The sequence below is a fragment of the Aquila chrysaetos genome, chromosome 4 (genome assembly GCF_900496995.4).
Source record: "Aquila chrysaetos chrysaetos chromosome 4, bAquChr1.4, whole genome shotgun sequence".
In the NCBI taxonomy this organism is placed as follows: domain Eukaryota; kingdom Metazoa; phylum Chordata; class Aves; order Accipitriformes; family Accipitridae; genus Aquila; species Aquila chrysaetos.
This window is the reverse complement of record NC_044007.1, coordinates 40,989,418-41,133,596: the sequence shown is the minus strand read 5'-3', so window position 1 is coordinate 41,133,596 and position 144,179 is coordinate 40,989,418. Positions and strand designations below refer to the sequence as shown.

Here is a 144,179-nt window from a genome sequence, read left to right as displayed (position 1 = left end):
GGATCTTTTTTTCTCCCACATGCTTTCTTTCACCTTTATCTTTAAATGAAAACACCATGCCTAAATATTAGAGTACTGGGCACTTCCAAACAGCCAAAGATGGATACATAGGGGCATTTATAAATTAACAGCTTTTTTTTAAAGTCAGGAGAAATCTCTGAAAAATGCTAGAATTCATTCAGATTCTTCTGCATAAGAGAGGCTGCATATATTAAAGGAAATTCATCCCTGTGCAGTTTTCCTATAGATGCTTTGCAGTCTGCATCTGAGTGAATTCAATCTGAAGAAGATGAAAAGAATGTGCTAAATTGCCCCATTTTCTCAATATTTTCATTTTTTGTTCCTCTTGCTTAAAATTCCAGATTCCTTCTTCATACAATTTTTAAAGCATCACAGCCTTCTATGAAAAACCTACATAGTTCACTTCTGAGAAAAAACGACTGTTCCTCTCATTGCCCTGGTAGCTGTCCTGTGCAGTTCTTCTAGCTCTTACCACCTTTTCTGGGAAATGGAAAATAAAAGTTATATGCTAGATCTGGTGCCACCAGTGTCTTGTACAACATCATTCACAGATTTTTGTTTCTACTGGAAATACCTCCAGTACTACATGTTACATTTGCATTTGTTCTATTTATTTGATTTATTGGTTTATGTTACACAATTTTGGCAACTGAGAAGCATCCTATGGTAAAGTAATTCATCGAGTCCTTCCCTCAGCCTTTTCTACATGCTGACTCCCAGTTCTTAGTGCTTAAAGTCTGTCAGCCCACAAATTTCCACTTGATATTAATGAGTTTTATCCCATTGCTATTATTCAAATACCGAGGATCCTCTGATTCTTTCTAACATCTCTTACCTTTGCCAGTGGATTTTGTCAGCCACCTCCTATTCTTTGTCCCAAAGTCATTAGTGAAATTTTATATAATGTTGCTCCCAGCACTGACCTGGTGTGGGTGCCACTGCTAATTTCCCTCTGGCCGGTGTTTTCTTTTCACCAGCAGACTATTGCCATCCTTCCTGTAAATAGCTCCTTACACATCTTATGATCTTTCCACTCTGCCTGCTCCAGTGTAACTAGTAATTTTCCATATTGTATCACATCAAATACTTTACTGCATTGATACCACTGAGATCTTTCGGTTAGAAAAATCCACTATCTAAAAAAGTGAAAGTTGCCAGTTTAGTCTGACACAATATATCTTTCATAAATTTGTGTTTCATTATAAACTCATCTCTACTTATTGCCATGGTCTTAAATGAGTCTTTTCTTCAAAATATTATATCCACAGCTGGAATAAAGTAAATGTTGAGCTGAGAAACGTGTGGTGAGCCAGGACATTTTCCTTTCACTTTCAAGTACAGAATGTGCGTTTTCTATTTTCCAATCATAGAAAGCATGATCTACACATGAAGGTTTGGGTTTTTTACTTTTGAAATTAATTTTGTAAAGACTGAGTTAATCATTGTCTTACAAGTATAAGTGAAATTTCACCTCAGTGGAAGGCAGAAACTTTAATAGCTACTTATATACTCCAATGAGAAAGCAAGTAGTACTTAAATGACATCTAGGCCTTCTCCCGTTAATGTCATGATTATATTTTTTTTGCTACGGAATTATTAGAAATATGGCATGAAGATTAACAGATCTCCCCTAAACCTGGTTACTCAAAGTACGGAGGTATCATTTTTTTTCTTGTATTGCTACTGATTTCTTTTTTAATTTCATTATTATTTAGATGTTAAATTGCACTTTATGTTTATGTATATTCTCCATTAGTATTGAATATTTCTTGATCAATTCTTTCAAAGTATGGTATCTTGTCTCAACCCAGTAACAGCAAAATTCACTTTCCCACTGAGAGCTACAACAACGCCTACATATTACTTATTTACTACTTGTTAGGGGCTGCCAAATCTGGCAACACAACAGACATGAGGTTGCCACAGCTCCATGCCCCCAGGTCTAATGAGCAGCAAGGCTGAGCATGTGTTCCCAGTAGGCACATGCACACGTATCACACATATATACCACATACATTCATATATACGTGACCAGCCATACAGATCAACACCGACAGACACACAGAGCACTCACACGAACACAGACAGCACCAGTGGCCTCATCCTGCTTCCCTCTTTGGCTGAGCAGGGTGGAGTTCCACTAGTGGCAAATATGTGTGTGTGAGCATATGCGTATACATACATATATATACACACACATATACATCATTAGCAATCATGCCCTGACCTACAAATGCTCACCCCCTCCAGTTGCTGGCTCCATGGACACACGGCCCCCCCACCCCACAGTCTGACTCTGTTTGCTGGCATTCACAGCCCCATACACTCACACACACACTGAGTAGGTAGTCCCTCGCCCAGGAAAATACTTAGACCTGCAGTTTAATGAGAAGACAGGGCAGACAGTGCTGAGCAAGCGCAGGGCATGGCTAGGCAAGCATACTGACCAGAGACCTGCTCACATCCAACCAGGCCATTTTTATCCCCTTATGCCTCTAGTTTCCCATGTTCGTTCCTCCCCAAACCACCTAGGTCTCTCCCTTTGCCTGCCTTTAGTTCCCCCCCAAACAACCCATAGTACATCTTGTGCAATCCCAAAGTGCTCTTCATGAGTCCCATACCCCTAGGCTGTGACCCGCTCAGTCAGTTAGGTGCTCCAGGGACCCGTTCCCCTTGACTCACCATGATGGGTGCCATCCCTAGTCCATCGGGTGACCATTCGCTGTGATAACGCTGTTAAGTGTTGCCCCCACAACAGAGTTGAATTTTCACCTGAGCTTGTGCAGCAATATTCAACTTTGCCCTTGCAGACATAGTGTTGGGAATAAAAAAGCACCATGTCAAGGGCTCTGGTAGTTTTAGGAGTAGGCAAAGGTTTTACCTTACCTCTTCACATTCAGAGCATGACCTTAGCCATAAGTGACTGATCCCTGAGCCTGTAAAAGATCAGCCCAAACTGGAAATGTCAGAGTAAATGAGAAACCAGTCTGAGGATTTCCTCCATTCCAGGCATGAAGAGCCCCCATAACCTGTTTTGATAACCTGTGCCCTTGCTTGCTGTGCCCCTGCTTGCTGTGCCCCCCTTCAGTAGTCTTCCTTTGCCAGCCTACCCCATGTCTTTTAGAAGACAAGTTATTTCCATTATGAAGATCAGCAAAAGCAGATCTAACTTACTGGCTCAATGAAAGAAGTGTTGCCCTCTGAATTGACCATCTCTGTAGCTTCAAGCAGCTTCTGAGTAGCAGTTCAATATCTAGGACAAAGCCATGTGAGCTCGATTTACATATTAACTTGCAGAATTTCCAGCTGACTTTTGTACCTGTTCTCATGATAAGTTTCCACAGAGTTACATGCAGCTGGTCCCACACACTTTTGCAGAGACTGACTCAAATTATTACTTATGGCAGGACCAGGGCCAAGTAAAAGGATGAACAACAGGTGAACAGATCAGGAGGGAGTGGGAGGGATTCAAAAGACTTTGAAAAAGCTCAGGAAATCTGACGAGAGAAAGATATCAGCCATTTTTTTTAACCTACTTCTACATTTTATTTCAATCCATTTTAAGTAGGAATTCTATTTCTTGGCAGAACAATTGGACAAAAGTAGGTCTTGTGTAAGTCTCCAATGGTGTTATAGTGAGTTATTGCACATCTGATTCTAACTTGGATAAAACTCAATGAAGTGCTAAATAAATCAATGGTTTCTACTTCTTCCTAATAATATTGTCATGGAATCATTTTATAATTACAGTAAGGCTTCAGCAGTGCCTGTCAATGATCAAATGGTAATTTCTCTGGGTAATGCAGCCAGCCGTCAACATTTAGTCTGATCCACGGCAATATACAAAAGGAGCAAGAACACCTTAGGAAATCTCACCTTGTAAGTTTTTACTATCTGCATGAGGTACCTTTAAGGCTTAGTTTCTGAACTCAAAACAGGGAAACAAGGAAAAGAAAGGTGGAGATTTGGCCTAACAATTATCTGGTGAGATTTTCAGAGATGATATTTGCAAGGTGAGAGATAGTGTACTTCTGACAGTTACCTTTATCAAGCATCTGAACCTACATTGTGCATTAGCAGCTCTTTCCACCACTGCCACCATTGCCAAATAGAGTAGTCAAAAACACACCGCAACTCCTGGGTAATTCTGAAGCCGGAAGGTACTATCTCCATAGCGAGAGAGAAGAGGATAAAGGACGTCTCATGAAGAGGTTTCACAGTTTCACCTTGACTGTCATCTCTAATGTGAAGGCTGCGTAACTGCAGGCACATGATGAGAGAGAATTCAAATGAGATACTGAGCTCAAAATTCGTAATTAATATCCACAACGACCTTTAATATTTATCTAAGAATGACCACCTGTAACCCCAAATAATCCTATTGGATTTTGGTAGATCAGACAGCTCCTGAAAAATTCCTAAACACAATTAAGAAAAGTTTTCAAATAAAGTAAAAAGCATACAAGCCATGACATATGAAACCTTAAATTAAGTTTTAAATTAAATTTAAATTATTAAATTAAATAATTATTTATATTTATTATATAAATAAAATAAAAATTTCTATTATATTTAATTACATTAATTAAAAGTAAAATCTAATTATTTCTATATGTATTGTTTTCCATTTGTAAGAAGCTGTTCAATTAAATGCAACTACTATACAATTGTTCATGTGCTACAGAAAAATAATAAGTTTCCTAAAACCCCACAAATATTTGATATCAGCAAAAAAGAAATTGCATGTGTAAAGCATGACTACAGTCTTAATGGAGTGCTGCTAGAGATAAGGAATTAAATTTCTAAATTTAGTTCACTGCTTGCCCTTGAATGAAAAGCCTAAAATAACAAATATCTGCAGGAAGATTGTCAGATTGTCCTGAGAAAAACAGAATCCAAATCAGTTTTGTCAGCTGACACTTATTATACTTGAATTATTTGCTTTTATAAAATACTGTCTTCTTTCCTGGCCTCCTTGGTGTGACTTCTGGATGTTTGTTGTAGATCTGAGACATCTCTTCAGATTACCAAACCTCTTTTTCACCAGCAAAAAATTAAGATCAGTTGGTAAATAAACTAAGCATAGGAGATCTATCCATTGCCTTTTAGACATAAATACAAAACTGTGCCTTGTGATCCTGAAGGACCCCATAAAAGGATGACTGAAGACATGCCATAGATTGCAAGGAGAAAATATAGATACACAGAATTGTTCAAAAAAGAAAGAAAATACACTGACTAGGGTGTGAATTTGAGTATTTGTATGTAGCGCAGTAAAGTCCAGATCTAAAGCTTTGATCTTTGCAAAGCTGAAACTATTGAATACAAAATACTTGAGAAGATGTATTGAAGATGTTCTGGGCCTGAGGGCCAGGGTCGGTTCTCATGGACCTTCACAGTGCTGCCTTCCTTGCCCAACTTGCCCCTGTTAAACTTTGTGCTGTCATAGTGGTACCAGCAGCTCTGCATCCCAGTTCCAAGACAGAATACAAGAAAACACTTTCATAACCCAGTACGCAAAATTATTAGGTGAGATATATTTGACTTATATCTGGACTACCTTTATATTTAAGGTTGCATTTAAAACCCATTCAGTTGAAACTGTCTTTGGTCAAGAACACTCTTTTTTCAAATGTCTATGTGAAAACTTTGCATGGTGGCATGATAACCAGCCACAACCATCCATTCTTGAGGCACCTAAAGGGAAATCATATTTTCCTGGTGATCAGTCCTTAAGATTTGGATCTGACTATGACTTCAGTGTTAGTGTACTTGTGCACATTTTTACATATTTTGCTAGATTTGGTCCTTTGTGTGTAACCTTAGGCAAGTATCCTAGCATCTCTATGAATCAGGATCTTGATGTAAAATGAGATTGAGAGTGATTTTCCATCTCTCAAGAGGCTTGCAAGAATAGTCACTCAACATATAATAAAGCTAAGTAGTATTAATATCAGTTAAAATGGTTAAAACGAAACACTGACACAAGAGAAAATGAAGGTAAAACTTCCCTTCTGTACTTATCTAATGCTGTTTTGCTGAATATGGAATATATTATTGGAATTAAAGTAAATAACATCAGAAAGTTGAGAAAAAGACTGCACCATGAATTAGGATCATAAATTCTCCAGTGGTATTTTTAGCTTTTCCCCTGTGATGGCAAAATACTTATGATTCCTAGTTAAACCACACCTCAGATTTCTCTGCTGCTGTCACAAAAATAAAATTCTTCTAAATGCTTCAGTTCCAGTTGAGATGAGGTTAAAAAGAACAGAATTGGATAAAAAAATCTTTGGTGAACAAAAAATAGAAAGTATACCATGTCAATAAAAATGTTCTGGTACTTTATTTTACAAATGAGAATCCTGTCCATTTGATCTCTACCGACTCACTGTTGTCAGTTACTTTGTATGTATCAATCCTGACAAAACATGGTAAACTTTAACATTTTATTTCTTAAGTGCTATCAGTATTTTGAGTTTTAATTGTTGTTGCACTAGCTATCATTTCTTCATGTATTTGAGTTAAGGCATGAATATTTCAAATCAAGAAATGACAGGAATCTGTTTCTGTCTTTTATAATTGGTACAGTGTTATTTCCAAACAGTGCCTTTTATATGAAGCACTGTTTCATACAAACTGACAACTTGATCACTGTGATACTGCAATATTAACTTATATTTTGGCAGGATGACATTTCTTGTAACATCCATACATTGTATTTATTTTGATTTTATTCCTAATCCAAGAAAAGTGCAGTGCTGTTCTCTTACCAGAGGAACAAATAAGGCATTTTATTGGAAGTATTCTTCCTAAAGATGCTATTTAAGAAATAATACACTAAAATTGCTCATTACCCCAAAGCATAAGCATAAGCATTTATAAAATGGATAGAATTTGCCTTTAAAATAATTATTATTACAATAATTAGTATAATAGCATTATTTAAATGCAAACAAAATAAAATTTACTGCTAACTGTAATTATAGATAACATTGGTTCCTTTTAGCTAAAGCTCACTAGAGGTAAGGTGATCATGCAGCCCAATATTGATGCTATTTTCTTTGCTGAGTTGAATAGGTTTCTTAGCTGGTACTTGTACCAAATTCTCCTATGCTGTTAATTCTGACAATCATATCTGTCGATCTGATTGCCCTTGATTGTAGATATATTAAAAACTCCACAGCATAATTGTGACTATCGCAGTCTACCTTGGCAAAATCAATGCAGATCATCTCGAGTCCTTCTGCTGAGCACCTTCTGAGTATTAATAGAGGACTGTAAAGTAAGGCAAAAAACCCATAGATTTTAGCTTTCCAGAGCTTTGCCTTAAATGAAGAGTTTATTATAAAAGTTTCACAAGGACCTTACACATAGCTACATAGGATATTGATTTTATATTGTCTTGAGGGTCTTAGTAGCAATCACAAAATTAGTTTGACCAAGATAAATGTGACTCCATAGTAATTTTGTAGGCTAACAGGCTACAATCCTGACAGCACACAACTTCCATTAGTGCCACCCAAACCAGGACAATCTTGGAAATCAGGCTACTCAATAGGATGAATATATGGGACTATATAAGAAAAAGCAGTCTCTGCCCTTTTAGATTACAATTTGGGTAATAACATTCACCATTAATGATGAAACTCTCTTTAACTACCTGCGCTGACTGAAAAAATGACACTATATTTCCCAGCACTTAACACCAAACCCTTACCAACTGTGGCTCAGTAAATGAGAAAAATCTCCACTTTCCTCTGATGTTTTGACCATTCACAGGTAGAGAACAGGTTTGAATTACTAAGATGAGCTCTGAGACTCTCTCAATATTTGCTGTGAGCTATTTTGTAAATCTTGTGTGATTCCACCATCATTATTTTCCCTTGTTTTTAAACAAGTAGAGAAATAATTTGCTGAGACGATGTTTAACTTCAAAAAATCTGTCTGAAACTCAGTTAATGCTTAGTTCCTCCAAACAGTGCGTGGCTTGTCTGTATCCACTGAGACAGAAAGTGAGGTCCCCCTTGTGCTGCAGTTTGCTTCCAGCCACCTACAACTGCAAATTCCCTAAAAAGAGATGCAAACACTCTAGTCCCACCGAGTGTTACGCTCTCTAATAGCAGGTGCTGACAAAAGATGCTCCACTTAAACACTGCAGTGGATTACACCACCCATCTCTTCATGAAAAACTGTTGGAAAATATGCCTCAGACCCTAATAATTGTTCATTAAGCTGTCAGCTACTCCTCCTATGTAGCTATCAATTTTGTCTCTCTGCAGAAGAATTGAGAATGGAAAAAAGGAGGCAATGTTAAAGGTAACAACAACAGGAAAAAGTGAAGCTGTATTATTGCTTAGCAAATAATTCACAATGAATTATTTACATAACCCGCTTAACCTCAAATTCTGTTTGTGCAGTATCTGTAAGCAAACAAAAGATTTTTTCTCAATCAACTACATTTGTTGCTCAAAATTAACCAACCACATTTTTGGCTACATTTTGTTTCACTGCAGATCAAACACTGAAAGTCGTCTGCAATTATTCTCTGTTTAATAACCTCTATTTGGTTAACATTAGCTAGTCATCACTTATTAAATAAATCACATGTCATTGTCTGTTTCCCTATTACACACAACCATATTTGGAGCAAATATTTGCACGTGGAAATTTCAAATTTTTTTTTAATTACATTTGTGTCAGTGTTTTCTCATTAGCAAGAGAGCTAATGGAAAATCAATGCAGAAGAGGTTCAAGCATGGCTGGAGCAAATCCCATTTAAAATGTGAAGGAAAACTTGTGGATCAAAGGTAGTAGTCTACTTCCACCTTCTATATTAGCCTGGCTGTATTTTTAAAAACTATAATGGTAAAACAGTCAGCAAGCACCTGTAATTTGATGCATGATATATTTTAGACACACAGCAGCAAATGCCAGTCCATACTATGTTCGTGAGCCTTAATGAAGAAAGCGAAAAAAATGAACTTCATCCATCCATGGAGGGATACCAAGGAAGTTAAGAAGTCTGAGTATGATGGGAAAAACTCATGGGAGAGGACTCCATGCCTACAGAATGTTGTACAGCAAGACTCCATTTATGCTATGAGAACTCAGCCTTAAGGAACTTTTTCTGGTTTAGAGCACAATGTGGTTTATGTAGTTCAAACCTGTGAAACCAGTATGCCAACAGAACCGGACCACAGGCTGGAAGCCATGGCTGGATACAGTAAGAGAGAAAGTTCTTCCACCAGCAGCAAGCAGAAACCAGGAAGATCTTAAGAGAAATTAAGACATGTGAAATCAAGACACAACACTGCAACAGTGGAAAAGTTTGTAAGACAGACAGATGGCAGAATGCCACAAGGCCTTGTAAAGGTAAGCACTGGCAGGCAGATGAGCTGGTGAGGTACCACATGCAGGAACACAGCCAGATGGGCTTCAATGAGGAGAGAGCCAAAACCAGGAGAATCGTGACCCCACATTGCTTTCTAACTCTGGTTGCTTTGGAAGAGGAAGATATCTGATTTCACACACAACATGTACACTCAAAATTGTTGCCATCCTGTTAGGGCACTTCTCTACTGCATAGGGTACATTATTTATTAGGAATGATTTGTCTCGCTTTAGTAATTATTAAAAACCCAGGATTTGCTCCCAGAGGCTATACATTTGTCATATTTATATTTAGTCATGCTTTGCAGGGAAAATATAATATCTTACATAGCATTTTAGTCATTATTGACAATGGTTATTACACAATTATTGAGTTATTACACAATTTCCAAAGTCTCTAAAAAGGACAAGTCAAATCAAAGATTTTAGCTGTGTCGCCCTTAAGAAACAAAACAAAACAAAACAAAACACCACAGTTAAAATATATCATAGGGGAATTTCTGTGGAATACCAAAAGCAGAATGTGTGTAAGTCTGTCTTACACCAGAGAGTTTTCCTAGAAATCAAACTGTTGGCATGGATATGCCTGTGTGAAGAGGAGCAACTTGTCTTGTTTTTTGCAGCATTGCACACAGATTTGAGCCATCCTACTTGAAAGGTTTGCAGAATTTATTACCTAAAGATACTCAAAGGGTTGGAGATGCTTGAGGTGCTGAATCCCAGTGTAAGAGAAGACTTTTATGGAAAAATCATTCTGGGTGACATGGGGTGACCTCATCTCACACAGACACTGCGTTTTCCATTCTGCTGAGAACTGATCATCAAGCCAGGCTAACTGAAATAGTCAAAATATTAGCAGAGCTGAATATCATACCAGTCCTGCTCATGCCTTCCACAGGTCAGCTCAAAACAAAGGTGAGTCATGCAACCACAAGCGTTCATTCTAAAAGTTCAGCCAAGCCACAGATGATTTTCCCATGGATGGTTCTGTGAAATACCCTTTTTCATTTCCTTAGAACTTCATTACACTTGACACATTCTAGCTGATTGTCTTGCACAGAACATAAATTGACCTTTTTGCAACACGCGACGAAAACTCAAGGAAAAGAAGAGCATGTGCAAACTTGGTGTAATTCACCCAACAAAGCATCTGGAGTAGCTGAAAGTTGTATATTGTGCTGAAGAACAGGTACAATGTAGACAAGGTGGATGCTGCCATCAATTTCTTTCAGTGAAGTGCTGCTGCCTCTTTTTTTGCCCTCCTTCATCTCTCCCACACAGGGTTTATGCAATGATTACTCAGCATTACAACTCAACCTGTCCGATGGTTAGCGGGAATATGCACACTGTGTGAGTGCTGTGAAGCTTAGATTTACAGAGCTTGGTGAGTCAGCTGGCCCTCAGCTGGAGTCGCTGTTGGTTTAACATTATTTAGATGTATGCTTAGCAGCTTCTCCTAATGTTTCTCATAATGTATGTTTTAGCAGTTTCTCATCTGTTTCTCATAATGTGAACTAATGTGTCTGACTAAACTAATAAGGGAATGTGGAGGATGCTGAACACAATCTGCCAGCCCCGCTCTCCTCCCACACATCACCATCCTTCCATTCAGCTTCCTTTGGGGGGTGGGGGGAGAAATATGAGAATATTAAAAAAGCAATTAAGGAAATAATCAAAGAAATGAAAACATTAGAACGAATGATTGTGGTCCTTGCATATGTGTGATACCTGGTTATACATTTACTCACCATCTCATGAAATTGCTGCATTTAGTGACATCCATCCACTACATCTTCCATTTACAGTTTGTCTTCTCTGTCTCATACACTGAAATCAAATATCTGTGCTCTGTAGGGAGCACAGCCAGCACCAGGAGACTCTGCATGGCTGTAGAGATTTCTTCAAACAGCTCTAATCACACAAGTGGTCTGCAGATTGCAAATCTTTTGGTTCATGTTGTTTCTCCCCTGTCTGCCTGTCAAACACCATGCACATCTACTTTCCCACATCAGTAAGCCACTATGTGGAAAGAAAGGCTAAACACTGGATTACAATATCTTCCTTTTGATTCCATATTTTCTACTCAGATGTGTATCAGTGGTGGAGACTTGGAAATAGCACTTCATTTTTTTTCTTAAAGAGATATGGTTTGAGAAAAACAATTTTTACAACACTGTGCTTAAGCACTCTGGTTTCATTTGCTTGCATTGCCTGTTCTTTCAACTTGTAAGGTGGTCAAATGGTATGTGATGGGGGGGTTGCTCAGTTGTGCAATTTTACTCAGTCTTCAGAGACTTCTTCCACTGGCTGACCAACAGCAGGAGACTGACAAACCAACATGTGGACTGAGCAAGATTGCCTAAGTCCAAATGTGAATGAACACGGTGAGTTTGAAAGAACCTCATACTTTGTAGAGTTCACATTCTGCTTAAGACTGAAAAAAAATCAGAAAGTCAAAATGAGAGAAAAGGAAAAATGACACAGAACTAGTTGGCAATGGGATAAAATAAAATTTGGATGCTGTAGGGAGGAAAAGAGCAAAGAAAGGAAAGAAGAAAACTTCTACCAGGAATAATCATAATGATACTGGCACTCAGATCAGCTAAGCCTTTTGGTGGGTTACCCATACCTAATATATAATAGAAAGATCCCTTTAGCTAAAAAAAAAAAAAAGTGTCAATGTTTTCTTTTTAGAAATTGAATCACCCCTGGGTTACAATTAAAAGGGAAAAAAATTAGTGAACCTGCACTACACAGAAACCTGCCTCAAGCAGCAGCATGAGCTGCTGACAAAACTGGCTGTTTACACAGAACTCTTCCAGCAGCAGTACCACGTCTCTAGAAAGGCTCCCACTGGCTTCAGAGGACTTTGGATAAAGACCTTCCAAAATTTCCCAAAAGACCAAGTATCTTTCTTACACAAACTCTATCAAACGGTCAAGCGTATGCATGCCTAACCTTACTTGCCATATGACAGCTAACAGCTTCTTTATGTGGATTAAGACTCACTTACTGTCACAAGGTAGTAGGGAGAGGTTTGTCCAGAGGTTGCTGCTGTAGCCACAGGACCATCAACATATTGAGTACTTGCTCAGAGCCCCATGGTATGGGCCAGCAATGATGTGAATGTATCTCCAGTGACACGATGTCTGTACCCAGGCCATTTTAGAGTTACCTCAGCCATGGTCAAAAGCTGCAGTCATTTCTCTGGTCAAGGCAAAGCTTCAGAGGACCTGGAAACCAGGGGTATGACCAGGTGGATGGATGACTAGGGATGGAGCTTCCTGACTCTCAGACTGCTGCTCCAAACACCAAAACAGTCGTCCCTGAGTGGGTTAAGGGGTTAGGACTTTCTATAGTCACGTTTGCTAATCGTAGTTGGGTAAATAAAAGACTATGAAGTTTTCTCATGTTTATTAGTAAACATAAAATTTCTATCAATTTTTTTATGAGTATTTCTTGTTATCTACATTGTTTTTCATCAGCTGTGAGCTTTATTACTCTGGATCTGCTGATTAATTTTGATCAGATTCGCAGGATATACGTTTTGTTTACTGATGGATTCATAGTAGCTGTTTGGATAGTTAAAATTAGTCACTCATGCAGTGTTCTGAAATATTTCCTTCATTCTGAACAAAATAAAAATGTAGAAATTCAGTGCAAGAGGCTGCGTTTGCAGTAATTTCAGCTGGAAACAGAAGTACCTTAAATCTCGTCAGAAAGCATGCTCTTGTATTATTTCCAGCTCAGTTTTTCAGACTTGAGGATTGGATAAGCTTTGGATAAGCTTATCTGAATCAAACCAGAGCTCTGAACCTTTTGAAGACTGCCCATCACTAATTCAGGACAGATTTGTTTTTCAATGACCACGACTTCAAGCAAAGCCAACAGCTGTTTGACCAGGCAAAGGTAGTGATATAAACTAGTATTGACTTTTATTTCTTTTACCTGTCAGAGGAGGTGCCAGGGATATGGTTGTAGGCTTTCGTATTAAAGACATATCTTCCTTGTAGTAGTGTGATTATAGTGCAGTAGAGTCTTACAATATTAACTCTATTCCTCTGGTCTTCTGTACATCTTGTATAGAAATCTCCACAGAAGTTTTAAGGACAGTTTGGTAAGGAAGAACACTAACTCTGATATCTACCTAAAACTGTGCAAAAATGACTGAAATGAGGTGTAATATGTGATTTGCCAAGTTTAAAACCCAGTGGGGACCAATGTTCCCCCTCTAAAGAAAAGTGTTAATGTTCAAGATGGTATGCAAGCTAAGGCACCAGCCAACTGGAATATCAGTCACAGTCACCACTGCCATCATCATTACCAAATGCTAATACATTTGAAGTTCCTGAAGTCTGAAAGATATGTAAAACTAAATTCTGTTCTATATCTATATCATTAGTATTATCATTTAGAAGAGTTTTTGAAATGACCTGCTGGGGAAATGGCATGCATTTACTGTAAGGTTAAAAATTATATTCTAGCAGATAAAATATGATGCAGGGTTAGAATCTGGCCATACAAATACAAAGATGAGTCTCATCCATTGAAGTAATCAAGTCTTAAATATCTATAAGCACTAACAGACTTAATAGCATCATGAACACAAACTATAAAAACTAGATCAAAATTACAGAAGTGGTAGGAAAAAACACTTTTTCTCTTCCTGCATTAGTTCACCCCCTACCATTAGCACCAAAGTTGCTTTAATTTCTAGAGCACAAGAAATACACAGCCAATGATGTATGCTGTCAAAGGTGAATAGTACATCTCTGAATCAGCATGCTGTAGCCTTTGTAGTTAGTATCATACAAGAATTTGTACCTCTATTCCTACAGAGGTGTCCTTACCTCAGAGCCTGTGGGGCAAAGATGGAGCTCACAAATATTATTGGGTCTGCCAGACAGGAAAAGTACAGGGAAGAGAGTCAATACAGCTATTCTTTGGAACTTGTGTGCTGGAAAGGATGTCTCCCTGGATTATAGACAGCCAACAACTAAATTCTTGTTGAGTAAGATAAGAAAAGGTACTGGGGTTTGTGTTGAGGTTTTTTCACTTTTAAAGGGTTTGGGGTTTTGTTGTAAAGCACTGAAAATTTTCCCTTGTGACAGCTAAGAATGACTTCCTCACTTGATATAACATAGATTTTATAGCTAAGTAGTCATCTAATGTTACTCTGTAGTGGTAGTAATATACTGTGGGCCCGCAAAGTATTATAATGTTATGGCACTATTGAAACAAATTTCTACCTTGTTAAAGGAAACATTTTGACTTTTCAAAACAGAATTTCTATTTTCAGAATGACTTTCTATGGAGATGTTTTAAATATCCACAGTCCATCACAATTTCAATTAAAACCAAGTTCTGAAATTATGAACTTTAGGTAGAAGGAAATTCTTTTTCTTCTGTGAAAGGGAAAATCCTTGATCACCAGAAGCCACCAGGCAGCTGCTGTTAGCTTATCTTAGTTCAATACCTCAAAAAACCATCTGCAGTCCCACTTCTTTCTTACACCAAAGAGTTAGCTGTGAAAGATCATCATAATGATTCTTTTCCTGACCTGATAGGTATCTGGCCTCTGTCACTGACCCCCGTGTGGTACCCCAGCACTTCACCTTGCACTTAAAAGGGCTGTAGCAAGACAGCAAGAAGTCTGTCAAGGACTGTAGTAAGTGACAATTTGGTGCGTATTTTGTATTAGCTACACTTGTAGTCAAATAGACCTTGTGTGTGCAATTATGTTTGCAGTCTTGCATAATACAGTTTTCCTTGTAATTGTCAGGTTATTAGCACAGTGTTTTAATTTTGTTTTCTCCCAATTATTTGCATGTTTCTTAATTGGAAGTCATTAGCATATGTAAATACTCCATTTCCGTGGCATTTTGCAGCATGAGCTCATTGTGTTCAATTAATTTGTTAGCTAAATAACCCTAAGTGTTAAAAGAAAATCAGTATATAAATACAGTGTATGAATATATATCTAAATATACAGGAAAATTGTATACAGTATCTTTTATGCAGCGTTTAAAATGAGTTAAATGAAGCCTGTCTACCTTCAATAGTTTCTAAATATATTTAATTACGTAATTGATTATAGGAATCTTGTTCACACATACAAAGAATAATATCTAAATTGTTTGCTTTTCAACAGAGTTAAATTACTTTCATATTGTAGCATAAATTATTGTTTGGCATCTGAAGAAGATACTTAACAAGTCAACATTTGCCAAAGGTTAACAAAGTTACCACACTCAGAATTGAGTGGAAAGCTACTGTAAAAATATTAATATGTAATGGAAATAGGACTTTCTGAAGGAAACCACAACAGAAGGGTTTAACCAATGCCTTTTACAGCTGCTAGGTCAGTTTTATATCCTTTTAAAAGAATATGTGATTCACTTGACAACTCAAAGTAAAGAAAAACCAGCTATAATAGCCAGATTTTTTAGTTAGACTTGTTGCTCATCATTAGCACTACATGCAGCAGACTTTCTGCTAACAGGCCACTTTACATTGACAGGCTGCTTAGTGGTCCAGAGAAGTTAGGACTCAGAGTGCTCTGCTGGTGCCTGACCTTGGCACGTGATACCAGAATGCAGCGCTGAACTGATTTGCAGAATGGGCATGAATATATTAACTGAGATGCCTGAGAAATTCATTGGTAGATCTTTGCATAAGAAAAGTGCTATAAGATCTGTAGTTGAAGAGTGTTCTGTAAATGCAAAGGATTAAGACTGTTATCAGCAAAGTGTGGGTCCCAGACATCTGTGTATACAAATGCTCCAGTAGATCAAGAGGCATGTGATAGCATTCTTACTTAAGTAAAACAGTTTTCCATGAGATTCAACAAAAAGCAAAGCAAAGAAAATTCACTCTGTTACTATTTATCAATTTGCCTCTGTGAAAATACTGCTTTCTGAGGGGGCTTTCCTCTAACCCTACCCTCAGAGATTGCTTAGCTGTTAACAGTATCAGTGATCTAGAGGTAGTCTCTCTGTAATTTGTATACTCTGATGAAACTTAACTGCTCTTGGCTGAGATTTTCATCCATCTAAATTTGTTTAGCTAGAATAGAAACTGACCACATCATTTTTTTCTTGTAAAACAGTGGTGGTATGATTGCATTTACAGCTCATCCAGCTCTCCATATACATTTTGAGGATAGCAAGACAAGCTAGTGGATCCTGCCACACGTATTTCTAACGTGCTGGGGAATGTTACCAACTGGTTTAATATATGATTTATTTTTTCATGATATGCTTACTATAGAAAGTATACCTACGCCATGACTGTTTAAAGAGCAATGGTATTTAAAAGGTCTAGCTCATAAAACTTCCACATATATTTTGCATTAACCTTTAAAGATTTCCCCTTACCCGTCTCAGTTATTCATCCTTGCTGTATTTGCCATGCAGCCTAGCTGTTTGTCAGATCTAGTCTGACAAAAGCATTGCACAATCCTCCTAACAGATTCTAAGAAAAATAAAGCAATTCAAAAGGGAAAGAAACAAAAATCTTTTTGGATGATTTCCTAACAAAACTATCCAGCATCAGGATGGTGCTGGAATGTGCCAGAAAATTCACAACAATTGTTTTGTAATAAATAGCATAGGAAATTTGCCATACCGTGATATTTCAAGGTATGAGAACCATCTACTCCTTATTTGCCAACTTTTCAGCTATAAAGCCTGGGGAAAAATATTTTATTTATTTATTTATTTATTTATTTATTCATTTCGTTGAAGACAGATAAATAGCACACTGTTCTATTCATTCTGGAGAAAGGGAATGAATAATTTCCACAGATATTTTTATTTGTTTCTTTTGCTACTTCTCCAGACTACTTTTTAGTTTTTATGCTTATTAACTTATGCATTTCCCTCTCGTACATTCAACTGTCTTAATTTAGAGAAGATCAGGTTTTCAAAGCTTCTTCAAAGGTTTTTATTCTTGGCCTTCTCCCCTCTGTAGTGCCCCTTTCTAACCTAACCAGTAATAAGACTTGACTACCAGTTCAGTAGTCCTCTGCAGATGAATTACTGCTTTATTTCTCTGTGCCAAATCATGTCTCTAGTCATTCACTTGAGCCTCTTTGGCTATCTCCCTAGGCTTTCAACCTGAATATCCCAACACTATCTCAAATAGACCACATTAAAATGAAATTCTTTGCCTTGCTTCACCAATACCTAGCCTGCCTTTTCCCTTTTCTCCTATTTCAAATACGTTTATGATCTTGCTGCTCACCCCACTTCATAGTTTTATGCTTGATACTTCTTCTTTCATGCTTAGTTTCAAGCCTCACTTCTTCCATCCAGGATCTCAAAAATCTCTCTTCCTCTTTCTGCCTCCATGTAGAGTTGGAGTCTTTGTCCAGAATTTGCATTAGTCAAGATAAGAAACCACTGATCTCTTTTTCTCAGGCTTGTACTCTACATTCTGCATAAGCAAGGTTTTTCTTACCTTTCTTAAGGTAAGGAAAGGCTTCTTAAGGCATCCTTACCACAGGGCAGCTTGTACCACTTCCCTCTGCTGGATGTCTGGGCCCTGAAATGGGCCCTTTATCTCATCAACCTTTCTCCTTTGCATTTGCCTAGTGAAACCCACTCCATCACTCCTTCACATTAACTTCTTGCCTTTTCATTTTTGCCATGTCCTGATAACATCCATTAGTGCACAGGTTGAGTAGCATCTCTTCTCTCTTTTCACACCTTTTTTAAAAGTGTTCCAAAGTAGGGACACAGGCATTCTTATCTCAGCTTTCAGGATGAGCCTGATTTGCTCTTTTCAATTTATATTGAAAGTTTTTGGAAAGAGTTGACATACTGTATGTCTTTAAAAGCATTTAAGACATTGCTATTGCTTGACAAGCAATTAATTATTATTTATCTTTCATTTTGGAAGCATATAAATAGCATAATATAGTTTAAACTGATGGTTATAGTATTGCATATGTAGTAGTAATATTTTAAAATTAGAAGACACTATGACATAGCTGTCCTATAGGAAAGAAAAAGGTTAATTTTTAGTTATTATCTACATCGGCTTTCACTTAAACAATCCACTTCAAAATCTATAGAACTACCTTCATTTCTAAAGGGAGTTTTCTTTTTATTCCTGGATATAGTTGCATTTTATAGATGATTTTTCTTGCATCTGCTAGCTGTCTTTCTTTTGATCATTGCAAAAGTGTGACCTTGATCAAAATGTGGAGATTGGGCAATTGTTCCAGGAATGTGTAGTTTGAACAGTTAATATTATATTCATCTCTGTAAAAAAATCCCAAATCTTTCACACAAGTGAGGTTGCATAAGCCAAGAAATACATATCCCACTACTTTCACTTTTATGATTTTGGAAACCAATAGAAAAAAAAAGAAAAAAAGAACATTTGGAATGCAGCCAAGTAGTCAAGAAAAGAGGACTCTGTGTCTTTAAGCTGGGGAGAAAAATAAAACCCAATCATTCCAAATGTATTGCTTTAGTCATCTGGTTTCATTCTATTAATGACCTTTAACATCTGCAAAAATATTGTGAGAAGCTAATTTTGTTTGTACTGAGGTGGTGCAGAACAGTTTCTGGCTGTCAGTCTAGGATGTGCTATAAAATAAAATTGTCTTTCTGGGAGTCTGACAAAAACCTACTGTACAGATTCAGTTTATTTACAACAGCATGAAATGAAAAGAAAACAGAATTTTACAACACGCCAACATTCAAAAAAATGAATAGTACTTACACATTTATATATATTTTAGTAATAAGTTTTCAAGATAGCCACTGAGATTAAGGGATTTATTTTGTATTTTGTGGTATTCCACAAAAATTTTAACCAGGGCAAAATATTTCTCTGCAAATGTTCTTCTCCAGAATTGTAATAGCCCATTACCCTGATTTTAAACAGAGCCCTCCTTAAAAACCAGAGAGTTAGCTCAGGCACAATAGGCCTTTAATTAAACAGAAAGCCTTGCAGAGAAAAAATGTCTGTATCCTGTCTTTGTATCACAGTCATAAAAAAAGTGCAGCCTGGTAGAAGGGGAGTGGTGTGAAGCTGTTCCAGCAGACGGAGAGCATTTACCTCCTCTACCTCCTTCCAATCCAGATAAGACTGAGGAAGGAGGCAGAGGAGGGGTTGAAGAAAAATCAAAAATATCTTCATATCATAGTCTACCCAAAAAGGGCAAATTGCAACAGGTAATGGTGCAGACGGAGGGCTGTAGTTTTGGTGGTGCCTATCCCCCCCCCCCCCATAAGCAAGCTGCACTACCCAGTCTGTGGTGCTGCCTTGTCCCTCCAAGCAGTGAGGAAGGACTAGGGGCTCCCAGGCAGGCTCAGCTCCTGGCCCCATGGGGTCTGCTGAAAGAGAAGTGTGAACACTTTGTCGAGTGCAGAAAAATACATTTTAGCTGGCCTGGAAGTGAAATGCAGACTGTCCCCAGAAGGAAACTCTTTCTATCCATTGGAAAAAAGTTAAGACTTGGGATGGTGACTTCAAGGTGAAAAGCGTTGTATCCCATTAACAGTCTCTAGGTCTACCCCGCATCAAGCATTTTATCTGAGTTAAGATGATAAAAATACTATTTCTATTTGTTAGGGGAAGGAAGTTCATTAAGACAGACATTTAGATGACTATAGAAATCGGTTTTTTCTTACAGTTTAAAGATGACCATAAAGTGACATCTGGATCCATTATTTTCTGTAGGGTTGACTACAGTCTGAGGACATCTATGAACAATATATATCCCCTTTGTATCTAGACCAACCCAGTTCTATTCATATTTCCTCGAATTATCCAGAAGCAAATAATAAATTTTCTTCTGGATTCAGAGACTGACCAGAATAATAAATACTAGTAGAGGCAAACAGGTATAGTAAATTGCATTGCTTGGTAAATTGTGATGACTTAGAGTGAGGTACAACCAGAAACAGCCCTATGCAAGGTCTCTGTTTATCAGCTGAATTATATTCATCATCTGAATTATGTGTGAAATATGAAGGTAAGAACAAGTTACGTGTTTCCCAGTGCATAATTTGGGGACTCATGCCTAGGACTGTGGAGATGCTCCCTCTACACGACTTTGGTGAAACTTATACTGGAATCCTGAGTAGAGCTCTGTTGTCCATAAGTTTTAAAGAAAACTGAAAAACTTGGTGAGGAAGCAGAAAATAACTATAAAAATCATTTAATGCCTAGAAAAATTGTCTTGAGGTCAATGTTTTAAAAGTCTGAATTAAAAAAATAGTAATAATGTTGCAGTGGCCTAATTACAGTATGCTATGTGTTTTCCAGGGAAGGAAGCAGTGAGCATGAACTTCTCAATACAGAGATAAAGGATCAACAAGAACCAATGGCTAAAATTTCCTGACAATGAAATTCCTATTGGAAATTTTGTGAAAATGTGCTGTATATAGATGCCTGGAACAAGAATAATAGTAGCATCTCCATTTTTTATGTCATCTACTCATTATCACAGAACTCTGAGAATGTTATTTTTGAACTATTCCTGTAAATAATGTCACCAAAAACATTCATATATAGATTGTCTCTTTATGACTATATTCTGCAGCTTCATATGGCCTGTATATGATATTATTATTTGGGGGGGAAATAAGTAGGGTGTCTTGGTTACTTTGTAAAGCATAAAGGGCAGTTTCCATGCAATACTAGTTGAGGCATCTTATTTTTGACCTTCCCAGATCAAAATGTCACTACTCTTTGGTGTAACAAAATATTTTGACACATTAACACTTTGAATAAAAATGGAAGATAAGCCCTTTGTCTACTAATTAGAGAAGCAGATGCTTTCAATATCCTTGTGTTAGCCTGGCATCATTTTTCTAGGATATTGAAAATAGTGGCTCCTCTAATTAGTACACAGAGCTGATTATGTAAATTGCATGCATCCCATCTTGTTCAAAACAAGTTATATGGACACATATAATCAACAACTTCAGGGAAAATCACGCTGATCCAAAAGGATAGATGGCTAGCACATAGAGTCTAACACATACTTTTACTATCCAAAGCAACAAAAGCACAAAACACTGTGTTACATAAGAATGTTTACAAAAATCATCAGAAGTTAAAGATGGAAACATGGAGTTAAACCAAGCAAACAGAAATGTTCCTGATGCAGTCCAAGGACTGTACTGAAATGATATATGCTAAACAAAAGAGCCTAAAATTGGAAATTTATGGACCAAAATTGTTATATCAGAAATTAAGCCTAATCAGTGGGCAAAATAAAGAGAGGGTAGCATAATCTATTCATTGCCTTTTGGGGGAGTCCTGGATTTGTCAATAATGCCTAGGGAACAGATGAAGAAAGATGTGAAGTCGAGCATCCTTCTCATAGATGTTAAACTCCACTATGACATCTTCAGGCCTCCGTCATACTGTTTTACACAGTAAGTCCATCCATACTGAGATACAGAGAACAATTCGGATAACATCAGCACCTCTCATGGTATCTTCAGTCCTGAAGAACCCCTATAACTTGGAACTGTGTACTCAGTTTTTTTTCTTTTAGCCACTGTTTAGCATAAGTCTGACTTAGACAGCTATTACATGTTGGCAGCATGCACAAATCTATAAAAAAAAAAGACATGGTAATAATGAGGTCTTTAAATAGCCTCACACTGGTATGGATTTTGCCAGGTATAAGAGCAGTTAGCAAGAATCTATCCTATTCCGATTATACTTTCAGACTGAAAAGTTACACTGTGAACCAGAAGCAGATATTTTCTTTACATTATTGGTTATTCTTTTCTACCCATTTTGCATTTGTTGTTCTCACTTTGCTTTCAGGACTCTAACATCAATAAAATAGACAAACCTTGAAAGTGTTTCTTTTTTCCATAAACCATCTGAAATCCTGTCAAAGGATTTTCCTTCAAACATTCTCTGCTGTTGAAGTGAATGGGAATGAGGAATGTTATTAAAATACAAGACTAAATTACTACACTGTATTACAAATTCTTTGTCTCTTGTTCCTTCTTTTGTATAATATATAACTTTGCTTAAAATACTTGTAATGGTAATTGTATGTCATGGGACTAAACAGGTCAAGTCCTCTGTAATTAAAATTTAAACCTTATTTGATTATTTAGTGTTCATCCTGTTAACATCTTTGAAGCCTGTTTATTCCATCAAAATAAGTATAACAAACCATCGTGAGTACACTACAGAAATCTCATCTGTTTCCTCTATGTTTCAAAGCTTTGTCTTTGCTCTTTCCATCTTGCATTAGCACAGTAGATGTTCTTCTGTTTATGAAACTTTTATGGCTGCCAAAACTAATTTTTTTTTTTCACAAATTATTTTCCAGTTGAAAAGCATGCTTTTTCTTTTATAGCATTCTAGTCCGGTATTGTTTCTTGAATTGCATTGTTATCTGAGCAATTAGGAAGAAACTGTTCTATAGTTTCTCTCAGTCTGCCAAATACGTATTTGCTTTGCACCTTTTCTCAGTGGTTATCTCCAGTAGTTTTCTTTTTGAAGATTCCTTCATAGACTTCTTGATAGAGCTCCCAGGACTTCAAAAAACATGTTAATGAGTCAGTGTGTAGGCTGAGGAAGACAGTACAACTATCCGTTCTTCATGTAACCTTGCTGGTGGTTTTGGCAGCTCAGATCCATGCAGTTTCAGACAATCATACTGAAACGCTATTTGATGGGAGAGAACTGGCTACAAAAGATAACCCAGAGACAAAGGTTGGTGGGGTTGTCTTTTTAGTCATTTCCTTTGCTTTGGAAGCAACACACCTACAGTAGCCTGTTTAATACACAGATGCTGGTTGCATGCCTATCAAAAAGCAAAGCTGGTGACTGCACTGAACTTTCTCACTTCTCTAAGTGTTAAATGAAGTTCATTCTTTACATAAATTATGCATCACCTGCTTCAGTAATATTAGATATTAGGACAAAGATAAACATATAAAAAAGGATGAGGGAAGGCATTCTAAATAAAAACAAAAAAACAGATGGGATCAAATATCACATCAACTGAATGCTCAAGGAAGAAAATCTTTTGAAAATACAGTTTTTCTGTCCTCAGAATAGTGATCTAAACCCATGCTTATAGCCATTTTTGTAATTTCATTGGCTTAGCCAATTATTCATTGCATCTCAAGTACTTCATATACTAGTGTTGAATGTGATCACATTTTTAATAAAGAAGTAGGCTGAATGATGAGGCAGAAGTCCAAACTACTATTCCTTTGGGACCTGTCATCTCATCTTTCTACGTGTATCTCCGGAGAGGCAGCACAAAATGTATGAACATCTAGTATCAATCAAAAATGCTTGCTGTGTAGCCTGTAATGTTCCTGTCCTCAACACCATCACTTAGTATCAAGCCAAGATTTGTGGCTGTTCAACCAGGCTGCTCTGAAGCTCCGTAGCCAGCGACGCTTTTCCCCTTGTATCAGTCATCTCCACCCATTGCCTCCGGGAAGACCCCACAGCGGCAGCAGTCATGGAGCTGCCAGCTGCCAGCCTGGCTCAGCATGTGACCCCTGCAGAGAGTTTCCCTCCCTCTTGGGTCTTGGTTGTGGAGAACACGCCCATCCGTCTCACTCTGTCTGAGGAGCCTCTGTCACCATGAAGTGTCCCAAAAAGCACTCATTCATTGTATAGGAGGCACACACAATGTAAAGAAGAAATCCTCCAGAATATCCAGAGGATCTTCTGCCCCAGCTTTCATTTCACTTGCATTGAGGAAAACGAGAAAAATTCTCCCTTGTTCTCAGCAAAAACGGGCAATAGTTCAAGGGACTGACCAGGAAAAGTAGACCAATTTTTAAAAAATAAATAAATAAGAAAGCTTACTAGCTACTTGTGTGGAAAGGAAAGCATAAGATTTTTCGGAGGGTTGAGAAAAGCAAAAAAGAAACATGTATTAGAGTTAAATAAACCCACTTGAGATGTGTGCTAGCACTTTAGCCCTTGTTTAGAGACACCTTTTTATTAAAGCTGCAGTCTGTAGTGTGGGTGAAGCCATAGTGCCTGGTGTATATGGGAGATGGTAGGTCCTTGCCCATCTTTAATGGGGATTAAAAGGAGCCTTATTCATCATTTGTGTATATACTTTTTTTTTAGTCCAGGAATTACAGTTTTATACATGGCCCTGAAAAAACCAAAAAGCTTATTTTTCTCCTTTTGTTGCACTCCATTGGTGGGGTTTATACCCTCCTCAGCATCACTGGGAGTGGGTCCCTGACAGCGATGGAATACAGGACGCAGGGTACTTGTAAACCTGTCTGTCTGGTCAGGTTTTGCAAATGCTCACTGGAGCAACTGTTACCCACTCATGGCTAAACCAGTTGCCAGCTTTAAGAAGAGGAGGCAATTTTCCCACAGATACAGATGGAAGTGACCACGGGGTTATCTTTGCTTTCCTCTATAAAGGGTGCGCCTAGGATCCTTGGGAAAATTTTACTAAAGAAAACTGTCCTTGTGGGGGCACGTAGCCCTTATTCTCTTCTGCTTTCTACCTAGGCACAGTAATAGTTTCAGCTTTACGTTTTAAGTTTTAGTCTTAAAGTTGTTATAGGGTGGTTGAAAAATGGTTTGTAACTATGGATCCTTTTCAACTATGTATTTACTGCTCATTCATATGGTACAGAATTGTGCTTTAACCGCAGCCAGCAACTAAGCGCCACGCAGCCACTTGCTCACTTCCCCCTCACCCAGGAAAAAAAAAGTAAAACTCATGGGTTGAGATAGGAACAGTTTAATAGGACAGAAAAGAAGAAAATAATAGTAATAGTAATAGTAATAGCAATAGTAATAGCAATGCAATAATAATAATAAAAGAATTTGAATATACCAAACAAGTGATGCAGAATGCAATTGCTCACCACTCACTGAGCGATGCCCTGTTAGTTCCCAAGCAGTGATCTGCCCCACCTCCCCCCAGCCAGGTCCCCCCCAGTTTATATACTGGGCATGATATCACATGGTATGGAATACCCCTTTGCCCAGTTTGGGTCAGCTGCCCTGGCTGTGTCCCCTCCCAACTTCTTGTGCCCCTCCAGCCTTCTTGCTGGCTGGGCATGAGAAGCTGAAAAATCCTTGACTTAGTTGAAACACTACTTAGCAACAACTGAAAACATCAGTGTGTTATCAACACTATTCTCATAGTAAATCCAAAACATTATACCAGCTACTAGAAAGAAAATTAACTCTATCCCAGCCAAAATCAGGACAAGAATCTACATCTAACATCTCCCACAGTTTCTCTAAAGCTAACAGATCAAACAATCCTGATTTCTTGAGAAAGCACAAAATTGCGATCAGCGTGGTATGACCTTTTGCGGGGGGGAAGTAGCAGTTTGATTTGCACATATGCAGTCCATATTGGTAGTAACATTTTAGATATATTAATGATTTTATAAGGAAAGCCTTTGCTTTCAGTCTGGTACAGAAACTAACATTTTCAGGAAGATCAAGTACGAGTTGGAGAGTTCATTCTTTTTCTTTCTGGGCAGTCACCCAATTATTCAGGCCAAAAGAAAAGAACTTGCTACACTTACAGGCAAACCTCTCTGGGAAACCTGATGTTTAGATATCACTTGCAAAGGGTTTTCCACCTTCCTCCAGAGCAGCTTATATGGAGTGGAGACATTCAAGGTAAGTGCAAAATTGAAATGGACCAACTCCACAGTGCCAATGATTTTTATACTAAAAACTAGGAGTTAAGCAAAAAAAAAAAAAAAAAAAAAAAAGCTATTAAACCCTGACACAGAACTTGAATTTTATGCCCTTTGTCAACTGCAGAGAGGTAGGAAAGAGATGAAAATTTTCCTCAAGAGTCTGAGAACAGCTGAGCCTGCCAACACGACCTCTGTAGCCCTTCATAACTTTTCACAGATGAGCTCTTTCTTCCGGTCCCACCTCCACCCTGTAGAGAATATTGCTATAAATCCACTTAGCTCAGTACAGCCTCATACACTTTCAGCTACAATTCCTTTAAAACTCCAGAGAAGCACATGGAGAGATTTCACTTGTAGCTATGTGATCTCATGTGACTTGCTGTGATCTTTCATATGAACAGGATGCTAGAGGTGGTGGACCATGATGCAGGATGATAATTCTGCCCATCTAGGCTAAGAAATTGTGGCCGTTGTTACAACACCCAAATACTCACTGTCATAATTTATCTACTATTGGAAAAGAACTAGAAACTCACAAGGGCAAATTTATAACAAATGTTGAGATTTATCAAAGAATTCATTGATCCCCTTCACTGTTAAATTATCCGAAAGGTATGAAAAAAAATAGCTGGGGCCTGTAATTAGTCAGAGCATCTGTCATGGCAGCTGGAGCAGCACACAAAATGGATGAGTGAAAGCATCCTCCTGCTGAATGGTATTGGGAAAGGAAAAACTAATGGCTTTTAATAAAAGGGACATGTGAAGAGCAGGGCAGGATGGGCAGGGAGATTGTTCATATCCTATTGATAATGTATGCCATAGGAAGGATTTGTATGTAGATTCATTTAAATCTATATCTACTTTGTCTATCAGTATGGTTCCTAAAGGTCCAATCCAAAATGTTTATAAACCAATGGAAGAACTGCCACAGACTTCATAGGTATGAGGTCCAACTCTGAGGGCCATAAAGATATCCATAGCAACATTCATATAATAAAAAAGAGGAGACATTTGGGTACACTGGTAATTGCTGGTACTTAGCTCAATATGAAAAGTAGAGGCTGAGCTGAGCAATACTTTGATCACTGATCCTAAGGATCAAACTCCTGTGAAGTTAGTCACTGCTGTTTCCCAGGAGCTGAGCTCTCTCCTGTTTGAATAGAGTGTAACATTATGATAATCTTTTCATAAAGCCTCTTCCCAGTCTTCCTACTCATATTTTTTTTAAAGAAAGTTTCTTCTTCTATCTTTCCTACACTGAAAGAAAAAAAAAATATTGCTTATTGTAATTTTCACCTTATCATGTGTGCATTGTTTCCAACAGGCAAGTGAGTGTTCAACATTATAATATTGATAGTTTCTGACTTTTTAATTGTCTATGATATTAATGTTAATTTTAATGCTTTGATGATTAATATTTATTCTATACAAAGTCATGCTGCTTCATTACGGAGAGGAAAGAAAGAGCCATCTTATAAAAATCTAGTTATTAACACACTTACATAGAAACTTTGTTCAATTCCCAGTAGCAAATCAGTGAAAGGAGGGATTTGAGGGATGTATATTGGACATTTTCTCCTTCTGTGTGTTCTTCAAAGGTAAAGACACCTTTCCTGTCATCAGCATGATAAGCATAGCTCTGAGTGACAGAAATGTAGTGGATGTTATCGCCAGAAATATTGGTGCCTATGGACTTCAGACAGCTCCTCAAGGCTTCTGGGGATCTAAGTTTATACTTACTGGTAGTTAGGAGTCTAAGTACCTTGATGGATTTAGCCCTCAATCACGGAGATAATGTTTGCCTGGCACAATGCAGTGTCATACAAGGATATCCAAAAGAACTCCAAGGCAGATTAGGAACCACAATCAGAACAGCACCCTTAGCGTTGCACTCCTGTATCTCCTCCAGGTATGAGTCATACTACTCATAGTAGTAGTTACATAGTAACATAGTAGTGTTAGTCCAGTAACTCTAGGAAGCTGTACAAAGAGATCGTAAATCTGCAGCAGATTCAGCCTTGAAGCTGTGAAATTTGGGACATACAGAAAAGGCACAGCTAGTTCAGAATCAATTCTCTGTGAATCAGAATCAATTCTCTGCCACTGAAGGCAGATGCAGCCCCAGGGGCGGATATGGGAAATGCCCTTTTGTAGTATGAAGAAACATTTTTGTGTCCATGTAGTTCTATTGTTTTAAATGGCAGCTGTTTATTTGGTGGGTTGCAATGTTAGAAAAAAGCTGGGCAAATAAGTCACTGGGTAAAGAGCAAGCAAGGTACTGAAATAATCATGGGGGTGTTTAAGTGTCTTCAAAATCCAACTCCACACTAACTATGGAATACAGTACATGTAAATATGTAGCCCTCATTTATTAAAACCTTGTGCCTGTAAAGCAGAAGCTGCTTCCATGTCCAGTAGAGTTCCTGGGACTGTGCCCTGGGTGGCCTTTAGCAGAACATGGGCTCAGACTTCGAGACAGATACCAGTACTTCCCTTCTTGCATTACCTTGCCTTTCTCAAAGGTTGTTACATCTTGGTTTGGTTGATGTTCTTCTACAGGGTATGTCAGAGTAAGGCCAATAGTGTTTTGGTTTGGTTGGTGTTCTTCTACAGGGTATGTCAGAGTAAGGCCAATAGTGTTTTAGCAAATGCTGAAATTAGTGGATATCTTCCTTTATTCAAGAATATATGTTTCCACAGCTCTAGTTCCATTGTCCGGTATGCAATTTATATGGCCTTTTCAACTGCAGAATTTTGTCAGGTAAGTAGCAGATGAAAGTGGACATCCTGTAAATTTTAGTGATAATACAGTTTTTTCCTATGTTCTCTAATTTTCATATTCTGAAAACAGTCTGATAGTCTAGGGCTAAAGAAATTCATAATTTGCACTTCTATTATGCTGGCTCTGATGCTATCTCAGAACCAATATAAAATCCAGACACACAACTTAATAATAGAAATATAATGCTACTATTCTACGAGTTTGGGAACTCAGCAGTGAAAAAAAGGGTAGGCAAGTTTGCTTCTAATTTGGGTGTTACAAATATGCAAAACATATTGATTAAGTAGTTAATCTAGTTTATGCACCTCAGAACTCCTGGTGAAATTGTTACACAGAAAAGAATCAAATAACTTGCTGTAGAAGACCTATGTCAGGACATGGAATAATTCCAGTCCACCCAACTGCTAGTTCTGTAGTTTAAATCAGGAGACATTTGCCTCAGATACAGGCCAGCAGTGAGCACAAATAGACTTGGGTATTTTGATGTTCAGGGCTATAGTTTAACCTGGATTAGAGTTTCCAGTAAATGTAACAGACCAAGAGATTTCACATCCAGCACTCGATTTGACCTATCTTTGATGGCAGCCAATAGTGATGGTTGTAAAACGACCTGCATGATAGAAATTCACAGTACTATTCAAATTTCCCACGGACAAATATCTTCTTCACAGTTATGACAGGTGGTGTCGGTAGTCTTGACAGATGCATCAAAAATTTAATGATATGGAAGTTACACCATTGTGGTGTTCTGATGCACTGCCTAATGAGAAATCTCTGTTGGAGCTTGAAACTAAGTGAGTCTTTAACAGGCAAAGCAACAAACAGAGCTTGAAAGGCAGAGTGAAAGAAACATGTCTGCTTTTCTTTTTTGCTAATAAAACCTCTGACTAGCAAAACTATTCTAATAAAGCATTGTACAGGAGTGCCACATCTACACAGAAAGCTCTGAAATCTGGATCTCCTTACAGTTAAGCTCCTCTCTAGGGTGGTGGAGTAGTATATTTTGGGTAGTCCTTGAATATTTTGTACTGTGGAGAAGCTCACTCCAGACATTTTCAAATGCCCATTTGGATCGTCCTAGTGGAACTGCTTTGTTAGAAATTGCCTAATGATGTGACCATGAAAATGAAGCCTTCTTACATATATGAAAAAAGGAAAACAGAAATTTTAGGATTCCAAAATATTAGTTCTTTTTAAAATAATTTATATTTGTCTTTATAAGCAATTTGGAAGCAAGTATTTAATTTAGTAGTTTTCAAAAACGTGTAATGTTTTACTTTTTTTCTTGAAAAATTTAACTGCAGCATAGTATTAAACAAATAAATTGTATTGATTAATGATCAAGCTAGTAACAAGTTGAGCATACAATCCCAAATTTCTTTTGTGCATGTGTGTTTGGTTTATAAGTATTCTGTTTTGTAATAACACCAGGAAAATTGGTTCCCAGAAATGAAGCTGAAGCACTCTCTCCCATAAACACAGAAAGGAGAACTGATGACTTAAAATCTTTGGTCTCAGTTCATTTCATTAAGGAACTCTTAAACTTAGGAGGTACAAAGTTATATCTGACCACATTTACCCAAATGATTTCTCCGGAGCTTACAGTTGTCCATCAGGTGAAAGTATAAGGACAAAACACAAGTAGCCCAGGCTTTATATATACAATGACAGAGTATCATTTCAGGGTTGTTTTTCCTTATTTGTTAAGAAGGACAAATGTATTACGGAACAGAACAATATTCTCAACAGCTGATAGACTTTTTATGCCTTCTTCTTTGTATCTATAAAATACTATTATTTACAGTCCTCTGACTAGTCCAGTGGAGCTTAATAGCATGTGATAATCTTTATATGGATTTTTTTATATATTTATAGCTATACATATATATATTACTGTTTCAGAAATCTCATGTGTTTTAAGTCCTAAAGGAGCCTAAGAATTAGCTGCAGAACCTGTTAAGTTTGCATTGAAGACTACTGAAGTAGGTCTGTATCTAGAAAAGGATGCCTCAGCTCAAAATTATGATCTGAAAAACCTCAGTATGCTACCACCTGATACCAGTGGTGCCTAATCTTTCTCTTCCATTTAAATTCCCGCAGGAATGTGCCATCAAACCTGTCTTACGCTGAATAGCTCTGCATCTAGCCTTGTCTTCTTTTAGAAACTGGGGATTTCTATAAGTTTCTTGGAAGCCTTCGCCCAGCAGGTATTTTCAGAGAAGGACAGATAAGCCTAAAACCATAGCACATGACCCACCTAAATTTCAGCATGTCTTTCAGCATTGTTCAGCGTGACTTACACCTGAATTCTCCCCTTGGAGCACACTCTAAGTACACAAATATCTACCCTGCCAGACTGTCCAGGGTGAAATTGTGCCCTCCTGCCATGGCCCAATATGCCAACAGATGTCCCGTTTATGGAAAGACACTTGTTTTTGTATGTAGGTGCATACTGCAAGGTACCGCAAGGCCTTACAGGAAAAGCCCTGCTCAAACTACAGCAAATTTGTAATGTAACATGCTACAGATTCATCTTCTTTAAGAACAGGTGTCATGATTGTCGTGGTTTAACCCCAGCCAGCAACTAAGCACCACGCAGCCGCTCACTCACTCCCCCCCCACCCAGTGGGATGGGGGAGAAAATCGGGAAAAAGAAGCAAAACTCACGGGTTGAGATAAGAACAGTTTAATAGAACAGAAAAGAAGAAACTAATAATGATAATGATAAACTAATAAAATGACAACAGCAATAATAAAAGGATTGGAACGTACAAATGACGCGCAGTGCAATTGCTCACCACCCGCCGATGGACACCCAGCTAGTCCCCAAACGGCGATTCCCTGCCCCCACTTCCAAGTCCCTATACTAGATGTGACGTCCCATGGTATGGAATACCCCGTTGGCCAGTTTGGGTCAGCTGCCCTGGCTGTGTCCTGTGCCAACTCCTTGTGCCCCTCCAGCTTTCTCGCTGGCTGGGGATGAGAAGCTGAAAAATCCTTGACATTAGTCTAAACACTACGTAGCAACAACTGAAAACATCAGTGTTATCAACATTCTTCTCCTACTGAACTCAAAACATAGCACTGTACCAGCTACTAGGAAGACAGTTAACTCTATCCCAGCTGAAACTAGGACAATGATTTAACCCCAGCCAGCAGCTAAGCCCCACGCAGCCGCTCGCTCACTCCCTTCCCCGTGTGGATGAGGGAGAGAATCAGAAGGGTAAAAGTGAGAAAACTCATGGGTTGAGATAAAGACAGTTTAATAGGGAAAGCAAAAGCCACGCACACAAGCAAAGCAAAACAAGGAATTCATTCACCACTTCCCATGGGCAGGCAGGTGTTCAGCCATCTCCAGGAAAGCAGGGCTCCATCATGGGTAACGGTGACTTGGGAAGTCAAACACCATCACTCCCAATGTCCCCCCGCCGCCGCCTTCTTCCCCCAGCTTTATATGCTGAATGTGACGCCATATGGTCTGGAATATGCCTTGGGTCAGTTGGGGTCAGCTGTCCCAGCTGTGTCCCCTCCCAACCCCTTGTGCCCCCCCCAGCCTCCTCGCTGGTGGAGTGGGGTGAGAAGCAGAAAAGGCCTTGACGCTGTGTAAGCACTGCTCAGCAGTACCGAAAACATCCCTGTATTATCAACACTGTTTTCAGTACAAATCTACAACATAGCCCCATACCAGCTACTATAAAGAAAATTAACTCTATCCCAGCCAAAACCAGCACGATAGGGTTCCCCCGAGATGAAAGGTCCAGAGTATTCAGACACCATGAGTGATACCCCAGCTAAAAACAATGCCATAACATGCCCAAAGCCATTCCATGGTACTGCTTACGCTAAAATGGCCCTACAGGTGAGAAAAGCCTTGGGTTACCGAGAATGGGCTTCCTCATCACTTATTCTTGCACGGTATAAACTCTTAAATTCTTGCTTTTCCTCATAGCTGCAACCGTGAGGAGTCTTTCTGCTGATCTGTAGGATTTTTAGGTGCTATTATTAGCTTACTGGAATTAAACTGCTGTTAATATGAAAGACTTAAATATGAAACCAGTATAGGGTGATCTAAAACTAGGATAACTTCATTGTCTTGCCAAAAATCATATTCCAGTAAGGCCTGTCATGTGTTGGCTATGGGTATGAAGAAGATAGTGCTATGGGAATGAAGAAGATAGTAAGGATTTAATATCTAGGAAGTGTAGTACTAATGCTATAAAACATAGTAGCACTGCTTTAACAAGAGAGAGTAGTTAATCTATCAAGATCCCGTCTCTTCCAGTGAACGCATGCAAGAAGAACCCAAAGGCTGACAAACCAAAATGTAAAATTACAGATCTCTCAGACGACTACAGCAGAGATGAACTTGCCAATATTAAACTAATGTGTCACAGGTCCATAAGTACTTTGCTACTTTCCAAAGGGGGATTTACCACCTAGTTCAATAACGGAATGGGTGGCTGGAAAATGGGCTGTGCTCAGTTATATATATATGCTCATTGTCTACCAGGAACTTGGCCATAACCTCAAATGGCATTATAGCTCTGATAGTTATGCCTCCTGCCCTACCTTGCCTTTATCATCAACAAGACCAAATCACATATATCCAGGTTACCTTACGCTATCGGCCTTAAAAAAAAAAAAAGTCAAAGTCAGATCCAAAACCAAAGGCTGATCCTGAACCAAAGAGCAACAAGGAAAAGCAAAAAAAGAAAGCTGGAAAAAGCTCAGACCTTTGGAGAGTTTTTAGTTAATAATGTTAGAATGTTTTAAAAATAAAAATTTTAAAGCTTTTAAATTTCAAGGAAAAAAAATACAAAATCCAGTCATTGGCAAGAGCAGAAGCCACAAAGAACATTTTAGTTCTGCTAGTTAAGACTAGCCACAATTTTAGGCTAGGGTTTAACATTAAAAAAAAAGGGGTAAAATTTAGAAATAATTGGTACAGAGGTTGACTGACAAATCAAGTTCTTATGGCAAGCATCTTTGTATTAAAGCTGCTTCATACTAAGAATTAGGTGATGAAAGAAGGGTTATGTACTGAAGATGTATTTGCCAAGCATTGAACTCCATATCTTCAGGTGTACTGGGACTTCTTCACAACCTTGCATCTGAGGCTTGGGTAAGAGTTATCCCTAGCAGGTTAATGTAAAATTAACTTGTTTTCTGTATTATGATTATTTTTCTGATAATTTTACTTGAATTTGGCTTTGCCTTTCATTTCAGTAATAATAAAAATGCAAGATCTCCCCTCTCTCCCACAAACATTGTCTTGTAGTCTTTTTCCCACAGGCCCACCTATGTCTTGACCCTGAGTTCCACCTTTGTCCAGGAAACACTGCAAATCTTTATGCTGGCTGGAGTTAACAGAATGTTTTCAACACGATGACTCAACAGAAACTGCCTTATTCATACATATTTTATGCTCTGGATAGGAGGATAACACAACAAAGTAGCTCAGCTTCTATAAAAAGAGTTTGAGGACCTAATTTTCCTGTTTGTTAGTCCAGTTTTATGCCAATAGAATTTCGGTAGCGTACAACATGAATAACACCATGGTGAATCAGTCTCTGAGATTATACCCCCTGTGTGCAGATACATTAGCTAGCAGCTCTTCTATTTTCAAATCTTTTTATAATCAGGTTGCCTAAGACTGTAAGACACAAGATTTGTAATATTTCCAACAGCCTACACACACACAGAGAGAGAGAGGAAAAAAGCTATAAAGCACTGGTAGCACTGATGCACTACCTTAACCTTTTGAATATGTGATGTTTTGTTTAGTGGTTATGTTTTCCATGGGGTCTTAAACTATATAAAAGAAGTAAGCAACCAGTAAAATCAGAGAACTAGATCTTTGATTAATGGGAATTACCTGTAAGAAGCAAAGCAGATATTTTTCCTCCTTTTTCAGCTGAAGAATAGCTTAAGTATTTAAGGAAAAAAATTAATAGACTATCTTTCATCCCAATCCTGATGGTAACGGGTAGATAGACAGAAGAGGGTAGATAACATGCTTAGCTTTGTAAGCAGAAGTAACAGTCCCCTTTCTTTCAAGACATTCTGCTGTTCCATTTACAAATATTTTATAGTAAAAATACTTACCATTATGCAAGCATTAGGAGTATTACTTGTATACTATGATAAAAAATTAATTAGTAAGAAAAGCATCTCTGCCTGCAGGCAGGCACTGATAGGAATCTGGCTGGCTCCTACCTACATGTTTTAGCTGACACCGATACAGTAAGAGTTAGCCTAAATGTTGAATGTTTGTCTCTTCCTTCTGTTTTCCTTCATTCAACTTGCTTATTTTCTTTATTGCATGGAAGCCAATGTGTATAGAAGTGAGATTTTTTTTTATTTGTTTTAATTTGCAATATTTTCACTTTTCGAGTGCCTGACAGACACAAGTGACTTACAGAGCAAAGATTGAGGAACAGTGAACTAGAGACTAGGAAGCTAAAGGGAATGAGGTTTAGTTCTCTTTTGAAATGCATAAGGAGTGCTGAAATCCTGATATCTCATTCTTGAGAAAGATTGCAATAGTCACCAGAAATGGTACATATATGGTAGAGCAATCAAGTGAAGCCAAAAAGTGACAACCTTCCCTGGAGTGAATCAAGGATAACAACTAGAAATTATAACAAGTTTTTGATGCCAGTTGTGGAATTTCCAGACATCACCTGGAAAGAAAACCTGACACAGAAAAGCAGGCAGGAGGACAGAAGGAAGGCAAACATAGCCCAAGCTCTTGTTAAACTGAATTGGCTTGTAGAGGCTTGCAGTTTATCCATCAGCCAAACACTCAGTCGTGCATCTGAAGGAGGCAAAATTCTGTAGCCAAACATTTCACTGAAATGCCAAAACCAGCACTTAGCTGAAATGTATATGCAGAGGGTTTTGTTTTTCTAGTTGCATTCCAGAGTTGTAGTCCAGCTGTTCTTAAGTATACTGGGTGTATTGCCACAGAAAAGTGGTTATAAGGTAATATTTTTGAGGCAATCAGAAGAATGGTACCTCTATGAAATTTCAAATGTGAAATTTAAGATACAGCAATTTTTAGCTGGCCTGAAAATGACAAGAAATGGAAATACTTTCATCAATCAGGCTTAAATGCATGTAAAAATTATTTATGATATGCTTACCAACAGATAAATTATCCTGTGGTGAAATGCAGAATTTGTTTAATAGGTAAACCTTGCTTTAGCATCAGAGTGGAAATATATTTTGGACTGCATCTGGTCCTTGAATTGATTCAGTCATGGAAAAAAAAAAACCTAGCTGGTTTTGGAAAAGCAATCAATTATCTGTTCTGTGACAGAAAAAAATATTGCCACATTTAACATGTTCTTGCATTAAGAAGCCTTTAATTGTAACACAGTAAAATAATTGCCATTAAACACAGAGTTTATGTCACTATCTAAGCAATTCTGCCATAACTTGTAAAAACACATGCATTTGGGAAACACAGGGTCAAAAAACCCTCTCTGCCTGAATTCTCATTACAGCCCGTTGCTCCCCCTTACTGCTATTAGCCTTTCATAATGTAAAACATTTCTTCATTTCCAACAGATAATACTTTCAGTCGAAAGGTAATTTTTGAAGTCTATTACTTGCATTCTTAGTGAAAAGTACAATGTAGCATTTTGTTCTAATATGCTATTGAAATTGTTTGAGTAGACACACCATGGAATCAAATACAAAATGTCAAAATGGTTTCCATTAACTATGCACATTTGCACTGCTTCAGTTAATGGGCATGTTTTTGTTCTTCTCCTTCATCTTTGCATCTATAAGATGAAATGATTCAGTTAATGTAACTGAAAAGTACATTGAAAAGGTAGAGCAAATTACAAAAGCGTCAAACCACAATTCCACCCACGTACTTTATTTCATAATGAAGTTTAATAATGACTAAAATTGTCTTCAGATTTAAACATCAGTCATTTCTGCAATTGTGGTTAATGTGAAAAATCTCACCCACAGTAATGTTTTAGGAAAACATGGTAGAAATTGTACATTATATTTTATACTGAGATGTCATAATGAAACCTTAACTAGATATCATTGAAATACATAGTATGTTAAAAGCAATTTGCTACTACGGGCAGCACTGAAACAGGGACTATGTCCCCATCAGCATGATAACAGGTAGGGAAGGTTCTTTTTATGTTATAAAACCTCTATTGTGCTTCACCACCATTATGGTGAGAGAGTCTTTGATACTAGGTATCATCTAAAATACTGTTATAATATCTAAATTACTTGTTTTGTACTGATAGTGTCATAAAATAAAGAGTGTTTTATAAGAGTGAACATCAATGAGAATATTATTTTCTCGGAAGGACACAGAATGGATTCATCTTCATTTTGAATACAGAAGTCTCTTACAGCAATAAGATATTTTTGAATGGTTGCCTTTCCTACCCTTGCCTTGTGAGGCTGTGATATGCCACCAAATCCTTAGCCCCTGAGCAGGCCATGTTTAGCAGCAGGATCCCTGAGAAGGTCACCGGGCTGCCTCCTGCACCCAGGCAAGTGTTTTAGCAGCACCAACTGGCTTCACGATTATGCAGGTTCCTGCTGCAAAGAGCAAAACAGGGGAGGAGAAATGTTCTCGCACAGCTCTGTGTCTGGTTCAGAGAGGGCTAAACATTGTCCTTCTCTGGCTGAATGAATTTTTAGACGTTGAAATTTAATTTGGGTCAAAGTTGGATTAACTGCCATGGAAACTGTATTTAAGCCACTCTTAAAAGAAAAAAAAAAAAAAAAAAGAAACCCTATGTTCTGCATATTCAGGTTCTCTTAGTGTCTGAATGAATGAGCTCTCCCGATAATTAAATTTAAAGCCAGCCCTGCACGGCACCTCTCTCTAAGGACAAGAAGAGGCAGCCCAGGCACAGGGCTGGGAGGCAGAGGCGGCTGCCGGCCGTGCCCCTGCCCAGGCAGCTGCTTGCCCCGGCCTTCTCGCCCCTTCCTCACCCACTGACAACGTCAATCCTACATTTGTTAGGGTTGTTCTTAATCCTCGAGATTAAATTTTCTGGCACTGGTCACCAGATGGCAGTATTATATCATCAACCCCTTTCTCCCACGGACCCCTTAAATCGCAGAGCTAAAAAAAATGGGTTTAAATGGCCCATGGCTGGTGCCACTGAGCAGTGGTTCAAGCTGCCCCCAAATCACAGGGCTTGTAGCTTGCTAGGACCAAGCTTGGAAAAAGCATCCTGTGTCCTTCTGTCGTCCTAAGGCAAAAAAATCCTAAAAGAGATGCTACGTGGCCCAGCCTGCAATTTCTAAACTCAGGACTTTCCACTGAAGATGCTTCTTACATATGGTGAAGGCTTTTTTTTTTTTTTTTTTTGGGGGGGGGGGGGGAAGCTCTGTGTTTGTGGTGTTATATATACAAATTCAGATACAGTTAGTCTCACAGCTGTGCTAGAGAAAAGTCAGGCTTTTTCCAAGACTGAGCAATTGCCACTTCCACTAAATTTGATGTGCTGCTAAATATCAGAAAGACTAAATAATTTATTCTAGCTTGATTTATTTACAGTATATATTACTTCTGCAGAACATAACTTTCTATAGACCGCTGTACACCTGAATTGTGGATGACCTAAGGAACCGAACGCTTGATTATCTTGCCAGCTGTCTGCTCAGACTCAGTCCCAATGCTATTCAAGTCCAAGTTTCTTATAATGGACTTTTTTCTTTTCCAGTAGGCTGTGTGGTTAACTTCCTCAATAAATTAAAATGTACATAGTTTAGATGTCCATAAACACTGGGTGAGTCACACACAGTGTCTGGGATGGTGCTGCAGTATCCTCTGGGACCACGTTGCAACACAAAATATGTGGCCTCCACTGTTAGACAAGTGGCCACAACATGCAGCAGGTTTGAAAACCCTCCCTTTCTGCCTCTGCTTCTCTGCAGTTGCAAAAGTCTGTAAGCAGAAATAACACCAAAGTTCTTTCTATATGTGGCAAATACACATCAGATTTAAAGTCCTCTTTTCATTCACTTGAATGTCAGTTTTAAGGGAAATGTCTAGGACTGCAAAAGCAAAGTAAAAAGACAAGCAGTCAGATGGCCTGCAATCCTCCTTATGTGATTCCTGCAACACCATCACTATGCAGATATAAGAAGATCACCCGCTGCCAGTGATATTGGACCATAGCATGGTATCATCAGTACTGACGTCGATGCTTCTTTTTTGCAGGTCTGTGTCTTCTTCAGACAGTGATCAAAAAATGACAAGACCGTCATTCCCAACACATCATGCATCATATGCTTCCTAAACCTGGTGGACATAAACTGCAAAGATGATTAGGCATTACCTAAATTATCTTCAATACTTTGGCATGTGAATCCATTCTCACAGGTAATGCCTTAAAATATCATTTTTCCCTCTGCACAGAGGAATGTCACATGGCAGAAAGCACCATGCTCCTTAATTACCTGGATTAATTTGCCAAGCTATAGACTAGTTCTGTTAAGTCACACCCACAAGGTTTTATGTGTACCCACAAGTTTTTATGTGTACCCACAAGGTTTTATGTGTGCCCACAAGCACAGCAAATAAGACACTGCTAGTTACTCAGTTTTCACTGTATCCTGGAAAAATTCCTTGCCACTGCAATCTATGGATCATAGCTATTGTACTCAGGTCATTGGTTTTGTATTCTGCTATAGTAACTAAAGATACTATATTCAGGGCTCAGCACCACATGATGAAAACTGGCCTGGGTTGCTATCAGCTCCTCCTGCTTCCCTCAGGGAGTTTGTGTCAGTTAGAAAAGTGTTATTCCATAAAATAAAGGGAAGCGTTTCTAAGTTCAAAGGTCAGGAGGGAAAATTCAAATGCAAAACATCTTATCACCGTCCTCACAGGATGCAAACTACTGCTAGGTACAGGCAAGAGAAGAAATAATAGTGAATGAAAGTAACCCCCTTTGGGGGATTGGTACATCAGGTGCCAGTTACTGAACTGCAGGGCAGACCAAGATTCAGAGATGCCATACCGTCTACACAAAAAAATTAGGTCTCCTTTTCCACAGATGTGTTTTGAGCAAAGTCTAATCTATCAGATAGTACTAATAGGAGACTCTGACATTTGCCCATATCTAACTCAGTATCACAACATAGCTGATATCATTGCAGCAAAAGTAGGGTAGCATTGATTGCCATTAATGCCTCTGGGTCGAACCATTTATTATTTACTTATTGAGCAGATCTATACAGAACAAGAAACTTGTCTTTGCTCCAAGGAGTTTGGTATATGTTCCACTGGAAAAGCAAGTAGTATATCTAGATTTTATTAAAACTTATTCCCTGCTACTACATGAAACAATTAAGAAGAGATGGAGTCAAGCTAAAGGTACTGCTGGCTTACTCTTTTAATGCAGCAATGCTTAGGAACCTTGGGGGTGGTATACTTATCGGAGCTTTACCTTCTTGTCTTCAAAGTAGAATAAGAAAGACACAGAAGAAGAGAGATGAGTGTAGTGGCATTTCTTGCCTTGAAGCTGACCAACAGCTGAAGCTGAGAGTTGTGCCAGTGCACTTTTCCATTGGAACTGTCTGATCTGTTTTAATGGACAAGTGACAGCTCTGCTAGACAGTGCAGGAGATAAGTGTTTTAAGAGGGACATGAGCATAGAAAAGGTAATATTTTCATGCATAAGGCTGAGCAGGAACCCCTTTATTAGTGATCAGCATGAAAAAAAATACAGAAAAGGGAGAAGAATAAAAACATGCAGGTAGAGCTAAATGTGAAGATGGAGACAGAGAAGCAGAGAAACTGGTGGCACAGGGATACAGCTCTGCAGCAGTAGAAAGAGATCTACACTTTCTGCAATGAACGGGAGCCAGCGAGAAGACGTGAAGAGGAGAATCGTTTCATGATGGAGGACAGATGAATCAGAAAAAAATTTCCCTTCCTGCCTTTTATTAAATCTATTTGGTTAAGTAAGGTTTTTGTGCCCTTATTTGTACTATCAGATAGTCTGAGGAACCTCTGTCCCCCCATAAGCTTACAGAAAATCCACAGAGCTTTTTCATGTTTTTGGAAGCTATTTACCAACATATATTTTTGCAGTGGTTTGTAAATGCAGCTAGGCATAAGGAGCATAATACTACCCTGTATCTAAGGGTTGTCCGTTGCAAAGGTGAGTAGGAAGTTCTCATCTAACACACTGCACACGTAGACACAATCCTCCTTTTGGAGCCCAGACAGACTTTACACTCATGGGTGCTTCTTAGACTTCAAAGATTGGGCATGGAAATCAGCTGCAGTGCAGAAAGGGATCTATTTTAAACATATGTCAATCAATCCCATTTGCTGTTTGGAGTCTGTACATGGATTTTCATGTTTTTTCTTGGCTGTTAAAGTTGGTGCCAGAGTGAAGGCATTTGTTTTTCTAACACAATGTTCTATATGCGTGAAAGAGGACTTCAAAAGTGAAACAAAGCTCCTGTTGTCAGAATAAAATCATAACTTTGCTGAGGACCTAGCCGAGGATGACAGACATCAGCTGCTAAAAGGTACTGTTGTTACTCCTCTATATCAAATGAAAATCAAATTTGGAGAGTTGAAAGCCTTCAAACCATCCCATTAAGCTATTTTTAAATGGAACTTAGATGACATCCACAAAGGTAAGTGGTTTTTTTCTGTTTTTTTTCCCTGACCCTTTCACACAAAAAGAAGCACAGAAAACAACCAAACCAAAGAAAAAAAACCACAGTGTGGAAAGTGACTCTTCGTTTTGGCTTAGATGGTTAGGTGACATACCCAACACCTGGTGACATCCAACATGCTAAGCAAACATTTTCCTTCTAGGTTGTGTGCTGGTGATTGTCAAAATAATATCTGAATAGACAAAAAATGTGACAGGATGTATACTGTGCCAAATGACCATTAAAGAAAGATTAGTAAGCTAGGAAGTAATGTTCCAGTCTTTCTTAATGTAACCTAATTACATTGCCATAGTATCATATATAACATTTAGAAGAACTGTAAATCTAGAGGATGCTGATACTTTGTTTTTCTTTCTCCTTTTTTTGCTTTTCCTAAACTCTTTAAAACACGTATATTGTTCTCTACAATTTGCCTTTGCTTCTCATGTCTCTAGAGCAATCCTCCTATCAGAACAGTTTTCCTCATGATTGGCAAGAAAAGTTTTTTTCTCAAGTTACTTTGAAGTGCCATTAATGATATATTAGAGAAAGATTCTTCCCAAGTAAGAAATACGACTGGAGATTATAAGAGATGTCATTGTCAAATAGCTACAGCTGCTTTCATATCCACTCTTGGGAAGACTTGGTAGGTGTTTAATGAAGAATATCTACTCAAAGTACCCCTACATCAACTTCTAAACACCATGAAAAAATAATATACAGAGCAGTACAGCTGACTCAGAGTTTGCAAGCCTGGCTGCTTAAAAAGAAGATTTTTTGAGGTTTGTTTTTTTTTTCTATAAATTACTATTGAAATAGTTGTTATGTTCCTTGCTGTACTACTGTTAAGCATCCAATGTGTGAATCTGGCTGAACATAATCATAAAACAGAGACAAAGCCTCAAAGTAATGGGAGAGGGACAAAAACCAAATTACACCAGGGTAGTGCAGTCAAAAAGAAACACAAATGGGCATCCTTCTTACAATACAGATTTTGTGAAATGGTGGAAATACTCCTATCATTTATGATTTCCTGAAGAATGGACACCTATTTATAAATGAATGGCTCTGTAATAACTCAGTGACACCTTCATAAATCTCACCAATGTAGAGCAGTGTGTGACACATCTGATGAGAAATGTGTTTACTCCTTTCGGATTAAAAATAGAAAAACACAATAGAACAAGTTCATTGGCAGGTTCAGGTGGCCACTTAGTATATAATAGAATCAGGAAATGAAAGTGCCCTGTGGCATGGAGAGAAACACCACTAGCATCCCTTTTTAGAGGACATGAGCAAGCGTGTTACTGTGACTTTTTTTTTTTTTTTTTTCAGCATTTAAATACCAGCAACTGTACCTCTTTACAATCAACTAAACATTTATTCACTTCTTCTGCTTGTTATTTCTTCATTAACAAGGTTTTCCCTGCTGCGCAGCGGAATATGTGAGTAACTTTGCAAATGTCAGAAGCACTCAATTTGGATCAACTGTAGGAAGTGATAACAAGACTCATAATCAAGTGGAAGTACAATAGTGGCACATTTCAAGCTGCGAAATAATAGATCGATTCAGAAGACTCTTTCTCATGGGATAATACCTCCATTTGTTCTTATTTTGAGATTTGTTTTTATTCACAATCTCAATGAAATGATGTATATTTCTTTTAGCATCCTATTTGGAGGCAGTAACTTAAATTATATTAGACCACTAATTGCTGTTTTATAAAAGAAATGTTATGTTTTTAATAAAGATAAACTCAAGCTAATATAAGAGGGGTTTAAAAAGCTTTGGATTAAGTTCTAACGGTCTCACACTTCTTACATGTCTGTGTTCTAGTGGCAGGGACTTTTAACAGCATAGTTAAAAGTATTGAGCATCCTGTTTGACAAGAGCACTGCTGAAATTTATTCTGGCAGCAAGGAAGGATCACACAACCAAGCTAAACAAGGCTTTTATGAAAATTGGGCTTTTAAATTTGAAATGGCACAATTTTTACCTTACACTATAATCTATAAAAGTACTCCAACTGCATAATTTAGTAAGAAAATCTAGAATATTTTCCTTTTGTCTGCTGAATTTCTGGATTTCTAGTCTGTGGCAACAATAAAATATCATTAGATTAATTTCGTTGGTACTGCTTACTGTTCTCTCTAGATCCTTTTGCAGTGCAATGACAGGTTAATATTAAAGTCTGGTTCCATTATTTTTCAAAGAGATTAACTGTAGAATATAGTCTCAAAATTACAACTCAGAGGTCTTTCTCCATTTCCTGTTTGCTAATCAGTCTGTGGCTTCTAAGTCATTCTTTCATTTCAAAACTGAAATGAATTAGATGTGTTCTATTGTTCTTTCTCAATGGGAAAAAAAAAAACGTACATCAAATTTATTAAACATGATGGTCTTTATCCCGTAGGCCATTTTGCAGGACTCCGTAGGTTTCAGCATGATTATTCATGTGATTAGAGGTTATAAGATTGGGTCTCTCTTTGGCTGATGTATATTTTTATCCTCTTTGACCAAGGAGATGGTCTAACATGATTTCCATTAAAAACATTTCTTATGGGTTAAATCAACCCGCTCAGCTTTAGGTACCTACTGTGTCCCACACAGTTGACTGGATTCCCTGAGATCTGATGAAGGGATGGGAACAGGCTCCTTCGGGCAGCGTTTGGCACAGCAAGGTCAGGTTCAGATTCAGACTCATCCTTTAAGAGGAAGACTTTCCTTCCTTCCAGTTTGGTAGCTGATTCAGGCACCTGAGTGATGGGAAAATCTTCCCTTCATTTCAATATATCACTAGATATTGAATCCTCAGCTAACGTAAATCGACATTGTTTTCTTGAAGGTGTTGATGCCATGCTGATTTAAACAAGTGAAGAGCTGGCCTTACAAAGTTTCACTGTTCACCTATACCTCCATGTGGCTGAGCTTTCCAACTCTCACTTCCCTTTTAGAGTAAAGGGTATTTATGGATATCCTGTCATATGGGGTTATCGAATTGAAGGAAAACTGGTTTACTTGTCTGGAACTGGCAAAATATCTCTATATAGACATCTCAACAGATAAGTCTTAGACATCCAGCTATAGATAAATCTCTTCCCCTGTGCCACCCTGGAACAGGAACATTCGCAAACCAGGTAGGGAGAGGAGCTGGATCTTTTAACACATTCCTGTCTCAGTTGCCTGGTCCCTGAGATCATTCCTTCACAGTCAGGGATCCACATCTTAATCTGCACTGAGCTTCCCTTGGCTCTTCCCATGCCAGGGAAATCACTGAGACCAGTGATTTAGTAGGATTTGAAAAGGATCATGCATTTATACTGGCAGTAAGTGTGCTTTAAATTCAGTTAAACAGGATTTGTTTTAAGTTAGAAAGGGATATAAACCTTACTGCTTCCAAGATCAGCAAATTTCTAGCTGCTGGAGTTAGAAAGAGTTGTGTTCCTCTGGACAGAGACACTACGCCGCTGCCTTGTGTGGAGCTCTGTGCCTTCCTGCTGGTGCTGGTATCTGCTGAAGACAATTCCAGCAGCTCAATGGAGGGACTTGATTTAGATTTTTGCCTCAAAGAAGGACAGCTATATGGCAAAGAGCGCATCACATCAGATTGGGGCAGTAATTGGTGTGACTTAGAAGAGCCAAGAATCCTGGGACCAAACCTCTGTGCCCATCTTACACAGCTGCAGCACTTCACCATACAAAAATTTCAAGGAAAATTGCACATATCAGTTGCTGACCTGAAAGCAGTTCCTTCTGATTGCTTCCCTGAGTCTACCTACAGATTATTTTGTTAATGTTAACCTGGATGTATGATCTGCAGCATGGGTAGGGGATGAAGGTAATATTTCATGCTCTGAACATTCATCTTCCAGATGCTTGTGACACAAAATAGCTAGCGAGCACATAAAAGGTGGCTAGTGAAAGAAAGGATAAATTGCAGTTATTAATTTAAGAAAAAAAAACCCTTACACACAATACATAAAAATTCATGTTCATTGCCCCTCCATCAAGTTCATTAACAACCTCCTACAGGGATAAGCTAATTTCTTCCAGGACTGTCATCTGAAGGACAGAAGAATATGGATACTTTTTTTTCTGTGCTGCCTGAGAAACTTCGGAAGTGTTAAGAACTCAAGTTCCTTCAGATCAACATGACATGAAAGCCGTAAATGCAGCAGGTGACCACTCTTCTTGTTTCATCTTGGAGCTGAAGAAATTTTTTTAGTCTTTCTGTCCTAATCTCTTCTTGAAACTTTAGGCCAGAGTCTTCTAGGATGTCATAGAAGGAAGCCAATCTCTTGTGCAGAATGGCAAATTTTAAGTAGATTTTATGGTTTCTGCTCTGGGCTATTGTGATTGTTTTAGCAATTTTATTTCAAAAAAAATTACAAATAGTATTATTCAGACTCTACCTGTTTGAAACAGAGAATGTTTCAAAGAAACAGAGAAAGAGAAAGAAAGAAAGAAAGAGAAGAAACAGAGTATGTGCTCTTGCTGCCCAAGAGACTGGAAATGGAAGTATAGTCTACAAATATTAAAAATCCCTGGACAACATTATTCTCACCACTTTGGTATAATAGAAAGTAAATTATTTTTAAGATAAGTAGCCTGGATGTAGAGCCTTGCTTTTATCATTTTTTCTGTATGGTGTGATGGCATGGTCACACTCTACTAAATATAGACCTTATATGAAGGGGAAAACCAATCTTTCTGTTTTCACTGATCTGCAATTGCCCATCCACCATTGAACTCCCTATTTCCTTAGAATGTGATGACATTATTATGCAGAAATCTAGCACTACTCTGGACTGGCTAAATCATAAAATGTGAAAGTTTCTAAAATTGCCTTAGAATATGTTTATTTTCAATTTATATAAAAATGTTACAGTAAAAATGTGGGATGGATATATATATGTATATAAAATTTCTAACAATCAGTGCTGATATAAGCCTCATGGTTTATATTACACCCACACAAATCATGCACTCAAAAAAAGCAGGCTTTCAAAGCAAGCCCTCAGCAGTTAGGAAATGTCACAATTACGGTTGCCATTGTAAGGTTGTGTGCACATTTTTCTTTTATTGTCTTTAATTATACAATTATAAAATAATTCCTCACACACCACCTACCTCATTCAGCACGCAAAATGGTCTTAAGAATAATCTAATCAATATTCTGCTTTTCCCTTTTCAGTCTGCAACCTCAGGCCATATTTGTTGCTAAAATGAAGACTTAAAAATGGAAAAATGAATTTTTCTTTTCAGTGACACTCACCACTTCCACAACTGAGTGACACATAAATATTAATTAATTTATTTTCACAACATCTTTGTGAGCTGAAGAGTGGCATGAATATTATTTTATAGCCAGAGAGCCTGAACACATATGTAAAAGCAAATATTTCCACTGATTAGCAGGCAGAATTTGAGACACAGGAAGATCAGACTCCTCAGAGCACTTAACATCATATAGCAGCTTACATAAGCTAATTGACATTAGCTGAAGTTGTGAGTTCCTAGTACTTTTCTAAATCAGAATCCCTGATACTGCAGTAAAAATTAGTGATGAGCTGTGAAAACTCTAATTTGATGTGACTTCCTGCCATTTTATGGCTATATGTCCTCTTGGTTGGGAGCCTAAATTTGTCCAAATGGTCTGGATTTCAGTCTCTCTTTAAGAAAGGGGTTTAAGCCCACAAACAGGGAGGGTATGGAAACCATGCCGCTGTCTAACAACAGTAGGTTGGCTGCAATTATGCTGATGATGCTATGCAGTTCAAAGGCAGGAGGAGGTCTGTAGGTATCTGCCTGCCTGGAGCAGGAACATACAAGCCAAGGAACTGTAGGAAAGGGTTCTCCAGGCTGTATTCAAGGGACTTTGGCCTTACTGATTCAGTATTTTCTTGCAGTTCCTTGTGTCGGTCACCAGACAACTGCAACTGGTGAAAAGTTCTGCCAGAGCCACCTCTGTACACAGCATTGCTCCATTCCCAAACTGTTTCTGGACTTGTACTGAGAATGGGAGGGCACTGCAGAGATGAAAAGGGCAAAACAGTATGTAATAGATGTCACAATACTTATTCAAAAAGGAATTTTTAATTAAAGTTGCACAGAGAACCTTAATTTTCCGGTTTCTTCATTTCCGAATGTTGAATATAAATATTGCCAGAAGAGGTGGCACCAAAGGTGACCTAGCCCCATGTCTCCATTGGGCTGTGTGTGTAGAGAGCAAGCCAACCTCCAGCAACAGCTGACTCACTTCTTATTCTAGAGGTTACAGCTTGTCATATGTATTAGCCAACAGTGGATCTAGCCTGCATTAATTTCTCTGATCCCCTTCTAAACTCATTTAGAAAAGTATACCTTTTGTGCATGAAAAGTATCTTTTGTGTCTTTCAAAGTCTACTCTGACAATTTCACTTGGTGGCATTACTTGCACCATGAGAAGAGTTGTTTGCTATTGATCTTCTCCATTCTACAAATCTTTCTTATGTTGTCACCTTTTTTTCCAAATTCAGATTCTTTTTAATTTGCTCTGTAACTGTATGAAAGACAATCCACGTCACTGTTTACTTTTGTTGTCTTTGTCTGCATCCTTGGTAATTCTATTATACTTTTTTCTTTTGCTATGGCATGCCCAGGACCAGAAGCTTCATTTCTTAAATTTAGAATAATGAAATCTTGAAATATTAATAGATGATTTATATACACTGGGATATGATTATGTATTCTGTTAGGCTCCTAATTATTTTCCTAATTATTCTTCAAATTCTAGCTACATTTATAGACACTGCTGAACTCTAAGATGTTGTTCTGAGGAACAGTTTGCAGTAGCATGAAGATCTTTCCTGAACAGTGGTAACTAAACTGACTGCCATCATATATTAGTACTTGTAGGTTATTTCTTTTCCTAGGCTTTATATTCCACTTACTAACATTTAATTTCATCTACCTTTTTATCATCTACTTTTAAGTTTGAGTTCCTTGACAACTTCTCACAATCAGCTTTTGATTATCCCAAATAATTCTGTATCATTTTCAGATTTTCTCTCCTTATCATTCAAGTGATATCCTTTTATGACTATGTTGAATGTCATATTTTTTCATATGTAGAATATGTTTGAACTCCCTTCTTTCTGAAAACCAACTATCCACTCCTACCCTCTGTTTCTTATACTTTAACCAATTGTTAATCCACCTTGGGACATTCTCTTTCATCCCATGACAGCTTAGTGTCTTTCAGAGATTTTGTAATGAGACCTCCCCAAAAGTTTTCTTAAAACTCATGTACATTACATCACCTGAACCACATGCTCAGTGGCTCCTCTAAAGATGTCTGACTGTTATACAGGTCATGACTTCTCTATGCAAAGGCTACATTGGCTTTTCCCTAGTATATCACATTTTTCTATTTTATTACTCAGTCTGTTCTTACAGAATGGAATCTTTCTACAAATTTGCTGTTATACAAATATAATTTATTGGTTTGTAATTGTCTGAGTTAATCTAGAAAATCTTATAAAATATTGGTGTCATGTTTACCACTTTCCATTCTTCAGGGAACACAACTCATTTAAATGACAGATTATTATTGACAGTTAATAGTTCAGCAGTTGCTTATTGCAGTTGTTTAAGGATTCCTGAGGGAAACAATCCTGTGGGCTTATCCTCCAGAAAAGAATAGCTCTGGAGTAGGAATCTCTCTGGCCTCTTCTGGAATAAATGTTGACACAAAGAATTAATTCTGAGATTTTTTTTCTCCAATATCATCACCTTAGTGAATGCTCCTTTTACAACTTGATCAACTATTGGACTCACATATTTTCTTGAAGGCTTTTTCTTCCCATTTTAGGAGAAAAAAAATTGTTTTAATTTTGTTATCTTATTAGCTTTCCTCCTGTGTGTTTTTATGTATGACCTCTTGGGGTTTTTTAAAAGAAGAAACTGGAAGAAATTCTGTCCTGTGGCAACAAATGACAGAGCTAGAGAATAACTTTGGAGATTTTAGCAGAGAGCAGATAGCAGCAATGTAGTTCTTGCAGGTCAGCTATGGAGCCCTGAGATAACAGTCTGCCATTACATTGTCATTTTTACCAGCAGCAGAACAATAGTGAGACTCAGAACACTTGTGTTCACCCAGCAGTGTGCATATTGGGCAAAGACTCTTTTTCCCATTCCTCCCTTCTTTGACCCCTTCTTTGACCTTGACCTTTGATACTTATGTCAGCTCATTTCAACTATTTCGGTTGGCTTTTTCCAAGAATCACAACCTGAAGTCAACATTTAATATGTAAAGTATCAGCCCAGACAAGCCAGAAAATTTAGAAGTCACTGAAAACAGATCTTTATAATGGAAAGCATGAAACCGGCATAATAAAAGACAACACTACCAGTTCTGCCTAAAATTGCTACTGTTAAAGAAACCCATTTCTAGCTATGTGTTTTCAGAAGCATTAATAAGGGGAAACCACAGGATGTCAATGGTGTTATGAGGTTACAGCTTCCAAACAGTAACTGAATCTAAATATAAATCATTTCGTTCAAGCAAAAAACATGTCAAAAGTCAACATCCTTGTACCATCACTCCACCAGCATTTTCTGAAAAAGTTGTTCTGTTACAAAAGGCTCATATAACTTCCTTTCTACCACTCTCTCTTTCTCCCTTTTGCTGAGCTTTATAGGAGCTTCACACTGGAATCACTCCCCAACTACTTATTCATACGAATGCTATGCTGCGTGCTACAACCCCTTGCCAGGGATCTCTGGGAAAGGATTGGTGCTTTCAGAGTCCTAACTTTCAGGGAGGTCCTCTGCAAAACCGTGAAACTAATCTGAACCTTACACTTAGTTCAGGTTTCATTCTCTGACCTTGCACTGCAGATCCTATGAATAGAACATTGTCCTCTCTGTGCAGTCTCAATAACTGGACATTTTCTGGGTCTGTGGATTTGTACAATGAGATATCTACTCCAATCTGTGTACATAATGCTCCAATGCCTGCCAGGAATGGCTGCAATATTGACGCCTTTCAATGTAGATCACATCATTCACAGAGCAGAGTTCAATAAAATGATACTGTAGTTAACAAGTTTTATAACACAAAGTTACTTTAAAACATGGAACTAATCAGGAGGAAGCCTGTTTATGCATGTCACAGTTACATTGAATTGTCAATAAATAAACAAAGATTTGCTTCACCTATTGTCATGTATATCAAGTAAGTCATTAATCTAAACTAATGAAGCTTAAGATATATGACAGGCAGTTTTTATGGAGCTCTTTCTTAATGACATGTTTGCTTTTCGTTATAACGCCAAGAGCCCATTATCTAGAAAGTGGCACGTTATAGCCAAAAAGCCTTGAATCCACTGCTTCTCTCTTTGTTCCTGGCTCACAATAAGTGTTACTTACACTTACCTCTCCTGAATGAATAGCATTACTCAGAAATGAATAAAAAATCCAGATAAGAATTGCAACAGGAAAATAATGTGTCCATTGCTTGATCTTTAGTCAGTTAGTTATTTCATTAGATGGCTAGTTAGTTAAGGATTTTTGATCTGGCCTGGAAGACAAAAATGAAGGCTAGATTCAAACAGTTTCCTATGCATGTCCATTTTCAATTTATGAGTATCGATTCTACAAAGCTTTAAGTGATTGCTTGCTGTTGACATGAACCTACTTTTGTTATGAGGCAGCACAAAATAGACCTATTAAAAACGTTTCAAAGCAAACAAATTCATATGCTTTCCTGCAAATTTTCAAAAATAAGATTACTGGCTTCTCTCCATGGTTTTGCTAGTTTGATATTACAGAACAGAAAAATTAAATGGCAATCTGTTTTTCATTTTCTTCTGAAAATGGTCAGAATTAATACAGGAAGACCAACTATTAACAGATCAGCTTCACATCCTGTTGTACAAGGTGCTCAGACATAAGCATCTCGTGCCAGTTTGGATGCCCTGGGGTATGAGACACACACCCAGGACAGGCAGCTGTGACACCACTGTGAAGAGACACCTGTATTTGCACAGTAACTGGAGACCAGATCACATCTTCTAGAGCATCTCAGATGACATTAGACACTCCTGGTTTGGCTCCTGAATTAAGGACAGGATTCTTTCCACATTCCTATGTTTGAGTGAGGGTGTTTCCAGAGGTAGATACTAAATCTTGATTGGAAGGAAACATAATCTTCCTTCAAAATCTTTGTATTTCTATTGGTAATCTGTATCAGAAATTAATTATCTCACTGTTAAAAATTATTGCCCTGTTTCTAATTTCACTTTACCTGTTTTAACTCCTAGCCATTATATTTTGCAGTGCTTTGCCAGAGTAAAGACTCTGATTGTCTTTCTGTTCCCCTGAAAGTACTGAAATGCTTGAGTGTTTAGTACTTATATCACTCTGGGACCACTGAATGTCATTTCATACAAAAGCAAATCTTGTCAAGTGCTGGAGAAGATGATCTTTTCACTTAAAACATGTTTGCATTGATGTTACAACTTTCATTGATCCCATCCAGGTTGCACAAAGGTGGTGTGACCATTTGGGGAATACGTATGTGTCAGTGTATATATCCCATTTATCCTATTTTCATGTTGTGAGTTCTTTTCTAGTTGAAACCTTTAATCCAGCTTTGAGTCTTCATTTTATAGCCAGAACATGACAACTTCTCGAGTCACTGTTCCTGGTGAGCTCTGAAGTGACTATGCTCAGCTGATGGTTGCTGACTTTGAAGAGGTCTGTACTCAGATGATAACAGAAAACTGAGGTATGAAATTCCTTGGTGGAATTTCATCAGAGCATGAAAAACAACAAAAACAAAAAACCCAAACAAAAATACAATGCAAAACTCTCAAATGCAAACTTTCCAAGTCAGTGGAGACCAATAAACTGCAACATGCAAGTTGATCAGGCTAAAAAGACTGAGAGCTGAAATGGTTGATATAACTCAGATCAAAACCAAGACTTTTGAGGGTGACAAAATTCTGCATTAATGACTGTGTTAGGGAGTTTGATGTCTTTCTATGTGTGTAACTTTCCCGGTTTTGTTCTACTGCATGCTTTGTGTGTGTGGACAACCATATAAGAAGTTACTTAGCTGAGCTTAGCTCCTTGCTTTGTTGGCACAATCAAGGTTACCAGAAAAATTGGTTCCTACAGCCAAGTGAATGGGGGAGGTAAAGGCAGGATAGAGGCTAAGCAGCTGGTCTAATAGGGCAATTCTTTCAATATCTAGACAGCTGGACTATGGTCTTCTAAAAATGCCTCCACATAGTATCAGGCATGGCATTAACATCTGAGATATACAGAATTTAAAAGAGTCATTTCACAGACCAAGGAGACTTAGATGATCAGGGACTCAGTGTTTTGAATTCATCATAGGAGACTCTTGTCACCATGGAGGCCAGGAGGAAACAGGCTGGAGGAAACAAGAAGAGAGAAAAATTAAGTGAAAAATTAAAATAAGGTGATTGACTCTTAGCTTTCAAAAGAAGGATACCTAATGATCTCGTGTGGTTTTGGAACTTCCAGAAGAGCAAAACCAACAAGAAATTAATTGTCCAGAGCCTGCTTCTTTTATGTCTATAAAATCATATCTGTGAACAGTTGCCAAACTATCCCCCTGACATCAGTGGCATTCTGATTTAAGGTGTCAATACATGGTTTCTTAGGAGGTCAAAACCTGGAAGAAATATCCTGTGTACTACCTGAAGTAAAGTTATAAACAGACCTACACAAATTTTTTCCATTAGAACAACTCTGATGGAACATGAGGTTTTTGTAAATTAATATGTTCCATGGGGATATTCCAATTAGATGTCTTCCAATCCCATTGATAATTGTTTCAGATTGCTTTACCCAGATTGAAATATTTCATTGAAGTGAGGAACCTAAAACATTTCATTTGAAAATTTTCTTAAAATTGGCAGGATTTCTTTGTAAAGTTGAAACCCTCTTGTTTCTAAGGACTGGTCTCTGCGGAACTATTTTTTTCCATAAGACAGTATGACAAAGCTGACAAAGATGGGCAATCTCTCAATGACATAATGCTGAGTGCATCATGCAAAATCTAGTACATCTACAAAACTTGAGACTTTCTGGTCAGCTTGAAATTTTGACCATTGATGACGTTTATGGACTTAGGCCGCTGTCTGACAAAGAGTGATGTATGCAGTTATCATCAAGTATGGATGCATACCATTACATTCATTTGCATATGTATTATACGGATGCAGCAGAATGGATATGTATGTTGGGATATTAAGGCTTTAGGGCCTTGAGTAATAGCACTCTTTTAGCAACCTCTTTCAGTCTAATGTAAATATGATGGCAATCAAACACTGAGAATATCATAGATTTTCAGGCCTGAAGCAAGAATTCAAAAGAAGCTATCCTATACACTGAAAATACATTATTATAGGAATTAGATGATCTCCAAGGATCATTGTTCAGTACTTATTTTTCAAGAAATATCACTTTCCAGATGCTAAGCCTGCACGGGCATTCACCATTGTTAGGAAACCTCCTGCTATGAAATCTCCCTGCCCTTCAAACTATCATCTAAAATATCTCATATTTTCTTTTCCTGTTTTGGAACATAGAGAATTCTTTGCACTGGATCCTTAGCTCCTATGAACAGAAATAAAATGTTATTTATCAGGTCTCCTTCACTATGTAGAGAATCTAGTCTTCAGAACTGCTGTAGGACTAATTCAAAGTAACTGAGATTTTCATTTAGCATAAGCCATCTGAACACACCATCCTAGCATAAAATGGTTCTGTGAATCACTATAGCCAATCTGTCTAAGGTTTGTTCTCATTCGTAAATACTTTGCCACTGATGTAATGCAAGCTGTTGTCAAATTCCCTTACATATAAAGTATAAATATTGGTAGTTGTTCAGTATGAATGGATATCTAAAAGATACTAAAGAAAGCAAGCTCTAGAGAGAAAGTGGTTTTCTTCAAAGCTCTGCTATAACTTTGCAATAAGAGGGTTTTGTTTTTTTTTTTACTTTTTTCTTTATTTTCTGGGATTAAAAAAGAATCTGTTCTGTTTACTACATAGCCATTTACATTCTGGCTTTGGGTTTTCAAGAAGACGAAAAGTCTGTTTCCATTAGCACTAAAACCAAAGAGAGGCTTTCACCCTAGAAATGTCAGGCACCATTACTTTCTGTAGAGTCTGAAAGCACTGCATCTGTCGATGTCAGAAATGGGCAATATGTCTATCCATAGAAGAGCAATGAGGCCTGTGAAAAGAATTTGTAAAAAGCCAGGCAAAATTGTTTTCATAGATGGCAAGTATCAGCACTAGTAAGAAAAATACCAAATTTCCCTTCCTTAAGGAAAAAATACGTGACTAAAAGAAGCCACTTGAGCAGAGTTATTTATTCTGGGGGAAGAAAAAGTAAATGCTTTGTATGGTTGAGGTGATGTGATTTCCAAAGTTTGTAACAGACTTCAGATGCAATAGCTAAACATAATATTGGCATGTGATATTCCACTTCAAGCAGCACTTCAAACAACTAGTGTTGACTTGAGCTACTTTGTTGTTGTTGTTGTATACTCCAAAATGCATTCTTTTCAAAAAGATATTATGCTTAAGAGACAGATGTTAAACTTAAATGTTTATGAGAAAGTACCGAATGAATAAAATACCAGAATTGTTAGCATGTGAACTTAACCATACAAATATTTTAGTATTTAAACAATTCTCATTCACATAGCAGACTCGCCTTAACTTGGATAGAGATATTAATGTATCTAAGGCTTTGCAAAAGTATTCTACATGCATTTTCAACCTGTATTCAACCAAAAATCTATGTATGCATCCTTGTGTTGTCTTTGATCTGGCCTGGACACTCAGGAGTAGTTGTTATGTACTTCACTTTTTCAGTGACCATATTATTCTCAATAGTCAGATGCCTTACATGCCTGAGTTTTTATAGATTCTGTGTCTGAAAATAGGCCAATTTGTACTAGTCAGGTCAAAAATTATGTGGTCTATATTTATACGCTCAGATCTGCCCTGCTATTTAAACATGTTTTAAAATGTAGTCTGTATCAACATAATAACATTTTCATGTATTTGCATTAAAACCAGTAAAACCCCACAGATGTACATGGGAAGGCTGATATTTTTCACAGCTATTAATTATTATTATAAATTTCATTTATTCAGCAAACTAAACTGATAGTGATTTTAGGTATATACCCATATCTGTTGCAAGTACATCTGATGACTGTAATTGCCATCATGGCCATAAGTCATATCAAAACCAGATTCTTTCAAAGCTGTGAAATTCATTCCCTTCAACTGAATTATAGATACTTCATTTTAAATATAGGCTTTGTTTGGAAAATTCTTGTAACACAGTTCTGACCACCCACTCAATAGTTTTTATTAGTTTGGAGTTTAAAATAAACATAGTGAAATGAAATTCAGAAATTAGTAAAATGAAAGGGTAATGATGAAAGACAAGATGCCCCTGAGAGTTCAAATAAAGACCTAACCTAATCTTTTTTTGCAGTCATTAAAGAGAGTATGATATGGGACACAAGACCACAGCCCTGGTAATTAGATTCTTAAAATGAAGAACTAAAATACCATTATCAAGTGTGTGAAGGACTCTCTGGATTGTGCCAGGAACATTCCCCGATTGTCCCATAAGCTCTTAGCATCTCTCTTTATAGTCTACTCGGGAGGGAGAATCAGAATATAGAATCATAGAACCATTTAGGTTGGAAAAGACCTTTAAGATCATGAAGTCCAACAGTTAACCTAACACTGCCAAGTCCACCACTAAACCATGTCCCTAAGCACCACATCTACACGTCTTTTAAATACCTCCAGGGACGGTGACTCAACCACTTCCCTGGGCAGCCTGTTCCAGTGCTTGACAACCCTTTCGGTGAAGAAATTTTTTCTAATATCCAATCTAAACCTCTCCTGGTGCAACTTGAGGCCATTTCCTCTTGTCCTATCACGTGTTACTTGGGAGAAGAGACCAGCACCCACCTCACTACAACCTCCTTTCCAGTAGTTGTAGAGAGCGATAAGGTCTCCCCTGAGTCTCCTTTTCTCCAGACTAAACAACCCCAGTTCCCTCAGCTGCTCCTCAGAGGACTTGTTCTCTAGACCCTTCACCAGCTTTGTTGCTCTTCTCTGGACACGCTCCAGCATCTCAATGTCTTTCCTGCAGTGAGGAGCCCAAAACTGAACACAGTACTCAAGGTGCGGCCTCACCAGTGCCAAGTACAGGGGGATGATCACTTCCCTAGTCCTGCTGGCCACATTATTACTGATACAAGCCAGGATGCTATTGGCTGCCTTGGCCACCTGGGCACACTGCTGGCTCATATTCAGCCAGCTGTTGACCAACACCCCCAGGTCCTTTTCCGCTGGGCAGCTTTCCAGCCACTCTTCCCCAAGCCTGTAGCGCTGCATGGGGTTGTTGTGACCCAAGTGCAGGACCCGGCACTTGGCCTTATTGAACAATTGGCCTCAGCCCATCAATCCAGCCTGTCCAGATCCTTCTGTAGAGCCTTTCTACCCTTAAGTAGATCAACAGTCCTGCCCAACGTGGTGTCATCTGCAAACTTACTGAGGGTGCACTTGATCCCGTCATCCAGATCATTGATAAAGATATTAAACTGGCCCCGGTACTGAGCCCTGGGGAACACCACTTGTGACCAGCCATCAACTGGATTTAACTCCATTCACCACAACTCTTTGGGCTCGGCCATCCAGCCAGTTTTTTATCCAGCAAAGTGTATACCAGCACAAGCAGTGAGCAGCTAGTTTCTCCAGGAGAATGCTGTGGGAAATAGTGTGAAAGGCTTTACTAAAGTCTAGGTAGACAACATTCACTGCCTTTCCCTCATCCACTAAGGGAGTCGCCTTGCGATAGAAGGACATCAGGTTAGTCAAGCAGGACCTGCCTTTCATAAACCCATGCTGACTGGGCCTGATCACCTGGTTGTCCTGCACATGCTGTGTGATGGCGCTCAAGACAATCTGCTCCATAACGTTGCCCGGCACCAAGGTCAGACTGACAGGCCTGTAGTTCCCCAGATCCTCCTTATGGCCCTTCTTGTAGATGGGTGTCACATTTGGTAACATCTCACATTTGCTAATCTCCAGTCAGCTTGGACCTCCCCAGTCAGCCAGGACTGTTGGGAAATGATGGAAAGTGGCTTGATGAGCACTTCTAGCAGCTCCCTCAGCACCCTTGGGTGGATCCCATCCAGCCCCATAGGCCTGTGTGTGTCTAAGTGGTGTAGCAGGTTGCTAATCATTTCCCCTTGGATTATGGGGGCTTCATTCTGCTCCCCTTAGCTGTCTTCCACCTCAGGAGGCTGGGTACCCAGAGAACAACTAGAGTTACTATTAAAGACTGAGGCAAAGAAGGCATTAAATACCTCAGCCTTTTCCTCACCTTTTGTCACTATGTTTCCCACTGCATCCAATAAAGGATGGAGATCTTTCTTAGACCTCCTTTTGTTGCTAATGTATTTATAGAAACATGTTTTATTATCTTTTACAGCAGTAGCCAGATTAAGATCTAGCTGGGCTTTGGCCCTTCTAATTTTCTCCCTGTGTGACCTCATGACATCCTTGTAGTCCTCCTAAGTTGCCTGCCCCTTTTTGCAAAGGTCATAAACTGTCCTTTTTTTCCTGAGTTCCAGCCAAAGGTCTCTGTTCAGCCAGGCAGGTCTTCGTCCCCACTGGCTCATCTTTCGGCACATGGGGATGGCCTGCTCCTACTCCTTTAAGATTTCCTTCTCGACAAAAGTCCAGCCTTCCTGGACTCCTTTGCCCTTCAGGACTGCCTCCCAAGGCACTCTATCAACCAGACCCCTTAACAGGCCAAAGTTTGCCCTCTGGAAGTCTAAGGTGGCAGTTCTGCTGACCCTCCTCCTCAGTTCTCCAGGAATCATAAACTCTATCAATTTCATGGTTGCTATGCCCAAGATGGCCTCCAACCATCACAACACCCACAAGTCCTTCTCTGTTTGCAAACAACAGGTCCAGTGGGGTGAATTGCCTAGTTGGCTTACTCACCAGCTGTGTCAGGAAGTTATCTTATCATCTTCCACACACTCCAGGAACCTCCTGGACTGTTTCCTCTCTGCTGTATTGGACTTCCAGCAGACATCTGGTAAGTTGAATATGCAGATATTGGACCCACTATCTATATAGTAAAAGTTGCATTTACTTCACAAGGCCTGTGTCTAAAACCACTAGTAAAAGCTATTCAGGACCTTAAAATTATGGAACCTCTCAGTAGGGTCATTTAAAAAAAACTTGTCACAAATTCACAAGTGCACTCTGTGTTGAATGTATTATGGTAATTGAACTGTCATCATAGTGTTGTCAGTGTGCATCTGTGTCTAATTGAAAATACATTTCATTGCAGTTTCAGCCGTAAACAGCATGTGAAAAGCCTTTCTTGGAGGACTGGGGGATGGGTTCTGCAGCTTTGGTACTTTAGTTTTGATGCGCGCTGTAACCAGAAACACTGGAAATGCAAAAGCAGAATTAAATGTATAAAATTAGCCATATACTTATGAATTTCAAGAAACTTTGGGTTTAGCTGATTAATGGATTTTCCTGTCACTAATACTACTATTGATCTGAGTGGGAAGAATTTATTAACAATTTTCCATTGTAGATCATTTTAAAAGAGTTATGTACTTCAGGCCTGAATACCACATGCAATAATTCATAGCAGAGCAATACATACGCTACACATCTCTGTTAATCTGTCAAATGAAAATGCTAAACCAGGAGCAGATGAGAAGAATAGATTTATTGTGACAACATATTTTGGATTCCTTCTTTGCTTTTCTCACCTAAAAACTTCTACATGCTAGTTATTATTCTTAGGTAAATACTTATTCGTGACTTTGTGTCCTTTCCTGGTGAGAATTTGTCTGCTCTCACCAAGACTTTCAACAGAGACTGCCTAAATCACCAGTTCAATATTCATTACAGGTCACCCTATAAGTAATGCAGTACTTATTGCTAGCTCTAAAGAAAGAGAAATTAATGGAGTGGATGGTAAATATAAACATAAGTCTGCAGGGGAATAGATCGGAAAGTATTGTGGGTATTCCTTTAAACTCTTGTTACAAATTAAAGTTACAGAAAGCTGACATACTAGTGTAAGAAATTTTTGGCTCACTCATACAGCCAAAATTACTTAACTTTTAAATCTGAATAAAAAAATAAGTATTGATGGATTCACATCAGTGGCTGTATCTGGCAGAAGTCAGAAGGACACACACGTGGGTGGGTCTTAGCCTTCTAGCTTGGGGACCTAACCAGAGCATTGGTTGTTGGCAGTCCATATGCCCTTGTCTCCATCTTTGCTGACTTAGCTGAATTTAGACACAACCTACGTTCACACACTTGTCCACAAGCCTGCAAACAGTCCTGGTTTCCCCAGCTTAGGCACAGATCATGTGAATATCAAACCCCCAGTCATGATCACAAGACATAGCCAGTGTGGTCAAGATTCCTATTTTATGGAGCACATTTCTAGTTGTAATATGGAAAAAAAAAAAAAACCAAACACCCACTCTATTATTTTGTCATCAGGCAGCTTCCTGTTCTCATGTAAAGTTAATCTGGCTATAGCTGATGTGAAAAAAAAAAAAAAAAAAAGGGTGTGTGGCCCTCCTTGCAGCAGTTAGCCAAGAAGTCTTCTCTTGCTAATCAGAAGCCTGTGGAATCTTGCGCTTCCTTCTCTCATGTTACCAATGTTTGGTTTATACATTTCTGGTAAAAAAAGTTTTTCGTATTATTTTTAGCATAGTCCCTGGTTAAGGAGATAGGAACATCCTAACTGAACGGATGGACAGGGTCTTCAATGCCAGTCTTTCCCAATTGCATGTAACCAAGCAATGAAATGCACAAGACACATGTTGACCATTTTGATTCATCACTCAGCATTTCACTAAACCACTCACTTATCATGTACTGATATGCCTGATTAAGACCAATTGCTGTTGCTGCAATGACTTTTAGACATACCTTCACTCTTCCATCTATCCAGAGAGTGAAACTATACTTCTGTGATAACCACTTAGTTCCTTGTCAGTCATGACTGAAGGCTTTATTAATGCAAAATAATTCTCTCATCCTCTTGTCTCCTAACATCATTTTCCTGTCCAGTTTAATGGTGGAAAGCAATGAAGAAGTAGTATAGATACAGCATGTGTCAGATAATCGTGGTAGCTACCAGGCAGTCAGATCATCAGACCTTTCACAGAAGGAAATAGAATTACTGATATGAGAAGGCTGATACCAGATGAAGATGCTTTGTCTAGGAGAATCAAAATGAGCTTTTACAGGTTAAGAAGAAAGATAGCTGATGAAAATATACACTAGAGAACATCCATAAGCCTACTGAGGAATATAAATAAACAACAAACAAATAATGAAACCGAATGTCAAGTTTTATACCCAAATTGTTAGCAGCTCTATGAAGCCTATATACGTGGTGATATTGGAATATTGCTGTATTTCCATCCACCATCTATATCTTTGACATTTTTTTCATAGGTAAAACCCTTTTTTCTAACTTAGCACCAAAGGCATACTTAAATATTGGCTGTTACTAGAGAGAGAGATTTCTGGATAAAAATAGGACAATGGAATACTAAATTCCATATTTAAGCACCCAGAAATTAGAAAATTCTGAAATGAAGAATGCTACTTAGGTAGTGGTCCTAAATCCACTAATTACAATTAATCGCTTAAGTACATAATCTTAAAGTTAAAAACATTGTTTTTAAGGTGCATGATGTACACACACATTATAAGCAAAATATCTGTTCTGCTATCCAACCAAATTTGAAGGTTCCAAATGAGTCTGCTGTAGGGAACAACCATATTTTTATAAATCTTTGTGCTGGTTTTGGCTAGGTGTCCTGGCTTCAGCTGGGATAGAGTTAACTGTCTTCCTAGTAGCTGGTATAGTGCTATGCTTTGGATTCAGTATGAGAAGAATGTTGATAACACAATAATGTTTTAAGTTGTTGCTAAGTAGTGTTTTGACTAAGTTAAGGATTTTTCAGCTTCTCGTGCCCAGCCAGCAAGAAGGCTGGAGGGGCAAAAGAGGTTGGGAGGGGACACAGCCAGGGCAGCTGACCCAAACTGGGCAAAGGGGTATTCCATACCATGTGACGTCATGTCCAGTATATAAACTGGGGGGAGTTGGCCTGGTGGGGATCGCTGCTTGGGAACTAACTGGCATTGGTCAGCAAGTGGTGAGCAACTGCATTGTGCATCAATTGTTTTGTATATTCCAATCCTTTTATTATTATTGTCATTTTATAATTGTTGTTATTATCATTATTAGTTTCTTCCTTTCTAGTCTATTAAACTGTTCTTATCTCAACCCACAAGTTTTACTTTTTTTTTTCTGATTCTCTCCCCCATCCCACTGGGTGGGGGGGAAGTGAGTGAGCGTCTGCGTCCTGCTTAATTGCTGGCTGGGGTTAAACCACAACACTAGGGTAGAGTTAATTTTCTTCATAGTGGCTAGTATGGGGCTCTGTTTTGGATTTGTACTGAAAACAGTGTTGATAACACAGGGATGTTTTCGGTACTGCTGAGCAGTGCTTACACAGCGTCAAGGCCTTTTCTGCTTCTCACTCCACCCCACCAGCAAGGAGGCTGGGGGGGCACAAGGAGTTGGGAGGGGACACAGCTGGGACAGCTGACCCCAACTGACCAAAGGGATATTCCAGACCGTATGGCGTCATGCTCAGCATATAAAGTTGGGGGAAGGAGGAGGAAGGGGGGGACATTCGGAGTGATGGCGATTGTCTTCCCAAGTCAGCGTTAGGCGTGATGGAGCCCTGCTTTCCTGGAGATGGCTGAACACCTGCCTGCCCATGGGAAGTGGTGAATGAATTCCTTGTTTTGCTTTGCTTGTATGTGCAGCTTTTGCTTTCCCTATTAAACTGTCTTTATCTCAACCCATGAATTTTACTTTTTTTTCTGATTGTCTCCCCCATCCCACTGGGGGGCAGGGGGAGTGAGCAAGCAGCTGTGTAATGTTTAGCTGCCTGCCAGGTTAAACCACAACAATATTACAACTTTGATATTTTCATGGATATTTCAGAATCACAGTCCTTTAGTAAGCATGTTATATCTTGCACTACTTTGTTCATCCCCCATTTTTATGACATGCAGCTTTAAGTGCTGTAATGGTATAAAGTACATGGTGCAAAATTATTTTAGTGTGGCCAAGATTTTTACTTAACATAAAAAATGTAATAGGGTCTACCAGGCAAGTATTACTGAAGAGACTAACAAATGATGTTATAGTTGCCAAAGTTTCTTAAGAAAAGGTTGGTGTCTCTATACCTGTGCTGAAAAGAGTATAAACAATAACTACAGAGTTAAGACAGGTAAACTGCATGCACGCTTAAGCTTTGCTTGTAGTAAAGACTCAGGATTTAGTAATATAGCATATTCCAAAATGTCAGAGCTATCCTTGTTTTAACTCTATACAGCATTTGTTACAAAAAAGTAATGGAGTAGTTGCTCTGGATGAGGGATTCACAGAGGAACTGCTGCTCTGGTATCTCAGCTGTGGCATACATACTCCAAAAGGGCTGCAAAGCATTAGCAGAATGTCACTGCATAGCTCAGGATGAAGTAGTGAGCATTTCTGGAAGAGCCTATAGCTAAACAAGGACAGTAACACTGGCTGGAGATTACTGATTATGCAGAAAGCTAAACCAATGCCTGTGCTAAACACACAGAGAATGGAAAGTGAAAGATTTCAGACAATATAATTCAATGCAGAAAGAATGCTGAAAACATGAGCATTCGTGAAACAAAAAATTAAAGAGAAGATGAAAAGAATGTAATGCTAATTGATATTTAACTTCTTGATTCAATGTGCAGCAGCTGTAAAAAGGTGACAAGTTGCCCTTGTACTGGAAGTACTAGGTATTGTATGTGGCAAGGTTTCAGTAGCAGAGGGGCTGCAGGGGTGGCTTCTGTGAGAACACACCAGGAGCTACCCCCACATCAGAGTCAGTTCCAGCCAGGTCCAGGATGGGCCCACTACTGCTCAAGGCTGAGCTTGTCAGAGATGCTGGTAGTGCCTCTGTGATAACATATTTAAGAAAGGGTAAAAACCACTGTATGGCAGCTGGAAGAGAGGAGTGAGAAAATGTGAGAGAAACAACTATGCAGACACCAAGGTTAGTGAAGAGGGAGAGGAAGGAGGTGCTCCAGGACTAAAGGTTCCCCTGCAGCCCTTGGTGAAGACCATGGTGACACTCATGAAGAACCCCACAATGGAGCAGGTAGGTGTGCCCTGAAGGAAGCTGCAGCCCATGGAGATCCCATGCCAGAGCAGGCTCCTGGCAGAAGCTGCGGCCTGTGAAGAGGAGCCTGCGCAGGAGCAGGTTTTCTGGCAGGACATGTGACTCCATGGGGGACCCACGCTGAAGCAGTCTGTTCCTGAAAGACTGTACCCTGCAGAAAGGACCCATGCTGGAGCAGTTCTTGAAGGACAGCAGCCCATGGGACGGACCCACATTGGAGCGGTTGGTGAAGGACTGTATCCCATGGGAGGGACCCCACGCTGGAGCAGGGGAAGAGGGTGAGGAGGATGGAGCAGCAGCCAAGAAGAGTTATGAAATGACTGCAATCCCCATCCTCCATCCTCCTGTGCCACTTGGAGAGGGGAAGTGGTAGATGAGTTGGGATTGAAGTTGAGCCTGAGAAGATGGTGGGGGCAGGGGCGGGGGGCATTTGTGGAAGGTGGGTTTAGTTTTGTTTTAATTTCTCACTATCCTACTCTGTTATTAATTGGCAATAAATCAAATTATTTCCCCAAGTCAAGTATGTTTTCCCCAAGACAGTAAATGGGGAGTTATGTCCCTGTCCTTATCTCAGCCCATGGGCTTTTTCATTGTATTTTCTCCCCCTGTACTGCTGAGGAGGAGGAAGAGATTGAGCAGTTTGTTTGGCATCTGACGGCCAGCCAAGGTCAACACACAGGTATGTGCAAAACATTAATTAGCTCTCACTCTGAGAAGCCAATTTTGTTATACTCTAGAGAAATATGGGTATGAATTGAGAGTAAGGGCATTTAAAAAAAAACTAGCTCTGCTTCTATGCATGAGTAGAATGACAGGAGTCTTCAGAGGAAAATGTGAGGTGGCATTAGTGAAGTATCTATCCCATTAAGTGTAACTATGAAATAAAACTTGATGAGCTGTTTGCAATTGCTCAATAAACCAAACTAGGAGACTACTATTCAAGTAAAAAGAGAACACATAAGAAGAATGTATAAACTTATTGTATAAACTTATAAGCCTGATGAATAAACAAATTATCTGTTGTGACACCAGTTAGGTACTGTTAATGTAATTAAGACAAAATCGGAAATATATTTTGGAATCCATTCACTTAAAGGGAATTATTAATTAGTTTGTGCTTAGGAATGGTTTGCTTTAATTTGTTGGGAAGAAATTTTAATCAAACTTTTCTATTTACTTTTTGCAAGAAACTTTTCTGCCAACAAAAAAATCAAGAAAACCCACAAGTGTCTCTTTATTTTCTTTTTCACACTAGCTGTCACATATGTGAGAAGATAATAAATACGTGAAGAACTGGTCAGGTTATACACCTGAGCACAAATAGACAACTCTGAAAGAATGACACATTGTCTAGAAATTATCTTGGTGGAAGTAACAAATCTGAAATCTTCTGTAAAGATTCTACAAATGACATAAATAAGATTCAGTAAGTAAAAACCTACCTGCTACATTCAGATTGGATCTGAAGGATCAGACCCCTTCTGAGGAGGTCAATAAACACCCACTGCTTTCAGAGCCCAAGGGAAACTATTTCCTCTAATGAAGAAGCAGAACTCTCCTCTCACATGTGTGTACAAGCAGGCATCCACATGTTTCAGTAACCCAAAGTTATAAGAAGTCTTGGTTATTTGTGATCTCACAAAAGTCACTTGGTCTCCTGGCACCCAAGCTCCACAGATACCAAATGCAGACAATGATACTCATCTTTGCATCTCACTACAATGAGGGCAGATGCATAAGTAACTATGAGGCTTTTAGTTACTGCGGTGAATCAGGCCAAAAATACCAGGCTGTTATTCCCAATTCCTGCTTTTTGCCTTTATTTCTCACTTGACAGAGAACAAAATATCAAACCCTGTGACGCTAAGATGAGCTAGGTGCCCTAGACTCATCTCCTGCAGGGAACACCTGCAGGTGCTCTATCTGCCAAGGGTGACAAGAAGTATTGCACAAGTGCCATCAGATCCACATGCCCCATCACTGTACACAAACATGTGCCACCTCCTCAGAGAGCCACAAACCCAGGGATCAGTAGATTGCTGCCCAAAATGAAAGGGCAACAGATTGTCACTAAAAGCAAAACAGGTCAATAGATGTAACTAACCCTGATAGTCATCCTTCTAATTTGGTGAATTTCACTAACAGATTTCCTTTACCTTTTATTCCCTGATGATATCACACATAAAAACCACATTTATGCTTGTACACTCGAACTAATAAGATCACCTAAAGAGTTCACCTCCAGTGCCAGCTTGGAGGAATCGGCTGAAGAGATCTGCGTTAGCTCACATGGTCTCGGGCTACAACATTAGACAAATGATAGCAGGCTGGGTAAACTTCCCTTAGGAAAGGTTTAGGTACAACTGATACTGTTGGGGAGGTGGGCAGATGACCGCTGGAGGTTATTTTCAGCCATGTTTTCTAAGATTTTGGGAATTGTAGTGATAACATCCATTTCTTTCTAACAATGGATATGTGGGCTTCAGAAGTGCAGTAAACAGCCTAAAAGTGAAGATATTATCACTGGTGAATGATATGCCTTCCAAAAATCCAATCTGTAGCCAGCCTGTAACTCTCTAACTCTTCTTAGTGAACATTTTTATTTAATTTTAGCTACATTTTATTTTTAAAACTCAATTCACTCACAGTTAAGTAGCTCACATTCTAGGTTTGTAAATAGCTCTTATGGTAAATGCGGGAGAGATGCTGGCAGCAAGCACCCACCTTCAATGTTTTGATTAGTTCTGCTTGGCTTGTATCATCAGTTGACTGAATGTACAATTGTGCACATTAGATAGAGTAATGTCTTTATGGTGACTTGGCGATTATTTAACCACTATATTGTATCCCAAACTCCATCTTTCCCAGAGAAATAAAACAAATCCATCATCCATCCAAAGTAAGAAAGAATTGTTATTGCATACATATAATTCATAGAAAGACATAATAACACTTTTAATATGCTTCAAGTTGAACTTGCAAATGCACATCCTGCTGTAGAAAGAACTCCACACAGACGTTTTATGTTGGTTTTCAGGAGGTATTGCTCTTCAGAAGTACTCAGAGTCTGTTAGATCTGTAGATATTCTGAGTCGCTAAATCAGGCTCCACTTACTGTGGTGTCAGTAAAGGAAAGGAGGGGATGAATTCTGTAAGTTTCCCTGCAAAGGGTGCAGAGCTATTCAGTTATTTGTAAAATGTTGGGGTTTTTTTTCAAGTGGTGGATAGACTAGTTCCTCAAGATTGCGGGGCAGAGGGAGACAGACCACAGCCTGTGGTATGTCACAGCAATCAGAACATGACTTCTAGTGTTCCTCTGTGCTGAAATAATGAACAAAAAAGAAAACATGAGTAAAATATGATATTTTTATGACATGTAACAATCCACAGCAGGGGGGGTGGATTGGATGATCTTTAAAGGTCCTTCCAACCCAAACCTTTCTGTGATTCTATGATTTCTGAAGGATCTTTACAATTTTTCTGAACTCCTTTGCAGATAAACCCTCAGCTTGAGCCTTGTAAGTGTGCTGGTTCTAGGAAACCAGGCACACAGAGATAGTGACACTGTGTCACTGAGGCACCTGATTTGTACCTGAGCTGCAGTGCTTGTCTCTGAGCTCTCTGATCACTAAATGAAGAGAGGGAGGAAGCCTCTCCAAAACCAGGAGATTAATTTGGTGTCTAGGGAGACTGACATCTTAAATTCGATGAATAAGTAAGGTAGTGTGTTTGGTCCTGTCTCTCTCTTGCCTTCCTTCATGTTTGCTTGCATTCTCAGGCCATAATTAAAGCATTGGTTGAAATAACTTGGAGTTTCATAGAGTGCTGGTCCAAATGCAGAAACTATTTTCCATGAGCTATGTTGACTGTTCATTCAAAAGAACTGAGTGCTGAAAGGACTACTCATTCTCTACATCAACTTAAACTTATCTAGTCCATCTTTCATCTGCCTACTGAATTTATTAGGATTTCATAATAACTGAAAAAGAGTTTATTAAATTAATTTGAATAGAATTGGCAACAAAGGTGTTTAAATCTTTCTTACCCTTCCTTTTGAACCATTCTGTCAAAATAAAAAAGATCAGTACTACAAAAATGTATCCGTAAGTTTTCAATAATCTGTTAAAAGATACTGTTCTTCAAAAAATCTTTGAAGTAGCTATAGCAGCTACTGCTACCCAGTTACTTTGTGTAGGTGGGCTCCCAGGCTGTGCATAGGCTTGTTAAAGACAAGCAGACGGTACCTGTGTTTTGCAATTCTCCTCGTGTGTATTTGCCTGCAGGATTGGCATTGTCTCGTATCTTTAAGAAATGCAACTGTTCCAGGAAGAAAAAGGTATATTTCCAGTTTATCACTGTTGCTTTAAAACTTCAGAATCTGGCAGCAATATGAAAAAAATAATTCACTCTTTGTCAGTGTTTATTTTAATGCTTTTTTGGAGATGTGGCAGCAATTTGCAATCAGACAGCTCAGTGCAGTTGGAAATATTTAATTTCCAGAATGTGGAAGTTCTGGGCTCCTGTGGAGTCCTAAAGCCTGAAGCTAATATATAGGCCCCAACCTTGCTTTCATTTAAGTCATTGGCAAAATTCCCACTGACTTCAAGTGAAGCAGGATTGGCCCAGTTTCAAAAAAGGAGTATTATTAGGTTTAGTATTTTAAACCTACAAACATAAGGAGCAGACTTAACATTATCATGATTGAGCATTTTATTTTCAAATGCATTTGACAGTATATTCAAACAAAGAAATGTGGCTTATCTTTTAAACTTTCAAATTGCTAGGCTGAGCAAAATGGGAGCTGTTTTCAATTAAATAATGCAATGAAAAGTATCGGGACAGAATTGCATTTGGCAAAAGAAAATACTGTATTTATCTCATTGTAATCCATTCATAGGTTTATGGCTTCAGGGTCCTCAAGAAAATATCATAAATCCACATGACATCCTTGCATGTTCTAGCAGATTTTGTATTTGGGTCTCAGAGTCAGCTGAAAGATGTGTTAAAACGCATGTAACTGGGCAGCTTCCTGTCAGCCACCCATCTGAGAAGCCTCAGAAGTGCTAGTGGTCACAGTGAGGTTTTGGATGAAGCGACACACCAGAAATTGGCTCCAGATATGTCCACTACAGAGGAGAAGACCACGTGAAGTACAACTGAAAGCTCTCACAAGCTAACTGAAAATGCTTTGGAGGTTTCTGACATCACGGTTGTAAGAGAAATTCAGTTTTAGGGGCATGTATGTAAACGCCAGAGCTAAAAGTGTTGCCAGGATGAAAGGCTGCTCTAACCAGCTCTTTCTGGCACCTTTTACCTGAGTGATGGAGTTTCTTAGGCATTGTCCTACCTATTGTATCCTAGGGGGGGTTGCCTACTCTTCAGTTGTGCAAGTGACAATACCTCCTTGCGGACACTGTGCTAATAATGAAAGGGCTAGAGACATGTGCCGGGTGCTCCTGAGAACAATGCATTGGATCCTGTTTTGGGTGTAGGTATGGTTCAGCAGGAGAAAGGAGGGGGCTGCGGGTTTCCTGAGTCCTGCTTGAAGGCTCCTCCGGAGGTTGTGCTGCTTTGAGGCACAGGTGGAGACTCAGGAGGTGTGGGACTGCGCAGCTGGGTCCATGGTAGCAGCAAACAGCAACGACTTCATCGCAAGGAATGGCTGAGCTAGATCAGGTGTTCTTGGCTCTCCAGTCTCTTCATAAACAGGGATCTCAGAAGCAATCTCTTCACCAAGCTGCCCTGTGGAGCCTCTGGTGTCTGCTTCCCCAGTGTTTCTGGCTGTAATGGACTTACTTGGGGTACAGCTGGGCACAGAAGGTCCTGTATCCAGAGGATACCTTCCCCTCTACACAAGTGGGCTGGGATCTCTGCTGAGAAGCCCAGTGAATGGGCTTCTGAGAGGACAGATACAATCAGGCTCTAACAACAAAAAAAATACTAATATTTGAACTGTGCTCTTCCTTTATGCCTTAGATGTTGACTGGGTTTTGCTTGCTCAGTTGTGTATACATACGTATAAGACTTCTATGATGTGTTTGATTTCTTTTTGTATTATTCAAATAAAGGAAACAGAGAAGATTCAAAGGCAGTCAAGACTAGGGATGTTATATCTTAACTTCTTAGAGCTAAGGATTTTCAAAAAAAGTACCATAAGAAGCTTCCGATGCTGGCTTGTGAACTGCATGGGCCAAAGTGTGAGCAGGGACTTGCGCTGCCAAGGGCTCCAAATTCCCTCTCTATCTGCTCTCACAGAGACAGGGGGTGAAAAGTGACTTCCCACTTTCAGAGGAAGTGATCAAGGCACCTGATGTGTTACAGGTCTGCCAGGGGCTCCAACAGTCATGGACAGATACTTAACACTGGCCATGAGAAGACAAGAGTATGAAAAAGTACTCAGGATTTGCTTGTTTGCCATTAGGAAGTAACAAAAATACTCTTTTTATGATTGGCTGCTCAATAAACAAATTCACTGCCACATTCAAGCTTCCTACCACTTGCATGCTGGGTTCAAATTGACAGGATTAAGTGGCTAGTGATAGTACCGATAACTGAATGAACCCTAGTACACTGCCAGCTGAAAGAACCTGATTGTATTTACAATATGGAAGATTAATCTGTTCATCCACTGCTTTCTACTACAGCAATTGCAGATATTGTGAGCACTGTAACTGAAGGAAAATTATTCTGCTAATTTTTGTACTGACAAGCCCATTCAAATAAACAATAACTGTAATTTACCATATATCCAGAATAACTGTTCTCTGCAGACTTCAACATAGACCAGAAAGTCTTTCCTTAATCCATCTGATTTCATGTTTGTTTATCATAATACAGAGAAGACGTGTACTGAGTAAACAGGTTGTTTTAGAAAGTTAATAACTTCTGAGCTATTGGATGAGACTGTGTGCCTAAACAAACACAGAGACATAAACAAGTTAGCTAGTCATAGTCAGTTCTGGGAAGGGATCACAACCACATAACTCAGTTTATCCACGGAAGATAAAACTCCTGTAAAGAGTCATTTTCATTTCAGGGTGCAATGGCAAATAATTCATTTAAAAATATTTTTTTAAAGGCTTGATCCTGTTGCACTGAGTGGGGTGTTTTGCCACTGAACCAGACACTGAATCGTCAGAGTCAGACCATTAATGAAGTCTGAAAACAATTAATGCAGAATATGTATTCCTGAATGTTTTCCTACATTATACATTTTCAGAATGTATATTTTGAAGTAGGCCTGTGGCTCCCTAGAAATATTCAGTGCCTATAATAAGGGGGGAAAATGCTGGGAGGAGATTGATTATTTTTTTCAGTTAAAAGTGTATAGTTTCTTGTTGATACAGGATGTAACCACTGAGTAACCTTTGACATTTCTCTTTGAGAAGATTGCAGATCTTTCTCTAAAACACCAATTTTAAATGGTGTCTTATTATCTACAGTTGATGCTCCTACCATTCCTTTTTGTACCAACCATTTTTCAAAAAGCTTTTGAATCAGTGCCTCAGTCTAGTAGCCGTTGTCTCTTTGAACACTCTTTATCCTGCCCAGTGCCTAAACTGCTGACTATCCCAGATCTAGAAGATGAATTACTGCAATGAAAAATATTCAACCATCAAAATGGCTGCTGTCTTTGCAAGAAGCTGCATTAAAGGCTGGAATTGGCCTAGCTTAAATATTCCCAGTATTAGCTATGTATTAAAGAAAACAGAAATGCAGTTACCATTTAATATGTTAATGATTCAAGAGCTGGTGGGATAAATGTATCAGAAAATACAGTGCATAACTTCCTTGCCTCTCTCTATGTATTCTCTTTTTCATGAACTGTTGTTTACACTGAAATTTCCTGTGTCTATAGAGAAGTTATGCTACCTCTGCTGGTAAATCTGGCTATTTTAATCTGTGTATGTGTTGATCCAGCAAAAATATGCTTCGTGCATCCTCTGGTGGCAACACTTGGAAACATCAGCTGGGTGTGCAAAGAACCAACTCTCCAGTTTCTGTCTTCGTGTATTAGAGCCGCCTTTTCCCCGCTTAGGCAGAGGAGACCTGGTGCACCAGAGTGCCCAGGAGGAGCCATTGGGGAGCAGAAGACCACTTCCATCTCAGGATGGGCTGCCCCAGGATGGGCTGCCAGCCACAGGGCTGTCCACCACACGAGTTCAGAGGGCTGATGGCACGATCACACCACAGCTCTTCGTTTGCATCCCTCCATGCCATCCTGCCACCTCCAACTGCTACATTTTTATGGAACAGAAGCGAAGTTGTGTAGGTCTTGGTTGTGGTTCATTTTCCCTGGAGTACCCCTCACACCTAAGGAAACCGCAGCAGCCCTTTTGAAGCACTGGCACTCAGGGCAGGCACAGATGGCAAAAATCCCATACCAGGGAGGGAGGTAATAGAGATGAGAACATACTTCCAGCTCTCTTTATTTAATGCAAACAGGACAAAGTAAGGATTATTGAAGCAGTTTTCCCCTAGGAAGGACAAGCTTGACTGAGCAGAAGGTGGCAGCCTGGCCATTGAGAACCAGCACCGTGAAGTTCCCTCACCTCTCCCTGGTTCTTCTTCCCAGGCAGCCCAGGCACTGCTCCTCCTCACCATTGGAAACCAGCGAGCAGGACAACGTCACTTACAGATTAATAACGTGCACAAGGAATGACGAAGGAGCGCACAAGGAACAACGAACGAGCTATGAAATAGGTGTGAAATGATACTAATTTAAAATTGGCTAGCACATGATCATCTGAGGAGCACGTGTAAATAGCTCCTTTTCTGATGAGGAGGTTTTCTGTTTTATGCAAAACAGTTATTTGCTTTTCTTCTTTTTTTACCCTTTTATCTTCAGGAGATGGGCAACATACAAAATGTTTTACTGTACTACTTTTCACTCTAACAGTGAAAGGGGATTAGTTACTACTTAATCAGCTGCTTTCTTCCCAAGACAGGTTGACAAGGGCCATGAAATTAAACTGTGCAGATTTCTCAGTCGGGGAGAGTGGATTGTGCTGAGGGTGAATTTCTGTCCTCCCGGGGCTCACCCCGGGAGGGAGGCAGACAGGACAGGAAAGAGGGGCATCAGGAACCACCAGGAGGTGGTGCCAGGTGGGGTTGGTAGCATCTGGTCGTCACTAGCACCGCAGTCCTCAGGTGGGATGGTGGCTTCTCTGTACCACAGATATTACAGACTAAACAAAACGAAGAAAAGTGCCTGGTGCAGAAAATAGCGGAGGTGGGCACCAGGCTTTCTTCAGAGGAGAAGACTGTTGGCAGATGAGACCACAGCCTTGAGGTAGGTAACAGACTGTTAAGAACAAGACAAATTTCTGTGCCTCTGCCTGAGGGCACTGCCAGGCCTGTTCCTGTTCCTGTCCCCAGGGAGGTGCCTGATGCCAGGACAGGGGCTGCCCCGATGCCCCTGGCTGCTCCTGGCTGAGGTGGTAGGGCAAGACGGGCTGCCAGGATTTCGTGGCTTAACCCCAGCCAGCAACTAAGCACCATGCAGCCACTCACTCACTGCCCCCCCATCCAGGGGGATGGGGGAAAAAATTGGAAGGAAAAAGGTAAAACTCGTCGGCTGAGATAAGAACAGTTTAATAGAACAGAAAGGAAGAAACTAATAATGATAATAAAAACAGTAATATAAAATGACAATAATAATAAAAGGATTGGAATATACAAACCAATTGATGCACAATGCAATTGATCACCACTCGCTGACCGATGCCCAGTTAGTTCCGAAGCAATGATCCTCCCCAGGCCAACTTCCCCCAGTTTATATACTGGGCATGACATCACATGGTATGGAATATGCCTTTGTCCAGTTTGGGTCAGCTGCCCTGGCTGTGTCCCCTCCCAATCTCTTTTGCCCCTCCAGCCTTCTTGCTGGCTGGGCATGAGAAGTTGAAAAATCCTGCACTTAGTATAAACACTACTTAGCAACAACTTAAAACATTATTGTGTTATCAACATTCTTCTCATACTGAATCTAAAACATAACACTACACCAGCTACTAGAAGGAACATTAACTCTATCCCTCCCAAAATCAGGACACAGTCCCTGCCCTGCCACCCTGCGGGGCCCCCAGTTCTCATAGTGCCCTGCTGCACTACCATGTCCATACCCTGAAGGACCCAAGAAGGATGGGGGCAAGGTAGGGGGGACACGGTTGCTGAAGCTGAGTGTGGCTAGCCCAGAGGAAGAGCTTTCTAAGGAGACAGGGAAGGCTCACATGGGAAGCTCTCTAAAGAAAGTTATACAAATAGACATCAGCCACCCTTGCCTCAGTTCTGGGATAGGACTAGACAGTACAGCTCAACATCCCTGTGTTTTTACACCAGCAACAGGCTCATGTATGGCAAGGGGAGACCTCCTCTGGGAGCAAATGCTACTGTCAAGCCTGCTTGAAGGTGCCCCATAGGACTTCATCTAAGTAGGGCCCATAGGAAGGAGGATGAATCATTATTTTGGCTACCCCTTTACAACCCTCCTTCAGTGACCCAGGAAGGATCATGCGCTTTCATTAAGTCCTTCCAGCTCAAGACCTGAGTGCCTGGATCCAGAATTGAAATTCAGACCTCCAAAAGGCCTGTCAGGGCCACTGGAGTGGCTCTGCCTTTCCCTCCCAAAGCAGAGGTGATCTGACTGCAGGTATCTTTGAGCTCGTCCATTTCCAGCCACACCAGCAATCCCTTTTTCAAGAAACTGACTACATGGCTAGGCAGAACCAATGCCATTTTGTAGTAACTTGCTGTGAACAATCAATAAATAGTGCCTGCATCTCTAATATATAATTATTTATTTGAGCATTTAAGTATTTGAACAAATATTTATTCAAACCGCATTATTAGAAAGGCAAACTGTTAGATGCTCTGGGTGCTAGGATGTCTTACTACAGCTCTGGCAAGAGGAAAACATGTGCAAGTTTATAACAAACATGATAAGCAGACAATAAATAGCTTCCAGGCCATCTCCTGCTGCTCAGAGATGATTTGCCTGAGGTACTATGTAAGGGAGAGGTCCTGAACAGAGCTTTGAAGAAGTGAAGCATTTGGACCATCCCTACTGATTCTCCAGTACCTGGAAAACAGGAAATAAAGAGATATTTCTTGTTTAAAAACACGTAACCTGGAGATCTGTGAGTGAGAAAAAGAGAACAGATCCATTCGTCCTGCAGCAGGAGCTGAAGGACTAACAGGAGTGAGAAAGAGTGGAAACTTATTTCTGTCGGGCGATGCCTGAATGTGCACAGAGGCAGACTATTTACTAGATTACAAAGGTGACTCAGTCACTTTCAGAGAAAAATGTTACGCTTTGGCCAAATCCAATCCTTATACCATCAGATCAAGGGGTCTTATGCACTGAAGTGGGTAGAAAGGGACAAACATTTTTCCCGAGAAGTGCATAAATTCTTTTACATGTCATTATCCCATAACCCATTTTATCATTTTATTAAAAACTTTTAAAAGTAAAAAGATCTTTGTCACTCCCGGTGCACCCACAAAGAGATTCCTGGGTCCCTGTCGGAAGTGGTCAGTACCCTTTTTTAGTTCTTCGCTTAAGACCCATCAACTGATTGCAGTGACAGGAAAGATTCTGGATTTGTTTTGATTGATTTGTGTCCTGGCTATTTTCCTTCTCATCTTCTCACTCAACTGCCCCCCTAATTGTATACCTAATCTGCAGGTATACAAATGAGCAGGGACAACTTTTATCTCATAAAGTTCAGAGTTCAGCATCCATTCTGGCTTTCCCCTGGTAGGGCTGGAGGAGCTTTTCCTTAGGTTGCTCTCTTTTGCAGTGCCCAGGGCCAGTGGTGCTCTCTTAGACTGCATCTCCGTCTTGTGTCTGGCTGAGGCAGGAGCCCTGGATATGCTAAGCCTGCTAACCCCTTGCAAGAGTGGGCTGCCTCCAATGGCCAAATGCAGATCTCAGCTGGCAAGCAGCAAGCAATGGAGTTACCCGGTGTGGCAACCATCAGCCACAGCTGTCTCTTATCCACAGCTGGTGCCTTACCCTAAGCTACAGACACCGGCCAGATGTGGGAGGCAGCACCGGCAGCCCCCATCTCCCAGCTAGGCTGATGCTGGCAGCCACACCACTTGGCTTGTAGCACGGCAATGGCAGAGGAGCGCTCTCGCAGACAGGGTGAGCACGGGCAGCTGCTGATGCCTGCCTCCCCCTGATAAGACCAGTGCTTGCCTAAGCTCCTCTTTCTATTCTGCTGGTGGCTATCTGATTGCCAGCGTCAGGGAAGCAGAGGGCTGCTGAGCCGAGCCAAGCAGCACACACGTGCTCTGCCCCATCTCTGCTGGCAGAAGGGAAGAGACAGTACTGTCTCCTGGCGAGGTACAAATGAGCGACTTCTCCTCCTCAGTCCATAGGAGAGTGCCCTTATGCCTGACTCCTAGAAATCAGTTTCCCAGAAGGGAAAGAGCAGCAGAGCCCTCTCGTACTATGCTCAAGGGGTGAGTTGCAAGTAGCAACTGAAAGGCACCTGGGAGCAACGTCCTAGGGCAAGTTTGTCTCACCAGCCTCTCCCTACAGCACACTATGGATCAGTGTGCTGGGCTAAATATCCTCTGAAAGGAGGGGGCTCCGGGAGCGCCAAGACTCAGGTTGAGGATGGCTCTTTCTAAGCAAAAAGAAGTTTGCCAAGTTTCAGAGTGAAAGAGTGACTCACGGTACAAATCCCAGACACGTGCTGCCTAAATGATGTGTTGACTGTATTGGCCAAACAACACTGTATTACTAGATGCTTCACATATTTTCTATCATGGGGCCTTGATATTAAAGAACGATGGGAGGTTATTGAACACAATGTGGATTAATGAAGGAAATTCTGCTCTCCGGATCGTTCAGAGATCAGGTGAATTTACCCGAAGGGTTCTTTCTGGAGTTAATATCAGGAAGTTTATTACTTTGCTGACATTGGTGTTACTGAGGCTGTAGTTAGACGAGATGGTAAACCTGTTTTAAGATGCTTATTACAAGATCAAAAACCCTGTGGCCATATGACACAAAATACTAAAACAACTTCAGTCTGTCAGTTCAAATTTGTTCCAAATATTTTGAATTCTTAGTATAACTTCAATCTGTCTTGACAGATCAGTTTTTAGCTCATCCTGCCCACTCTAATTTTATGCCGAATACACATCATCTGTTTACCCATAGTTGGGATAAAGCCTGGCATATATCCATTCCCTGTACTCTGGCTAATTCATCAGAAATATGCCCATGCCTCATTCAGATCGGATTTGTACCACGGGATGATCCAGGAGCACACAGATCTTATGCTGTGGAAGCTCAGCCTGCGTGCACCCTGTTGACAGAAATGGTATGTGACAGAAAGAATCTAGGAAGAAAGTAGAAAGTATAAAAGCTAGAGGAAAGCTGATGAGCAAAAAAGAATGAGATCTGACTTAAAAAGGAAAAAAAAAAAAAAAAAAGCACGTGAAACAAAAGATGTGAAAACCATGCACAAAACTGCATGTAATGCAGATATGGTTACACATAGTACGAGATGTAAAGCATTGAGAATACGGATTAAAGGTAATTCAAGACTAGGCAGAAGGTCAATGCAAGCTTCTCGACTTGATAACGGAATTACTGGGTGAAAATCTGTGGCCTATTTTATGAAGACCAGGCCAAATAGAGTGAACCTTTCCGCTTTAATGTTGGTTGATCGTAAGTAATTGCAAGTCACTTTGGTGAAGCAGTCTGGATTGCACATATGGACTTGAATACATTTTTACTACAGCTCTGAACGTAAGGCTGTACAGCTGGAAACAAACAGGAAGAATGCACCGATAAAATGGGAGGACTCTATCTGGAGGAGATGAAGAAAATCTCATTAAAATCTAATGAAAGACAATTTGAGAGACTAAGAAGATAAAAAATACCACATGATCTCATTAAATTAGTAACTGAAAAACTCTTGAGAGCAGATTTAGACTTGACAGATTTCTAACTCCTTTCCTTCCTCTAGCTAAATGTCCTCCTCTTACAGGTGCAACTGCTTCATTTTGGGTGACAACGGCTGTACCCCTGCACGTAGATGTCCATCACAGCTAAAATGTCAGCTGGAATTCATTGTTGTGAAGGAGACCATGCTTGGATTTTGTTCTCTCCTTCTTCTGGCTGCTAGGGAAAGGGACAGGCATAAGGAAAGTGAGGGGAATCTCATCACCTGGTCTCTTGTTGCCTAATAAGCTTGCCAAAATTGAAACTATTTGGATTCTTCCTTCTTAGAAATTGGTGGGAAAGCAGCATTATTTAAAAACTGTAAAAGCAATCTCATCTATGCATAACTAGATGTCTTTCTATATGAAAAGATTAACAAAGTAATATGAGATTGCTCTTTTCTAACTGGCTAATTGACAAGAGGAGGTGTGTATTCAAGATCACAAAGTCTCTCCTACTTAGACATAGTACTGTAACCACACATTACCACTCTCTTCATTTACAGGACAACTGCCAGATACTTTCTCAAAAAGCATTCCTTTTTTCTCTCTCTCTCCCTGAGAAATAAGAACAGTTACTTAACAAAACAGAAGTAGAATGCAGGTTGGTCCAGAAGGGAGCTGGAGGCTAAATGAAAAGAGAAATTTAGCTGATATAACAAAAGTCCTTTAGAGCATGACTAAAACTGGTTGAAATTTGAAATCTCAATAATTTGGGGTATTCTGACAATTCAAATTTCATTCTGGTTCAGAAAAATACTAGAAATGTCAAAAAGGGCACTTTCCTTGGAGGTCAAACAAAGACCCATCTTCCAAGGGCTTCACTGGCTCCTTACTTTTGAGACCCCAAGATTATACACACTGCAGGCTCTTCTCTCAAGACAAATCATCTGCCAAAAATAATTTCAGGTTTTTTGTGAATTAAAAAAAAAAGGTGTTACTGTGCAGAAATGCAATGAATGACACAGTTTAGCATTCACATAAACGGCAATAGAATTCTGCTCTAATTCAAAGAAAGTGGCAACAGCAAACTATCGGTTACAGCTCCACTTCTTAAAAACAGAAAAATGTCCTTGTAACTCTGTCCCTCAGCTTCCCGAATTTGACACTCACTGTTATGGACAGTGAAAGAAAGTTTCTGCAGCTCATAACTGCAAGACACCAATCGGATCTTCATTCTCTGCATTTACCAAATGAAAAGGGTGTGAAATGAGCTTGTCAGCCTTTTAGTGATTAAAAACAAAGTTAATTGTAATGGAACACTAACCACAATTATGGTAATCAACTCTAAAATGAGAATGAATCCTCAATATTAGATTCAATTTTGTTAATGAGAAACCGGATTTAAGAACTGTTACTTGATTAACTAACCAAGAGATGTAAAGAAGCAGGGAAAGCCTGAACATAATATACCACTCAAATCCTTTTGGGAAAGGGTAAATACTATAATATCCAGTAGCACACAAAAGGAGCTGTGCTTTGCAGCCACCCACTAGTAAATACATTTGGGAAAGAATGCACACCAGCAAGGGAAGACATCCGATCAGGAGAAGCAAGAGAAGGCTGTATCTTGGAGCAAGCAAACAAAAGCAACATGATACAGGTGTCAAAAGGCCTTGGAGGGAGGAGGAAGGGTTCAAATTTAAGGTTACAGGACACAGTTAATCTGCCTCTATAGTGGTACTCCTTTGAGGCACTGCAGGTACTGCCTTGCGTAAGCCAGTAATTTTCACAAAACTTCACAAACTTCACTTATTCCCAGACTGTGAACACAGATAACAGGGACCTCTGAAGCTGGGTGGCTAAACTCAAGCAATACTTGCTTTCCAGGCAGTGGCAAAGGGCCTGAAAGTGTAGGATTTTTTTTTTCCCCATCCCATACTTGGCATTTCAGCACAGCGAGCACCTAGGAAGGGCTGCCGATCATTGTGCCTTGGGCAAATCCTGTGAGAAAAGTGTTTATGCCAAACAGGTATGTCAACAACTGCCCATGCAGTGCACAATTAGGCTGGGTTGTCCTATTGTTCAGGAAAGATGTGTACATTGCTTTAACATAATAAATTATTACCTTATCTTTATTATTATGAAGGAAGCCGTTGGGGACTATACCTGGGCTCACAATGCTTGCAGCTTTCAGCTTTGCGTTTCCTAATAGCACTGGTTGCATTAAAATCAAACAGATGAGCTCCATTTTGCAAGTAAGAAGCAGCAAAAAACAGTGGGACTCCCTGAAGAGTTGGAGGCAAACAAGGACGGGGACTCGTGGTGCTTCTCAACGCCACTGGTGGCTCTGCTGCCACCAGACCCAATGCCGCAGAGATCTCCGATGCAACTGCGGTGATGCCGGGAGAGCAAGTGCCCTGAGCCACGCGTGTGCCGAGCACCCGCTGGGGCCGCAGGACTGACCGTAGCCACCCGTACTCCCAGGGACATTGCCTGACTTGCCACTGTCTTTGTTGCATGCTGCTTCGTGGCACCACATGACCTGCTTAATTGGAATTCGTGATGACTTAGGTAGTGGCAATTTGGATTTGATTTCCGGCATTTATTTGTGAATTTTGTCTGAGTAGATGTGATCTCGATAAATGGCTTAATCTACAGTTTTCTTTCCATTTTTAATAGAAACCAGCCTCAATTTTCATACGTGTAATTTTTCTTGCAGAGTATCTCTTTGCCCACAGACCCCCCCTCCTCAAACAAGGGGCATAGGTCAGAAAAAACAGATGCTACATTATGATACAGAGAGAGACATCTGCAGATACGAATTTTCTTTGTTTGGCTTTTATGCTGGGGAACAAACCGTGCCTAGAGCTCTATAGTATGCAGACATCTAGTGGTTGGATAATATAGTGCAATTAAACATCTTTACAGGACACCTGTAAAAATTTTGTGCAGTCACATCATCATCTGAAGGCCAGATACCTTGGCTCCTGTTGAAAACAGATTCTTTGGCTCTGCAAGTCCTTTTTTCATTCATTATGGCCCTAGTCACGGGTATTTGGAGATGCTCTGGCCTCGTGTGTTTCCAGGATTTCATTTTAAATTGTGTGGAACTAGGGTGGTCAAAACATAAAATGCCAAGAAATCAGGAAGGTTCAAAACGCTGCAGCACATCTGCTAAATCACAGCCTATAATTTCACACTGAGACTCATGCACTTGGTAATCATTACTGGCTTCCCTGCCAAGAGCACACAGCTCCCAGGGTCTTTTGTGTTTGTTTTTTATTTGTCTCTTGAGTAAACATCTCCTTATCTATGTGAATTACTACATGTTTCTAAGCCATGAATAATTCTTTCCGCTACCTTTAGTTTGTATTTTTTTTCGTTTTGCTCAGCCACACATACGATTATCCAGCTAAAGAGACCAAGCCTCTTTCTAATTATGATTCAGGATAATGAAATTCACTTCCAACTGACCTATAGTGCATCAAAAAAACCCTGGTATCTTCACAACATGAGGTTAAACACGCATTTTCCAGAACTGCTTTATACCTGCTATGCTATTCAAAATACTGCTGACATGGCGTATGTGTTGTATGTGTATACAACATATGCAGTTGTATGTGTTTCACTGACTTACCATAGCTTTCATCTGTTTCGTGCTCATCACTATCAGATGTTTACATGGGAGAAACTTCAGAAAGCACTGTTTGTAGTGTATATTTATATTAAAGCCTAAGGGAGGCAAAGATTTTATGTCTATGTAAGATCAAGATGGTTTTGTCTCCATCTCAAACACAAACATCACCTTAAATAATAAACACAAAAGTTGCTTATGCGCTTGAAGCTCCAGCCTTCTCAAGTACTTTACTTTTAAAAAGAACGGAGTTTGTGTTATGACCTTATTCCTTTATTGCTTTCTGGTGGCTGGGGTGGGCGGGAAGGTAACCCAACACAGGGAATGTGGTGAACAGGCAGGATTTGGGATAAGGACTGGTGCCCAAAGATGAGCAGCCAATTCCCTGGCACTGGTGGGAGATGGGCAGGAGAACAGCAGGCTCAGGGAACAAGGCTTGCTAGACGTGGTTTCTAATCACTGATTTGGGAGCTGGCTGTGAGTTAGTCAGCCGATTTTACCCAACCCACTTCCAACACAAGCAAGTTCAGATAGAAACAGAGAAGGAATATTTCCAACCACATCCCTGCTAAACAAGAGAACACAAGGAAGTTTCTTTATGCTGTTTTTGCTTTATGCTGTCTTTATGCTTTCTTTTTTGTTATTCAAGGCTTAAATAGCTCATTGTGTACTTTATAGGGCAAGTTCTTTTCAAGTTTATCTAAAATTTCCCCTTCTTATACCCCATCTTCAGTTGTTTGCCTGATATTTGGGGAGGATAAGGGCCTCTTTGGATCAAGATGGGGTCAGGCTCCGGGGAAGGCCAAGCAGAAATAAAGAGCTGCCACTGCCTCTGTACACAGCATGGTAAGAACAGTGGCGAGAAGGATTTGAAGACACTGGACACAAGGGCCACAAGAAATGACCCAGCACTGAAAAACAAACCTTGCAATAGAAGTCATCATCTCAGCAAATTTATCAGGGAGAGGACTGAAGAGGTGACCCGAGTACTGTGTCAATGCTGGGTTTTTAACTTTGCAAATAAGGTCATAACAAGTTGTCCTGGACAAGGACCACGTGTTGCAGGTCAATATGGAGAGTGTCTCTCTAACATGGCTGACTGCTGAGTCTTTTTCCTGTGCCTGGCAACATACCAGTCTGTGATCAGAGAGGAACCCTCACGTGATACAGGGGAGAATGCATTTGCAAAGTGAGTGTAAAGATAAGTTCATTAATACATCTGAAGTATTCAAACGAGTACTGTAAGAGAGAAAGCCCATGAGAAAACAAATTATTATGTCTTCAGAGCAAGTCTCGAACAGCATTCAGTGTAAAGGACCCGGGACTGAATAATGAATAATGGCGGAAAAGAGAAGGGAACAGGACTTCAACACATGTTCATTAAGCAAAAGGATAATTATCCAATCATACAAATACCAACAGTATATGTACAGTGCTGGTGAACTGATGTTAGGCACACAGTCTTCATACTGGAATTTATTAACTTTAATTAGAAGTTCTAAAATTCATTTTAAATTCTCCTTGTTTTAAAAAGAGTTTTTCTATGTATAATGTTCTAAAGATATGAATACACACACAGATGTGTGCTTACAATGACAGTTACAGTTTCATAAATAAATGTGCACATAAACACTTCCAAACACATCCTGCGTGGTCCAGCCTCAGGACATGGGGTGGATGGTTCTCCAGCTGCCTGACATTTCACAGGCAGCACTGGTGTGTAAAAGAAGAACACATCTCACAGCTAATTCCATGGCTCGTGATGCCACCATGAAATCCAGCCAAGGAGGAAAAGGCAGGCCAAAATTTGTCCTCTTTCCACAGTCCTCAAACCTAAGAGAGAGTTTTCCTCTTTTCCTCTGCAGCCATCATTCAGCATGGGGTTCCCTCATTTCTACAAGGAAGGAAGCTTCTCTTCATTCTCACTGCAGTTGATGTGACAAGCATGAAAGGATTAATTTGCACAAGACCATTACTGCACCAGTGCTGTGCCCACGAGTCAAACTCAATAAAGGCGAGTCTGAGCTTATGGCAGCTGCACCCTGGCAGGTTGTGGAGAATGCGGATGTGTATAACTTCTTGTGAAGCTCCCTGTGCATGGATCTCCCCCTTCTCGTTGGTTCTGCAGTCTCAGCAAAATTCAGCTGAAATTTCTCAGTAAAAATTTTTTCTTTATATTGCCCTGTTGTTAAGCACTTTTAACTCTTCTGCAATGGTAGCCTAATTACCGTCTGGGATTCAGGAACACCAATGAATCAACCTTTAGGAGACAGACAGGGATGCTGGCCAGGGAGCACTCTTACTTCCTCTTAGACTCAGTTTCTATACATGCCTGTTTCTATACACAGCTACCGTACCATGCTTGCCACTGTAATGTCTGGGATCAAGACTATCCTTTAACCCACACCAGTTTATGCCTGGTCACCTCTCAGGTGTATTTTGGGAACAGGCCTAGTATTCATTATTGCTCCACCTATGCCATGATTTTCACACAAAGGAAACGTGGGAGCCAAGGCAGAAGGCAGCCGTAGGGAGGCATGGTGCTCTCTAAGAGGCTCTTCCAATCTGAACAAGCAGGAGCCCAGGATCACAGCCCAGGGTGCAAAGCACATCACACCACAGTCTAAAGTCAGGCTAAGACCTTAAAGCCTCTAAGTTTTCCTGGGAACTCCAGAAAACTACAAAGGAACCCAAAGAACATGTCACCTGCAGAGGGAAGATCATCAACAGCAGATGTCCTGCCCCAACTCACCTGCCTTCTCTCAAGAGCTGGATTTCTCCCTATTCCCAATACCTTCCTGAAGTTTACCAGAAGGCTGCAGATCCAGCTTTTGCCTCATGAGGCACATAGCTGCTTTTAAATATATGTCATTAATTTCATAGAATCATAGAATCATTTAGGTTGGAAAAGACCTTCAAGATCATCAAGTTCAACTCTCAACCACGCCCACTAAACCATGTCCTGAAGTACCCCGTCTAAGCGCTTTTTGAGTACCTCCAGGGATGGTGACTCAACCACTTCCCTGGGCAGCCTATTCCAGTATCTGACAATCCTCTCAGTAAAGAAATTTTTCCTAATATCTAACCTAAATCTCCCTTGCCGCAACTTGAGGCCATTTCCTCTCGTCCTATCTCCAGCCACCTGACAGAAGAGACCAGCACCCACCTCACTACAACCCCCCTTCAGGTAGTTGTAGAGAGCGATAAGGTCTCCCCTCAGCCTCCTCTTCTCCAGGCTAAACAACCCCAGTTCCCTCAGCCGCTCCTCATAAGACTTGTGCTCCGGGCCCCTCACCAACTTGGTTGCCCTTCTCTGGACACGCTCCAGCACCTCAATGTCTTTCCTGTAGCGAGGGGCCCAAAACTGAACACAGTACTCGAGGTGCAGCCTCACCAGTGCCAAGTGCAGGGGAACAATCACCTCCCTGCTCCTGCTGGCCACACTATTTCTGATACAGGCCAGGATGCCGTTGGCCTTCTTGGCCACTCGTGCACACTGCTGGCTCATATTCAGCTGGCTGTTGACCAGCACCCCCAGGTCCTTCTCTGCCAGGCAGCTTTCCAGCCACTCTTCCCCAAGCCTGTAGCGCTGCATGGGGTTGCTGTGACCAAAGTGCAGGACCCGGCACTTGGCCTTGTTGAACTTCATATGATTGGCCTCAGCCCATCGATTTCTTGATCTACAAGTGTGTAACTGGTCAACACCTCTTGGAAACATAATTCACGTTTCTAATTGTAGTGGTTTTGGCTGGGATAGAGTTAATTTTCTTCATAGTAGCTAGTATGGGGCTATGTTCTGGATTTGTGCTGGAAACAGTGTTGATAACACAGGGATGTTTTTGTTCCTGCTGAGCAGTGCTGACACAGCATCAAGGCCTTTTCTGCTTCTCACCCCACCCCACCAGCGAGGAGGCTGGGGGGGCACAAGGAGTTGGGAGGGGACACAGCTGGGACAGCTGACCCCAACTGACCCAAGGCGTATTCCAGACCATATGACGTCATGCTCAGTGTATAAAGCTGGGGGAAGAAGAAGGAAGGGGGGGACGTTTGGAGGGATAGAGTTTGTCTTCTCAAGCAACCGTTACATGTGATGGGGCCCTGCTTTCCTGGAGACGGCTGAACACGGGCCTGCTGATGGGAAGTGGTGAATGAATTCCTTGTTTTGCTTTGCTTGCATGTGCAGCTTTTGCTTTACCTATTAAACTGTTTTAATCTCAAGCCACAAGTTTTCTCATTTTTACTCTTCTGATTCTCTCCCCCATCCCACTGTGAGAGGAGTGAGTGGCTGTGTGGGGCTTAGCTGCCGGCTGGGGTTAAACCACGACAATAATAAATATTTAAAATTATGTGGAGCATTACACACATTAATACTTACCTCTAAAAATACTTCCAGCGCAGATAGAGATCTGATTCAGAAGAATTCTAGCAGCTGCAGGCTTGAAGAGGAAATTATTAATTTAGGGCCTTACACCACCCTCAGAACACCTTTACCAGTTTTTATGATATCTTAAAAATGTTAATACAAAGGCAGGCATGTGGAACTCTAATTGGAGAGTAGCAGAGCCTCGTCACACTCAATAAAACTTCTCATGGCTGCAGTGCAAGTGAAGTAATACACAGAGAGCCCTTCCTGCAAATTCCTCCCTGCAGATTCCTACTGAAACCAGAAAGACTAATTTAACTTTTCCCAACACAGCACAAAAGTGGGTTGACCAATCTGTAATTAGAATGGATGTGTTTTGTGAATGAATTTGTTGTTATAATTAGATCTAGTTCTACAGACAAAATACAGTTATAAGTATTTTTACCAGTAGGCTTTTTTTCCCTTTCAAAGCCAAGCCTAGAAAAAAACAGTCTGACAAATGTTGAGACAAATTTACTAACCTCAGTTCCTCAGTAGTAGTATTTATATGACTAGAAGTTCACTACACAAGGCAGTGCAGGAAAGAACAGCAAACACAGGAAGGCAGAACAGGAAAGGGAAATAATGGACTTTTTGGTGGAGACATTACATCATTTGCTTTGCAACGTATCTGTATTTCACAGCCAGAATAATATCAGCCAGCTCCAAGATAAGGAACATGTTTATTTAGAGAATAAATCTAGTTCAGATTTCATCATAATGTCAATATTTGCCGTATTAATACTACAGTTCCTGTCAGTTAACACTCAGTAGCTAATAACATGTTGTGTGCAAAAGGAAATGATCTTCCAAACGAGCTGTGCATATAACCTGGGAATTGCCAAGTTCGGAACATGGTTCACGCCGCTTTTGGAGGGTTCCTTCATCACTGGGTACAAGGAGGTAAGAATAGGTCTTCAACTGGCAGAAACCATTTGACTTCCACCTCACAGGGCTTTGTTTGGGTTGTTTTTTTTCAAGATTTTAGTACCAAACCTGACAACTAGGACAATTTATCAGGCTCCTATCAAAAACCGCGGACAGTCCGGCCTAGCCATTGCAGGCCATTGCAGCAGACTTCATGCAGAGACTCCTCCCTGCCCTACGGCAAGATGTGGACGGGTGGGAGCCCAGGCTCTGTTGACCACCAGCACACTGGGGTTGGGCTCTGGCTGCAGCTGCTTGGGGGGGTCATTGCTGAAGGAAGAGGGACAGCAGCCAGTGAAGAGGCTACATGGACATTATGGAAGTGCTGGGGACATTGCAGATGGAAAGCGTGTTTTTGACCGGCACTGAAATCTTGAACCTCTTGACTAGATAACAGGGTTATACTTCATTAAATTTGGGTGGAAGGTGGAGAGGGACTTGCTTAAACGTAACCCTAAGAAATACAAGTTTCTATAGGCCCAAGGAGTAATTTGCTAATTGCTGCTCTCCTAAGCCCAAAATAAACAGATGACTTCATGGTGGGCTGCTTGCTGTATGTTTTCTGTGCATTTATTGCAATGCATGCTGTCAAGGGCAGCTGTGTGTCTCTCCAAAGGAAGCACATGTTTCTGCAGTACACACAGTTATGAACGCATGAAGTAGTCAGCAGTATCGACTCCCCCTCACCCAGCTCACATGTGGTGTGTGGGTTTCTCCTGTTGTTTCTGCTGTCCCTAATACACACATAAATGACTCGGAGAATTCGTAACTCATTATTCAGCAGCAGCTCTCCCCATAACCGTTGACGAGGTGGATTAAGCATGCCTTCTGACACTGCATTTACCACTGCCTGGTGATGACTTTGTGATTGATGACTCACCGATCTGCTCCAGGGGAGTAACCTCCCCTTTGTGACCCTCGGTTTGCATGTCCATTGTGCCCTAGCCTGGAGCTTGCCATCTGTGCCTCCAGCGTTCCTCCACTCACATAGGTCTCTGCATAAACCTGCCCTCCTCATGCTAGTAAAGTGGACCTCACTGACAGCTATGATGATCAAAGCTATTGCCCAGCACAGTATTGACTCTGTCCTTCAGATCTTGGTGTTTTGCAGGAATCAGAAGCTATGAGCTTGACTAGCTGGCTTAGACTACCGTTCCCTTTTCTGTTCTGTCAGATGTGTCATGTGTGGCCCAGCGTGGCGATCCCCATGCTGTGCAGTGAGCCCAGGACATGCAGAGCAGGTCTCCAGGCCACCATCCTCAGCAATGTACAGAACAAACAGAATTGTCGTAATTCACAGGAGAACAAAGGCTGATAATTTTCTGCCTGAATTGAACATTTCTTTGCAAAGTTCCATGACTCGCCAAGTAGAAAATAATCCAGATGATTCTGTTTATTGTTATACCAGTTAATTTTCCTTATTTCAAAATTGTCCTTTATTTCAGCAACATTCCTAGTAATGCAGCTGTCATTCAGCTTTATTCAGATAAACCATGTTAAGTGCGTAGCTTTGGCATAGAAGTGGTCCTTTCTGCCCAAAAATTAATTCTGAATTTGTATAATACTCTCTGTGAACAAACAATGTTTTTATTAGCTTTACAGAACGCACCTCCCTTCTACAGAAAAAATGGTTACTGACAGCACAACAGATGATACGGAATAAAATTAAATCTAACATTCAAAACAATAATGAGTATTTCTACATATTAACATTCATATCAAGCTTAAAATTAGTACTATTTGGATCACAGACGACTATTGAATGCTATGGCAAAGAAACTATATAAGCAATGAAAATTACCATTTAAAAATAGTTAACAGCGTGAATTGGAAGATTTAATGTGTTTTATTCTTTTAATGTACAGCCCCATTCCCAGAATTTCACTGGACCATGCGGACAGACCAACTGTCACAGCTGTCTATCAAGGCTGAATTAGATGAAGATGAACAATACAGGCTTTGTGGTTCAACTGAAGCAGCAGCCTCAAAAGTTTCCATTTCTCATTCGAGGGCACTGTGGGAGCATTGTCTTCTCCCTCTCTGAAAAGAGAATGGAACAATTATGTTACTGAAATTCCTCCACAGTGGGTCTGAAAGACTGTTTATGTCCAGCCAGGGAGACAGGGAAAACTAAAAGCTGGGATTTCATGACAGCAGGTGGGGGCAGTTTCAGGGTATATACTTCAGTGACATAATGGTCCTGATTCTTCTCTTTTAGGGTAAAGCCAGTGCTAGAAGATTTACTAGCAATGGAGGAAATGGCAATGAAAATGCAAAGTTAAATGGGGTGGTAAAATTATTAACTTGAAACAAAGCTTTACAATTGGCTTTCTGAATCAATCAGGTAATTGATTCTAATGTGGAGAGCATGGCAGTAAACTAGAAAGGAAAATATACTAGTCAGAATTTTTTACCATTTACTATTTTAGGGGCCCTATCAAGTGAAGTGCTGAGTACGAAGCTCTCATGGGAGTCAGGTGGGCTCAGGAGACAGAAAGCAATCACTCAATTTGTCCCTCCTAATAGCAGTAATATTCTTATTCATTAGCAGCAGAGATAAATCGATACTTGATTTCATGCAAATACATATTCATGTGCTTCAGCATAACCTCAGGAAATCAGCTCCTCAGGTTGCCCCAGTGCTCTCAGTTCAGAAGCAGCAGGTATGAGAGTGCCAAACCATTTCATTCTGTTGTACTAATAATCTCATTTTTTTTCCTGAGGTTATTTTAGTGCTAACTAGAACTCAGTACATACACACTAAAAATCTGTAAGTGCTTGGGTGCAAATGGTCACCTGGAGCTACAATTGCTTGCAGGAAGAGTCAACACATCTCTAGAGAGTTCCCACTCTTTTTCTTAAAGTGGAAGGGAGTGTAGAGGCTGTCAGTCACCAGCAGTGCTGTTAAGCAGTCAGTGTCTACCCACAAGACAATCTGTGCCATGATTTCCATGTGCTCCCTGGTTATCATCCAATACCCCCAAAAGTCATGGTGACTGGCAGCAGGACCATTTGATGGTCAACTTGAAGAACTTTCTACCAGCTGCCTTCTAAGGGAGGCTGTAAACCCTTCACAGAGCAGCTGGTTTTAGCCACAGTTACTCTCCATGTAAAAACACAGAGGATTCCCAGTTCTTCCTGGGGTTTGGTATAAAGGTGTAACATAAAAAAACATGAAATAATAACAAGTTATTCTCCATCTCTGGAAAAACTCTCGGCATGTTTTTCAGTCAGCTATTGATACAAGGGTGCAGGGACCGACCCCCTCCCTGAACTGAACAGAAAGGTTCCTCTTGCGTGGACAGAAGATACCGGATCAGGGAATTAGACTGAAAAATCTGAGCGAGGAAGCTCAAAGAAGCCAAAAACTTTGTGTTCTTAAGGTTCCGTGTAGGCAAACTAATGCTGTGACACAGTGACACTTTCTCAATCTCAATTAGTGCTAAACTAATTAAGAAAACTGTTTTATACACTGCAGTGAGTAGTATCTCTCTTCTTTCTTGGATAATCCCTAGTGTGATGTAAGGGTGATCGAGTATCTAATTACTCCTTAATTGAATGCACATTTTGTACATTTTTCACTAGTTCAAGCTTAATGCTTTTAGTCCAAAAATCAAAGTCAGTGAAATTAAGTTGAACTGGGATTTGGGCAGCAATTGTATTAATGGATTACTTTTGGAAAGGAGCCTAATTACAAGCCAGTCTGAAGATTTCAGTTGTGTTTGTTATAGAAATACTTAACGTATTGTCTGACAAAAGACTGATTGTATATATCCGTAGTGTTGTTATTCATGTTTACCCCTTATTCTTGTTTAAGAGTAATTTTTCTACTGTGCTAAATTAATAGCACTGTTCCATAATATATGTGGTCAAGTAACACAGTATTCAGGCTAAAGGTTTATGTACATATGAAGATACCTGTTCCTCTTATTCTTCTGAAAAGTTTTTGCAAATGTAGTATTTGAGCTACAATTGTACACATGGACATGTGTATTATAATCAGAAAATTGCCTAGATGCCTTGCTTGTTTATAGATTATATTTCTGCCTCTGAAATTTCCTTTGCTTGGGTTGAGTCCTACATACATTAGAGTCCCACTGCTTCTAGTGGAGTCCTCTCCAGATAAGACAACCATCCCCAAAGAAAAGCTTTCAGGATCAGTGCCATAAAGTGTAAATACCTAGGAAATCTGAGAGTTATTATCATAATACCCATGGTTTAAAACAAAAGAAATATTAACAAGGTCAATCAAAATTCAGAAATCATCCTCAGAATGTAAAAAAATCATTATGTTTCCAAGAATATTTATTTCTAATTCTTTCATATAATAATTTTAGGTACTTAAGATTCCTCACAGAGAATAAATTCTCTTGTACAAAACTGGGATAAATGCAAGACTAACTTTATCGCAGAAACAAGGAGTGGTGACAGGAGCAAAGATAGGGCTAAGCTCATATATTTTTAAGAACCAAAGGTCCCAATGTTCCCATAGTAATAGACAGAACACATTTAAAAGAGAAGATATAAGAAAACTTCAGTGAAAAGGATTATTTTTCAAAATCTTCCAAAAGTGTTGAGAAAATACAAATAAATGGACTATGGAGAAATGAAATAGGATGGCCACAATAATATGCCTTTCCATCTGATAGGGAGAAAATAAGATGCCCCACTGCAGCAGCCTTAGGTGAAGATCACTACACAACATCAAAAACTTTCTTCTGCTACTTAAAAATACTCAATCTGCTTTCTGGAGAGCTTTTCCACCTCTTTTGTCTTACCATATTCCCTATCATTATTGTCTCACACAAATGTCTTCATTTTTTTCCTTATAGAAACATCTTGCCTTCTCCTCCTTAACACTAGATGAAACCAAAAAGTTTAAGAGTTTAAAAAAAATCAAAGGACATGGGTGGCAAAACCAGTTTAACACTGACTACACATTACCATTATCCTATACCTTCCTAAAAACAGCACCTGAAAGTACGGATTCAGAGTGTCTCAGAAAAGAGAACTACCTTATGAATCCTTATCTTTCCTGAAACACTTTGCATTCCTTCCATGAAAAGGTCACAATTTATTGATTCTACATCTAGTTCTGTGGGCATTTAACAACATCAGGCTAACTAAAGTGTACCTTTGTTTCTCTTGAGCTGTGGGGATACATAAAAATCTTTTAAAAATTACAGTAAGTTTTGCTGTGTAGCACTGCTCTGTCATAAATTGTGGTGTTAGTCATAAAACATTGCTAACAACAATCACTGCTGGTATTCTCTTCCTTGAGTGACAATTATCAGTTGCAAAACCATTTCTGGTTACCCGGATAACTTGGTTGGTTTTATTTGCTATTTATTTTCAAAATGTTGTTTGCTTAGCAAGAGCTTGTTTGCATACTTTCATTGCATTGTTTTCATCCATATGAAATAATTAGAGTCACAAATTCCAGTAAGAGTAAGGAACTGTGACTACCTGGATCTTCAATTTCAATGGAGTAATAATGGTCTGCTTAAAACTCCCTGTGTGATTTCATCTAGGTAAAACAGAGTGCACTCCCACTGTCCAACATGTATAACATTGCTGAAGGAGGAATGCATATTGCAGGCTTTCTTCTCTGTCTGTGGTCAGACACATGTACCTGTATGTCCTTCTAATATCCTTGACATTTGAGAGCTGTTACATTACTATATTTCACACATACTAATCTGAAGTCTCTGTATTTTAAAAAACAGCTGTAGTTTTACCAAAGGTGATCTAAGCTTCCTACCACTTTGCCTCACCACTAATTTGCAGCATTTTCCCCATAAGTGAAAATAACATGGCAGAGTTTCAGTGTGTTCAGACTCTAACTTTTGGGTTGAAATTACCAATAAACATGCTGTGAGGGTGTTTTTCAGGACAGGCACTCCCGGCTACATTATCACTTTCAAAGTAGCAGTGTACAGACCATACATGGTTTATGGTAAGCAGCTGGAAATTACACTCTCAAAATGCTTTTCATAAAAAAGCTGATGATAACAGTGCATTGTGGATAGCAAAAAATGTGTGATGCTGATAGAGAGTCACAGGCCATGAAATCTGGGAGCTCTTGTCAGCATGAAGTATCTTATTTGAAGCATAAGCAAGGGTCTGATTCCTAGGCTACCTTATGCTTTTTTTAGCTTTGAAAAGGAAGCACAGCATTTTGTTTCTCCTTTGCTGCTTCTTTACGTGCTACGGAATTTCAACTGTTTTCCATTCCTCCACCAATATTTGTGTATTTCTAAGAAGAGCTCAGTAAAGGAATGAACAAGGACAATTCCAATATGGTACCAATTCTGGAAACAGCTACAATTCAGAATGGTTTTCTTCCTCATTTAGGGCTTGATCACTCCCTACACTGATGCTCTGGCCTGGAAACAGCATAAATTCCTACTACAGCAGTGACCAGTCTATGACTCTTGGGCTGCCTGTGCCTACCAAATCCCTAAGTTGTGACTCCTGCGTCAGAAGTATGTCACACAAGCAACAAAAGTGTTTTGCTACTCACTAATTTGAATCCTCACCAGTGGGAAAACATGTTAGGCTGACATTACAGGGTTCACTTACAATCTCAGCGCACACTCCATTCCTTTCTATGACAACAAAGTAGTGGGAAGCAAATTGAAAAGGCACCATGCTTCAGCCATTCCTGAAACTCTTAGTCCCCTGAATGTTCCAAAAGTTTTTGGTATGTTTCCAGTAGGTATCCAATTATGGTGTGTGGCTCGCAAGCCAAAGATGTTTGGCCCTCTGTCCTATAGTCATACACTGAAATGTAAGCACATTCTCAAGTACTCTGAAGTGGCAGCAGTGTTGGACACTATACATAAGTTCTTAAAAACAGAACAATAGTCAGTTTTGTTGATAACATGAAGTTGAGTTTCTTTCAAAGACCGAAACTTAACAATTAAACCAACCACCTTTTAAGCATAAAACCTAAACTCAAGGAGACAAAAAATGACCAATGAAAAATCCCTTGCTGAGAAGCAGCATAAATACTCGTATTTCATCAAATCTAGGAAGTTGGTGTTTGTATTTCTAAAGAACTAGTCTTGATTATCTTTGTGTTGGTTTTTTGTTTTTTTTAAACCAGGAAAAAGAGAAGAATGGTCACAGTAGCCTAGTGATGCATGGCTGCTGAAAGCTCAGTCCAGCTCTGGATCTACACAACAGGAAAGCATAAAATTCCCAAGTGTTGGAACTTTCTGCAGAGCAACTTGTTTGTGAACTTCAGGAACTACAAAGGCTACTAGTAAACTGAGAATAAAGACACATAATGAGTGGTAATGTAAACCTCCATTCAAATGCAAAGTTCACTGAGAACTGCTTAGGCAAAGAAATACGGACCATAGCATCATGCCACTCTTGCCTCCATTTCTCAAAGGCAAGGCACAGCTTTATAGCTCACTCTGTATTTGAATGTCCCTTCATATTCTATAATCTAATTACCATCCAGTGTGCAATGCCATAAAGAGGGCAGTGCACCACTACTTGCTTAGTACTAGCTCATTCCCACTGGCAACACTGATCCCCTGTTCAGTGTCCTATGGAAAGGGCTGCATAGTTTTGGTGTCACAAGAGCAGCTCAGCAGCTTCAAAAGCAAGTGATGTGCACTATCCACTCACTAAACGCACCGGATACAGTCACCACACTGCCCCCTCTCCTTACTGTGAAACTAATGCTGTGCCAATTTCTGCTTGTCTGCTCAGACCTCTCAATATCATGCAGACGGTCTCTGCAGTACCAGGCATGCAGTCTCTGTTCCTCCCACCCTAAATTACTCCTTCCTGTTCCTCAGGCCTAGCACAACCTTGGTATTCTAATGATGTAATTTATTTTTTTTCCTCTTATCTTGAATGCACAACTAGGAAAACGGTAATTATATTAAGAATGGTTTTTAATCCAAATTAATTTCTGCTATCATAATTTACAGGACATTGGATAAACTTGCAGCTACTTACCGTCTGAGGTCTACCAGAGATGTATGTGTATGTATGAGAGTGTACATGCATTTGTGTATATACAAATCGATACTTTTTCACGAGTTTCTGAATCAGTCGCAAAAAAAAATGTTCAGGAGAACTGGAGTAATGTATATAGGTAGATGGAGTAGGTATAAGCCATCATCACACTTGAAGGACAATTCTTTATTTATGGATACAAAATAAATTGTGTCTGCGATGTGAACTTTTGAGACAGCACACTGGAGATCAAATTCTTTAGTTCATTAATTATGCTCAGTGGAAAGTAAATTAAAGTTTATCACTTTCAAAAGAAAATATTCTTTCAATATTATTTTAGCAAGTTATTTTTTAGAACTAGCTCTTACTGCCTTCTTTTAAAAGAACCTCATTTATTTCAATGACTTCTGTACCAGGCACTTATTTGACCTCCTCTTAGTAAACGGGAGCAATGCCATTTAACTTTCCTATGCACGGAATCACACTTATACACCCTGATTTATAAAGGGACGAAGACATGTAGGCATGCCATACTGAATTCAGTATCATTATCAATTCAAGTTGATATTCAAGTGTTTGAAATCGGACATCTTATTCATTCACAGATAAAACTGTTCCACTGATTAACAGAGGAGAAAGGCATGTCTTTCAAATCAGTTACATGTAAAGCAACAAGGATTAAAGAGAGGGTAATAAATCCATTTGAAACCTCAGATGATGCTGTCTTCAGTGAAGAATACACTACTGAAAAAGTACTCACCCATTAGGTAAGGTGGTAAGCCCCAAAATAAAATAGCCTGCTGGAATAATCACAATTCGCATGTTTAAAAATAGTGAGTCAGGACTCAAATTGCCAAAAAACTAGCCTTTAATAAAATAGAAGATTTAAGGTTTTTCTTATTTGATTTCTAGAAGTGGTAGCATTTATTGTCCCCACTGCTAAGCTTTGCTGTAAAACAGTAAGAATTACATATCTTTTTCCAAGACCACCTGAGATTATCAAGAAATAGCCTGATGCCCATAGCAAGGGCTCTGAGTCAGGTATGAAGTATCAAAAAACCTCGTGGTAACACTGAGGAAGTCACAATGTTATCCTTTCTCTCTTTTCCTTCTGAAAAGGATCTGGGAGTCCTGGTAAACAACAAGTTGAACATGAGTCGGTAATGCACCCACGCAACAAAGGTGGCCAACAGCCTCCTGGGCTGCACTAGGAAGAGCATTGCCAGCAGGTGGAGAGAGATGATCCTTCACTTCTACTCAGCACTGATGAAACATCTGGAGTACTGGGTCCAGTTCTGGGTTCCCCAGTTCAAAAGAAACATGGACATACTGGACTGAGACCAGCAACAGGCCACAAAGATGATTAAGGGGTTGGAGCACCTGTCATAGAAGAATAGGCTGAGAGAGCTGGGACTGTTTAGCCTCAGGAAGAGACGTTTCAAGAGGGATCTTATCAATGTGTACAATACTTTATGAGAACAAGTATAGAAGATGGCACCAGACTCTTCAATGGTACCGAGTGAAAGGAGAAAAGGCAATGGGTACAAATTAAAGTACAGGAAATTTAATTTAAAATTAAGAAAAATCTTTTTCCCTGCAAGGGTGGTCAAACACAGGTACAGGTTGCTCAAAGAAGTCGTGGAGTCTTCATCCTTACGATACTCAAAACCCAGCTGGACATGGCCCTGAGCAACCCGCTGTAGTTAACGCTGCTTTGAGCAGAGGATTGGACTAGCAGATCTCCAGAGGCACCTTCCAAAAGCAACTATTCTGTGATTCCATTGCTCTTCACTGCCTAAAACTGAACTCAATTTTTTCACCTTCCATGTCTGAAAGCAAATCTGTACTGAGCTTTCCCTCCAAATTCCTTAACACCTGGCTGGTTCTATCACTACTGGATATGATTCAAAGAGGTTAGAAATAAGAAAAAAAAGGCTTTTTTGAGAGAAACATGTGAAAACTTTGGCAACTGCAGGAGAGAAAGGATGTAAAGGCTGTTATATAAGGGACGTATTTCAAAACCACCCACACAACAGAGTCCAAAGACTCATTAACCCCAGGCTATAGGAGAGATACGCATTTTTAGCAGAAAAGCAGAGCCAAAAGAGGCCAACTAGATAGCAACAAACTTATTCTAAAGCCCATTTGGTTAAAGAGAGCAGTGAAGCTACAAATTTCTACCTGTTTTGTCCTCCTGAAGGCTCCCTTTACAGCCTAGCCAAACTTTGTTCTAGAACTGGAGGGGGGTATTTTGAGATCTGGACTTTCCCATGATAGAGGAACATTTAAAAAAAAAAACAAACAGTTCTTTCTCTGAGATTACACACCTTGACATATCATGTTTGTGTCAACTCTGCCTTCCATTCAACAAACTAGCACAAATTGCATCAAAGATCAACATATGCCCTTTGATCGTAAGCCACAAAGGGTTCAGTTCTGTCAAGGTTTAAATCAAGGCTGAAGAGCAGATGTTCTGAAGATTTGTGAGCATGTGAGAGACTGAAAGAGTTAACGTCGTAAACATTGTGGTGGGGCAAGTTCTGCCTAGCCACAAACACTGCCTAGCAAGGAACCACAGGTGAAAAGAAGCTGATCAGCACAGATCAGCAACAGGAGGGGGAGGGTGTGCCGGAGGGTGCACAGCTCCCTGTTCTGATATGCTGAGCAGGGCAGCTCACCATGCACGGCCAAAGATCAAACAACGGTCATGTATGCAGGGAAGGGGAAGTTACTCCCCAAACGACCCACAAGTCCACCAACCCATCTCCCGAAGGTACTGAAAGCACAAACTGTGCATGACACTTAATTAGCCTAATAAGTTCGAGTGCCCACCTGAAGGAGGGGCAAAGATGATAAAAGGACACAAACTGAAGCCCCATGTGCATGCACCCACTGGAACTGGACCCCTCAGCTGACTGGACCAACGCTGGACCCAGGACCCGTGAAGTCTCTCTTTTCTTTTCTCTCCCTTTCTCTCCCTCTCTCTCCTTTTCATAATCCCTACACCTCATCTCTTTAAGACACAAAACCGTTGACCAAGTCTGGGACTAGGAGCGGATCCAGCCGCCCCTAGGCTCTTCTTTGAGAAGGAGTCTAGAAAGCAAGGGGGTCTGCTCTGAACCTCATGACTCAACAGGAGGGCTCTCCTTATTCCCTGAATTGATGTATATGGTTACCACGGGTTACATGGTTTACTGAGGCAGTTTCAGGCCAGTTCCTGTTGTGAGAAACCCCACGACCTACTGTTATGCCTCCCAAGTTCAGGTTGCTTCTGCCATGAATAAAATGTTTAACTGATCGTTCGGTGTCGTTTCACCTTAATTTAGCCCAAGGGAATTCCGAACTCCACACGACTCCCTGGTCTGTCCAGCCCGGGTCGTGACAGAGCGTGGCATGCATAGAGCCTGCATTCTGATTCAGTCAAAACTAATTAGAGCTTTCAAGCAACCTCTTTCTACTCCTGTGTATACAACATTTATGGAAACATTTGTCTCCTTTCCCTGACAGAGTGACAAGCTCATGAAAAACTAATGTTCCTCAAGGTTCTTCAAATGCTGTACCACACTGGTTTGGAACAAAAGAAAACATCATTGAAAACTTTACTGACAGGAGTTCCAGCAGCCTTGGCAGAGGGGCATTGTGTCAGAAAAGAAGTCCACCAGTGTGTTTGTATTTGTAATATTCAAGACATACCAGAGCTTTAAAATAAAAGGTAATCTCCTCTTTGAAAGGAAGAAATGCTCCATCTTGGATCACTATGTAGATGCCACCCTGCCAACTGTTACCTCCCCATCTGCTACTGGGTCTTCATAGCAATATTCAGCTGATGTCAGCAGTCCCAGCTTAAGGACCATTACCCATTCCTATGAATGACGGAGGGTGTCTTTTCTGAGGATGTCTGAGGTCTGTGTGAGGAGCTACTGTTCCTCAACACCTTCCTCCTGGAGAGAACTGTGAGGAAATCACTACAAAGCAGGTAGGATTGTTTTCTTCCCTTTCTCCCTCTTTGCATAGAAGAAAGGTGATCAAAGCCACACAATTTCTTTTTACGCTTCATTTTTCCAGCTCCCCAGAGACAAACTTAATAGCAAGGATATATTGTGAACCCTTGATTGGTTTAGTGCTATTTGGACTGAGGCATCAAAAACTATAAAGAAGACCTGGCCAAATGAATTTCTGATAAATAATTCAACCAAGTGTAGAGAGCCAAGTGCCATTTCTTCTGTGGACTACACAATGCCAGGAGTCACAATTCTTTCTCAGTGCTTGAGAGTCCATAATTAGCATAGCCCTACAGTGAGGACTATCATTTTACATTAAAAATGCCATCATTGGCAATTAAAACTACAGATTATTTTGTGAAGCATGGCCAAGATAAATCTTATTATTTAAAACAAATCTTTATAAGTATTGACAAATGTAATAAAATTTCAAACATGAAAGCAAAAGGGAAATTTTTACATTTCAATTCCAGCATTGTAAAGGAAACTCTTTCAGGCTTAAAATTCAAACTCAGCGTGTCAAGTAATTTCACTGTTACAGACTTGAATTACCTGCACTGGCCTGAGGGCATTATTCACTTTCCGAGAAAAACTGTACTTCAATATTCTATGGTTTTCCCAAGTAATTTTTATGCAGAAGCCAGGATGAATTTGAAACATCCATTTTGAGATTAAAGTGATGACATTTGGTGACTGCAGAGAACCATATAATTGAGAACCAGGCTTAGGGATGTGCCCAAAATTAAATATGGGAATAAGAAAACAATATTAATAAAAGTTCTTTGCTTAACTTCTGGGATGCGGATATTAAGTAGGGTTATAAAATACAAATGAACCCTTACTTCAGAAATGTTTAGATGCATACCCTATACTAAATGCTTACGCTATATGGAAAGACCATGAAATTGTTGGCCACTGTCCCAGCCCATTTAATAATTTCGATCACATGCAGAAGGAAAGACAATCTTCCCACTCGGTTTTAATGGATCCATTTTTGGAAGCATTGAATTATCAATCTCCTTCAGGGGTTATCTGCTGCCTGATCATTTGTTAACTTCATATGAAGTTGGGGGCTGGACCCAGAGCATGGTCTGAGGAGGCTTAACTCCACAACAGAGCCTGATGTGAACTAAGGAGTTCCATCATTGACCCAGATAGGACAAGAATTTAATGTACAAATAAATGTCCTTACCCAAAAGTGTTTATCAAAAACCTTTCAGCAGCATGCTTCCAGGTTAAACTCTGGATGAATCAGTTCTCTTGTGAGCTTAGAAGAAGCTTTGAAGAAATGTGGAGACAGAAAAACTGATGCTTTTATATAATGGATTCTACCAGTAAAATAAGGTAATGGGTAATAAAAACCCAATGTTTTTATTATTTAAATAAAGTTTATTGTAGGATAGTAGATGAAAAATGTTACTATATTAAAAAGTAATAGGACTTATTAAAGAAAGCAAGTGAACAGATTCATTCTTTTCTTGAAGACTTCCCAGATAGCTCGCTGTCTTACTATTTGTATCAAGGTGGGGCCACTTCATTACAAAATCAGCCATAAATGTTGGTGTCTTGACTCACTGCTTTCAAGGTAACTAGTTCTCTTGATAGCAAATTTTGTTTAACTCTTCAAGAATCTCATTACTATGTTTTTCTTTATAGTAAAACATTTATTAACTAAGTATAATGAGGTTTAGGAGTAACTGTCGAGCATTGATAGAATTTATCTTGTAACTGATAGAAACTAGGGGAACATGACATGGGAGGTTTTAATAACTGAAGTGGGGATAATGCAGGTTCATATGTGTATTAGCTCTTATGCATTGAATCCAATGTCATCCTTCAATTCTTGCTCTATGAGCCAATGAAAGCTGAAAACATCACTGAGGACAAGAAGCAGCAATTACTTTGATGAATGAAATATGAAAAATTAGCCATGACAGAAGTTAATTAGTTTCCTCTTGTATCTGCACTGGTTTTGCCCAAGATTCAGTCTTGTTGGGAAAGAACCGCATTGTAAAGCAGGGAGAAGGGATCCAAAAAAAAATGGCCTCCTTTGAGAATTAAAGGCCTCCTTCTAGAACTACTACCCTGGTTTTTAACAGATAACACTAGAAAGATTCACCAATGACTGGTCTTCTAAAAACACAGTAAGAAATCAACCAGTGAACCTCAGTAACTGGGGAAATCTACCACATAACCTAGGCATACTGTGCTGTTGCTTACTGCAGTAGGAGAAATTTAAAGCCACAAGTAGTAACTGTGATGTAACTGTGTGTGTTCCACTGCCTAATTACAAATATTTCAATTCACTAAATCGCATATTAGATACCAGTCACTAAAGAACCTAATAGTAACCAAACTATTCCAGCCACTAAAGAACCAATAGTAACCAAACTATTATACCATAGGATAAAATAAAACACTACAGTGTCAACATTTACAATTGTGACAATATATCATAACATTAGCTGAAATAAACTCAGTGCATTTTCTCCTTTAGCTCAATCTCCCCTATGAAAATTATTTCAATGTTTTTATTTTTCTGCTAAGCTTTTACTTACCTGAATAAAGATTTATTTCTGTTGTTCCTTCTCTTCTGCTACTGAAATGCAGCCCTGATGACTCTATCGCTAAGTGGCTGAGTTGGTCTGAAGTTATCTCCTAGGATTCCATCACAGCCCTCTAAAAGTTCAGCACCTTTAACATGTGTCCTCAGCCTACGAAATTCCTCTATCTGAAAGGCAGAAAAACAGACATGAAGAAGCTGAGATACATTCTTCACTATGAAGACTATGGGACTAATGATCAAAATCAGCCTTCTCTAGCCACTTCTGGAGTTTTGAAACTTGGAGTGTTCAGGTACCATATACTAAGGTCAATATACATCATTAATAACATTTTAAAAGAGTTGACAGCATTGTCAAACCATTTAACATACAGAGAAAAATAAGAACTTCTATGTGCATGGTTTGGCAAACTTACCCTTTGCTTTTTTGTAACTTCTTTTGGGATCTATAACCTTCTTAGCCATTGTAGATTACATCCTACGAATCAACCTCATAGTTGTGAGATGAGACTAATATTCTGGTCTTCTTCAAAGAATTGCATTTGAGGAAAAACTTGGTCAATTATAAATTGTTTTGAATTTCTCCCAGTGATTTATTTATTGCCTGAAATTGTTACTTCATTTAACCAAAAATTATTTTCTAAACCAGGAGAATTCTGAACAGACTCTCAGCTTTAGAGGAAGGCTGTTGACATCTTATATGGAAAAACATGGTTTTTCCAATCAAAATAAAGTACCACTTCAAAAGTTCTGTAGATGTAGGTGCTAAGTGTACTTAGAAAATCAAATACAGTCAAAAATCAATACAAAACATTTCAATTGGTCCAAAACAAGTATGTTTCTGGTTTATAGACTCTTTTTAGATTTTTCTAAATCTAATCTGGTGTAGGGAAAAATGTGAGCAGCTTCCATCTCCATCCCTGGTATCAGCATCAAGCTCTGTGTGATAGGAACTAAGAAAATCAATGCATATCTCAGCAATATTATACCTTATTGTTCACAGTGCTGTTTTTAAGAGTCTGGTATTTTAAATAAGTAGTTACAACTACTAAAAAAATTGTGTTTGTTTTTGCTTTGGCATATTGACAAGCTATCTTAGCTGGATGCAGCAAACCTACTTGCAGGCTGACTCCGCTAGCCTGAGCCTTTGTACTCGTACTGATCCCATGATGCCTCACTATCCAGCTCAGCTGTAACTTGAAACTGAAGCTACACAGAAAGAAAATGGAGCTTGAAATATTTAATAATTTTATCATCTAAGAGATTATAGAGAGTTAATTTCCTTATCAAAAACACCCTATGAAGGATTACAGGGAGAATGCAAGTGTGATTCCAGAATTAAAAGAAATGAGGTACTAAACAGCAGGCAATGGCATTTTTATTCTTATACTGCCTGCAGAGAACACTGTCTTACTGCAACCTGGAAGACAACTGCCTTCATTGTTGCTTTCCACTCTACAGCAGAATTGATACAGACTTATTTACTTCATTTTGAGGTTAGCTCTGCTCTGCTCTATTTTCCTCAAAAAAACCAGTGTGCTTAGAAATCAACACTCAGCTTCTTACAGCTGAGATATAAGGCAAAAGCTTAGACTCAAAAGATGAAAAGCAGGATGAACTGTAAAACTCTTTGAAGGTGGTTTTAGAAGCAAAACCCTGTTTTGGAAGGTTTTTTGTTTGTTTGCTTATTTAAAGCAAACTGAAAACAAACCCACTACAGGATTGGAACTGAAAAAGTCTTCAGGAGTTAAGTGCTGGTAAATAGCTGAATGGGTTTTGTAAAGGTAGCCTCTTTCACCATCTGAATCAACTCTGGAAAGTCTGAAATAATTGTAGTTTAGGAAGGAGCATTTTACAAGAACGTGGCTTTTGTCTGATCTTTTGAGAATGAGACACTTCAAACAAACACAGATGAAGAAGAGGGAAAAGCAGACTTTCTGCAAAGCTGGCATTTGTGAGCTGTCTCCTACTACAACTACAAATGCTCTGCCCCAGTCCCCACAGTGAAATCTTTCTCCGAGAGGTAGTGTCCTCACAAAGCAGCTTCCAGTTTCTTCAGTCAGGAAAGTAGGAATGACCTCATCCCCATGCCTGCTCTTTAGTCTTCAGGGAAGTCAAGAGTTGTAGTCCTGCTCCAAGGGGGAAATTGCTTCTGAGATCATCACCCTCCTTGTTTAGTCCTTCATATGATGGTTCAGACCCCTGGGACAGAGACCTTCTATACATGTGGTGTTCTGCTTCACTCTTGAGAAGTGGTTCTGTCAGAAGAGGACACTAGCTGTGCTGACACTAATTTCCCTATTAAATTTCCATGTGATAAGGCAATATGTGTGCCCCATTCATCCTGCTTCATTTCATATGGAACCATTTACTATGTCCTCCCAACCCCTCATGAGTCAATGTTGCGAAGTACACTCTGTAGGACTGCTGAGGAAATAGATATTTTAGAGGCATACAGCTAAGCACCCTTGGATATTCAAATACTTTCAACAGGAATAGCCATTTATAAAAGTTTTTCTCATGCCCAGAAGACACTAAGGATGACCTAGGCCTGTTCACACTGAAATTCAGGATCAAATTCTAACCAGTGAAGGGGTAAATCTGCATTGTTAACAGTCACATTTCTACTGAGTAAAAGCATTTAGTTTATATTTTGTAGAATTTTGAAAGAATGTTTTTATCACTTCCCTGTATTCAGATCCTGAACACTGCTTTCTTTGGTTTCACTTAAATATTTGCTGAAGAACAGAACACACAAAACAAAGAATTTGCATGTTTTCTCTACAAACATTTCTTCTATATGAGGAATAGAAGCATCATCTTTCTGCTTGAATATTTCACACGCCTCCATGACACCTTCCAAGAATACAGACCTGCTTCCCAGTGAACAGAATACCATGAACCTCTCAGAGTGCTTTATTTCACAGGCTACATATATTTTGCATAATTCCCACTCCAGCTCCATATGCTAGTTACTATTTCTGTCCTTTGGGAGGTCTTGATTTTGATTGAGGTAGACAAAAAGACTAGAGACCTCGCCATTCAATACAAAACCAGTTAACTCTGACAATGACTACAGCAGAACAACAGCTCCTTGCTGCATCATTGTTTAAAATCCCTACTCTGAGTGGCTTAGACAATGTACTTGTTCTGGGCTTCAGTGAACCACAAAGCACTTTATTCACAAATGTCTAATTTTTAAAAAATATAGGGGAGAGAAGCATGAGCAAGTCTTTTTCAATTACTTCCTGCTCTTTACTGGCCTAATAGGAGGGAGTTTTCTATCTTCTCCCATTGCATTTCAGCAGTGTACATGCATGGGCGAGGTGTCTCACAAAAGCGCCCAACGCAGTTCTTTTGGGGTTGTGTATTTCAACATAAGACAAGCAAGGATGATAAAAACCACAAAATGAGGGCAGGGATATGCAAAAAGAGCACTGCAAGGTGCAGCTTTCCAGACAAGCTCCTTTCCACTGAGGTCAGTAATAAAACTCCAAGAACCAGATTTGCAAAGCCCTTATTCTCTGGGAAAGAGTCGCCTGCACGTGTTATACAGAACCCACAGAAAGATCCGTGAAGCAAACAGCTCTCTGATCAAAGTGAAGCCTCATGTCAAAGAAAATGACTTGCAGTGAGGAAACAGCATTGGACTCCAGGAAACCACATCCTGAGGCTGCAGTCCTGGCTTGCTCCTATGGTACTCATATAACCAACACACTCAGATCCCAGCTGCTGAAGTGAGGTGCATATGGAGATGAATCTCCTTTCACTTAGCATTGACTTAGATCAGTAGCAAATCAACTCTTTGCACTTTACTATCTATAAATGTCTTCAGGAGAAATAGAACAAGGTTCTCTACCTTGCAATGGTCAGCCTATTAAGCCTATGCCAAAATGGTTACTTCTCCATTGTTTCAAAATAAGCAAATATGAAAATATAGAGACGTGACCATGAACTAGAATTGCAATTTTATTCATTTTTTCCCCTTATGACCCACAGTTTGTTAAGCTAAACAATATTGCTATGTTAATTACAGAAAATGAGAATGTGAATGAGTATCTTGTCTCCAGTATATTAACTAGCTTCATCAGAGGAAGGCAATAAAACCTATTCCCTATCAGACTGTGTTGTTCTTTATTGTTACTTGTTGACACTCAGAAGTTGATTATTTTATGGCCTGAAAAATGAAAATAGAAAGCCTTGAATTTGTCTCTTACCTGCTATAACCACAGATGCTACTAGTATTTATATAAATCACTTGAAGTTTCATAAGCTGTGTTCATTAGTATACCACAGAAGAAAGTTCTACAAGTTAATGACACATGTAAAAATAATGTATTTAAATCCATTAGAAATGCATTTGCACTGAAATCTGGGCTTTAATACTACAAGCAGGCTTAATAAAATTAAATGCCTTTACCAGCCTTCCATGGATGATTCAGAATGGTATATGCTATACTACATCCTCTTATTTTCCATAGATAAAAGCCCTTGCATTTCTAATCTCTCCTTAAATGGAATCTTTCATAGGCAGTCATGCTCACATGCACAAAAGAGGCCAGATACTTAATTGCAGCCAAAATGCTAATTGCAAGGTAAAATCTTGGATGTCTAAGCTATAGGAAAATATTCTGGCACCCCCAAAATCTTATTTTGGGCATCCTGGAGAAGTCTCAGTCCCTTTTGACTTTAGAACCCCAGAATCACTGTCTCTCACTTACTTGTCCCCATATTTATTTCAGTTGACATCTGAAAGCGGTATTCGGTGCAGGTAAAATTTTTATCCCACCTTGGCAAAAGTCCTTCATGATCTTAATAAGTCTGTTCTGCACAACCTTGACTTTAATGCTGCTGCATTCATAACTAGCAGTGAGGATTTTTTTTCTAATTGATGCTGATCTATGACAAGTACAAGGTATTGTGGATGATACTGGCCTAAGTCCACTCCAATCTCTCACTCTGCTCCAGTGCCACGTCTCACCTGCATACTGTGTCAGTAGCAGAGAAAAAAGCCCCTCCATGACTTCTGTGCCCTTCAACAGTGCAATGTTCTTGTTGGATTGGGTTTATACCCAGCAAAGTAATGCAGCAACACAAACCAGCTAACCCCTCACCTAAAGAAGGCCATGGTTATGAATCATACTCTTTTCCACAGGCACTATGGGTCACTCTTTTCCCCAGGCACAATATTCTCTTCTGGAGACTTATCCCCTTCACAGCATGTGCCAACATCTTGTTTTCTTGTGGTAAATGAATACATAATAATATTAACTAAAGTTGCATTTCTCTGCTTAATTCTTCTTTCATTCACCCTCTTGCCATCTCCCACTGCACGTGGATGGCTTGAACTGTGCCCTCCTCTATGCAGTGACTGGATTAAAAGGGAACAGAGACCACAAAATCTGTAACTAGCATGAAATAAAATATCATACAATGTCTCAGTGTAATAGTTATGGTCTTTATACTTTTAATTAAGTCCTCTTATTTATCCAATTCATATCTGCACAATTAGCTGCCAAGTTACAAAATGCGCTCTGTGTTTAAAAATTATTCTGAATCTAATAATGCCAACAGAGTTCTGCTTCCATTTACTCAGTAGCAAGCAGCCATAAGACTTATCCTTTCAATAAATACGAGACTCATGATAGGATACATTTAAGTTGCAGCTACCATAGAAATATGCTTATTGGGAGCTATTGCTTTTATCCTATGATTAGAACTAGAATTCAGTTTTCATATGAAAAGAAACATTGCCAATTTCAAATTGTTAAAATTGTTAAAATATTGTGCTGGGATTACTAGAAAAATTTTAGATTATTAAAGCTGAAATAATTTATCACCTTTTATACTTTTTTCCCTTCTGTTTGCAATGCTTCAGAGCAGGCAATGAAAATTAACATATTCAGCTTCAGGGATATTACATAGTTTCACTTAAATTAACCCACATTCCTCCAGCTCGGATTCACACACTGTGGAAGAATATTCATCAGGAGTTTTCATTGTTTTTACTGGACTATTTGTAGACATTAAATGTTTACTATAGGAAGGCTCGCAAAACTGTTAGATATAATTTTTTTTTTAAAAAACTACTTTAAAAAACATACACGTGAAATCAAATTTAAATAGGTAGTTTCCATTTGACATTTATTATAAAACAGAATTAAAAAAGAGCAAGATAAGTTAAATATAGTTCAATGCAATATAGCTAGCCTGTACTATGTTAACATTTTTCATTCTCCAGGACATAGTGTCTCCCTGTGCTTTTTTTGTTCCTTTAACATCAAAAAGCAGTGATATTTGAAAGCTTACAATTACAAAGAATTGAATTTCTTTTGCCCATTGACTTCTTTCTTTTTCTTTCACTTAAATAAAGAATTTTAAATGCAGATGATAAATGATAACAAGGTTTTTCATCTCTGACCTTTGCATTGCTTTCAGTGACTCAAAAGGCTTAACCTTTACTTGAAAAGCCATGTACTGATCTAATGGGATCTTCAAGGAGAACAGATATAATGTCCTGATATATATATTTGCACGCTATAACCTTTAGCTCATAACCATATTCCAAGGTCACTTTAAGCACAGCTGTTACCTGCACTTGGGACACAGTCAAAGGATAGCGAAATAATATCCAGGTGACACCTTCACTGCAGGGTGGAATGGTTAAAGAGCCCTCATACACCCAGTAGTCACGCAGAAGAGGATCTGAAATTAAAAGAAATATGGAATTTTAATGACATTAAGGAAGATAATTGTGTCTTTCAATTATGACAGCTTATGATAGCCATGGGCTTGCACATATGATGAAGTTAGTATGCAGTAAGCTAAAGTGTGAATTTATAACCTGTCAAGCACTGTCCACTACTTTCTCATGTGAATGTACGTGAGCTTGTGGTCATCATATTACAGTAACTTCTCCCTGTAGATGAGTATTTTAAAGATGAAAATGCCACTTTATAGATGTGAAAAACAACATGTGCACAACTCCTTAAACTAACACAGCAAATAAATAATATGGTGGGAAAGAACTCCTGTTAGTGTCAGAAGCTACAAAAGACATCCAATTTTGAAGGCAGAGGGGCTGTGGTGATCAAATTTTAACTGACTTCTACATTTAGGATATGTCTCAAGGATGATTTTATTTCTTTTTTATAAAAATTCAGTGAAAACAGCTCAAGCCAAACTTTTCACTTCACAATTCTGGTGACACATTTTTTGAGATGCACTGGTGCCTCCTAGCTTTGGAAAAGTGAGTTGAATTTCACAGGGGAAAAAATCAAGGTTTATTTAAGAATAAACTTATTTTAATAAGTTTATAAACTTATTAATAGTTTTATAAATAACTGTTAGAATAAACATTTGTGTCTCAAGAAAACATACAATGGTTTGTCCAAGCAGACTTTTAACTCTACATACAACATGTTTCATTTTAACTATTTTAATTTTAATTCCTCAAAGATTCTAGTCACACTGCACTTCGTAAGTGAGACTACACAGGGCTTTCCTTTGCTGCTGTAGGCCACACTCACAAATGACTCCCTGACACAGTTTAAGAAGTATGGAGAGGAAACTGCCTGACTGTAAAAGAGGGGACAAGAAACAAACCTAGAGAGGAACTGGAGACAAAGGGTGGTTAATCGTGGCATGGAGAGTTAAGGGGAAGGTTGCAACTAGCTTGACAAGGACAGAATGGGAGATTGGAAATGAATAAACTTGCTTGGTTGACCTAACCTTTCACTGCCATTTCACTACCAGCTCAGAAAAATATCAGTAGAATTAAATCCTGCTAATGAAGCCTGTGATTGTCAGTGCATGGATTTTGTTTTGTTGGTGTAATTTTCTTTCTCAGTTAGGGAATTACATAGCAAATCCATTGAAAGCAAGTTGCATTATCAAACACTCAAAAGTTAAGAACTGCAAGAATTAATTCAGCCCATCCTGTGCACGCATTGTGACACTGTCTTTGTTACATGATCATGTCTGTATTTACTAGAGAACCTTTCATCATTTACTTGCAAAGATGGATGATCTTCTTGTGAAAAGCATCTAATAACATTTGGATTTCTCAGTACACTATGTGGTCCTTGGTTTTCTTTTTCCCATGCTATTCAAATCCTGCTTGTTAGAAAGACCACGTTTTCTCATTTTTCATATTTCTAATGCACTCATTTCTTCAGTGTCTGAGTGCTTCACAAACATGAATTAATTTATCCTTCCAACACCCCAGTGTGGTGAGGAAGGACAGATTACCCCCACACTTTAAAGCTGGGGAACTGAGGCAAAGAGAAGGTAAGGTCAAATGGATCTATTCATTTGAGGTGTTCAATATGAGATGCTTAGAACCTGATTTCTCAGAGTAGTTAACTTTCTATAGCACTTAATGCAGTCAGAGCACTGCTCCCATTGACTTCAGCTGGAGGTGTAAGCACTCAGCACTTCTGCAAATCAGACCCCATGATCTCAAGTCGGGCACCTAGAAAATGAGGAATACATAGTTAGAGATCACTTATGAAAATTTTGGTTTATGTGACTTGATCAGCATCAAACAGGAACTGTGAGGCAGGGGTCCTGTGAAAATTAACTTATGGTCACGCAATTAGAAGTTGTTTTATAACACATATGCATGAAGGGGCACAGGCAGCCTTAATTCCTGCAATTCCTAATTGCTGAGCACTTGACTTTGCAACCTAAACAACATTCTTTTGATATAAATAATATAGTTTAATGTAGACATGGATTACTTTGAAAAATTAAAGATCTTGCCACTATGACATGGAATTTAGCTCAGAAGGATTCCTTGCAGAAACGTTTGTGCTATAGAAATGCATTTTTTAAAAAGTCACATTTTTGTTCAAGACAAAGTAGAAGAAGTGGCTGTTTCTTACTGTTTCTCTTTAACTTTTAGCTATATGAATTCGAATTTGCCTTCCATTGTCACTACTCCTTGTATGCTATACAACTGTCATTGCATTACGGCATTGTCTTCTGATGCTGCCAAAAAGCTACCTTGGTTAGTGGGTAACCTTACACTTCCTATTTTATGCCGGAGTAAGGAGTACATACAGCTCCCCCTCTAGGTGAGGTGATAAATCATCAAGAAATCTAGCCACAGTGTTGCCAGCAGTGCATGGACTACAGTATCACATCCCACTCACATGACGAAGGTGCAGATTTATCGTTAAGTTCCAAAGGGACTTCATCCCTATTCCTGTTGGCACCGCTAGGTGCAAAATGCATTATCATCTTATGGGACACACTCTCAGGCTTACAATCAGGCTATGCTTTAGATCAAGATTGTCTCAGCCTCTGCAGTTAGCTAGTAATCCACACACACAGAAATAAGCAAAGGCGCCTTACCTGGCAATAAAGAGTTGGGATTAAAACAGGGTATTGTTTTGGACTTTCCCTGAAAAAATGAATACAAATCAATCTCATCTCTAGTTTCTTATTAAAATGATGATGAATGGAGAGGTAAAACACACTGTGTGTTCTTATAACGTTAAGCCTTGAATTCCTGTGCAAAGCAACCTCATTAATAGCCCCCATTTAATCACTGCATTTGTGCTTGCAGCTACACAAACACTTTTTTTATTCTATTTTATACTTTAGTTCTAAGGTTATCTCAGCAACTTGTTAACTTTCTGCCTTTAGTACCTGGGCTCCTTCCAGGTCCCCAGCCTTGAAATTCTCTACATGAAATCCAGGGGTTCCATACAAAATGAGTTTAAAAAACAAGCCAAAGTCAGCTTTTCCTTGACAGATGTAGATAACATGTAATAATATAAAGCTGCTTCCACATATTTAATGCAAGAAAATTTTATGTATGCCAAAAGTATGTTTGACACTGACCCTCTGAAAGTTGTTAGTATAACACACTCACAATGACGAGGCCTTCCATGACCTTCCTCTACTTGGCTGTCCTTTCAGTAATGAACCTACAGAGTTACATACACTATTGTTTTCTCTGACACCTTCATAAACAATGACTTTGTAATAATAACATCATGACTGAAGTTTACCATATATTATTTGTCTAAAAGAAGATTTTCAATTCCCTTCTAATAACAGCTTCTAATTTTTCTACACTTCAGCATCCACTTAAGGAAATGGCTAATCTCTCCAGACCAATACAGAACACCTCATTAATACATTTCAAAATCCTTTAAAATCAAAAGTAAGAATGATTATTTCTATGTTACAGACAGAGACTGTGAAGCAGAAAGATGGAAGTAACTTGCCCAATGTCATTTAAGATAGCATCAACATTCTGGAGAGCACTCCTATCTCCTCAGTCCTGCTAGGCTTATTATCTGCCCTTCAGGATCTCCACACATAATCCACCTGACAAGACAGCATTGTGTTTTTGCTGATTTCCCACTGCAAGTTAATATGGGTGCTCAGTTCATCTATTCTTTTTTTCTACAAATTAAAACCAGGTAAGTTTGGAGATACTGCTGCTGGTGTCCACTAAGCATGTTGCAGTGCTTGTATTCACACTGACGTCCTGATAATCACTGAAAAGCTAGTATTTGCAATCAATCAGTTACTGGTATAGGAGATCAAACTTTCTGGCCACCAGAAAAGGAAGTAACTACAAAGATTGTATATTATCTGAATACCGTAAAATGCTGACGTTCTGATGCAGGCCACCAAATGATGGCTTTCACGTGTCGTTTTACTACAGACACATCTGAAACCCTTCTCTTGGCTTCACATAGACTGTTTGCTCACTTGCTTTCTCTCTGGTCAGTGAAGGAAGCATTTCTTCAGACAATGCCTTACCTTGTACTGGATGTCCTGGAGAATTTCAGTTACAGCCTTTAGGCCTACATGCTCTTTTCCTATCTGAAATACAGCAAGTAAAGATAAGTTTCAGTATTTTGCAATTTCAGAAACTGTGAGGCAAGACAGAGGCCAATCAGAACAGTAAGTTCTGTAGTTGTTTTCAATTAAGCTACACAGCCTTGAGTTAACCACACACACTGATACATGGCAACTCCAAACAATTAAATCACTATAAAGCCACCAGTCAAAAGTAAACGAGGTGTAAATAACTTTAAAGCAGAGACAGAAACTCACAGAACAAGAGAAAGAGTCACAGTTAAGTCTGGTAAGTTTTGACTAACCCTGTTTTGCAGCATATACTGCATGTGGAGTCAAAATCATGCAGCATTATGGCATATAAATGCCAAGGATACAGTTTGACCTTACCAGTTTTTGTCAGGAAAGTACACACAGAAAGGAACAGAGCGAACAAGCACGACAGACACTTTTTTAATTCGTTCCCATAGAGTTGCAAATCTGGCCTAAGGTATCTCTGAAGCTCTGGGGAGTTTCTTCCTGCCTGCAGAGAGCAGAATGGCAGATACCCTCTCTCATGGCATCTCTGGGATCCTGCTGGTGAAAGCCAGGCTCCCAGCAGCCTGCAGCACTGCCTTTACCAAACGCCTTTAAGGCACAGAAGATGGAGCTTTCAAAAGAAACCCGTGGTTGAAATAAGACATTCTTATTTTCCATGAATGCTGTTCACTCTGCACACTGATTGCAGCTGCTTCTGATCTAAATCACCCATTCTAGGACCCTAGCTTTTACCTTCAGAACAACATTGTTAAAATAGGAAGACTCAAAATGGCCTTCCACTTCATTTCTTTGCCAACATGTACACATACGAGATGAGGAATGAAGCGGGCATGAGTGAGAATGGGAGAGCTAGACCCTGAAAAATTCGTTTGCTTTTTGTTTCTCTTGGAATAGAATGGCACAGCAGTCACTGGAAGGAAACAATTGAATGTCAACAAAAGGTACTTTGTTATTTCTAGGAATTTAAGAGGATTTTCTTTTGCATCAGAATGGGACTTCAATTTAAAACCTTCGAAGTGTGTAAAAGATAGTGAAATCACTTCAAAGATGCTGTTTCTAAGTTAATAATCATCAAGGGGTGTCACTTAAATTAGTGAAAATATTTTCACTGACCTTAAAATGATGTGTTTGAGAACTGTGGTGCAAAACTATTATATTTCCATGCCTTTAAACAGGAAAAAAATAGTCACTGAATTTCCTCTCCCTGTTACTTTAATAAACAGCATAAATACTATTTTCCCTTGGTCAATTGTAATTACATGATGCCTTTCTTGGCTAATGAAAAAGCCCTTTGGAATGCTTAATAACTCTGATGAAGGTGAGAGACCAGAAATGGAAAATGTATCATTGAAGTTTCAGATTTATTTAAGAACTTATATATAACTTTCTAACTAACTCAAAGGTTACCTCTGCTGGAATTAGAAGGTGACTTACATAAGCAATTATCACACAGCCCTCTAGGATACAAAACTGAAGACTTTCTAACTTCCATTTTTAGCAGTTCTATCTGAGCATTGGAGCTGTAACCAATGTACCTTTAAATTCAAACAGAGGTAAAGCTCAAAGGCACTCACAAACTCGTTATGAAATACGACAAATTAATAATACCACTGTGAAAGAAAATCCATTTGATCTAAGAACAAATTCTAAACCTCTTCCTCCAAACCCATTTAAATAAAACAGTTTGCCATTTCTCATGAGGATGATGAGAATCTGGTGTTCAAGGACTAAAACTGAAAATCTTCTTCATAGGGTGCAGCCGTTGAAAAACCTGCAATAGCAATTAGATTATGGGGCTAACCTCCCAGCTTGCATTACACCTTCTCCCCAGGAAGCTTTAAGCCTTCTCGTCGCAGGCTTTTCTGAGAGTCCGTGGCAAGACTCGTTACACTCTCAGTCTGGCATCTCTGAAGAAGTAATATGACCGCACCACAAGAAACACACTTGTCCCTGTGTTCAGAAAAGCACAATCCTACTACCAGTTTTCAGCTGTGCCAATGGGTTAGTAGGCTTTTTTTTCCTCTATCCTCCTCTCCTCTGTGTATTTCCTCAATCCCTGAACAGCAGGCCTGACCAGGAATGGAGAAAAACACAGTACAGAGACAGTGAACTACTTGTACCTCCTGACAGCCCTCATTCTGCCCTCAGAGGAATGGAGATTGGATGTCTGCTTATCTCCAGAGTCACAGAGAGATGGCCGACTATGTATTATCCCTTCTTTAACTAACATACTTCCAATATCCTGTTTAAACAAGAATTACTTATTTAGCACATACACAGAAGACGTGACTGAGAAGTATCTTTTGAATAGAATACCAGCAGTCATACATAGCTTTATTTTATGAAATCATTAAAATGAAAGAAAATGGAAAGGACCTCATTTTCCTCAGACAAATGATAGTGCATGCTAACAAGTGCAACACAGGAAACTTACCTGCACAAACAAAGCAATAATAGCTATGCCGTGCTTCTTCCCTACTGCCTCATCAATGCTGCTGTACAGTGTGGAGTTCCAGTGCATTAGATGAAGCTAAAACAAAGCAGTGCAAATAGACCAATAGAGAAATATGTTTTGTAATAAAAAAACACCAGCAGTTAACATCAATTAAAAAAGCGTCAGCATGTGTGTGTGCATGCGTGAATATACATATGTGCATGCCTACAGCTGTGCATGTATATATAAGTGGATTCCTATTATAAACATCAGGAATCCCACGGAAAAAAAGGTCAGCTGCAGAGAAAATGATGTATAGCCAGTTACCAAATATCTACAACAAAGGTGTGAATAACTATGCTAATGATGCTAATGACGATTTACCAACTCCCTCACTTTGAATACTGAAATGTCAGCTAATGAAACCCACCAATGTTGCCTCTCAGCCAGCCAGACCTCTTCCAAGGCAGGAGTATGATTATGGACATAGGCTGTCCAAACACACATTTGACTGGCTGACTGTACTATCTTGATGTCACTTGTCTAACATATCACCTCCCAAGATGAGTCACTCAAATGTCAGTAGTAAGAGCAGAAGTGGTTTCAGGAAAGGTTAAACATAGTGAAAGTTAAGCAGAGAAAAATGGCTGGAGGACCACCTTAGGGACAGCAGTGAAAGGGATACTAAAGAGTAAAATATGAGCCCTCAACTGCCTTGTTCCACAGGGCCGCAGGGCCTGTAGGAGTTAATGCATGAATACATGTCAGGCAGCAGACACAGGATGGTAAACACAAAGTCTGTTCTGGTGAGGTGTCACAGCATGACTTGGGAAGTGGTGTTTGAGAAAAGTGCTGGAAGACAGACTAGCAGGTGGTTGGAAAGGCAGGAAAGAAGGGAGGGGAGGGAGGGCAAGGAGAAGGGCGGGAAGGGAGATGGGAGAAGAGGGGAAAGAGAAAAGTGCTGGAAAACAGACTGACAGTTGGAAAGAAAGAGAGAGAAAGAGAGGGTGGGAGGGAGGGAAGGAAGGACAGAAGAAAGGAAGGGTAGACAGAAGGGTGGAAAGGTGGAAGGAAGGAAGAAAGGAAGGAAGGAAGGAAGGAAGGCAGGCAGGCACAGCACTATCTACTGAGAGGTAATATGCATTTCAAACATGAGTTTTTCCAGCACTAATGCTAAAATGTAATCTCTGTGGCTGGGTCTGATAACATTGCAGAGCTTCAACATCCTAAACACAGCTGCTTTGAAGTTTATCTGGCAACCACTTTTGCACATTCCACACAGATAAAACAGCTAAAAAAATACAAACTCTTAGATTTAATTCCCATTGTAAAATCATGATCAATGTTTTGCTCACTCATGTGTCTTAGCAAGTTAAAATGTCACCCTGTTATCTAACATTGTTTCCACCTTCAGCAAAATTAGTTTTTAAAACAGATAGTGTGTCTTCTTATTTCATGTTTTATTTCTGCACAGTAACATCCTCTGTGAAATGCTTATTGCCCCTCAGACAACAGGATTTCACTCAGGCATCTCAGCATTTCAGAAGACCAGTTCCTCAAGCAATCACGCTCCCCTTATTTAATCTCCAATGAGAATTTTGGGCACTCCTCTTGAAGACTATAATTTCAAAAGTCAATACAAAATTTTAAATTAACATCTTGTAAATCAAATTAAATTCCAAATTATCATACAAATAATTCTATTCATGCTGATCAAAGGCATTTGCTATGCTAAAAACATGAAACACATTTCTTAAAAAAGATAATAATTCGTTTGCACATGAGAACACTAATACAAATGTACTTGACCATGGCTACAAAACTTCTAGACATACAAATGCTCCCTGTTACAACTAAGCTATCTATTGCCCATGGATTTACTTGGTGTCATGTATTTTATCACCTATAAAAAGCTTTGTTACACACTTGATTTGCTTTTGGCTTTTAAAGTAACAAAACCGCGGGATCAAATAATGAGATTTCAGCCTCCTACGCTTGCTTTAGCAGAGACAGAACTACCACCACCCAAGCAGATAAAGTCAAAAGCACTGCGTTTTCCGAGACGGGCCTGGCGTTCGCATCAGTATCCACTAGAGGGGGCTCACGGAGTCCCACGATCCTCACCAAAATCCCGACGTTAAGAAGGAAACGCGAAAGAATGAGCTTGGGGTGACGGCAGTCGGGATGGCAATGTCCTTGGTGCGGCGAGAACAGCGCTGCATGGCACCGCGACTCGGTTGGTTGCAAATGCCAAAGCAAGCTTGTCCTTTGGTGGCCGAACAATAGTGCCGAGGGCGATCGCCGCGTGTAAAGAGACCATGACTTTGACTGTGTCAACAGGCGGGTCTCGGCTAAAGCTGCCGTGGCGTTCAGCATGTTATGCTCCTTTAGCGGTGAAGTCTAATCTGATACTTGTCTGCATTCTGACAACAGTGGTTTTTTCCTGAAGATCTGAAAGGAAAATGCTGAGCCCCAGCAAGAGGAAAATGAGCAAGTGCTTCACACCGTACCAGCCATGACCCCAGTTTATCCAGAAACAGATTGTTGTCCTGTGTTAGGCAGCAGGCTCATCAGGGCAGAGACTTTCCTACAATAAAGCTAGATATCAGCTAGAAAAATGACGCCAAAACCTCTGTGTAATACTATAAAACATGAAAAGGTCTAGAATTAGTCTGTGCAGCAGCATAAACAGTCTGACAGGAAGACATGCTGCAAAACACACTTAGCTGCTGCATGAAAGAGGGACCACAGTATGAAAAGCCCTGCACCTGGAACTGTTTTCCAAGGAACATACCTACTGGCCAGCAACTCTTCCCACATCTCCAGGGGACATGGGGAGAGTAAGTTAAGTATTAGCTACACATTTTAAGAGTAACTTTAGGTCTCTGCACCCTCTCCAGCCCTCCTTCCTTTCCGCCAGCTCAACAGGGGTCGGGATGGTCTACTTAAAAAAAAAAAAAACATTAACACAAAGACAAAAAAGGGATGTACTTAACACTAATGTAGACACCCCTAGACTAGGTTCGGGTTTAGTAATCAACTTTACTGAAGGTACTGAAACAGGCAGTCAGCACTTTCTGGTCCATAGGTAACTTTGAGGTTCTGCTCAAGGATGCTTTAAATACATAGTAGGCTCCTTGGAATAAGAATCATCATTTTGTACTGGATTGCTAAAGCCCAAGGTAGAATGGACTTCTGGTCTGTGTTTAAGATGCTACTGTGTCACTTCCTTAGAGGTGGCGATAATTACAGTGCATTAGTGATGTATTCTTTACACAGCAGGTTGTAAACTTGCTGTCATAAACACTGCGGTACCAAATAGTATCAGCAGGTTCATGAATGTATTAAATTATAGACAAGTCCAAAAACAGACACTAAAGAGAACAGGCAGAGATGCCGCCTCTAGCACTCCTAGTCCTACGACAGTAGATGACTGGGGACTACAACAAAAAGTGGTCAGGCTCATGTGCTTTCCCTATACAGCATCCCTTACTGACACTGCTAAAGACAGCTTACTGGATGGACCGCTGGCCTGATCCAGCAGCGTATTTAGTACGTTCCCATGTTCTGAATCAAGGTGATATTTGGAATAGCTCTTCACAGAAAAGGTTCTGTCATTAGGGATTTACAAACTGAAATTAGACAAGCAACCTAATGGAAAATAATAATATCATAATATTTCCTAACAACAGGCCAACAGGCCTCACATCTTTTGCTCTAACTGATAAGCCCATGCATGCACTGAAATAAATAAACAGATGTCAACATGCCCTTAAATAAATGGAAGTCAAATCAAATTAATTCTTCTACAGAGCAGGAAAAATGTAGCTCACATGGGGACTGGGTAAGTACCTGAAAAAGTGATTCAGAAATGAAGAGGCTAGCAAGGAAGTAATAAGGCCTGAGTGTTTGAAGCAAAGCACTGCTTTCAAATCGTGGTTTATCCTGTGTATTTGTGTGGTTCTCTGGAGCTGTTCTGCCTTTTGTTTGGTCTTTTTTTATTTGTAATATGACATCATATGAAAACATCAGATAACAGTTTAAAAAAAAAAAGATGGCAAAAAGTGTAAAAACAGTACAAAATTTGAACTCTAGAGAGTACAGTCCACAAACAACAAGGCCTGTAACTCTTGTTAATATTTATGGGAATCAGATGTGCACAGAGGAAAGACCCTAGTGCTTTTACAAATCTTGAAACTGTCAATATAATGCCCATGCACATTGACGACTTCATACCCATGCATCTGTATCTTACAAGTAGCAATATCCAGAGAGGCTTATTAGATTAACACTCTGTATTTTGGTAACCTTCAGTTTTACATTTATTTGAGACAGCTATACAAAAAGTGCATAATCACAAGGGGTGCCATTCTCCGATATGAACAAAGCCATGTGTGGTTTTTTTACACAATCAGCTGCAGTGTATTGGCAGCTTACCATTGTGTGGTTTCCATTCGGAGTACAAACAAGCTGCATATGTCAGTATGGCAGGAAAGGCTCTGCTCAACTTGTTAGCTAATGTTTTGATACTGGTAGTTATGATGGCTCTATACAACCAAAGTGAGTCAGCTATGCTGTTACTGATTATCGGTGGCTGGCTCGGCATGCCAGACAGTATATTTTTACAAAATAAACAGAACTCTGTGAGAAACTCTTTAGCACTCAAAACCCACATTTTTCTCTTGGATAAAAAAGTAATTTGGAGCCTTTTAACATTCCAGTTGTAAACCGAAGAATTGTAACAGTGACTTCTTAAAATCAGATAAACTCGAAACTCATGAAGGCAAATGATAATAAAGTGCTGACACACTTGATTTGTTCTGTGAACAGCTGGAAAGACTCTCCTTCACAGGGAAAGATTAAGAAATTATTCCAGGTAGCAGAGCAAACCCCGCAGAAGGATTATTCTGTATGGAACAAATTCTGAGAATCTTCTCAATTTTCATCCAATCCCCAGTCAACCAAAAGACTAGTGATCACAGTCCTAATGTCCTTGCTTAGGAAAAGATGACACTGACATTAACAAGGGGCCTGTCTCAAATCAAGACTTTCTCAAAATTGATTAAGGACCTGAGATTCTGGCTTTAAAATCAATAAACAAATGAAAACCCTACACTTAAATCCACTCCTTTCTCTACCACAGAAATATCTTTTATGTCAATACAAAAAGAAAAGGCCTGAGTTGGTAGATTTTTACACAGAATCAGAGTCGCCGGGATGACAAATTCTGGCAGGAATCAGAGTCACTGTATATGACCTAGCACATTTATCAGTTCTGGAAGCCAGTTTCTCTCAATGAAAAACAGACTTACCAAAACATGGACATTATTCTCCTGTCTGGGGCACTGGCTGCTTTGTGGAAATCTACAGGGTCCTAAGCTCACTGAGAACAAAAAGGATCTCTTAAGCATCGTTGCTGACCTTACTTTATTCCCAGCTCACACATTAAAATGTATAATGACAGCATAATTTATGTTGGAAGTGGCCTCTGAAGTTCAACTGCCTCCTTCTCCCTTTCACAGCAGCACCAACTTCAAAGTTAGCTACTAGTTCAAAGTCAGATCAGGTTGCTCAGGGCCTTGTCCAACTATGTTTTGCGTATCTCCAATAATGGAGATCCCACCACCTCTCTGGGTAACCTGTTCTGGGTTTGACCTCCCCCATAGTGAAGAATTTTTTCTCCTTGTACCTAACCAGAATCTCTCTTATTGCAACCTGTCTCCCTTGCCGCTTGCCCTTTCACACTCCCCAGGAGTCTCTGTTCAGGACCTCAGGCATGAATTGCCCATGACTGCCAGAGTGACGCCTCTTGACTGACTCATGAATGATGCCTCTTTCTCAGACCCTCTCAGTCATCCACTTATGTGAATGACCATGTTTCACCTAAGCTTACTTTCACCTAAGCTTGCCTGACTCTTGCAATGTCAGAAAAGTTGCTACTAGCTCTGTCCCTTACTGCGACATGCTGGCGTGCATCTGTCACCCAAGTGCCAGACCAAACATGAGACAGGCTCATTCCTTAGAGGAAAATACACTCTGAAATGAATCACAGCTCATCTTTTGTTATGACATATCTGATTAATGGTAAGGAGAGAAGAAGGACTCTGCTCCAACATTTCTGCACTCTTATATGATCTTATTGTTACAAATTTGCTATAAACCTGCACAATCTGGAATGACTTGCTACCATAAAAAGGAGTCCATATACTGTAACTGCTTTCTTTATGAATACTTATTGCTAAACTACTGAAATCCTAATTTGTTATTGGGATCCCTATAAAGCAGTGTTCAGTGTGCAGTGGCTAAGCCAGGCAGTTTGGAACAAAGCACCAAGACCACACCCCACTGGAGTCAAGGGGAAATGTGCCAACAGCAAAGCTCCTCCTGACCTCCCTGGCACCAGACCCAGGCCCTACAGAGGACTTAGGCCTGATAAAACCACCAGCAGCTGAGGCAGCAGGAGGCAACATGAAACACCTGCCCAGCCTGGGTGTAGGTCCTGCCTCAACCTAATTGGCAACCACAGCCCATATTGCAAGAGGTTGTGACGTTGGGGTTTCCTTCTGTTCAACAGGCTCCTGTTTGCACTCCACAAACAGTAGAAGACCATCATTTTTAAATAATTCCTCTTCAGATCTGCATGTTAACTATTAGAACATCAGGTTGTGACACTATTATCACTAGGCTTGCTTGAATCTATGTTGCTGCTGCAATCACCCATTGTACTTTTTCCACTCTCTACACTCTTACTGTTTGCTAAGGAGCTAATTATTATTACAAAAGCTTCTTTCTTCAATGCATGCTGCATCACATGTAAATTAATCTTCTGGAAAGCTCTGTTCCTTGGTCAGAACTAGGTTATACAGCTATTTCTTGTTAGCTGTGCAACTAGCAATTACAAGCTCCAGAAAAGTCTGCTTAGTCTAGTAATATTACAGGACAAGAAGGCATCTAAGGATGAGAGATATGTTATTGCTCTCATTATCTTCCCAAATCTTATTTCAATTCATATACGCTGAACCTCAGAAGACTAATAGTTAGGTGAATACTGCATCACCACATCTTAACCAGAGTTGCATCTAAAACAAGTTAGTCTGGAAATTTTGAGCATATTGCCTTTTGCCATGTTTCTGTCACTGCTGAGACAGTGGAGCTGAAACTCTGTTTTGATTCTACGTAAATGTAAATCTATATCCCTAAGGTAAATTAAAGCAGCTTTGGAGCTGCTCTGCTAAAGATTGTAGAGCTAAGAACTGTTCACCTGGACTCACACAAGTTTGTTAGAGATCAGTATATTCCAGTTTCATTCACAACATGCCATAAAAGCTGAGGAGGGAACAGTACAAATGGGAAACACTGGCTACCAAACTAGGACCAGCATAAAGTCTTTCTCCCGGTTTGAGAGGGATGAAATGAAGCTGAGGATTTCAGCAAGTAATAATGGAAGGCAACACAGCCTAGTCATACAATAACAATGCGTTAATTTCGACAATGAAAATATTGCGTAAACAACATCACAGGAGGACAAAATGTGGAAAAATTGTGTCTTGCCATTATACATGTGCACAAGAATTTACGAGTTGATACTTGACTTGGCACTGAATTGTTTCAGGAAGCAATTGACTAAGGGGCCAGCAGTGACCATAACATACAGTAATTAAGTTCCAAATCCTCACAAGGGGACCAAACCAAGGATATGACCAGGGCACACAGCTTCGAGAAAAGTGATTAAAAAAACAGAAAGTTAGTTATTAACAGCCTGAAGGAGAGGTTTAGGAAATTAAAGTTAATGGAATTGATACAGAGGCTGTTTGAAAATATCTTAGGAGAAGCAGGAGTACGTGTACATACTCCATGCCACAAAAAAAGAAACAAAAACCCATGAAGTAACAAAGCCTGCATAGTTAAACATTACAGTTCAGTCAAGGTAAATATGCTTCCTTTGAAAATGCATACGCAAATAAAAGTAAATGACTAGATCATGAACTCTGGGCAAAATCAAGAAGAAGAGGACAAGTAAATAGCCAAGGGAGTTAGGTTATTAATCAGTGTACTTGGTTTATGCTTGTAGGCTTGAATTTTTCAATGCTTCTATTGTGGATAGGTGCCAAAATGCCACTGAATTTCAGTAGAAATTAAATCTTCTTTAAAATTTCATGTATAGATCATTGTCATGAAAAAATTACATAAAGGGAACTCTGTGCCTATCTTTGAAAGTAACACTAATTTCAGCACTAAGTCAAACAAGCTGAAAGCAGCACCAAGAAACACAGATGACAACACTGTTAGCATTAAAAACCTCCTGATTAATATAATGTGGGAGAAGGGAAAGCACAGCTTCTGCTGAACTTCTGCTTGTTACAATTTATTGAAAGTGTTAAAGATCTAGCAGGTCTAGCCTGTGGGTTAACCGTCAGGCTCCAAGTATGTACAGAACAAGATGACATTCCCTGAACAAAGAAGTCTGTAATCTAAAATCAGAGAAATTAGGTGCAAACAAATCAAGCTGGAGCCGAGTACAAGGTATCCTGGAGATACTGTTTAAACAACTTCGCAGTCACAGTGTGACATACTATATGTCTCAGGCCAAAAGCCAAATTCACAGCTAGAACATGCAGAAGAAATGCTTGACTGGGACATCGGGGTAGTCCAGAACCCCTGCTGACTGGTGCTCTCCTCTCCATGAACATCTTTGAAACAGGACAGAACTGTGACGTGGCTGTAAATAAAATTATTTTAGTTGGATCATAAAAGGAGGGGTTACAAAGACACCTTCCAAAATCTATTCTCTTTCCAAAAAGCCAGCCAAGCAATACCAAAAGTAACCTAGGCAATTGTGTGACATACCTTCAGGTGTGCTACTGAAAAGGTAAGGAATAGTGGGACTACTGAATTATTTGCAGCATCTCAGGAAACACTCTCACAGTTGCTGTGGCAAATTGCTTGTGCTAAAGAAGTATCTACATTGGTAAGCCATACTGAAAAAGATTGATAAAAACACTGCAACATCTAATATTAAACAGGAATTTGTGTTCCCTTTGAACAGTCTAATCACACACAGTAGCCTCATTTCATGTAAGGCAAAGAACTACTGGTCCATTGCAAAAATGAAATTAACAGCAGGAAGTACTGATGTATATGGAAAGACTCAAAAGACTACAGCTATGAAGAGTAAATTAAAAAGAAAAGTAATGGGAACCATAAAAAATCCAACTGAGTGGTCTTCTTTCTCTTCTGGCAAAAGAAGCCAAAAGGTTAAAAAAGAGAAAATTAATTTAAACTTAATAAAGAAAGAAAAACAGGTCAAATCTTGTGTCCCTCTTCTAACCAGAGATGGACTAATGCTTCAGAGAGAGGCTTCAGTTCCACCATATACAAGGTTAGGAAACAGGAAGGGGACACAAGGAGGATGACACGAAGCCAAACATCAGAGCAGTTCTCTCAGCACTCACAGGAAGGCAAGACACAGGCATAAACTATCTTTATGGTTAATGCAACCACAACACCAATCTCTTCACCTATCTTAAGTTTCACCTATCTTAAGGACACCAACCTGCAGAAAGCTTTGCAAACCCCACCTAGACCCCTTTTGTTCAGGCCTTGAACAGAAGATCAAAATATCTCCTTGTTTGCCCACAGAAGCTGCATACATGTACATTAGCTTGCCTGCTTCTTAGGAAAATCATTGGCAAAACATCGAAAGGTATAGCAGAAACTGAGGATGCTGTAATTTGTAATTTGTGCGTATATATTTTTTCTTCCCATTTGAAAGCACAAGCCCTGCTTATTTCTACTGACACGCACAGGAAATGAAAACAGGAATTTATCAAAAATTAACATTTTTCCAACTGTAATAAAAGTATACAGGCTAAGAAAAGGAATGCAAAAGGCAAAATACCCTTGTTTCTAGATTGCTGACTTTCAGTATCAACCTACTCAGTAAGAAAATGAAAAGCTACAAAGTTATTATTGCCAGATTCATAGGTCAGGCTCTTCACTGTGCCAAGTTTCTACCCAGTGTGTGAAGCAAGGAGCACCACAGAGCAGGTTATTGTTCCCTGATACCAAGTCTGACCCCAGCAAACAAGTAGGCTGAGGTGCCCTGGGTCTGCCCTTACCTGTGCTAACAGGAACAAATATATATTCAAGCCTTTCTTTTTCCTTCCCTTGAACTATGAAGGCCAGGAAGGAAAAAGCAAGCATTTTAATGCAGGACTCTCCAGCCTGCTTTTACTCTGGATTCTTGCCAACCAGAGTGGGTGTATGTGTAAGTCTGCATGTGCTTTTACAGCTCCACAGTTAGAAAGAGCAAAGCTTGGAAAAAGGACCAGCCCTTGATGAATAGTTGATGATATTACAAACTAACAATGCCATCAAGAAGACAGAAAACACAAAGTGCTATGGGTTAAGTATTTAATTCTGGAAGTGTTATTTATATGACTAAGCATTTAATATAAGCATGTCCAATTGCACAAAGTATTGGCTGCAATCTGTTGTCTTGGATTTAAAACCAGCCTGTTCATACATAGAAGGATTTAAATACCGATTTAATTTTCAACAATAGATTCTCTAATGAAGGCAGAATAAAAACCACTCCTTCCCTGCTAATTTACTAAGTTTTATTAATAACTGATTTGAATCTCACAGTTCTCTGTGTTTCAAAGCTAAGGGTCACTCTAAAGAGATGAGAATCTGCAGCTGCATATTACCTTCTTAAGCCATAATCTTGACTGTTCTCCAGTGAGCAGTTGCTCTTCCATACTATACTCCTCTAGGAAACTCAGTCAGGTTTTTTTCTGTAATGTTGGCTAAGCTTCTGTTTAAATAATAAACTTCGTTATGCATCTCCAACAGCTTTCTCCTGAATTGCAAGTTTGCAGATTGCATGATGGTGTTATACTTTTCTCCTCTCCCATAGTTCCATAAACTCCACAAATTTTGTTAAACTTCAACTGTTCCCCTGTCCAGTTCATTACATGGCTTAATGCTGGCACAGCGAGAAGGCAGGAATGACCAGTGAGACTATCTCATTGGCAACAATGTGGTCTATGGACTAGGGCCTCAGATAGCCCTGTGGTTAAATTGCTGAACTGGGATTTACAATCTAAGTTAGGTATTTTGGTACTACAGAGTCTGAAAGTCTTACTAGAATTCAAGCATCTAGGAATCATGAGTCAGTTCTCTGTCAGTTCTGAAAAAGGCATCATGCGTGACCATGGCCATACAATTTAATCCCTTTGAACTTGTCTTCTACCAGTTTGTTGGCAATAGCAGAACTTGTCTCCCTCACACTGATGTTTTAAGGATTACATTATTTGTGCTTGTGAAGCACTCAGGCATGACAGCAAATACTGTGGAAGCCTTCAAAGGTTTTCAGCTCAGATTATCTGCAAGTTTCATCCTTTTTAAGAGCCATGCATGCACCGTTAGCACAAATAACACAAAATTTTGGGTTTAGCATCAGAAAGCTATTATCTCTCTCTTAGAGCATTCACTCATGAACTGGGGCCAGTCTAGGAACTGGTCCTGACTCAAGCATGCAGCGTGGAAAACGACAAAAGAAGGAATCTCCTTTCCCAGCTTCTTCCACAAGTGACAGGTCTCTTAGACAGAACAACAGATAGGCCTAGTGGTTAGGGCAAAGTGCCAAGGAAAACCAAACAGGAAAACCAAGGCACCAGGAAACTGAAACAAGATGTGAGCACAGTGCCAGCAATGATCATGGCAGAAATTAGAAAATTATGTACAACTGAAGCAAATCACGTCAAGGGCACACAGCCAAGAAAAATGGCAAGGAAGAGACTTGAGCAGACATCTTGTTGCACTGAAACCTGGGTTTAAATCCTCTTCAGAAGTCCCATCTTCTAAGTGACTACACAAGCTCTTCTCCCACAGCAGAGAGAAAACATAAGTAGCCATCTTGTTAGAGTTGGGAATGGGATTTGCAATATCACAACAGCAGCCTCTATATCCATGAGTACAAGCACTATCACCAAGACACTGTGTGAGCAAGTAGAGTAAGGAGAAGGCAAAGCTGTAATTCTGCTCAAAGCGTGGAAAAGATTCACACCTTTTTAAAAAGTATCAGAGGCTATACTGTTTCCACCGCAGACAGGGGTTGCTGATCTATATTGTTCAAGGTTACTTGCCTGCCTCCACGAGGATGCAGCGCCACCAAACCTGGTACTACAGGCTGCAACTGAACATTGCATCTTAGCCCAGCATGACTGCAAGAAAATTTGGTGCAAAATGTCTATTACAGGTGAAACGCAAAGGCTGTCTGCAACTTCTGGCAGAACTAAACCAATAAGCTGAGATAAGATGGAACAGCAAGCCCAGACAAGGGGTCCCCTCATGAGTCAGTCCTTCTCTTCTCATTCTCATTTCCTTCACCCAACTTCTCTCCACCTGCGACATTTCTCCTCAGAAGAGTTTCTCCTATTCCTATTTTTCCTATTCCTATTTTCCTGTTCCTACAAATCCCAGTCATTTGTAGTTTGGACCATTTATTTCTTAAAAGAATACTGAAATTCCTCATCCTGGTAGAAGTTAGAAATCACAGACTATTGCAACTGCCACCTGAAAAGAGTTTTAGGTGCATATGAGCCATGAAGGTTCTCCACACACAACTGGCTCTAAATAAGATAACTCTTAAAAGAGAGACAAAAGGATAAATAAGCTTCAGTATAGACTTAATGCCACTCTTTGACCTGGTGTCTGGCAGCTTGTGTCTTCCCCAATCCAATAAATAAATTGCAGATTTTGCACAGAAGGGAAATCACATTTGCTACCTCTGAAGATGTGTACAGTTCTTCCACAGAGCTTAACTGAGCATTTCTCAGGCAGTAGCCAAGCTAAATGCATGTTTGTGCTAGCACACCGGCCCATTTTTGTACCTGCTTTTTTCATGAATCCACAACACAAAGCACATAGATGTATTCCCTGCAAAATTCAAACTATATGGGACTGAGCAAAACAAGGGCCAATCCAAGCTCATACTGACAAATTACCTAGAAACAAAGTATACTTCAGAGACTGCATGTGCCTATTTAGGTCAAATTAACCCTCAACCACAATAAAAATGTAATGCTGAAAGAGCTTAGCAACTAGCAATCTCAGGAGTCATAAGCTGCTCATGTGTGCTTTTACAATGATGGTAATTTTGTTTTTATCTTATTGCTGGGTTTCTGTTTCCCAGTATACTGGGAGGGGACAGAGGCTTCTCAGCTTTGTACCACTACAAAAAACCCAAACAGAAGTCACATCAATTAGGGGACCGCAGGGTGTACGGTACACAGAAAAATGCAGAAAAATACTTAAACACCTGCACATATGGGGCTAGGGTCCCACATAATACAATTCACTGACAGCCCTGGAATTGGTGCTAGGACCAATTTTGCCCATGGAGTACTGTGTAAAGCTAAGTATTATTGTTATGTTTGTAAATGGCATCTCCATAATGTGCAAAAAATTGTTTCTGTATAAATCATTGTAGATTTGGAAAACAAAACTGAAAACATCTGCTTAGATATTGACCTGATTTTCCTGTGTTTTTCCACAATTCTGTCCTCAAAAATGAGATAATGTCCAATGGGCATATCTACTTTAAACTATTATTAATTTGTTATTCATAACCTGTCAAGAATATAGCTATTACATGAATGTCATCACTTTCTTCTCAGATGCACTGTTTTAATCACAGCTCACAGTATTCATCTGCAATGATTCCAAAATTTAGAAAATCGTCCAAGCCTTTGAGTAACAAGTTAATTCTCCACCAGAAAACTTGGATAATTTCTGAGCAGAGTTCCAGATTGCAGCACGAAGCTACGTAACCCTTCTGGAATCGGTTCTTCTTGCCTCCTGTTAAATTCACGACTGCCTAAACAAGATATTCTTCATTCATAGGTCTTGTACTGCCAAAGTGAGCGGAATGAATTATTTTCTTTTTCACAAGCAGGTAATTAATGCAATCAGCTAAAGGCAACAGGATTTACTCCTTGGTTTGAAACCTTTTCTTTTAGGGTTTATGACTGGGATCATAGTCCCATTAAAGCTACTGGCAAAAATCCACAGATATCAGAACTGAGCTCACATATTAGAAACTACTGTCATTATGGATTAAATCCTGCTTGCCATTCACACCTACCCAGTCCCATTGCAGTTTGTAAGTCTCTGCATAAAAAGGGAGAGACATGCTTGCATGCACACTATCCCTCAGGCCTTCTATTACAATTAGAAATACTCTGTTTTATTTTTTTAATCCAAATATTTTGCTAACAAGCTAACAAGAAACTGATTAAAACAGATGGCAAGATTAAGTAACATTGGCAAATAATATTAAAAGTTGGCAAAGAACAAATTTCTGTGTTGAAAGCATGATACCTCCCCTCAAGAAATGCCAGAAAGGGGATGCACAGTGTGCAGGTATCTGATTTCAGAGCCGGGCACAGAGAAATCCCCACACTGAAGACTGTAAAGACTTGAGTAGACAAATGCAATGTTAACAGCCTAACCTGAAGCCCTAAAGCTGTTCACTCTGTTTGACGAGATCCTTAGGCAGGCACCATTGCACATTAACAAAGGAAAACTTAATGGTTTAAATCAGATCAAGCGTAGGATATGTTTTTTGCATTATATTTAACTTCATTGCAGCAGGTATTTTAGTAACTCTGAAAGAGTCTACAGAATAAATTAGTCTGCTCTTCATTACACGACAGAAAGGAATATCTTTTTTTCCTGTACAGAACTGATTCTCATCCTTCAGGCAACTGGATTTTCTTCTGTTCTACTCAAAAACTGTAGGACAGACAATAATACAGTTTTTAATCTTCCTGCACATCTTGGAAACATTTTTTAAATGATTTTCTGCCAATCCTCTTCCACTGAGAGCTTTCACATGGTTCACAGCTAATATAATCCTACATTTTAAAGAGGATGGATTACAGAGAATTATCCTCCCGGTTATATTACAAGTGGTGAAAGGAACCTTTTTATTTTCTCAGATACAGTTTTATTTCAGAGCAGTGGCCTGGAAATAACTGTTCCCTTATGCTCAGATTGTGCCTTTGGTCACACCACCACTTGGGTAACTACAAGGAAGAGACACCTTTAAGGCATAATTTTCCCTGTTTCCCTTCACTTCAGAAGCAGTGAAAACATTTTTTTTCTCCATAAAACAGCACTGATGCTGTCATATGGTTCACTTTCTCCTGCTGTCTTTCCTGTCTTTTTTAACTGTAAGTTGATTCAGCCTGGTACTATAGTATGCAGTATTTATACAGAGATTAGGTACAGTGGGACTCCATTTTTAGCTGCCACTATTTTAACTTTGTTAACAACAAAAAAAATAGCAGCAATTTGCTATTTCTGTCCCCCTCCAGCTCCCTGTTACACACCAAAGGTAAGGGAGACAGTCAGAGTTTCATTAGATCTTCATTTGTTCTTCCTCCTTCTCCAATCCATACTCTTGGCATGAAGGAGAGGAATAAAGGTATCAATCAAATCAGTCCTCTCTTTCTTACACCTAAATCAGGTTCAGGTAAATCACATGTGTAAGTGTGGATTTTACTGCTCTGTGGAAAAGTGCACTGTAAAGCACAATCTATCTTTGGTACCTTGTTCCATTTGCTGGCAAGAAACAGTCTTCTCAAGTTAAGACCATTACTAAATATTTAGCACAAGCAGTGGCCAAAGTAACTTGGGCCGAAAGGCAAAGTAACACTGTTTACGTGCAGTAGAAGTACTTGGTGAGAAAGATTTCTGGAGAAAGTTGCACAAATGTCTCCTTTGAATTTCTGGCCAAAAGGCAAGAATGGCTTTCATGCTCTTGTTTTCATGGAGCAGAGAGAGGAGTGTTGTACCGATATCTACAGCGCTCTGCTTTTCCCTTGTTTAAATAAAGACGTGTTCCATTATTTACCTTTGACAACTATTTATTGTTTTGTCCTGCTTTCCTGACGGATTGCAAACACAGATGTTTCAGTGAAAATGATAGCACTGGTCTATTACTGTCAATATTCTGGTTTCTTCAGTCAAGGAAGGTAGAAAACACATCTTTGCTGAACTTCATATAATAATAAAAATAACAACAAACTCAGCCTCCAAGCCACATGAACAATGTTTTTCGACAGTATGAATTATTTCAAGAAGCTGTTCCTGAGGTTACATAAGCTTAGTAGTCTAACCCATTTCACGATGAACCTATATATCCTAACCACATGCAAAGGCCCCAGCTGTCTAGTAAGAAATAATAGATTTTTGCACTAAGAGACAAAGGATTATTACCCAGCTAATACGGGATATTGCCTAATTTCTATAAAAGCAGTTATGGTATCAAAGGTGAAGAGACTAAGAAAGTAACTGAAGAGTGTTCTTCCAAACTTTGAAAAGTAACAGTCTTTTTTAAAGTCATCCTTTACAAAGATCATTACACTGATAATCTGAAGCTGTTCCACAACTATTTGGTCCAATGTAATAAAATAAAGCCTTACAGTCTTCAGTCCTAAAAAACAGACTGCTGCTCCAGTCAATAAATAGTGTTAGTCATCTCAGATAGATCTCTTCAAACTCAAAGCTGGTTTCTGTAGAACTGCTCAGGTTTTCTAATAGTGTAATAGTCGAGTATATTAATCTGGGCCTAGTTTGTTGTATTGTTAATGTACCTACTTAAACCAAGCATTTATGTTCTCATACTACTGCTTATCCCCTTCACTTGTCTCCCTCCCACAAAGAGAGGAGAATTTAAAATCCTTATTTCCTTTGTAAACCATTTCTAGTTTCTTAGGAAAATGTCCTACTAGATTTGCTCCATTGGCAGAATATCCAAACTTATGCACTTGGTGGTCAACATATTTGTAGGCATGCATTTGTGCACAAACAACTGCCAGCTTATTTTGTATGTAGTACAGGACAAAAGTATAAACTACACCGGACTGCTTGTATATAGCCAAAATAAGCACCCATTCCTGTTTGTGTTCAGTAACTAACAAACCCAGCGAAAATCAAGCCCAATATGCGTTCAGAATATGGTGACTTCCAACAACTGTATAAACCAATGCTAATGTTAAAAGTTAAGAAAATAAGATTTCCTGGTCCCTTGATCAAAATGATTGCTCTCCTCAAAAAAAATTAGATGGGGCAATCCCTGGAATGGAAACAGAACATCTTCCATTCTGGAGTCTCAGGTGTACTACTTCCTAAACATTTATAGTGGTCACAAGCACCTGTTTTATTATTGCTCAAGTATAATACTTGATTTGGACAATTTGAGATGGATTTAATATAGCAGCTCTTTGTGCCTATAGCAGAAGGAAATGCAGCTCATCTGTCGAACAAACTGCCCTCCACATTCTTGCAACATGAGGCAGAAGATGATGAACTGGCTCAACCAATACACCTGTGTACAGCTGACCTTGGATACAACAAGCTATGCTGTCATTTTCTGCCAGAAGAATTAATCTGCATACGGATCTGTTTGCAAAATTAAGCATTCACACTGTATTTAAAGTGTATTATGAGTCAATTCTTTTCCTGCTACAGAATTTTTGCATCAGTAATTATTTCTTGGAGATCAGAGTCTAGCTGAAAGCTGCTTAGATGCAAGAGACGGGATAACACCGGCTTGCTCATCTCCCGGTGATGTTCTTCAACTGTGCCAGAATTCTGTTTGTGCAGCTGCCGTGCTACTTTTAAAGTAGGTGAAGAATGAAATCCCTTCATGGCTGATTAAGTTTGTTGTTTTGCATCTCTGGGTCAAGTATATTTTTCTCTGGACCGATTTGGAGTAGAGAATTCTGGGGTTTCTGCAGATTATCAGTAGACTGTTCCCACATACCACCAAGACTGTTTGCAAAGTGATCCTTAATAAACAAGGAGACAGGAGACCCTGACAGACTCCCAAGTACAGTTCTCAACATAGTTCACATCAATATTTCTTGATCACCACATGCTGGATCAGCCTTGAGGAAAAGCACTAAGCAGAGCTGTTTCATAATGAACTACTTCCTGCCTCAGGGGAACACTGCAGTATCCTGAAGGTCTTACTGCCCATATAAATCATGTTGTATACACTATGCCAGATAATCAGGATGCAGAGGTGATTCCTGTGCTTTCCCTTTGGTTGATGAGTCTTCCCCACTCAAGTAGTTCTCCTGCATTGCTAGGATCTGCCTGAAATCAAGTTGCAAAGAAGATCTACATGTAGATGTGCCACTTAGGGACATGGTTCAGTGGTGGACTTGGCAGTGTTAGGTTTACGGTTGGACTCGATGATCCCAAAGGTCTTTTCCAATCTAAATGATTCTATGATTCTATGATCTGCCTCAACTCAACCTGCAAAGCCCCTGTTTTGATGGACCAGTGCAAAATAGCAAACAGCAGAGACAACAACTCTTAAAGAAAGTACCTGAACAACCCTAAGAATTAGATTGATGGTGTAAGTCCACAAGCTTTTTACACTTAGCTCTGCAATAGCTGCTCTAATACTTTTTACATCCTTTTCCATAAAGCAGTTCTATTCCTAGCTACTATTTTCTAGTGGCCTAGCGCTCATGAATACAGTGCTACAATAACGAATTTCCTAGCACTGAACAACACAGAGAAAAAGGAAACAATTTCAGGCTCATGAGGGACTATGATAGATAAATAAGGCAAAAATAATTCAAAGAACTCTGAAAAAATCTTGAGTTTCTTTAAAACCAATACTGCACAACAAATTAAATAACAGATGCAAAGCTGAAGTCACCAAACATCAGGGTTGGTATCTGTTAAAACTAGTCTTGCAGCCCAGGGTCTAAGGGATACTCCAAGCCACTCCTTGACAAGTGTAAGCAATGCGACAGTGGGAAGTGAAGCAATATTATGAATGGCTGCTGGAGAGCAGGAGAAATAGGTCCCAGCAGTGTGGGTTGCCTAGGAGCCCAAACTGACGCCCCGTGAACAGCTGAACTTTTTCAGACTGCATTATCACTTTGCTTGTGTTTCAAGATTTTGTAATTCATTGAGATATTACAGAACATAGCCACGAATATCACATAATCTTCAATTTTCAGGTATGTAAAGCTATTTCATTAACAAATTGCTCTACACTTACTCCAAATTTACCTAAGTTGTTATTATTCACCATGGAAATATTTCCAGTGGCTAGTTCTCCCCATCTATAGCTATTAGTCAAGGTGACATAGGAAGTGTTGAAACAGCAGATCTTGTTAGAACACTAATATTATTAAGACAGAAGTTAATAATTCTGCAAGTTAACTTTATGACCAATTAATCATACAATGTGATGAGTGCTGGAGGCATTCTATTCCAGATGCATATCCTAATCTACCTGCACTAAAGCACAGCTCACCAAGACAGCTTTGTGGTTGAAATACAAGGCAATAAAATGCTGAGTTAAAAGAAACTCTTTTGAACTACGAAGAACTCAGGCTATGAAATAAAATCTTTTGCATTTAGCAGGTGTTGTGCAATGCAGTGTCACTCTTACCTCCATGGGAAAGGCCTTAAAATTAACTGTGTGTTCAGAACCACGCTGGTTTTCTCTCCCCCAGTGAAATCGAACATCATGTAGTTCAAACTCATGTCCTCGAGGTAATGGCCCCCCTATTAGCACTGGGAAAGAAGACAAATGGTAAGGAACTTGGCTTTCAAAGCAGACAAGCCACTGAATATATTCTCCAAATACAATGGGGATATTGTTGCAAGCTTCTTTATTATCAGCGGTGCTAGAGAGGAGAAGAGTAAAGTTGACAGACTTGACATCTTCACTTTTGAAGTACCAGGCAGGTACAGAACGCGAATTCAGGCAGTTATGAACAACAGTGAAATTGCTGTCATGCTGCACTCTTTGTTTTATGAGGCAGAACAGCTGGTCATAGCACGAAATAAAAACATTGTACCTTTATCAGTCAGAAGAGGGAATATGTTTATTGCTCTTATCAAGACAGTAGCTGTGTGCTCAAAACAGATGGCAGGGGTTCTGAATTCAACTGGTAACTACCTCCAACTTGTCCGAATGCTTCATCTCTGTCACTTATATTTGTTATGAGTCACAGAAACGGATAGAAAACTTTTGATTGTCAATATTTTGCTAGGTAAAGGTGTTCAGTCGTATACCACCTGTCAGGCTTCTGAGATACAGAATGCCTCCATATCCAAAATATAATCAAACGTACACACAGGAGCAACGACATACCTCATTTACTTAAAAACACCTTCTAGGCAGCCATGGCTTTTTTTACTTCAGTTTTTTAAACATCTGGAATTTCTTAAAAGCATCTGTCCTCAGTTGCAACACACACAGAAAAAATTTATATAGTAGCTTGATACTTTTGCATTAATAGAGACTTCCACCATAAGTAGTAAAAGCAAGCAATTGTACTTGTGAGGCCCAGTCTACTTTGGAATTAATCAATGGAAACATTTTGCCCAGGGATTTCTGAATCTGCTTCAGATCAAATATTACTCCACAAGCTGTAGGTAACTTCCCACTGAAAACATTGAATACTGGCTTCTAGGCAGGGCTGGATTTTACTTAAGGGCATTCACGGTCTTCCCCAGAATCCACTAAATTCTAGCTTGCGTTTAAATGACTTTGAATTGATCTTTCACAATCTCTGATAATTCATAAGGATTATTTAATTGCATAACCTACAGCTTTAGGGAATTAAAGTTCCATAATATAAAGTTATTTTGACACACAAACTAAATAGCCTTAGTTTGGAGCACAAGACATAGTGTAATACTAAAACATAATTTAGCAATTGAATCATATTGCAACTGTACAAACACAAAAACAAAAGAACAGAACTATAAAAAACCTGAAAGAAAACTATCAGTTACGGTTTTCATAAGCAATTACATTAGAGAAAAAAGTAAAATATTCCAATTAATCCTCCTTTAATAATTCTTCATAACTAATCTAACAGCTAGTAGGGTTTCTAAAATGAAATATCCTAAATGTAGTTACAGATTCAGATTTGCTTCTTAAACTTGCTTTATCTATATTCTATCTAAACCTACATCCTATAGGGAAAATCTACAGATCTGGTGAACATTGGGGGAAACAACCAATTGAAGTATTTAGGGAAATGTGGACAAATAAAAAGAAACATGATACTCAATTAGTGCTATTTCTTAGGAAAATTGAGCTTTTTCTCTGTTTTAAAATATTGCCTCTAGAGAAAGTGTAACTAGAACAAATGTTCTCTATATGGTGTAGTTCTGCACCTCCAGGAGCTTCAAAGAGTTTATTTCTGAGGCTTAAGTTATAACACTGATCCCATGATAAAAGCATTTCAATGCATGAAGCATGTTTATCTTTCCTTTGCCTTTCATCAAACCTTGATCCTTGTCAATGCATGAAACATGTTTAACTTCACTTTGCCTTTCAGCAATTTTTGATCCTCATTAGAAAATGATCCTAAAACCATCATCCACTGTGCAATCCACTGCTGGCTTAAAAGAAGCCTCTGTTAGTAGGATATCCTCTAAAGCATTTTTCAATATACAATTCCATTACACAGTTGGTCATGCTTCTTCCACCTAATGCGTAACACATGTACGATGATCAAACTGGAAGCAGCCTGTGAAAATGTTTGCAATTAAATAATGAGAAGGATTTGGGAATTCCAGATGGACTGCGTGTCCTGAATTAAAGGATAAAATCAATCACCAGGAATGACAAATTGATTTTTAATATGTATCTTAATCAGTTTACTTTTTTCCACAAAGAAGTTTTTCTTTGACTGTTAACATTACAGTAGATGAGGATCTCTTGCACATTAACTGGACAGAGTTTCAAAAGCACTTAGTGCTCAACAGTTCCCATTAAAATAATCTGGCTAAATGGATTTGTCATCAGAGATCCCCTGTGAGGAAAAGAAGCTGCAGGAGTTTCTGCAGTCCCTGAAAACTGGCCAGAATACTAGGTCAAACACAGCTTATTAACTCTTTTCTCTTCTTGGTAGGGATAACAAATGCTGTCTTCCCCCTCCCAAAAATGGAAAAATTATCCCCAGTTTACAAATAGAGAATGGGAAATTATGTAACATGAAAACTAAGGAAAAGCTGAAACTAAAACAAGATTTCCTAAATCATAATTCCATACCTCAGTCATAAACTTTTATTCTACTTCACATTTTCTTATATTTCAAGACTCATCAGTCTGGCATCACACTGCATTCAAGTTTAAAAAGTAGTCTTTCCTTCTCTTAAGTCTCCAATGGTTTTGCACATACATGCATTTAGGTGTGTTGGTCCCATCTTATTAATTATTGCTACTAAGTTACAAACTGCCCCTGGGAAAGGTAGAGTTGAAGGAGTTGCATTTTGGCATGCAAGCGATGACATCATTTGCAGATGCTCTCACTTCCTCCACAGGAGAATTCAAGAACCTTCCTGATCCTGCAGAAAGACCTTTACTCCTTGGGGAAAAAGCTCTGCTTCTGATGCAGGCAGTAAAACTGACTGGAAGTACAAAATTTCTATTCTATTGCAAATCTGCAAAATTGTGTAGAAAGAAATGTTCTGTGTTGCAATAATACATAGAATTTATCATGGAAAGGAAATTATAAAGGAAAGCATCATTACTAAAATAACAAACCCTTCCTTTTTAAAAAATTCAGTGTAAAACTGAACTGACTCCCTCACTCTCAGCACAGCTGTAGCTCCCAGGACTACTGGGATCTCAGAAGGAAAGAAAAATTGGAATGTCTCATGGTTTGACAATGTTCGGCTGTTTGAATGCCCCCCAAAGGTTGTTACTAGCTAAGATTGGTTAGAATAACTTGGATACTCTTCCAAACACATGGTAAGAACTACCACCATGCTGGAAAGCACAATGGACTTTTTTTCTCCCTACTTTCTTGACAGTTGTCTCCTTCAGACAGAATAGTTTACCCAGATGAAACATCTGAATGAGATACTGCAACTTCACTTAAGCTGGAATTGTTTCTTTTATTATTTGCTTCTAATTCTTATTTGATGAATGACACCAAAAAAAAAAACTTTAAGAAATGAGGACCGCTTCGCTACCTGCTCATCAATATTGTAAGCATGTATAACTGGAGTATCTATCTTAAGCTGCCAAATTCTGTAGTTAGTACTCAGAACCCACTCAAATTAATGGAAAAAGCTCTTTTAACTTACATGGTCTTCAGACCAAGGACAAATTTTGCCAGCTGTACAAAATAGTTTGGCATCACGCTGTCTTAGTGATAGTCTGGACTGCTTCTGAATGCAGACAGCTGTTAATGCCAGTGCATTAGATGACACCACCACAGGAGGAAATTCTGGACATGCTCTGAAGCAATCTGACTGACCATCCAGTTTGGCGTTGAAACTTGCAGTTCCCATTGCTCAGCTTACTCCTTCTCCTACTGAAGTCAACAGCAAGAACACTCTTACCGGCCGCAGGGCATGCCGAATGAGCACAACCGCTCGCTGCTGGGAACAGCTGCTGCTCCTATGCTCGGGGCTCCACGTACAGCTAGTCTTAAGGCAACGCAAGCTTTAGCGGGGAAAGCAAAGGCCGTGTTTCAGCATACCTGATTTTGACTTCAGGGCAATCTGAATTGAATGCCCGTCGTTGATCACTTCGCAGTCACGACACACTACGTAGTTTGGCGACAAACGCACCTCCAGGAGCGAGGGGTCATATTTAGCTTCTCTCGAGTTCAAGTTAATAGGCGACTGGTACTCCCCGTTAGCATCAGGAAAAATCAGTCCCCACTCCACTCCTGAGACACAAGGGAAAGCCGTTACGGGGAGACCCGGCACCCTGCGCTGCGCGGCGGCTTCCCGGGACAGCCAGACCCTCTCCGCCCTCACCGACCGCCTCGCTGCTGCCCACCGGCGCGGGAAGGCGCGGCGCGGGGGGGCCGCTCCGCGGCACCTCGGCCCGCCGGCCCCGGCGACCGCTGCCGGGGGCTCCGCAGCCGCCGCCGCCCCGCGCCGCTCTCCGGCCGCCGCGGGCCGGCGCTTCCCCGCTCCCCGCGGCTCGGGGCGGCCGGGGGGGGCGATTTTCCCTCCGCTCCGCCACTGAAGTGCCCCCACCACCGCCACCTCCTCCCCCTCCCCTGGCCGCGGCGAAAGTTTCTCCCCGCCGGAGCCGCCGCCCGCGCCTCACCTTCCTCGTAGCCCCACTCCGGAGCCTCCTCCCGGCGCGGGAAGGGCTCGGCGCCCTCGATCAGGCTCCTGTCAGCCATGGGCGGGCGCCCTGCGAGCGGGCCCGGCTGCCGTCGGCCGGGCGGGGTGTGTGTGGGGGGGTGTATGTGGCGGGGGGAGGCGTGTGTGTGTGTGTGTCTGTGTGTGTGAGGGGGCGAGGCGGGCTGGCGGCGCTCCGCACCGTGCCTCGGCCCTCCCTCCGCCCTCCCGCCCCCGCCGGCGGGTGTCGTCGTGTGGCGGGGCAGGGGCAGGGGCAGGGGGCGCGGTGCGGCCGCCGGGGGGGCCCGGGAGCCGGTCGCTGTACCAGCGGCGCGGCGCGGCGGGCGAGGGGTAAGGTGGCAGCCGCGGGAGCCGGAGCGCAGGCTGGCGTCCCCCGTGGGCCGCTGCTCCCTTGGTCTCCCCACGTCTTCCTCGCCTTTCCCTGCAGGCTGCTCCCCTCGCCTGGGTGGGTGAGTGGGTGGGTGTCCCCGCAGCTCCCGCTGCCCCACGAGCTGCGCACAGGCAGTCCGTGTGCCCAGGGACTCCCGGGGAGAGCAACTTCAACAAGGGGAAGGGCAAAGCCCTGCCCCTGGGGAGGAACAACCCGGGGAACTGGTACAGGCTGGGGGGCCCCCAGGCTGGAAAGCAGCTTGGCGGAAAAGGACCTGTGGGTCCTGGTGGGCACCAGGTTGGACATGAGCCAGCAATGTGCCCTTGACGCAAAGAAGGTGAACGATACCTTGGGCGGCATTAGGCAAAGAAATGCCAGCAGGTCGAGGGAGGCGATCCTTCCCCTCTGCTCAGCGCTGGTGAGGCCGCAGCTGGGATCCTGGGTCCAGGTCTGGGCTCCCCAGTACGAGAGACATGGACATGCTGGAGAGAGTCCAGCAAAGGGTCACAAAGGCGATGAAGGGACTGGAGCATCTCTCCTATGAGGAAAGGCTGAGAGAGCTGGGACTATTCAGCCTGGAGAAGAGCAGACTCGAGGGGGATCTCACTGATGTGTACAAATACCTGAAGAGAAGATGCGAAGAGGACAGAGCCAGGCTCTTTTCTGTGATGCCCAGTGACAGGACCAGAGGCAATGGGCACAAACTGAAACATGGGAGGTTCCCTCTGAACATCGGGAAACACTTTTTACTGTAAGAGTGACTAAGCCCTGGCACAGGTTGCCCAGGGAGGTTGTGGAGTCTCCATCCCCAGATACTCATCTGAATGCAGTTCTGGGGAACTTGCTCTGGGTGGCCCTGCTTGAGCAGGGGATTTGGACAAGGTGATCTCCAGAAGTCCCTTCCAAGCTCAGCTATATCTGTGATTCTGTGGTTCCTCCTCACCACACAGCACTGTGCCCCTGCTACGGAGGAATGGAGGCCCTCAGTGAGGAAAAGGGAGTTGCTGAATAAGCAAGGGAGCCCAGCTCTGTTCCTTCTGTTCTGAAGGAGAGTTGAGGCCTCCATACTCTTTACAGTGACCCCTTCATTTAGGCCACATCCAGGAGTGTGGCTTCAACTCGTCCTGCAGAATATACAGGATGTAGGGTTTGAGGAAAGTCTCTCCCCAACATAAGGATGCCTCAGTTAAGAATATGAAAGGACTCTTCGTTCTCCTTTGCCAGCAGCCATGTATGGACCTAGAGAATGTTCATTCTGTCAAGGGAAAAAAGGACAGAAGAGACCTCTGTAACAGAGATCTCCCCTAGGCAGTGGCCCAAACACTTGCATCAGTGGCAGCAAGGGGAATGGGAACCCAGCAGTGACAGTCTGCAATCCCTGACAGCAGTGAGGAAAGGTAACATGACAGTCTGCAATCCCTGACAGCAGTGAGGAAAGGTAACAGAGGCAGTCACATAGAGTTGCTATGATGGTAAGTTGAAGTGCCTTTTGCTTACCATCCTTGGCCACTTAAAGATAGTGACCAGACCTCCCTGCATTCTGGGAGGCTAACAGCCAAGAGGTTAACATTCTGATCCTGTGCTGTTGATCCACAAGGTTTGATCTAGGTGTGGGCCTCATTGTGCTTCAGTGTTCCCCCACTCAGCTGTAGTACCTGTGATTGCTGTGCAGGGCTGACATGGGAGCAGAAATTATCATCAGTGTGAAAGTGAGATGGAAGAAAGACTGAGCTGGAACTTCATTAATGAAACAAGAGAGTGCTGGTTCATGGGCTGCATGCAAGGTGAAAAGAAAATAGGACACAAGTAGAATGTACTGGGCTGGGTTTTTTTCATCAGAACAGAAACAAAAGTTTCCTTCAGCAGGATTATTAGTTACTATCTTCACTATTGATGGTTGAAAGGAATAGATACTGCAGAAACAAACTACAATCGTGGTGCAGCTTATTGAGGCAAAAAATCAAACAGACATTTTTCCTCATATATGCGTACCTGACATCAGTAAAAACAGAAAACTCAGATTTTTTAACATTAATTTAGTGACATGAGATAACATGTTTTATATGCATACCTGTCTCCCATACCAAATTGGCTTTATTGGTTAAGTTTTATCCCCTGATCACTTCTTAAGCACACACTAGTTGTTTCTATTAAAGTCAGTCCCTTTGAATCATTGCTCAACAACATGGGGAAAAAACAAATGTTTCCCTAAATCATCACCGATTCTGGTCCATCTGACTGGAAATTCATTTTCCTCTTTAAAGAGAGTCTCACATTTAAAAAAAAAACAGTCCTGGGAGGCTGTGTTCATTCCCTTGCTCCTTGAAGAACAGTACTCCATTCATGCCCTCTATTAAGTCCTTTCCTGCAGTAGCTTTCCTGTGGGATGTCTGTTCTAGAATTTCACACTTATGAGGGGCAACATTATCAGATGTGCGAGTTCCTGTTTTGCAATAAATACTTTTCATGGCTTTCCATAGTTTTCATGGCTTCCATTCATAACTGAACTTAAGAACTAAGCTACTTATATTTGTTGCCCTTCCTTTTAACCTTTCCATTCTCTCCATATCTCTCTGCAAAATTAGGCATAGCAGGTAAAGCCTTACTGAATAGTTGGCATTTCTTTATTCCCATATGTCTGCTGAGTTGTTTTCTGTGCAAATATCCTATTTCTTCCATAGTATCTGACAAGCATAGCATGATCTAATCAGCAGATTAGATTCCACTGAAGATTCCTACAACTTCTTTAATGGTGAAGTGTGTAAGTAACAAAGGAGTTCAAGGGTATGTCTCCACAAGAAAATGGAGCATGGGACAAAGCCCTCACATTTAACTCCAACCACAAATGTGGATACTGACCTGACCAATCTCTGCACAAACCAACTCATTCATTTGGTATCAGCTTCAAGTAAAAGGATTGAGACAATCATATGGAGATAGTGGCATGATGTAAGCCTTGTTCAAGATCAGTGGGATTTGGTCTCCTTTAATGATGTAGGCACTCTTAGAAGTGTTGTGCTCTGTCAGTCCAATTTTGTTCCTATGTATAGTATGCTGATGGTGCCCTATGCACTGCCCTTTGCCACATATTGATGTACTGTGCAGTCATTGAGAAACACTCACTGTTGTAGCATTGTGTTACCTGATATAGCTGTCCCAAGGCATCCACTTCCACTTCACAGTTCTTTCCTCTCTAATTAAGTGTGCTCTTCGTAGGGATCACATGGTTTATGCCAGCCATCTGTGTTCCATCTCTCTCTTAAACTGACCTTATATCAGTCTTCAGAAACTTTATTGTTACTAGACATCTAAAGTTTAAGTTTGTGTAGAAGCTCCCAATAGTTGCCTTTACTATGAAAAGTTGTTTAATATATAACTATAATGCACAAAAATACACTCTTTATTCTGTAAAAGTGCATTGCTTGTGGTGTTTGCTACATTGGCTCAGCATACTGAAAAATATGTAGGGAGGCATAGTTATGGTCCTTAAGCTGGTGTCAAATTGATGGGTGAAAAGTAGGAGAAGCCCAGCCAATGTGACCTTCATAAGTGACATGGCACCTCACCAGCAGAAGCAGGGCACTCCTTTCCTGAAGCCCATTTCAGCCTTTGATTCTGTGGAACATGCTGACTTCTTGTTTAACTGGGATTGATGATCACACCTTTTGATGATACCAGGAAAAAAAAGCTCAGGCACAGATCCAGGGCTCAACAGTTCCTCTTTGAACTCAGAGGACAGTAGTTCAGAAGCAGCGGAGTCTCTGACATTCCCTTTTGTCAAATGAGAAATGGCATTTTGAAACATGTTTGGTGTAATACTTAATCCTGGTGAGATTGCAAACAACTATTCTTGCATTTCCTATATCTAGATATACTTATTTGTTATACAGTTACTGATTTTTTTCAAAAGACAATATACCTTCCCTAAGCACCTTAAAATGTATATACTAGGAAAACCAGGCCTGAACCAAAATTCTGCATCCAAACACTGTGAAATTTGTATGCATACATTTTCATTAATGACTAGCAACTTTTTTCTAGGAGGTTACATCTCAGCAACTGTACTTACTGCTTTCACCACTCCAAAAGGGAGACTCCAGTGCAGAAAATTGTACAGGTTACTAAGAAATCTGTGGGAAAAAGAAAAGCAGAATTACATACAAGTTGTTTTAAACTATACATTTCTACCTGCAGATTCTTTGCAGGCCACAGAAGTGACAGTTATTTCTCTGATTTGAGGGATGAGAAATTCAGACTGTGAGATGATCAGATTTCCTTTATTATTCACTTTCTTCTTTATTACCTTGCTGCCAGCATGGAGTAGTTGTGGGCATGCAGGACTTGACTTTATATTATGATAAGGAGAGAAATGGTCTGTGGGATATTAGAGTATTCCATTTGGGGCAATTTAGAATCCATTTATGCTTCTCTAAGCAAGATCTCAGTTCTTGCCAAGGTGTCCTGAAAGAGAAGGCAATGTCCATACAGCAACATAGGCAACTGAAGGGATCAGGAGCATCTAGCTTTTTCAGTGAATAGGGCTTCCTATTTTGCTTCCTGCTTTGAGGTTGGCCAGCAATCATCTCTCATGTGGTCTTGTTTCTATCTTTATTTCTTGCCAGGTTACTCTCTCAGATAAATTTGATTCTTTTCCAAATTTAGAAGTGTAAGCAGAAAGTTTCTTCATTTGACGATTAAAGCACAACCTTATATATAACAAAATTGAAAATCTCTCTGCACGTTTTAAAAGGAACTAGTTCATTACAAGAAGTAATATTCCAGTATTCCTGGAATAATATTATTTGCCTATCATTTTTTTCTGCAGCTGAAGCAATGTGTTACAAAAAGGAAAAGGATGGTCAGGTAGCATAAATAGTCCAAGATGAAAAGGTAAAGAGAGACCATTTTCAATAAAGGGACCATTTATAGCAAAGAGAAACCATTTACAGTGAAAGACTCCGTATGTTTGCAAGTCAGGTTTACATTTGCAAGTCAGGTTTACATTGGCAAATGCCATCTTGCAAACATTGCAAAATATGTCAGCTGGATCCCAATT

The 144,179-nt window shown here is 39.8% G+C and overlaps 1 protein-coding gene across 2 annotated transcripts; it reads right to left on the bottom strand.

The window, feature by feature from the left end:
* Positions 1-88,162: 88,162 nt before the first annotated feature.
* CA8 (carbonic anhydrase 8) lies at positions 88,163-138,974 on the bottom strand. Of its 2 annotated transcripts, XM_030012418.2 has the most exons (9): positions 138,716-138,970; positions 138,135-138,326; positions 134,075-134,199; positions 114,586-114,681; positions 112,074-112,136; positions 110,649-110,697; positions 107,884-107,996; positions 101,287-101,459; positions 88,163-88,790 (listed from the first exon to the last, which is right to left on the bottom strand). In XM_030012418.2, the coding sequence occupies exons 1-8, from the start codon at positions 138,792-138,794 to the stop codon at positions 101,325-101,327; spliced, it is 852 nt and encodes a 283-aa protein (XP_029868278.1). In that variant the 5' UTR covers positions 138,795-138,970; the 3' UTR covers positions 88,163-88,790; positions 101,287-101,324. The 2 variants fall into 2 exon arrangements, with proteins under 2 accessions (XP_029868278.1, XP_040979117.1); XM_041123183.1 differs by lacking the exon at positions 114,586-114,681 and having other exon boundaries at positions 138,716-138,974.
* Positions 138,975-144,179: the final 5,205 nt, after the last annotated feature.

What these genes read in the sequence shown, in the direction of transcription:
- CA8 (XM_030012418.2), bottom strand. Translation starts at nt 138,794, where the DNA reads ATGGCTGACAGGAGCCTGATCGAGGGCGCCGAGCCCTTCCCGCGCCGG. An exon ending in GGAGTGGGGCTACGAGGAAG is followed by an intron (nt 138,327 to 138,715) that starts GTGAGGCGCGGG and finishes CTTGTGTCTCAG; the next exon opens with GAGTGGAGTGGGGACTGATT. An exon ending in TCCCAACTCTTTATTGCCAG is followed by an intron (nt 107,997 to 110,648) that starts GTAAGGCGCCTT and finishes TTTTAATTTCAG; the next exon opens with ATCCTCTTCTGCGTGACTAC.